A 144,179-nucleotide genomic window follows, 5' to 3' on the forward strand; every position below is an offset into this window, starting at 1 on the left:
ATTCAGCCAATCTCAAACACCCGCCATTCACCGGACTTCTTTTTGACTAAGTGGATGGGAGTAGCCCAAGGGCTGCTAGAAGGCCTGCAAATTCCTGCCTCGATCAGGTGTTTAAACTCCGCCTTCGCGGCCTTGAGTTTTTCAGGCGATAGACGCCGAGCACGCTCCGCGACGGGGGGACCGGTGGTGGAAATGTGATGATACACACCGCGCGACTCGAGAGGAGTCGGTTGCTCGAGTCCGATGACTTGCGGGAAACGAGCTAATATACTAGAGTACTTGAACGACGGTCCAAGGACGTTCACGCATGAAGAGGGAGAGCTCGCGATACCGGCCAAAACAAACAAACCGGTAGCAGAATCTATCAGGCGACGCCTCTTCAAATCTACCGTGAGACCATGATGCGTAAGCAGGTCGGCTCCTATGATGGGATACGGGACTGCTGCTACGCAAAAATTCCACTCGATCGGGCGACGCAATCCGAAATCGAGGGCAACGCGAATATCGCCATACGTATCGATACGGGTGTCGTTCGCGGCAAACAATTTAAACGCGCTGGGACGCGCACGCGACGCAGCTGAAACCGGCAGCAAAGACAAATCCGAACCTGTGTCTACGAGAAAGGTACGGCCTGACTTACGGTCGCGTATGTGGAGACGTTTCGAGGACGCATAACACTCTCCAACAGTCTCCGAGGAGGAGGGTGGCCTCAGTTTTCCGACGCTCTAGGAGGACTGGGCCACGCGCACGGCTCAATGCAACGAAACGCGCGTTCGCCGAACTTCGCATGCAGACGGCAGAGACCGGAAGGGTCACGACTCTGGGACCTATTCCGCGTTCTCGAAGCGACATTTCTCCCGGGGCTACGCTGGCGTGTCCGCGAGACACGCTCGATCGCGGTATTCAATCTAGCTACCTCACGGAAGAGTTTGTCCAACTGCTCTTGCATGGAGCCCGGCCGTGATACGTCGGCAGCTGCTGCGAGGACAGAAGCGCTCGCTGGCTGTATCGTCTCGACGATCTTGTCGGCCAGAAGGGCCATCTCCTGCAGGTCGTCATGCTTGGACGCGACTAGGATTGCGCGGCACTGCTCGGGCAGCAGGTCGAAAAAAATCGATTTGAGCACATTATCTGCGCAAGCACCATTGTTTAAATTACGCATAAGTGACAAGATATGCGAAGGTTTGCCATGAGACGCTACCTGCCCCTTGAGGAGCTGCCGGAGTTTCGTTTCGGCCGAAGTGGAGAGAGTGGAAATAATGCGCTCTTTGATTCGATTATACGGCGCGACGGGATCCGGCGACAATATGAGATCGGATATAACCGACGCGGTATCCGCATCCAGGCCGGCAATTACGGTGTCGGCCATTGTAGTCTGGCTCGTAATTCGTGCGTTTCGAAACGACGCCTCGACCTGTCCGAACCATAGCGCAGGGTCGTTCTTGAGAAATGCGGGGAGTTTCGGCGCACGATAACTATCTACGCGGTTCGCGAACGCGTCGGCATCCGATGCAGAACGGGCGTTTAAAAGTTCGCGCGCGGCCTCGAGCTCCGCCTCTAACCGTGCGATTCTATCTTCCGGCGTGGGTTGCGACATTTTTCACACGCGAGACTACAATTAAAACGGAACAAAAACGACTTAAAAAAATACGCTCACTTCACCACGACGGCAGCTTTTTACGGCTTCGGCAGCGGCGTCAGCAACGGTACCCACGTGGCGGCAGCAACGGCAGCGATAATGGTACCCTCGTAGCGGCAGCAATGGCGGCGACGGTGGTACCCACGTGGCGTCAATGGCTTCACGCTCGGCGGCTGCAGCGTGCAGCGAGCGGCCTGCTCGCCGCCTGGAAACAGGAACGGCGGATTGCAGCGAGCGGATTGCTCGCCGCCAGGAAACCTCTTCTTCGTCGGATCTCCAAACAACGTGCACGGTTTCCGAGCACGTGCAGCCAGGCTTTTCGGTACGAAAAGCACGTCGGCGGAGGTACAACGGCAGCAACAGGCAATGTCCGTTCCACGAGGCGTCCAATGCCTCGTCACAGTTTCGAAAATTTTCCGAAAACAAGACTATCAGTCGGCAGCGATCACGTCGGGGTCACCAGATGTAGGTTTACGGTCTGGGGAATTTCCAGACTGCGGCCTACTACCGCCGGGAAACCGGAAACTGGATGGAAGGCACTGTTGCGTGTTGTAGTACAGAAAACTTTATTACGTCTTATCACGACGAAGGTTGTTACAAGAGAGAGATTGTGTAATCTCGGCGGCGGCAAATCCGCCTTGGGTCGTCGGACACGTAGAGTCGAGAGCGGCGACTCACTCTTGCCGCTTGCACGCGGCTGATGCCGGCGATGCTAGCGCTGCGGCAAGGTACGGCAGCATACGTAGCCCCTACAATGGCTGTGAACGTGGTGCCATCTAAGCTCATTCCCTCGCAAGTGAACTAAGCGGTCCAAGGTCATACATAAGAGTTTCCTCCCCCTGTCTAGAGCCCCCGTACCATTCCGTGTCACATCCTACCGTATCATCCAGAACTAATATTGTGGAACCGATATTCTACAATGGCGCTGTTGCTGATATAATTTTAAATCTCATGTAGAGGATTCATATGATGAATGAAACAAAAGAATGTTGTTTCCTCTTAATTCAATTACGGCTGACACGCGAGTGCATCGAAGGAGACGTAATGTAATAATAATAATAACGTAACGTTTCCGGCTGAGAATATTTTGGTCCCGGATCGAATCCCGCATGGAATGATTTTTTTTTCGTTAAACACTTTTTTCTTGTTCTTTCTACTACATCAGTCTTCTTCCCTGTGCAATTACAACTACAACAGTGTAATAACATAATTATAAGAAATTAAATTAGTTCAATATTAGCCAAAAGTAAGAACGTAGTTTAAATTTAATTTAATAAAATACGACGTTGATATCACTAATTTCATTTGAGTATTTAATAGCTACCTATTCAATCTACTTCTGATATTGCTTTTCATTTGCAGCGTATATATTCTAATAAATTTAATTATTTGGGATTGATAAAAGATTGAACAACAATATTTATAATAACTAGTTTTAAACATTTTTTAAGGGTAATTAAATTTAAAAAACAAAAAGAATTATTTAAAAATACAAAATATATTTCAGTGCATACCATTAAACCCGATTCCTTTTAATTTTTTCAGTTTAAATTTCACTTTGATATCTTTTTTAGTTCAAAAGTTATAGCAAAATATGTGCCTCGCCGAACCGGGAATCGAATGCGCTACTTCCAGACGTAGTTGGGCACTATTTAGATAACAAATTATTTACCAAAGATACTTTAACTTTATTCGTTATTCGAAGGTTCGAATAAAAAAAGTATCTTTGTCGAATAAATAATTTTATTCGACGAGAATTTATCCGACGAAAAAAGATAATTTTTTTTATTCGAAGCGGATTTATTCAAACTTCGAATTATTTTTTCATCTTTTATCTGTATCGTTTATTCGAAGGCTTCGAATAAACAGCAACGAGGTCCGACGAGAGCCGAACTTCAAAGACCCAGTGACTGACAAACGGCATACAATGTAAGCAGATGGAGAATCGCGTACGAATGCAAGTTTAACTTTTAGATTTTTCAATATACCACCATAAAATTGCGACGAGTGAATCGAGGGGCTTTTCCTGATGAAAATGAGTCCAAATTCGAGTGTAATCGAACAAATTTATTGATACGTAATGTTACGATAAAAATTACATTCTTATTGAAGATAGTCCAAATGATGTCGTGTTTGGACTCATTTTGATCGGGACAAGCTCCACAGCTCATTCGTATTAACAATATTATTCTGATTAAAAACATAAAAGCATAAATTGCCAATAATGCACGATTCTCCATCTGCTTACATTGTAGGCCGTTGGTCGGTCGCTGGTCTTTGAAGTTCCGAGCTCGTAGAGTCGCGAGATATTTTTTCATGATTTTTTTATGGGACTTGCGCCAACTAATTCGTGGCATTCTTCTGATTAAAATGACACTAAACACGGTACAAATTGGACTGTATTTAGCATTTTTATCCGTAGATTTATTCGAAGGCTTCGAATAAATCTTCGGATAACTTTTGCCAGCTCGACGAATAAACGGCGACGAAGGCCGACGAGGACCGACGAGCGCCGAACGTCGAAGACCCAGCGACTGCCAAACGGCATACAATGTAAGCGGATGGAGAATCGTGCATTATTGGCAATTTATGCTTTTATGTTTTTAATCAGAACAATATTGTTAAGACGAATGAGTTGTAGAGCTTGTCCCGATCAAAATGAGTCCAAACACGACATCATTTGGACTGTCTTTAATGAGATTGTAATTTTTATCGTAACATTACGTATCAGTGAAACTTGTTCGATTGCACTCGAATTTGACCTCATTTTCATCAGGAAAATCCCCTCCATTCGCTCGTCACAATTTCATGAGGATATATTGAAAAATCTAAAAGTTTAAACTTTCATACGTGCGCGATTCTCCATCCGCTTACAATGTATGTCGTCTGTCGTCGCTGGGTCTTTGATGCTCGGCGCTCGGCAAAAGTTATTCGAAGATTTATTCGAAGCCTTCGAATAAAAGATACAGATAAAAGATGAAAAAATTATTCATGAAAGAAAAATTTTTTTTAATTAATAATAACAGTAGCTAAATATATGAAAAAATTTAAGATAGTGTTGATGACAATAGCTCATTATTAAATTAATATTCAGGTTGGTCGCTTTTAAACTTCGATATGAGATCTGTATTTGTTCGAATTTTTCCGGATTTTCCATTTTTTACAACTAGAGTTTGCAACTACAAACTTAGAAAAAAATAAAAAAAGTATCATTACAATTAATATTATTCTTAATTTATATTAATTAGAGATTTTGTACACAAGATTTACATGTTAGTTACATATTTCATATAAAACAATTAAGCTGTACGTTCTAATCCTGGTTAAAAAAATAATGTGCGTTCAGTTTTATGCTAAAAGACTGACCGGTTCTGTTCCAGGAAAGACTGACCGGTTCTGTGCCATGCTAAAACGGCGATGTCACGAAAGTGGGAACGCCGAAACCCCGGGCGTGAGCACTCTCATTCCTCTCTGATAAAGTTAAGAATACATAATATATGTTTATATAGAGAAAAAATACAGCCAAATGTGTTTTATTGATTTAATGCCCATTGCAAAAAACAAGGTTATAGAAACATGACGCTGTAAATTTTTTATTAAGAAGTTATAACAAAAATATTATAATGTAATTGTATGATGCCCCGTTCAATACAGAGTTCACTATCTGAATTTCATTATGATTACCTTTTATTTTCAATGTTTTCATAAAGGATCAAACGAGAAACCATTCATTTATAATTTTGATATTTTTGTTGGAACTTTGTAATTATACCTATCATTCTATGTTTATGTAAATTTTTTTATTTTCAATTATGAAAAACGGAAACGCCGAAAAGAGTGGTTTGTATTTTTTTTTCAACTACGACGCACGAAACTCAGGAATTTGAAAAAAAATTGAGTATAATACTCACGACAATATCTCATTGCTAAATTAAATCTGTAGTAGTCTCTTCAACTTCTATATGAAATTTGCATTTTTCGATTTTTTTTTCGTGTTTTTTGTTTTTTTACAATCAGAGTTCGCAACGAAAAAATCTAAAAACGATTCCTAATATGTGGCTCGGTATCGGAAATGTGTCAGATTTTTTCAGAATTTTGAATTGTAATTAAATGGGGAAAATGGGCCAAATACTGGTTTTTCGATTTTTCTCTATAAATACCCTTACAGATGTGGTATCGAACTGAAAGTTGGCAGAATTGTTTCTTTTTTGGTAGGCCATCGAATGGTTCCAATCCCGATTAAAATTGGGTCCGAGGTAAAATGAATCCCCAAACCCTGCTATAGCCTTTATATTAGTATTCTATTTCATATCATGATAAGAAGTAAAATTAAAAATACTGTTTGTAAAATAGTTCATATTTATTGACCAATATTTTCTAGTTCTTCCAAAAATGTTTTACATTTTCCCTTGAGAATTTTGACACCTTCTACAAATAATACAGCTGGTGATAGGGTTCCCACAGATTCAACAGTAACTATAATAAAATGATATTTTCACTAATATACTGAACACATATTTGAAATACATAATAACATTACTTACAAATCACGTGATTTCGTACTCTGCTTAAGCATACACACGACTTAAGGTCTTCGTGTTGAAATACATTTCTAGAACAACTATCATAACGGGGATTTTTTACTTGAGCTTCTCGCGAGTCCGGATCACCTGGCTTTTGTTCAATTACTTCTATAACGCCAATACTGAAGCAATTTTTTAGACGATCTGCCATTTCCCCTCTAACTGGCTTTATTATTTTTATGTCCGGCAGTAATCTATACGATGCTGTAGCTTAATTTTAAAAAATAGATAAAATTAGTTACTTATGTATTTGAGTACATATTGAAACATTTTTACATGTAAGTTAGTAAAATAGTTCATAACAAAGTTGCTTTATCTTACCTACTGGAGAAAATTTGGCGTGATCTTTCCCAATTCCCTTAACCGCGTGCATAAAGGCGTGGATTTCTTGACCAGGTCGCATTTTGCATATTAAAATATCTTTTTCTAGAACACCTAATTTTTCTGTTCCTTGAGGATGAAGTTCTGCTTGGCGTCCAATTGGAACCCATTTAATCTCTCTGCTATAAACTAAAACGAAATAATAATAGTAATGTCTATAATAATTTGTACAAGTTTGTTGTTCTGCTTGTTAGCAAATAATACTTCTATCAGTTTTTACAAAGCAACATATGTTACGTTATATCTGACATCAACATACCACTACTATTCTTGTAGATATCAGTTGTTCTTCTGGAATCCTTTGGAACGTGAGAGTTCCAGGTACATGAAACTTTAAGTTCATATCTCAATGTATCTTGATCACTAACTTCATCTTCATCTTTAGTGGTGGAGGAAGGATATTCAAATAATCTAGGATCTGATCGAAGTGGTATGAGGCCCAATCTTTAAATTTGTAAAATAAAAAGTATTTGTAGAATCTCTAACATTGCTTGTTATTAAAATAAATAATTTAGATTCTCGAAAGTAGGAAGGAATATAAGTTATTGATATACAGCTAGATATGCTACAATGAGACAATGATAATACCATTCAATATAGTAATCATTCTTTTCTTTTTTAAAATGTAATTATTAAATCTTGAGTTCCAAATGCTTTTGTGTTTAAAGCTCTAATTCCTTTTTAATTAAGATATGTCTACATTACTTACTCTTTAAAGATTTACTGTGGGATACTATGTAAATGCAAATATGTATTCTTTACCTATGAGCAAGAACTTCATCTTGAATTAAACTGGTGTTATTTACGATATAAACTTTCTCTATAGCCATAGTTGGTACTTCACTCAAAAGAACTCTGCGAAATGCATTAGCAAAACCAACAGGGTAACCAATTAAGTCAAATTCTAACTCCCGTTCATCTTCAGATTCCCTAACAACCTGTATCTTGAATTCCTGAAAATAATACGATAAAGATTATTAATTAAATGGTACATTATATAATACGATAAAAACTAATATTTGAGGATCTGTAATGATATTAAATTTTGATATATATTAACCGTAGTAACCTTCTGTCACTTGTCTGTATACAGTGAATTCTTGCCATAAGTCAGTTGCATGGTTCTGGCGACTGACAATTAGACAAAATCTGAGGTTCTTGCCGAACGTTGCATTTGAAATACACAGTGCACGCTGGAAACGCAAATGTCACTATCCGTTTTTAAGTCACAAACCTATGACTACTAACGGATAGTGACAAGAAGACTGAGAAAATGTTGCCCATAGAAACGGACAACGATGCTCGAGAGCAGAGTATACCCCTCGGTGGTGTGGGTAGTTCCAATGACTCCCAACCGCGAAGCTGGCACTGACTTACAACGGAAATTCACTGTATGTGTTATTTCTTTAGAATAAAGATGCACACTTGTGTGAGTAATGTGTGTGAGTGAGAGAAGGTTTTAATTGACAGTTATATGAGATAAGCATCTTATGTAATATGTATTTATTAAGTTGAATAGCTGTCATACCTGATCAATCTTCAAGCAAGATATGACAATGCAAGACATCACTATGATAGGATCTATGACATGAACACTAACATCATATAACTAGTTTCTAAACCTTCCAATACTTTTTTATTCTTAAAATACATGATGTTACAAAAAAGAAAACAACAACTAACTATATGAAAACTACATTAATCTATAGTTTGACTCCATTTCCTCTTAAACAATCCTCTCCTGCATTGATACAGGGGTCCCATCACTTCCACCATGTCATAAATGGTTTTTGAAAATCTTTTTCATCGAGTTGAGCATCTGTTACAGTTTATTATGAACTTCCTTTATGGCGACTTTGAAAGACATCACAAAGAGAAGAAGTCACATTAAACTTTTACACTTATTAGTTTTACCATTCTGTTCAATCCGAACCATTCAATTTCGTTTTATTTCTAAGAAACGGTATTTCATCACCATAGAGATCCAAAGTGACTTGTAACAAATGCTTAGATCAATTGGAAAAAAAAAGACCTTCAGAAAGCATTCAAGATTAGACAGAAACATTGGAATCAGTGCATTACTGTGGAAGAAGACTATTTTGAAGTAAACGAACGTGAAATGTAGATTAGTATACTAAAAATGTTTTTATACACTTGATCTGGTTTTTTTGTAGCATCTTGTATACATGCCTTTTGAATAAAGAACTACAGAAGGGCATTACATGTAATCAGAAATGAGAAAGCGTTTAGAAAAAATGGTATATGTTGAATGCGTGTGATAAAAAAAACTTCTGCTTTAACATTATTACATGCCAAGACTCATTCTTGAAATAAAGTGATTTTCGTTTTAGAGTTAAGATTAAAATTTATAATAACATTTGCATTACTCATTATTTTATTAAAACAATACTTTCCTGCAACTTTAGTCAAAATTGATCAAAGATTGATCAAACTGCAATAGTAAGAATTACTAAAAAACAATATGAAATGGTGAAACAGTGTTGGTCTTTTGTTGAATACAACATTTTTTTCACACATTACTATCCTTATTATTTCGACATCAGCTGCAATATTATGGAATCAAAAATGCATTGTGACATTTAAAAAAAGACAGGGTAGCTTTGAACTTTTATTGAGAGAAGTATCTCAAGTAATTTATAATTGATTTGAAACTAATTGTTGGAAATACGTTTTGTTAAATTATTAGAAGTGTTTGAAAACTTGCACACATAACTTCGCTGAACAATTTGATTTTAGTATAAACAAAAGATGACGAATCACAAAAAAATAGTAGGTACGTGTTTACTGGTGATAAAAAAACATATAGCTCTGCTCGAAAGTTAATACAAACTTATTCAATATAAAAGTGGTTTCTCCCTTTTCTTAATATACTTATATACAGAGTACATATTTCACTTAACTGGAAGAGAATAAAAAGATTCTTGGTTTGTACTGTACTCAAAATAAAGAAATACAAAGTTACAATTAAGAAATAAACTTAACTTTCATACCTCTCCCACTACTACATATATGGAAAAATTATTTGTACTTACTTGTGTCCTCTTGTACAGGGTATCTTAGCCAATCTTGACAATCTTAAGTTTCTTGCTATTGTTACTTATAGCGAAAAATGTTTCAGACAAGGCTTGAATGGTATCGAGAGGGGCACATTCTGATGTTATTAGTTCCTTCGTGAGTGGACGCGTAAAGGTCATATGAAGGTCAAGCTTGTTTTCTTAAATAGAATGAGGTATTATTTAATACATCAATCTTGCTGCATTCACATTCCTAAACGAACATGTAGCGGTAACACATTCTCCAATATGTTGGTAAAACTTTCATTATCAAGTGTTTGTACTTTGGTCCAGTCAGTGGTCCATCAATAAACTTCATCAATGTTGATGGTCAATTTGTCTGAAACAATGTGAATTCTAACTCGACCAGAAATGTGTGTTTCTTAAATTAATGTTAACGTTCTTCCTTTGTGAACGTCACTTCATCTGTAGACATAATTGTTTTCGAAAAATCAGGACTTTGGCGAAGAGCCCATTCACAAAATTCTAAACGACGATGACAGTCATTATCAATGAGGTCTTGAACTTTTAATCAGTGATATGGGTGAAATTTTTGCCGATGCAGTACATGTATGATACTAAACCGACTAATATTGGATTCTCTTTCAAGCTGATGACAACTTACAGATGGGTTTACTGACACTGCAGCTAAAACAGCAATTTCATTTACACTATTCGTCACCGTTTTCTCTCGATTAGGTGTCTTACGCGACAAATTTCCAGCTTGATGAAAGTGTTTGAAAACATAACTGAAAGTATTACGGGATGCTTGATTTCTGCGAGGAAATCTCTCTCTATACAACTGTTTTGCACATACTGTACTCTTCCGAGCTTCTAAATATGTGAAACCATGTCTACTTTTTCTGCTTTTGAGTATCTGGTTTTAGAACAAACAGATAGATCGGTCAGACATCTAGAGAAACTCAACTCAAACTGAAGAATGATTGTCATGATCGAATAGATTTCAAGTGCTTACATTTCAACGCTACTGACCTCAATCAATCATTTTTGTAAGTCTAACGTTGATATAAACACAGCTATTGTCTTAGTGCAGCAGCAATGATGTCTTAGAATTTAAATTATTTAAATTGAAATATCTCCCAAACTACTAGCTTTTCGACATACATAGGTTAGTCCTTTTTTTGTAACATACGTCCAGCTGCATCGATTTATGTACTAAAAAACACCACATTTCAATTAAGAAAACAAACAGGTTGACCTTCATATGACCTTTACGCGTTCACTCACGAAGAAACTAATAACATCAAAATATGTGCCACTCGATACCATTTAAGCCTCCTCTGAAACATTTTTCGCTATAAGTAACAATAGCGAGAAAATTAAGATGTAAAAATCAGGTGAGACACCCTGTATACCAAACGACTTTTGTGAGAACATTTTTTTGATAAATTCAATACCTTGTGAGACATTCCATCATTTCCATTTATTTATTTTGAGATGAATTGTAGTATCCACAAGAAATTAAATATATAAGGAAAAGTTATAAATATGAAACAATTAAGATGGAGTATTTCTTGAAAATAATTTTATATTAAACACACATGTGTGTGTGTGTGTGTGTCTTTATAAATGTAACTACACTTTCTTTAAAAAAGGAACCCTATAAGTTTAAGGTTTTTTAAAAAAATGTATACATGCTAATATATATAGTTTTGCAATCTACACTATAAAAGTATTTATGTTTTATAACTATTACTATAAAAGGTGCTTATAATTGAATTTTTGTTATTGTTCCTGCATACTGGCACATTTTGAACAAAATTAATCATTATAAAACACCTTATCACTAACGTTTCATACAATATTAGAAAATCATAATGTTTACAAATACGGAGAAGATAACATAGTATTCATGTTTCTAATATTCTAGATATAAATGTGTTTAAAAAATCTGTAAATATGCAGAAATAATGGAGATAACTTAAAAATAAGTACCTTTTAGTATAACATATAGTTATAAAACGTAAGTTACCTTTGTATTGTGTAGAAGATATAACAACACAACAATTGGAGTATTAAGATACATAGGGGTCCATTTAAGAAAACAAGTGCTATTGTTGTTTTGTGACATAAACGATTAAACTTTGCTTTATGAATTTTTTTACTTTAAAAATATAGTTAATCTCAATTGCATCATGCATTTTGTACATTATTTATACAATATTTTAAATAAGACTTTACTTTCTTATAGTTTTGTAAATTCCAGTCTTGTTGTGGTACATAATTCGTATAGTCGGAAGCCTAAAAAATAATATAAGATTATCGAACTTTTACATAAATTTGCATATGTCAAATATGTATTTTTATTCTCACGTTAGGTATGCCATATTCTTCGAGCATAACATGCATTTTTCGACTTTCTTCCATGATTAATATTTGTTATGATTTTGAGGTTACCACTCACGTGGTAGTACGAATAGATGTTCCTCAAACTACTTTTTTCTTATGTTGCGTCGCAGTGTGGTGGAATAGGGATTTTGGTTGTGGGTTCGAGTGCCCGTGGAGCGTTGAAGCGCTCTGCTCGTGGAAGTTAAGAAATAAACTTTGTACACAGAGTTTAAAGGCGAAAAGCTGTTGTAGATTTTATTAGAAGTACTTGGAGATGTAACTCCCTCAGTTCTACAATGAGATCTGTTTCATCCTGGAGTTTTATATCCTTTCCCAGCTTCTTCCTTCTCGTCTCCCTTCCTTAGCCAATAGAAAAATTAGAATCTTCTGGCTAGGCGTTGATTCGTCGGATGACTCGTCTTCCGGTTGCTGCTTGATGGTGATTGGTAGTGGATGGATCTTAATAGCGCACGCACGAGGGTGGGGTACGCACGAGGGTGAGGGCCCGTCAAAACGAGGGACGTGGGGCCATGTGGGACCGAACAAGAGAGAGGTCAGAGGGAGTTCCAAGAGGTCCTTGACTGAGAATTTATGACCTCTTGTCCTTAACTGATTAGAGACTTCGACTATCCCTAATTTATGCAGAATTGGAGAAGCTACTCTAAGAGGCTGCGTGACTTTCTCTAAATTCCGCAATTAGTCTCGCCGACTCGAATTTCGTCAAGGATCTCTATGGAACCCTCCCGGTCCTGCTCTAAACTATCGCGCCCAAATAAAATACATATGTATTAAATACGCGATTACGTCTTATATTTAAATTCGCCTCTCTGCGCCATTAATCGATACTATATATATCTAACTATGTTCACGTGCTCAACTGGCCACGCTACACTTATATACAAATGTTTACACCAGGCATGGCATTTAACTGGCCCGATCCGAGGCACCGACGAGATACTGTTAAAGACTGCCAACCTCTGTACTATTCAGCGACATAGGCAAGTGAACCCGGGGCAGAGAGGAATAAGAGTGCTCACGCCCGGGGTTTCGGCGTTCCCACTTTCGTGACATCGCCGCTTTAGCATGGCACAGAACCGGGCCGTCTTTTAGCATAAAACCGAAGGCACATTATTTTTTTAACCAGGATTAGAACGTACAGCTTAATTGTTTTATATGTTATATGTAACTAACATGTAAATCTTGTGTACAAAATCTCTAATTAATATAAATTAAGTATAATATTAATTGTAATGATACGTATTTTATTTTTTTCCAATTTTGTAGTTGCAAACTCTAGCTGTAAAAAATGAAAACCCGGAAAAATTTGAGCAAATACAGATTTCATATCGAAGTTTAAAAGCGACCATCCTGAATATTAATTTAATAATGAGCTATTGTCATCAACACTATCTTAAATGTTTATATATATATATATATTTAGTTACTGTTATTATTATATAGCGGCCCTCGCTGAGTTGGGCATTATTTGTGATAAAAAATTATTTAAATAACGATTCGAATAAAAGATACTTTATCTTTATTCGTTACTCGAAGGTTCGAATAAAAAAAAGTATCTTTATTCGACGAGTATCGAATAAATAATTTTATTCGACGAGAATTTATCCGACGAATAAAGCTACTTTTTTTTATTCGAAGCGGATTTATTCGGACTTCGAATAATTTTTTCATGTTTTATGTGTATCTTTTATTCGAAGGCTTCGAATAAATCTTCGAATAACTTTTGCCGAGCGCCGAGCTTCAAAGACCCAGCGACTGACAAACGGCATACAATGTAAACGGATGGAGAATCGCGCACGAATGAAAGTTTAAACTTTTAGATTTTTCAATTGTTCAGAATGTTGTTTTACAACATATTTAAATTTTATCAAAATCAGTCAGGTGTACCCTTTTCTATATAATTACCATTTGTTTCTATATTCATTATTATTTCAATAATAATTTATTGTTAAAATAATTGTTTAAATAATTAAATTTTTATAATGTATAGAAATTTGTTTTCATAACAGTAACAACAGTTCTCTGTGAGTTACTGCTATTTTTGTTTACTTTTGGATAAGTAAAAAACGTTTGAATTTAAAAACCAATTTTTCTTCTTCATTGAATAATACGACACTTCATATTACATGATCTAATACAATATGTATGCAAGCATACAATGTTTTCTGCCGCAACCTCGCTCGCGTTCGTTTTTTGCGATGGTACGATAGTAGCATTAGGGAAGCTAATTTATTTATTTAAATAATTATTTTAACAATAAATTATTATTGAAATAATAATGAATATAGAAACAAATTTCTATACATTATAAAAATTTATTTATTTAAAAATTGTTTAAATAATAAATAACAATGAATAACTACTTAAATAATAAACATATAAGGCCGAACATAATACAGGATACAGAATGACAGAACCGAAACCAGAACCGAAATATAACAGTTATAGAACCGAAATAATATCGGTTCTCCAGAAATGTAACCGATATAAGTCAGAACCGATATTTTCATAACAGTTACAACATCATTTCGGTTCTTCATAACTGTTTCGAGAACTGGAACCAATATCATAACAGTTTTCAATCCCTGGTTTCGAATCTTTTAATGTTCAGATTTTACTTTATGAACATAGAATTTGATTACATAAGTTTATCAACTATTTACAGATAATGTTGATTAATAATAATATAGAACACTCAAATTTGACGGAATTATTTATTTCACTTGGCAGTTTTATCCAGAATTTCGAGAAATACAATATTTCAGTAGTGCTTGAATGGTCGAATTTATTATTCAAATTTATAAATATTGCTGCTCCTTGAACCATTTGCGGCAACTCTATTCCATTATACATTTGAGTTTGTTTGTCTGTACAACAGTGCAGACAATCTCATTATAATAGCATTCATTTGATCTACATGCCACAACTATTCTGCATCCATTTTATTAAAAAGTTTTTACAATGTTTAATCCAATGCAGCAGCACCAGAAATAATTTCAATCAACTCCCTTGTAATTACAGCTTGTCGAGTACGATTGAATGTTAAAGTTAATTTATCTATCATTTCGCCTGCATTTTTACTAGCATTATCCATAGCTGTCATTCGGCTAGACTGTTCACTGCAGGCACCTTCCTTCATAGAATAGAACAACAAAGATGCCAGAGAAAATTCCAAGTAGCTTTGAACTACCTCTTCATCAATGGAATCATACACAGACAACTTAGGTGCTGTAATTACTGAATTTTTGTCGAAAAGTGGTAACTGGTCAACAGAATAAGATACTACGGACTTAAATCGATTGTAGACAATGCGTCCAGAACCGAACCTGTACCTGTAGATTATAAATGAACATTACATATGGTATAGATTTAAAAAATAGCATGTAATAAGATCATCAGTATTATACATACTCGCTATTCATAATTTCAGTTGCTACCTTAGCAGCATCATTAAATGTGGGTGGTTTGCGACCAACTTCAGATGCAACAAACAGTATATTATTAGCAAATAAACGAGATAAAATTGCTTTTGATTTTTCACCAATGCATACAATCTTAGTGTTTTCCCGTTCATTTGCATCTGCTAATAGAGAATCTCGAATATTACGAGACACTCCTGTGTGTACAGCACCACACAAACCACGATCACTTGTTACTGCTATGACAAGTCTCTTGGGTTCATCTGCAGGTGCCGCAATTTCTGCTTGTTCATAAAAGGCTTTTGTACCAACACCAAGTGGACGAGCTTGTTTCAAATCACGTTCTGCTCTACTATATTTAGCAGCAGACACCATTTTCATTGATTGTGTAATCTTTTGAATGTTTTTTACAGATTTCAATCTTATGGAAATAGCTTTTAGAGTAGCCATACCACGCTGTTGTTGCGCAGCAAGTCGCACAATTGTTGTCATACGGTTAGAAAACATTTTGATGTTGAATAGTGTCCCTGTGAATTATTACATAACAACAATTTTTTTATTAAAACCATATATTACACATACTTTAATAATAAAGCTCAATTGTTACATTTAATTTGATTCCATTCTAAAGATAGATGTATAATACATGTTCAATTGATTTATAATTAAAACATTATTTCTTATTCAAATTAAATAATTGATATTACAAACATAATATCATTGAAATAAATATGAATCACATTAATCTTATATATGAGATACATCGAAGTTCTATCCAGCAAAAAATAGAGTAATTCAAGGAGGTTATAAACCACTAAGTGTAATCTATTTTTTTCGTGTATTTGCAATTTACTTTCACTAAAAAAGATAGGTTTCTTTTTTACTACTATCTACATTATGCTTATTATTATTACTATTTGCATCCTAAATATCATTTAGCTCTATGAAATCACTGTCTAACTTATATTATTTTGTACAATAGCAGTACATTATTTTAGTACAGCAATGAAATATTTCATTATACAAGAAGTTACAAATATATTAAACACTAATATATGATCATAAGAAGGTACAAAATTCTATAAGATATGAATGTCCAACAAAAGGCGAAAATATATACAAGTATAACTTACCAACACATTCATTCAAGTTTTGAAAAATGAAACAATAAATTACATAAAACAATACATAAATTAAATTTCAAATATTACATATATAGATTGTAACAAAAACACGTTTATTTACGTTTACTTTAATGGCAACCTATTATATTTTATATGAAATTTGTTTAATAGGAAAAATGTTATGATCTATTTTCTATGAATTATTAAATTTATCTTATTATTTGATAATGTCACAGAGAACACATGTATATGTCCTAATAATTTTCCATTATAGTTGTCACAAAGTTAAAATGTATTAAAAAAGACTAAACAATATAAAATAAAATATAAACAGAAACGAAGATGGTAAAACTGTACTAATATTTAAGAATTAAGAAAAGTAAATCATTTTTTAAGTCAATGCAATATCTCATTTATATAATCACAATGGATACCAGTTATGCATACTATTGCTTCTTCTTATTATTTACAATACATACTGCAAGAGTACGTAGATCATTTATTTCTAACATTTGATATATGCTTTATTGTGATGAATTAAACTCACCGCACTACTTAGAACAATAAGAGAAAAATTCAAGAAGCCGAATTAAGTGCAAGAAGAATGATCACAGGACACGAAGGCCCTCATATAAGTGAAATCTTCATACGACGCGTATACGCTACGTAAGCCTATGAAAGGCGATCAATATGCCATCTACTCCAACGTACTGGTACAATTTTCTTAAATACTAGGGACTTTTTGTAATCTAGTTACTTTCCTTTGATATGTTGTAAATCGGAATTTTTTTAATTCACAAATGCAAATATCTTTTAAGTGGACCAATGTGAAGAAAGTGAAAACTATTTCTCTGATAAAAGTATGTGTACCGAGTGTGAAATTATACATATGTATATAGGACCACAGATGAGGTTTAGGATAGACCTATCATCACAGACGAGGTATAGGAGTAGACCAATCACCATATGGGGCTTTGTGTCTCATATGTAAACAACTGGTTTTCTTACGCCCTCTACGCTGACGAACGATAAATGCTGGAACTAGATCCACAAGAATGATCAAATCTGGTCAAATACAAATGATTGACGAGGTATGTCACCGACGAGATATATACAGGGTGGCCCACATAACTCTGAACAGCTCGATATCTCGAAAATTATGCCATCGATTTTAAAGTTCTTAGTCTTAAATTGCATGGAACTGAAGGGCCTTTCTGACTACATAAACGTGAAGTGGCCTCCCTTCCCTTTTAACGGGGGAGGGGAGGTACCTTTATAATTTTAAATGGAACCCCCTATAAAATGTTACATGTTTAGATTCTACCGGAAAAAACAAGTCAATTTTGTCTGAAACATTTTTTTGTCAGATACTTCCATGATGAGATATAACAGTTTGAAGTTTCGAGTTGTAGGTACTTGAAGCGCTCGGAAATAGCGTTATGGAATTATACGCGCTTGAGTCGTTTGCTTATTCATGAAGAAACACAAACAATAATATTTACAATCAAAGTTGTTCTGACATTTTTTAACATTTCGGGAGTCACTGAAGCGCAAGCGTCACGTATTCTTTGTTTCATATCCTCTTTTGTCGTCGGTGGTTCAAACATAACTTTGTCCTTTACATATCCCCATAAGAAAAAATCTAATGGTGTTAGATCGGGGGATCGAGGAGGCCATTGACGAGGTCCCCCACGACCTATCCATTTGTTCCCAAATTTTTCGTTCAAAAATTGCCTGGTGATGATTGCAAAATGTGGAGGAGCGCCGTCTTGTTGGAACCACATTTCTCTTCTAACGTGCAGTGGCACATCTTCCAAAAGCGCAGGCAAATGATTTTTTAAGAAATCACAATAACTTGCAAATGTTACAGTTTCTTGAAAAAAATAAGGTCCAATCACAAAATCTCCTATTAGGCCACACCAAACATTTAAAGAACATCGATGTTGAAAGGGAACACATCGCATCCAATTTGGGTTTTCCACGGCCCAATAATGCAGATTATGTCTATTTACATGCCCTGAATTCATAAAAGTGGCCTCATGGGAAAAAAGTATTTTGCACAAAAAGTCATTTTCCAAAACACCCTGCAGCCACTCACAAAATCTTACGCGGTGATCGTAATCTGCTATCGAAAGCTCTTGTGATAAAACCATGCGATATGAATGATACTTTTGCCGTTTCAAAATTCGTTGAATTGATGAACGACTAATATGTGATGTTTGTGCAAGTGTACGTTGACTAATATGAGGATTTAATGTAATTGCAGCAAGAATACTGGCACTATTATTTTCATTACTGACAGCTTTAGGTTTGTTGCGAGTTTTTTTTTACACAATTCACCGTGCTCGCGAAGCCGCTTTTCTAAATTATGAAATGTTGCATGACATTTTTTGATCCCATAACGTTCAAAAAACACCTAACGTTAATAACATATTCACTTCTGTGTCAAAAGTAGCCATAATCACAATGTTACTGCTTGAATAACAGCTCTAAACTGAAAACGTTTTCATAGATAAGTGAGTCAAACTCAAGAATTGTAAATATTATTGTTTGTGTTTCTTCATGAATAAGCAAAGGACTCAAGCGCGTATAATTCCATAACGCTATTTCCGAGCGCTTCAAGTACCTACAACTCGAAACTTCAAACTGTTATATCTCATCATGGAAGTATCTGACAAAAAAATGTTTCAGACAAAATTGACTTGTTTTTTCCGGTAGAATCTAAACATGTAACATTTTATAGGGGGTTCCATTTAAAATTATAAAGGTACCTCCCCTCCCCCGTTAAAAGGGAAGGGAGGCCACTTCACGTTTATGTAGTCAGAAAGGCCCTTCAGTTCCATGCAATTTAAGACTAAGAACTTTAAAATCGATGGCATAGTTTTCGAGATATCGAGCTGTTCAGAGTTATGTGGGCCACCCTGTATATAAATGTAGATATCGTTTATGTCATGCCGTATTTGTTCTAGACTACAAAAATTGGTGTGGCGCGACGGTAGCGTGCCAAGCTTTCACCCCGACGACCAGGGTTCAAATCCTGCCTACTAACGCATTTTTTAAAAATTTTATTAGCAGGCAAGGCCATGATCCGAAGGATCGATGTTCTCAAGGAGACCACAATGGTTGCTAGCCCATTTCCGCAGGGTCATATGAGCGCATTGCAGCAGATTATTGAGCTGACCGCGAGATTGCAGAAGAGAAGAGACGTCATTGGCGCCAAAGAGAACGTCGTCGACATAAATGTTCGAGCGCAGGATCGGAACCGCGAGCGGAAAACGCGAGCCCTCGTCCTCGACGAGGCGCTGGAGAACTCGAAGTGCGAGAAAAGGGGCGCACGTCATCCCATATGTAACCGTCAAAAGTTGAAACGGAGTTGGCACGTCTGCTGGTGACTCTTGCCAAAGGATCCTTTGATAGTCAATGTCGCGAGGGTCGATAAGAATCTGACGGTACAACTTGGCGATATCCGCTGTATAAACGTACCGAAAATGCCGCCACCGTAAAATGACGGAGGGAAGATCAGCCTGCAATTTCGGGCCTGGAAACAGGTGGTCATTCAACGACGTGCCGTCTGAGGTTATGCTCGAGGCATTGAAAACTACGCGGAGGTGCGTCGTCGCGCTACCTTCGCGAAGGACGGGATGATGTGGTATGTAGACACACTGCGGAGAGGTTAGAGCAGACGAGAGAGCGCGTCGCATGTAGCCCATTTCTTCGTATTCACGAAGGAAGGTCCGATACTCCAGAGCGAGAGAGGGCGTTAAGGAAAGCTTACGATGGAGCGATCGACTGACCTTCGCGGCGACAGAGTAGGAGTGGCCAATTTTGATCGGAGGACCGTCGCGTAAAGGAAGACGGACCACGTAGCGGCCGTCGGCCGTTCTGGTAGTATTGGCGCGGAAATGAGCCTCGCATTGCTCATCGTCCGTCGTGAGGAGAGTCCGACGGGGGATTTCCTCGATTTCCCAGAATCGAGTTAATTCGTGGGAGAGAGGGTCCTCCTGAATGCAGTGATGCATTGAGAGGCGAGATGCAGCATGCGGAGAGGCGCGTGAGCGGACAGCGTCGCGAGACGGACGCGAGCAGGGTCCGGAAACGATCCAGCCAAAAATGCTATTCTGAGCGATCGGATGTCCTCGGGGGCCCTTACGCACACCGTCGAGGATGATGTCAGCGTAGACGTCCGCGCCGAGGATGAGATGGATCGCGGAGGAACTGAACGGATCTGGATCAGCCCAATTTAGCGAAGAGAGATGCGCGAGAGAGCGAGAGTCGAGAAGGCGCTTCGGAGTGTACGTCGAGAGCGACGGAAGGACGAGAGCGACCGTAGAGATCGCGGGAGTCGCGGACGACCGTGGTGACACCCGGAGGCGAACAGCGTGACGCACGCGACCGGCATGCACGCCGCCGACAGCCGAGATCGAGGTCTCGACCCGGATGCGTTTCGCACGCAGTAGGGACACCATAGCTTCGGTAAGAAAGCTCGCTTCCGATCCTTGATCGATTAACGCGCGAACAGGGATGGAATGGCCCTCCACATGGTCGACAGCGTGAGGTCGTGGAAGGCGGTGGCCTCCTTCTGCGAGGACGTGATGTCCCGGAAGGAGGCCGCCGAGCGGGCCCGGGAACGGGACCCGGGCTCCGCGAGGAGGGTTTGGGCGCGGGGACGACCCCCGCGTCGACGTGTGCCCCCCAGGAGGGGGGCGGCGACGGCTGGGAGGGCGCGGGGGTCTCCCCCGCGTCAAAGTGTGCCCCCAGTGGTGGGGGGCGGAGTGGGGTTGGCGCGGGGGGTGCCCCTGCACCCTGTTATGCCCCCACCATTGGGGGCGGCAAACTTGGCGGCCCGGGGCGTGAGCTGACCCGGGCCCCCGGGGGGGAGCATAGCTCCCCCCGTGATAGGCCGACACCCCCCGGGTTAGTTTCCCGGTGTGGGGGGGGGTGTCGGTCCGTCCCTCCCCGATTGGGGAGGGGGATCCGTGGGGGGTTGTTGGGGACAGGAAGGGTCGGGGCGTGCCGGATCACGCCTCCGACGGCCCTTCCTTCCGGTGGCGGCGTCTTCTTGCCTCGGCCGGGGCTGGTTCCTTCGGGATACCGGCTCCGAGCGGGGCACGAAGACTCCGGGAGCTGTGGGTGGACCGAGCTGGGGCTCGGGAAGCCCAATCCGAAGGCTCCAGGGATGGGGACACCGGGCGGGCCCTCCGCCCGGGGTCTTATAGCGTAGGAAGTGGGGGAGGTTAACCCCTCCCCCGGGGTATGATGATAGCTGGGAGGTGTCCTGTTGAGTACTCGCGTGATCCAGGCACCTCCCGTGTAGCTTAGGTGGGCGTGGGTTTTTAGTGGGTACCCCTTGAGGATTTCCCCCAAGGGCAGTCCCACATAACCCCGACTCCCCCAGGGAGTCGGGGAATGCGTAAAGCATTTTCCCACAAAAAAAAAAAAAAGGGATGGAATGGCCCGACGGAGCGTGAATTCGGACCCACGCGGTAGCGAGCAAGACGGCGGAGCCCGGTTCGATCGGAGTGGACGCGAGGTGAGACTTCACCTCTGGAAGGGGGGTCGGTGCCGGAGAAGGTGACGCTGGGAGAGCTTCAGTGTCGTGGAGGAGTGAATGGTGACGTTTATGACACACGCGGCACGTATATTTGCTCGGGCAATCCCGCACAAGATGCTTTAAACTCAAGCAATTTACGCACCTCGAGAAACGGTGAACGAGATCGCGTCGATCGCGAGGGCTACGTGCGTTAAATTTCGTACAGGAGCTGAGCATATGCGAGGCTCGACAGACGGGGCACGGAGACTTTGAATTTTTGTCGGACTGCGACGCAGTGGCGACATGTACACGAGATCGACCGGCGGAGGTTTGACTCGATGCGACGGGAAACGCAGAAGAGCTCGCTGAAGCACTGGGAGCGAATTCCTCGAGGGCGCGAACGCGAGAGTCGATGAATTTCGTGAGTGCATCGAACGTAGGAGGCTCTGCATCGTCACCCGTCTTGATCTTCCACGCTTTGCGAGTAGGTGCGTCCAACTTTTGCGACACGATATGTACAAGGAAATCGTTCCAGAGATCGGCCGGTGCCCGCCCGAGATTTTTGAGTGAAGCAACGATTACAGAAACTCGATCGCGTAGATTTTGGAGATCGGACGCGGATTCACGATACCGTCTTCCATGATGCACAATCTCTCTCTCGTTTCTCACTGACCACGTGGATTATTCGCGATCCGGCTCGAAGGACCAGAATGTTTCGGCGTCGACCGACGGTCGGGGAGAGAGAGAGAGAGAGAGAGAGAGAGAGAGAGAGAGAGAGAGGCGGCACGACCGGCCGGTGTAAAAAAAAGTTAAGTAGATAAGTAATACAGCCCGTAGATGACTAAATGCCGAAAGTACTCCAAAAATATTTTTCCGGAAAATTATTAAAAAATAGTTTAAACATAGTTAAAAAATGTTTTTACAACAGCGTAACAACAATCATACGGTTAGAAATCGAAGAAACATCTGATTAAAGAAAAAAAAAACTTGGACCGGGGCAAGATTCGAACCTGGTCCAAAAAGTCTTCAGCGGTTCCGCAGTCGGAGACCATAGCTACTGCACCAACCGGCGCCGTTGAAAATACATTCGAAATATTGGGATATATCCTGCGTAGTATAATTGTCGTTTTTTGTATTACGCAATTTTTAATGTCTGGACGATGTTTCTCTGAACTTAGGGATGTTTAATATTACATAATATATTTTTACGATAATTATAACTTAGTTTTTCACGGAAAAAACGCCGAAACAAGTGGTTTTTATTTTTTCCTACTATGACGCACCAATCGCAGTAATTTGAAAAAAATTGAGCATAATACTTAGGACAATATCTTATTGCTGAATTAATTCTGTCGTTGTCACTTAGATTTCCATATGAAATCTGCATTTTTTTGATTTTTTTCGTGTTTTTCGATTTTTACAGCCAGAGTTTGCAACCGAAAAATCTGAAAACGACTCAAAGTATGTGGTTTGGTGTCCGAAATGTGTCAGATTTTTTTCAGAATTTTAAATTGTCATTGAATGGGGAAAATGGGCCAAAAACTGGATTTTCGTTTTTCCTCTATAACTACCCTTACAGATGAGCTATAGGGCTAAAACTTGGCTGAAAGGTATTTTTTTTGGTAGGCTATCGAATGGCGCAAATTGGAATAAAATCCCTTCTTGGGCACATTTGACCCCCAAAACCGGGTATAGCCTTTTATAAATTTCCTGTGATTTTCCGGATTTCGAACAAGTTACTATTACGTTTGTGTGATGTGACATAAGTTCATCTACCTTTTCTTGAACAAGTGCGGTCTTTTCTCCCTTATATGATATTATCCTTTCGAACGTTGACTGATACTGACATCCTGTCTGATCCGTAATTAGAATTGCAAGGTGATATTTTTTACTACTTTCCGATAATTTTCGGCGGCCTGCTATATTTTATTCCACGCTTCTTCATTATGGACTTCAAGCTTCATGCATCAATCATTTGTGTACCGAGGTCATTCCACGCGAAATCGGGCATATTTTCGAGTACTGCTGTGGGATTTTGTTCAAATTTGAATATGTTGTAGTCTTTGGCGACCTATGAACGAATGTCAAAGGATTTCTCGACTAGTATTCGGGTTCGGGTCGGGTCGCAGAAAGTCAGGCGGGCTCGATTCGGGCTACCCGAGAGTTTCGGGCTGCCTGCTCGACTTCGTCGGGCGGTTTCGGAATGAATCGGACAAGTTCGAGCGAGCGAGTTATCGCGATACCTGAGATTCAACTCTGCGTTCTTATGAAATACATAATGGCAATAATGATACTTCTTTCATAGCTTAATTAACGTAATTTTTAATATACTTGGTTTTTTCATAATTACCGTAGGTATAATTAGCAAACATATGCATAATCTTTATTTGTATTAAATTTTGAAATAATGCACGTTACACGTGAAAAATTTAAGAGACAATATTTCTGGCATTCTGACGAATTTGTTCCTCCGAATGAACTTGCATATGTATCGATAATGTCGTTAAAATATCCTTACGAAATTACATACAACTAGAACGTATGAAAATAAGGTAAATTATGACAATTTTTTACATTTTGTGCTGTTTTCTCTTAAATTTTTCACGTTTAACGTGCATTATTTCGAAATCATATATCATTGTTACTCTCGCTTGACTCTCCTGCGTCTCGATGGCAACTGAACTCTCTCCGATCGGCAGTTGATTTTCTGAGGGCTATGGGAGGGGATGGAGCAATTTGTTTATGCTTTGTCCCAGGTACCAAGAAACCGCGGTTGTCCTCGACCGCCCATTGTAAGCACAAGAACGTACACCAGACAATCAATTTAACAATATCACGCTCATTATGTTGGCACTTCCCGAATCTCGCGACCTTTCCTTAGCCTGGCGGCCCCGGATTAACCTTTCGGTCTCTCCGTGCACGCTAGTAAACCTTCATTCCGTGGGGACGTCTCCCCTATTTTTGAGGTTTATTGCGGCCTAAGGTAGACGCGTCGCGTCTACCTTTACACGCACTGGCTTGATATGCAACAGAACGCAATCGCTTTGTCACAACGCGCGCACGAGATTCGGGTGACCATCGTTCGATAGTTTTCCACAATGTACAATTTTCAGCTAATACCGGTCTGCTCCATCCTCCCTCCATATCCTTTACAATACACGTGTATTTCCATACAATGAAATATTGTCGGAATTCGTTGATATCTAATTACCACTATATCTGCGTGACGGACACTGCACGATCTTAATTCTATCCGCAACAGTTACCATTATGTATTTCATAAGAACGCAGAGTTGAATCTCAGGTATCGCGATAACTCGCTCGCCCGAACTTGTCCGATTCATTCCGAACCAGCCCGACGAAGTCGAGCAGGCTTCCCGAAACTCTCGGGTAGCCCGAAACGCTCGGGCCGCCCGATGTGTCATGACATTCATGACGTATCGCGCGCCCGACTTTCTGCGACCCGACCCGACGATTCGGGCGCCCGACAATCGGGCGGCCCGCACATCCCTATTTACGACTAAATGACCCTTTTTTTACCTCGAGAACTATGGGTCATCCCTGTTATAGTAATGTTTCGGCTTTTATTCAAATTTTAATATATGTAGTGTTTAGTGACCGAATCTCAAAGGATTTTTCGATCTCTTATAAATTGTTGATTTTACAGACATTTCAAAAAACGTGTCGCCCTTTTTCCATTAAATTCTAACAAGGAGAGGCCACGTCCTTCGGGTCACCGATTCGGTTGAAACTTTGCACACTTATAGATCTCGTTCTCCTCTTTACGAATATATACCATTATAGGGGCAGATACCCAATACTTTTCGAGATATTGACGATTGAAGTTTCATTATTTCCCATGTAATGCCGTATTTTTTCTAGCCTACAACAAGAGTCGGTGTGCCGCGACGGTAGCGTGCCAAGTTTTCAGACGGACGACCAGGGTTCAAATCCTGCCGACTAACGCATTTTTTTTCATTTCATTATCATTGCATATTTATATTATTAATTTCAAACGATTAAATTTCACGCATAAAATTGCATTTTGAATTACAAATAACATGTATTTATTTACTAACAGAAGTAGAATATTTATTGTAGAATACTTACAGTTGTTGTTATGTACAGCAGTGGTATTTGTCGTAGAAGCAAACAAAACACAATGAAGCGAACACCTTGCACATCGTATAAATACACATTGGTCACATGAACATTTGTTTTTTAATAGTTCCATTGGGAAGCACAGCTGGTTTACATTTTCAAAAATTTCCCTATCGTTCGATAGTCCAGCGGCGAACCATGCGTATTGTAACATTGGTTTAAAAATTACTGCAGACAATTGCTTATGAATGAGAGAATGTATTTTAATTGCATCTTCTCTGCTTGCAATTTCTCGATTTTGTTCAATTAAATATGTACAGTTTTGAATTTTTTTTAATAAATTTTTTACCTGTCTATAAAAGTACACGTCGCAAGGTTGTACTAGTGGTGTACATTTTGGTGGAATAACTCGAAGAGTACATGTGGTGTTTCCTTCTTCGGTTAGAAATAATGTGTCGTACATTACTATTATTATTTAATTACTATTAACTATTATTTAATATATAACAATAGTAAATAATCCTTTTGTTAGTAAATAAATACATGTTATTTGTAATTCAAAATGCAATTTTATGCGTGAAATTTAATCGTTTGAAATTAATAATATAAATATGCAATGATAAAACATAATAAAATTTAAAAAAAAATGCGTTAGTCGGCAGGATTTGAACCCTGGTCGTCCGGCTGAAAACTTGGCACGCTACCGTTGCGCCACACCGACTCTTGTTGTAGGCTAGCAAAAATATGGCATTACATGGGAAATAATGAAACTTCAATCGTCAATATCTCGAAAAGTATTGCGTATCTGCCCCTATAATGGTATATATTCGTAAAGAGGAGAACGAGATCTATAAGTCTGCAAAGTTTCAACCGAATCGGTGACCCGAAGGACGTGGCCTCTCCTTGTAAGACTAGAACTCCCAAATCGACGATATGACCTTCGAATGACGAATAAAATTTTTTTTATCTTTTATTCGTTATTTGAAATTTTTATTTAAACATATATTTTGCAGACAGTACCTTGCAGACTGCAAAGCCGACAACATGAAATTCTGGTTTTGAAGTATATTTTATGAAACCCTAATTGTCAAGTAAATAATCACCACGTTCACCACGTTCTCGTGGTTTTCACTGAGCAATGACACCTTTCTTGTAGAACATATTCAATTCACATACAAACTAACATCTATACATAATCAATCAGAATTCTCCATTCTTCTGAAGGGTTCATTTTGAAGGGGAAATTTCAGGGAAAGTGACCACATTTTTTCCATAATTCGCAAGCGAAGCTCGTTCATCGACAATGTAGGCAGAAATTGCAAACTTCGCCTGTAATTTCTAAAAATAGTCCTCAAGCTGCAAAAAAGAAATTATTGCTAAACCTCTTCTACTGTCACATGGACAACAACATATTTCATTCTAGTTAGTTACTGGAATATAACGGATATTTCGAAGCAACCTGACGTTACGAGACGCGTAGCGACACGTGCAAGGGTCAGAATCCTTTCCAAATTGCCGCTTCAATGTTGCAACGAGCAGTTTATAAATGGTCAATTGTCTTTCCCAAAGGTTCAATACATGTCTGTACAGAGCCCAAATTTCGAATTTCTACCTCATCGGGGAGTAATTAACAATATTCGGCAGCTTGCCGCCGGTCGCGAGGCGTTCGAAAGAAGCCTGACGTTACGAGATGCGTAGCGACAAGTGCAAGGGTCAGAAACCTTTTCAAATTGCCGCTTCAATATTGCAATGAGCAGTTTAGAAGTGGTCAATTGTGTTTCCTAAAAGTCCAATTTATGTCTGCATAAAGCCCAAATTTCGAATTTCTACCTCATCGTGGAGTAATTTACAATATTCGGCAGCATACATATCGTACATACGTAAACCTGTACTATCGATCTGCATTATCGACCGTATTCTATCGCAACGTACAGTGTTTGCCGCGGAGAGACCGTGGCGCTACTAACCGGAACCGCAAAATTGTGCCTTTTTTCTAGTCATTTTACGTCTTAAATAAGAAAGTAATCAATTAAAAATGCATACCACCGTGTTTGTACATGTCTTCGCTATGTCTGTATAGAGCCCTTTTTACGATACGAACACTAAATCTCGCGAAATTAAGAGAATCTCTCAGCGGCAGCCATCTTGTGACGTCATACTTGCTTCAGAATTCGAATTTTCTGCCGAATATTGTTAATTACTCCACGATGAGGTAGAAATTCGAAATTTGAGCTCTATACAGACATAAATTGGACTTTTAGGAAACATAAGTGACCACTTCTAAACTGCTCATTGCAATATTGAAGCGATAGTTTGAAAAGGTTTTGACCCATGCATAAGCATATGGATTCTAAACCCTGCCGGCCCCCTTAAACTGCAAGTCTCAAAGTGGGTGCCAGGTAGGGCTGTGCGAGTACCCGAAAATACGAGCCGAGCTTAGCTCGGCTCGATTGTGCGAGTCAAGTCGAGTACTCGCACGATGCGAGCTACTCGCATCGATGCGAGCTACCCGCACCGATGCGAGCTGCTCGCAACGAAGCGAACGGCTCGAAATAAAATCAGGCGTAAAATGACATGATGCGAGTTACAGCGGGAAGATCAGCACATCGATATTATCAAGCATTTTAGTATATTGACAATGCTAAATGTTTGCGATGTTTTATTATATATTTTGATAGTGAAATGTTGATTCAGAATTTGTATAACCCTTATTGAAAATAATTATGCAATAACAACTATTTCCTAGATTTATGTAAATAACTAGATGTGATCTGTAAAGAACGGTATTTTATATATTCCTTTATATTATACTCCGGTTCACTGTACAGTCGTAAAAATGTGTTGTCGCAAAATTGTTTATAATGTTGAAAATTAACGTTAAACTTCGTTAAATAGTTTTTGAAAGGAATGGATATATAAATATTGTATAATATTGATATGTATTTATACGCATTCGTGCCAATATGTGCCAGTCTACAACCTTCCAACTTGGAAGTTCCAGCAGCCTGTCATTCGGTACTGTGCAAGTATAGGTGATAAGATTTAAAAGGGCATAGCCGATTAAGATGGTCAAAACAATTGGAACCGCAAAAAGATTCCATTTCAAACAGTATTGATTTCTTGATTTTCTGGAAATGACAGAAGTAGATTTCAAAATTCTTTTCCCGGAATCTTACCAATTTTCACAAGCAATTTCATATCTGGCGGAAATCGTGGACGAACACAATAATATAAATATTCATTGCCTAATCAATGTTACTTCAATATTTTTAAAACATTAAAAAAATATTGTTAAAATCACATGAATAAATAATATAAGAAATTGAAAAAATAAAGATGATGTATGGGAAAAAACATTTACCACCGACGGGATAAGAACCCCAGCGTATCCGCTCCTTAGTTCGACACACGTCCGGCGATGTTACAAAACTTTACGAACATTCTGGTATATATCACACAAAATACAATTTATTCTTTCTCTTAAATCACATTTCTTAGGTCAAAGAATTACTTGTTTCAATTTAATAATGCTAAAAATTACTTAATATATACCTGCGATAAAACCAACAAGTGTAACTTTCCTCCTAATAGCAAAAACGTCGAAAAAATTCGGTTTTTCTTGTTTTTTGACGATGATGTCCCACAACAAAAAATCTAACAAAAAATTGACGACACTGCCTGTTATAGTACTTTAACAATGTAACTAAACAGTAGAATAGCATGTTTTCACATTTTTGAGAAATCTGCATTTTTCTGATTTTTTGGAGGTTTTTCATTTTTTTACGACCACAGTTTGTAACAAAAAAATCTGAAAAAAATTATCAAAAATCAGCCTTAGAATCCAAAATATGTCGGCTCTTCTCCGTGGATAACAGTCGATCTTTTATACGATGGTCCAAAATCATGCTAACTACCAAATAATTCGTAGTGGCAGCAAAGTTAAATCTACTTCCTAGCTCGACAATTAACGCAATTATATAACGCAATTTTTCCTGAGTTTTCATTACATGTCAACTAGTAAATTAATCTATCTAGTTTGGCAGAAAAGCTGAAGTCGTTTGGTCGATTTATAAAAAAAGTTATTCTGATTTAAAGTGTCTGCCATCAATTATGAGACTGACTGCATAATGTATAACGAGAAGCGGCCGCACGTTTCTCGCTAAGCAACCTGCGCTATCTCCATGTTTATAATTGTGCAGTGTGAAAATGGTTTACTGCCTTTTTGGTTCGTTATCTCGACCATTTCTTCTAAAAAGTGTACTTCCGTACAATGGGACAGTAGGGCTCTCATCAGCGACCTAAGGTTTATGACCGGATCGCCTGCACGCGCCCACTTCGGTCATCCGCTCTGGGTATTTGATCTACCTGCATGCGTATGCGTTTCGCTCTTTCCTCCCCATCGAGTCACTAGCTCGTTATTCATTATCGAAAAATATAAAAGTCTAAGACAATCTATTCTCAGGTTAGTTAGCCCAGATTCTGTTAAACAGTTTTTCTCAGCTTACCAGAATTCAGTCTTTTGACCTTTGGTGCGAGTACCAGTGTGGCGGCCTGTGCAAAGAGCACGCTGACGAACCGCCAACATACATTGTAGACGTGGCGGCGACCTCGTATAAATACACATCAATATTATACAATATTTATATATCCATTCCTTTCAAAAACTATTTAACGAAGTTTAACGTTAATTTTCAACATTATAAACAATTTTGCAACAACACATTTTTACGACTGTACACTGAACCGGGGTATAATATAAAGGAATATATAAAATACCGTTCTTTACAGATCACAGCTAGTTATTTACATAAATCTAGGAAATAGTTGTTATTGCATAATTATTTTCAATAAGGGTTATACAAATTCTGAATCAACATTTCACTATCAAAATATATAATAAAACATCGCAAACATTTAGCATTGCCAATATACTAAAATGCTTGATAATATCGATGTGCTGATCTTCCCGCTGTAACTCGCATTATGTCATTTTACGCCTGATTTTATTTCGAGCCGCTCTCTTCGGTGCGAGCCGCTCTCTTCGGTGCGAGCCGCTCTCTTCGGTGTCACGGTGCGCGGTGGTAACGCGAACACTACTGAGACTTCGGAGTTTGTTGGAATAAGACGTATCTTATTCTAGGAGGACTCAGGATAGACTTAATGCGTTCTGAGAGGTTTTTAGTACGACAACTGTTTTGGCTTTATTTGAGGGTGCTTATATATGTGGATTTTGGGCGAGAGTGGGGGTTCTTTCCCATGTCTTGACGAATGGGGAAGAACCGGGTGTTCGTATCTTATCGCGTCGGAGAAAGCGGGGTGTTCTTATCTTATTATGTCTAAAAAATAGTTATAAGATAGAACCGGGTGTTCTTATCTTATCGCGTCGGAGAAAGTGGAGTGTTCTTTATCTAAGAAATAGTTTTTTGGATAGAACCGAGTGTTCTTATCTTATCGGAGGAAAAAGGGGCGCTTTTCCTTATCTCATATAGAAATAGTTTCAGAGGAAAAGCGGGAGGTCTTCCTAATCTTACGACCAAGTGTTCCTATATAAAATATAGGTTCTGGTTGAGATTAGGGTGTCACATTCCCCCCTTTTTAGACTGTTTTTTCCCCTGAAAAACTATTTTGTAAATTTAATGCGCTTGGGTCTTTCTATGAGTCTAATGGTGGGTTCTTGGAATTTCACGGTTGGGGTTCTATGTATGGGTCTGAAGAAGTCTTCATCTTCTGGTGGAGCAGTCGAGATTGTTGTTTGTCGTCTGTCGCCTTCGATGGTGGCTTTGCTGGAGATGCAGCAGATGTTTAGGGTCAGTCCTCCACAGGTCTTGAGCAGGTGGAAGGCCCCACATTTGTTGAGCCCGTAGATGAAACAACCTGCGATGGCGATGTATCCTGTCCATTGGAGTATGGACCATCCGGTTGACGTCCATGTTATGATGCGTTTCGTATTTCAGAACTTGCTTATTTTATTGTCTAGGTTATCTAGCGAAATTTCGAAATCGGTGTATGTTCGTGTGAGAGTAGGTGCTTTGTGGTAGCGTATCTGGAATGTCGTCGAGATTTACAATGTTAAATGTTTGTGTTAAGTTTATTCATTGCCCTGAAACACGGAATAATTTTAACCTGTTACCATGGATCTTATAGCTTTTGTTTTTGTAGAGAACAGAATAAGTAGGAGGAGATACTTGGGTTATTATACCTGGTCCCAGCCATTCAGAATCTAGTTTATTGCTTTTGCTATTATTGTAAATGAGAACCTTATCATTTATGTTGAACGTTGAATGTAGGCGAATAATTCGTTTATCCTGCTGTTTCTTGTATTTTTCTTTATTGCTCTGAATAGTCTTGTGGGCTATCTCTAAGTAATTTTTATGCTTTATTTTCCATAGCTTAAACAGTTCATCTTTGGTGAGAGAAGGAGTATTGGCTACTGTGGAAGGAAGATTGGCTGCATGTCCGAATGTGAGCTCAAAGGGGGTGAAACCAGTTCCTTCGTGTATCGCGGTGTTATAACCCATGGATATTACTTTCAATACTTCGTCCCATTCGTTCTTTTTATCGTTAGTACAAGTCCTAATTAAATCTTTGACTACTGCGTGTGTTCTTTCTAGGCTACCGTTGGACTGTGGGTGGAAGGCTGTGGTTTTGCAATGTTTTATGTTGAAATGTTCTTCAAATTGTTGCATGAGTTCGCATAAAAAGTTAGATCCTCTGTCTGTTAGAATATGTTTAGGTGAAGAGAATATATAGATGTAACTATCGATTAATTGTGGAATTATTGTGGCGGCTTTTGTATTTGGGAGAGGTATAAGTGTTAGATATTTTGTCAACATGTCTTGGATCGATAGTATGTACTGATTCTTGTTTCTTGTTTTTGGTAGGGGTCCGAAAATATCCATAGCTATTTTGTCGTTTGGTTCTAAGGGTGTGTCGGGGATTATTGCTAATTCCTTTTGTCTGATGCGCGTTAGTTTTTCAGTTTGGCAAGTTTCGCAATGACTGATAAAATGCTTCACGTCGTTATCTAGGTGGGTCCAGGAGTGATTCTATCTGATCCGAGCGATCGTTTTATTTTCTCCGAAATGTTGTGTCGTGTAAGCGTTGTGTGCATCTTTAATAATCTCGAGTTTATCTTCTTCTGTATAATCTCTAGGAGGGGATTTAGAGAAGGATATGTTTTTACCAGGGTATTTTGATTGTAAATACGTGAGAATAAGCTGAATGTGTACCATATCGAGCCCGGAAAAAGTTTTGTCGTTTATACCAATTTTTGGGTAATCAGAATCTATAACTATATTGTGTAAAATATTCAGCCAGTTTTCTTCGTTGAATCTACCTAAAGTTTCTTTCGTAATTTGTGTCCAGTGCCTCGCATTTGGTTTTTTAGTTAGGGAAGTTGTACAAGGATTTTGTTTCCACAAGAGGTAGTCGTTGTAGGATAAAGTTATTCTATTTAGAGGTTCTTGTTCGATAAGTGAGGGTGGTTGGTGAGTTATACCGGTTGAGGTGGAAGCAATCGGTTCTTGGGGTGTTATACAGGTGGATGTAGAAGGGACGGGATTTATAATAGTTGATTCTATTCTTGGTGAGTTTGTGATGTTGTTGAATGTCTGTAAGTCTTGTTCGTTAAGGTCATCTAGGGTTTCAGCTATCAACTGGTCAAGTTCGTCCCGTGTCATGTGGATTCTCGAAAGGGCGTCAGCTGCCGGATTGTCTTTCCCTTTAGTGTACTCTATATCATATGTGTATTCTTCTAGCTTTAATCTCCATCTCATCAAACGCGACGAGGGATCTTTAACATTCTGCAACCATTTCAGGGCTTGGTGGTCAGTACGTATCGTAAATCGTCGTCCTAGTAGGTATTGTCTCAAACGTTTAATGCTCCAAACTATTGCCAATAATTCTTTCTCGGTGGTTGTATAATTTTTCTCGGCCGGGTTAAGAGTTCTAGAAATGAAACAACAAGGGTGTCCGTCTTGGGATAATATCGCGCCTAACCCTTCATTTGAAGCGTCTGTGGTCAAAACGAAATGTTTGGTGTAATCGGGGTATTGTAAAACTGGGCTAGAAGTTAATTTTGTTTTCAATTCGTCAAAACTGATCTGTTGTAGGTCTGTCCAATGAAAAGGAACGTCTTTCTTGGTCAAATCTGTAAGCGGTTTAGCTATTTTAGAGAAGTTGCGAATAAATTTTCTATAATATCCTGCTAACCCAAGGAATGATTTTACTTCTGTTGGATTGGTGGGCTGTTTGAAGTCTTTGACTGCTTTTAATTTAGCGGGATTGGGCTTTATACCGTCTTTAGTTATTAAATGTCCTAAATATTCTAATTCTGGTTTCAGGAATTCGCATTTGTCTGGTTGAAGTTTCAGTCCGCATTGTCTAAGTCTTTCGAATACTATTGCAAGATTCTTATTGTGCTCTTGTATTGTTGAGCCGAATATTATGATATCGTCCATGTAAACGAAACAATATTTTCCTATGAGTCCGTGAAGAGATCTGTCCATCATACGTTGGAAAGTAGCGGGAGCGTTCTTTAAACCAAATGGCATGCGTTTCTAATGAAAATGACCGTCTGGGGTAGAGAAGGCCGTATATTTTTTGGAGTCGGGATGTAAAAGAATTTCATGAAATCCAGCGGATAAGTCGAGCGCCGAAAATTATGGCATTCGGGGGGTCTGTAGGATTTAAGGTTTATTATTTTGTTTTCTTTTAGGGTGATTTCGTGTTGAGTGGTAGGAGAATGAGGGAGCGGTTCGGTTTCTAACGAAAAGATGTCTGAGTAGCTATTAATGATTTTTGAAATTGGATCTCTAAGTTCTTTCTCAATATGATCTAAACGTATTTTTTGCCTTAAATTGTTCATTCGTTCAGTAAATGATGGTTCCTCTATTTCAATTGAATTAATTAGTTCGTTACCTGTGTTGATATAGCAAACTTTTGTAACTTCCTCGTTCAGAATGGCTGGTAGCACTTTGCAAGTATTGGCAGGTATCTAACGTTCTAATCGCAGAGGGATTTGTCGATTTCCTAAGGACAAAAAATGTTGATTTATATTATATTTGTATCTTTCTAGAAATGGTAATCCTATTATTCCGTCTTCCAGTAATGGAAATGAATCTGGTATGATGTGAAATAAGTGATTTTGTAATAAAATAGATTGGTTAGATGTATGGATTTGAGTACCGGTGGAGAATTTTTTGTGATTTTGTACTATTTTTTGGGGGTCGATGCAGGAATATTTGATTAGGTTGAGTCCTGCTCCGGTATCCAGTAGTAGTCTTATTGGTTTGGTTGATCCATGCAATTTAACAAGTATGTGTCGGAGTCGTCCGGTGGTGGTATGCACTCGGGGAATGGATGGATCAGAGGTTGAACTGGGAGTTCTTCCTTTGGAGGAGGTTGTGGGATTTGCATTGGTTTTGTATCCATTTCGACACATGGCTCTTCTCTGGTGATATGAGTTCGTGCCGGAAGCCGAGGCTGAATGATCGGAAAATTTTGACCGGCGTAACACCTTTCCTTGGAATGTCCAATGCGTCCACATTTTTCACATTTAGGAAGGTTACGGGAGAATTGAGGCATGTTAGCGACTGGTCGGGGTATGGAGGTAGAGCTACGGGTAGGAGGTGGTTGAGTTTTATGGAGTGGTTGGGATCGTGTTGCTCGTTGTTGCAATTGTTGAGCGTCTTTCAGCCACAATTCCATGTCGGCTGACATTGCCTGGGCTTTTGAGAGGGTCTTTGGTTTACTAGGTATCACTAGTCTTCCTAGTTCGTAGCGAAGATTCTGCGTATACAGAGTGATGGCGTTTTCTTCTTCCTCCTCTAGTGCGATTCTCCTGGCAATCGGTCAATCGTGTTTGTTTTGTACAGCATACTTAAGTTCGTTTAATTGTTGACGGAACCTCAGGTTGTAGGATTGTATGTTCTCGTTGAATCCTTGTTTCAAATTCTCGAGTCGATGGCGGGCAGTTCCCACGGTGACTGGACTGTCGATATTCTGGCGTAGTGCTTCGTACAGCTCCTCGTAGGTTCCAATTCTCATGAAACGAATTGCTCTTTCGGCTTGTCCTATTATCTTTTCGGAGAGTATTAATTTAAGCAGAAAGTCGCGATTGGAACATGAATTTCTGGCTTGTTTCACGTCCGTAATAAAATCTTCGATTCCGTTGTCGTCTTTCCCGTTCAACGTTTTAATTGTTCGAATAATCTCTGTAGCGGGAAGCAAAGAGGAATCGTTTGGTCTTACCCTACAGTTGTCACGTTCTTGTATTTCTGATTCGTTGTCGGTCAGTACGTCGTCTTGATGGTGTGGGTTGGCGTACCTAGGATCCCCGGGTAACGGTCGTACTGCCGTGTCGTATGTAGCGATCGAAGCGTTCGTAGACGCTTCGGTCCTCGAAGTTTGGAATTCCAGCTGCAATTTACTAGCTAGATCTTTTAATTCTTTGTTTCTGTTGAGGTTTTCCTTCTCCAGAATCTCAGTATTTTTCTGTAAAACCTCGTTGGTCTTCTGCAAAGTCCGGACCGTAGTCTCGAGACTTGTCAGCTTTTCCATGATAGCTTGAAGCGCTGTTGTTGTACTTAGAGTTGTCATGCTGGATATTCTTGTGTCACTGTCAGAGTCTGATTCGGATCGGTAGAAAGGAACAGGGTTTCTGTAGTGAACGAAGGAATACCTTAAATCGTTGTCCGTGGTGGAAATCTGCTGGCCGTGGCCCTTGAGGATGGCCCTTCCGTAGATAGAGTTCTTCAAGTTTGCAGATTCACCAAATACCGAACAACGCGTCTATCCTGGCAGGATCGCCAAAATGTCACGGTGCGCGGTGGTAACGCGAACACTACTGAGACTTCGGAGTTTGTTGGAATAAGACGTATCTTATTCTAGGAGGACTCAGGATAGACTTAATGCGTTCTGAGAGGTTTTTAGTACGACAACTGTTTTGGCTTTATTTGAGGGTGCTTATATATGTGGATTTTGGGCGAGAGTGGGGGTTCTTTCCCATGTCTTGACGAATGGGGAAGAACCGGGTGTTCGTATCTTATCGCGTCGGAGAAAGCGGGGTGTTCTTATCTTATTATGTCTAAAAAATAGTTATAAGATAGAACCGGGTGTTCTTATCTTATCGCGTCGGAGAAAGTGGAGTGTTCTTTATCTAAGAAATAGTTTTTTGGATAGAACCGAGTGTTCTTATCTTATCGGAGGAAAAAGGGGCGCTTTTCCTTATCTCATATAGAAATAGTTTCAGAGGAAAAGCGGGTGGTCTTCCTAATCTTACGACCAAGTGTTCCTATATAAAATATAGGTTCTGGTTGAGATTAGGGTGTCACATCGGTACGAGCCGTTCGCTTTGTTGCGAGCAGCTCGCATCGGTGCGAGTACTCGACTCGACTCGAAAAGACTGCCAGCCTTACGGGAGAATGTGTCGCTCGAAAAATACGTGTGGGGATTTTAGAGAAAGATATATTGAAGTGGTCTGTCTGTCGACTTCCTCTGTAGTGGGACACACCACATCGGTGAGCGTAGACTCAGACTGTCCTCCACGAACGTGGGGGCTGTACGATGAGCACGTAGTACAGAAAACAGGGTCACCAGTGGCCACAGGCCACACGTTCTCGAGAGAGAACGCTTGCAATATATGATAGTCCAACATGGACGCGCCACGTGTTCGCGGCGAAGTCGGTACAGGTTTACTGCGTGAGACCCACACCTCACGATTAATAAAGGCGTCAGGTAACGATAAAATAACAACGTTTATTCACCGAATGGCAACGAGGAAACTCGCGAAACAGCTAGACGCGAGATACAAGGTCCGTCCAGTACGGACAGCGTAGTAACACCGTTATACAGGGTGGCCCACATAACTCTGAACAGCTCAATATCTCGAAAACTATGCCATCGATTTTAAAGTTCTTAGTCTTAAATTGCATGGAATTGAAGGGCCTTTCTGACTACATAAACGTGAAGTGGCCTCCCTTCCCTTTTAACGGGAGAGGGGAGGTACCTTTATAATTTTAAATGGAACCCCCTATAAAATGTTACATATTTAGATTCTACCGGAAAAAACAAGTCAATTTTGTCTGAAACATTTTTTTACTACACGTGATTGGCGTTATGACTCTCTTTAATGTGTAGGTATGGGGCCTACCATCCAGGTAAAAGAACTAGGCACGTGTATGTTGGCAAGAGGAACTTTATTTGCATCTGCACGTGGCGGCAGACTCAGTGCGACTGGTGCCTAGGGAGGACGCCGAGCGTGTCTCGGGGAAAATCCCTAGGTACATAGAGTCGTGCTCCTATTTATTGGCGCCCGCTGCGTCGCCTAGCGGATGCACTAGGGAGTCAACGATACTCCCTACACCACCCCCCTCGCCAGTAATGGCGGGTGAGACGCAGACAGACATGCTAATTCTGCTCTTTGGTTATCGCGCTATATATATAAAAACAAAATATAACATATATACATAAATCCACGGTGCTATAACTACGAAATATATACAAACGACTATTTAAACTTTGTAGGAACAAGAACTTAGATGTAAACATAATATTTATCGGTACACAGGAAAATTGCTCTGTCTTTGGGAGGCCCTAGCTGGTATTGCACATGATGGTTCGGTACCACTAGTTCTCGCTGACCAGAAACGCTGGCTTAAGCCTGTCCTTGCTAACGTTTACGTCGCGTTGTCCTATTCTAAGTACAAAGTTCTTATCACTACGGCTTAAAACTAAATATGGTCCCTCGTACGGTGGTTGTAGCGGTTTTTTAACCGCGTCGCGACGCACCAACACGTGCGATGCCGTGTCGAGGTCTTTGAACACGAACACCCGTCGATGACCGTGATGCGCCTTCGGAGCCAGCTTAAGCGACTTCATGTGGTCTCGCAGCTGCTCCACGAAGACGGATAGTTCCACCTGGTCGTTGCCCGCAATCAGGTCGCCGGGTAGACGCAGAGTCTCCCCGTAGACCACTTCTGCTGGTGTCGTCCCGCTGTCCTCTTTGACTGCTGCCCGGATGCCGAGCAGGACTGCCGGAAGCGCCTCCGACCAGGTTTCCTCCTGGCGGCACATGATGGCCGCTTTCAGCTGCCGATGAAGGCGTTCTACGGCCCCGTTGGCCTGTGGGTGGTACGCTGTCGTTCGATGGTGTTCCGCTCCCAGCGCTCGTGCCCATGTCTTGAATAGCACGGACTCGAACTGCCGACCCTGGTCCGTCGTTATCCTCAGTGGAACGCCGTAGCGCGAAATCCAGCCCGCGAACAGCGTTCGCGCGACGGTCTCCGCGCTGATATCAGCCACTGGAAACGCCTCCGGCCATCTGGAGAAGCGGTCGATGACGGTCACGCAGTGCGTGTAGCCCCTGGAGTGCGGCAGTGGTCCAACGATGTCCACGTGAATGTGGTCGAAACGCGCGGTGGGGGCTGTGAACTCCCCGACCGGCGTCGACACGTGTCGTGAAACCTTCGCCCGTTGGCACCGCATGCACGTCTGCGCCCAGGTGCGGCAATCCTTCTTGACGGACGGCCAGACGAAGCGCTGCGTGACCAGCCTCACGGTTGCCTTGGGTCCGGCGTGTGCCAGACCGTGTAGGCTGTTAAAGATGGCTCTGCGAAAAGCTGCTGGCACGAGTGGGCGTGCCTGGCCGGTGGAAATGTCGCAGTACACGTCTACGTTGGGCTGCTGGAGGCGGATCTTCTTGATGACCAGGCCTCGGGGGTCTGCCATCAACCGCTGCAGCTCGGCGTCCGAACCTTGCGCGTCGGCGAGCTCGTGAAAATCCACCGGTGCAACCACTTCCTCGATGCGCGATAGGGCATCGGCGGTGGTGTTCTCTGCGCCCTTGACGTGCTGCACATCTGTGGTGAATTGTGCGATGTAGTTCAGGTAGCGGAACTGAATGGGTGTGCATTTCTCCGGCTTCTGGCTGAGGGCGAAGGTCAGCGGCTTGTGGTCGGTGAAAATGGTGAAATTCCTGCCTTCCACCGCGTGGCGGAAATATTTCACCGCCGCGTACATTGCCAGCAGCTCTCGGTCGTACGCGCTGTAGTTCCGCTGCGCCGGGTTCAGCTTCCTAGAAAAGAAAGCAAGCGGTTCCCAGGTACCTTGCCGGAACTGCTGCAGCACTGCTCCCTACGCGATGTCCGAGGCATCCACCATCATGGCCAGTTTGGCCTTGGCTGACGGATGCACTAGTGTGGTTGCAGCTGTCAAAGCCGCCTTCGTCCTCGTGAACGCCGCGTCTGCCTCCGGTGTCCACTCCACGGGCTCGCTCTTCTTGCCTGATGTCAGGCAAGCCACGAGTGGAGCTTGGATGTTCGCCGCCCCAGGGATGCACCGCCGGTAAAAGTTTACCATGCCCAGGAACCTGCTGAGTTCGGCTTGGTTTACCGGCTTGGGGTAACGAGTGATGGCCTCCACCTTATCGGCCAACGGGCAAATCCCTGCTTTGCCGACCGTGAACCCGAGGAAAGGCACCTCCGGGACGCTAAATTCGCACTTTGCCGAATTTATCACTACCCCGAACTTGGCGAACCTCTGGAACAATTGTTCCAAGTGTCCGAGGTGTTGCTCTTTTGAGTCCGACGCCACCAGCACGTCGTCAATGTAAACATAAACAAAGTCTAACCCGCGCACTACCTCGTCCATAAAACGTTGGAACGTTTGCGCGGCGTTACGCAGTCCAAAAGTCATTACCGGGAATTCGAATAACCCGAACGGCGTAGTGATCGCGGTCTTATGAATGTCTGCTTCCGCGACCGGGATCTGATGGTACGCGCGCACTAGGTCTATTTTCGAAAAAACCGTTTTCCCGTGCAAACTCTGCGCGAAGTCTTGAATGTGCGGCACTGGGTACGCGTCGGGTACCGTCCTAGCGTTCAACGCGCGATAGTCCCCGCACGGACGCCACTCACTATTCTTTTTGGGCACCAGGTGTAACGGCGATGCCCAGGCACTTTTTGACGGACGAGTGATGCCCTGTTGCAGCATATACTCGAATTCCCGTTTCGCCGCCTTCAGCCGGTCCGTCGTGAGACGCCGCGGTCGCTGCGATACGGGAGGTCCCGGTGTCGTCACGATGTGATGCTTAACATCGTGTTTCACCGCACTGCCACACACTGAGGGACGCGTAATACCCTGAAATTGTTTTAACAGCGCGTATACCGCACTGTCCCGCACTGGTGCCACGCATTGAGCCGATTCGACCGTGCCGGTCGGTATTGTTCCGGTTACCGATAGGCCGGTGATTTTGTCGATCAACCGACGGTCCTGAACGTCCGGCAGGAGACCGAATCGGGCTAAAAAGTCCGCACCAATAATGGGTCGCGAAATGTCTGCAATAACAAACGTCCACGGGAATGCCCGGCGTAATCCTAAATCTACACTAATCACTACGTGCCCGTAAGTGTTAATTAGTGAACCGTTCGCCGCGGTCAGCAGGTAGCTCGATTTCGTTCGCGCACCGGTCACTTTTTCCCGCGGGAACACGCTGACCTCAGCCCCGGTATCGACCAGGTACTGGGTCTTCGTCGTCGCGTCGGTTACGAAGAGGCGACGTGCTGTCCTCTCAGGGCCGCTTGTCGCCATCAGCGACTCTGTAGGTCGTTTCCCGACTGGAAAGTGCACGGCTTCGTGCACTTTGTCGACTTGGTTCCGAATCGCCCGTGATACCAGCAGATGCCGCTGGGGCGAGATTCGGCCTTGGACTTCGGCCGGGAACGTCTACGGTACCGGCTGCTGGGCGTGCTGCTCCTTGGTTGGCGCCCTCTGCCCTCCAGCTTGGTGGTCACCAGTGCGGCAATTTGCTCAACGAGGGCGTTGATGTCGCCGAGCGCTGCGACATTGTTTGCCGCCGCTGCTGGGTGGATCTGCGCCGGCGTGACCTCGCTGATCCGGTCCGCCAGGGCCGCCACTTTCTCGAGCTCGACGCCATCTTGTGTGGCCAGCACCGATTGCATGGCGACGGGTAACCTACTCATCCACAGAGTCCGGATGAAATCCTCCGGCACCTCGTTGCCCGCCAGGCTCCTTATGTGCCGCAGGAACTGCGACGGCGTCCGGTCTCCTCGTTCCTCGTGTTCGAGGAGCTGCTTAATCTTCCTCTGCTTGGAAGTGGAGAGCCGCGCGATTAATTCATCCTTTAGCCGCGTATACTTATTTTGCTCCGGCGGGTTCAGCAGGATATCCTCTACTTCTTGCGCGGTTTTTACATCCAGTTGCGCCACCACGTGGTGGTACTTGGTGTCCTCTTGCGTTATCCCGCGCAAACCGAACTGGGCGTCCAGGTGCGCAAACCATAATGCTGGTTTTTCCGCCCAGAATTTCGCCATGTGCACGGCTACGGCCATGTTTTGCGCAGGCGGCTCCATATCAATCACGTCGGGGTCACCAGTTGTAGGTATGGGGCCTACCATCCAGGTAAAAGAACTAGGCACGTGTATGTTGGCAAGAGGAACTTTATTTGCATCTGCACGTGGCGGCAGACTCAGTGCGACTGGTGCCAAGGGAGGACGCCGAGCGTGTCTCGGGGAAAATCCCTAGGTACATAGAGTCGTGCTCCTATTTATTGGCGCCCGCTGCGTCGCCTAGCGGATGCACTAGGGAGTCAACGATACTCCCTACAAATGCTTGGAGAAGACTGCCGCTCTAGTGAGGACGTCGAGAGTGCCTCGGGATAATATCCCTAGGGCATCTCGCGTCTGGGCATGGGTTGGCAGTGCTGTTGTCGCTTAGGCCACCTGGCGTGACCCTAGGGAGTTACTCATGCTCCCTACCAGAGTTGGGCATTATTTAGATAAAAAATTATTTAAATAACGATTCTAATAAAAGATACTTTATCTTTATTCGTTATTCGAAGGTTCGAATAAAAAAAGTATCTTTATTCGACGAGTATCGGATAAATAATTTTATTCGACGAGAATTTATCCGACGAATAAAGATAAGTTTTTTATTCGAAGTGGATTTATTCGAACTTCGAATAATTTTTTCATCTTCCATCTGTATCTTTTATTCGAAGGCTTCGAATAAATCTTCGAATAACTTTTGCCGAGCGCCGAGCTTCAAAGACCCAGCGACGACAGACGACATACAATGTAAGCGGTTGGAGAATTGCGCACGTATGAAAGTTTAAACTTTTAGATTTTTCAATATATCCTCATGAAATTGTGACGAGCGAATGGAGGGGATTTTCCTGATGAAAATGAGGTCAAATTCGAGTGTAATCGAACAAGTTTCACTGATACGTAATGTTACGATAAAAATCTCATTAAAGACAGCCCAAATGATGTCGTGTTTGGACTCATTTTGATCGGGATAAGCTCTACAACTCATTCGTCTTAACAATATTGTACTGATTAAAAACATAAAAGCATAAATTGCCAATAATGCTCGATTCTCCATCTGCTTACAATGTAGGCTGTTGGTCGGTCGCTGGTCTTTGAAGTTCCGAGCTCGTAGAGTCGCGAGATATCGGTGTGAAACAACTACCAATCCAATTGCAAAACTTCATTGTTTTTCATGATTTTTTTATGGGACTTGCGCCAACTAATTCGTGGCATTCTTCTGATTAAAATGACACTAAACACGGTACAAATTGGACTGTATTTAGCATTTTTATCCGTAGATTTATTATAAGGTTTCGAATAAATCTTCGGATAACTTTTGCCAGCTCGACGAATAAACGGCGACGACGGCCGACAAGGACCGACGAGCGCCGAACGTCGAAGACCCAGCGAGTGCCAAACGGCATACAATGTAAGCGGATGGAGAATCACAACTGAAATTAGTTAACTAAAACACAAATGAAATTAGTGATATCAACGTCGTATTTTATTAAATTAAATTTAAACTGTAGCGGCTAGCTGGGCGCCGGAAGAGAAATCTTCAGCGCACCAGCGCCAAGAAAGATTTATGGTTTGCACAGCATAAGACGCTATTTGTGGGAAAACGTCTTTAACGTTTTTTGGCCACTTAGCGGACAGATGTTTCCTTGTAGCTCCTAGCGACGAACTCAATAGCGCAAGTGGACGCCATAAATTTTGGGTAGTCTAAGGGTCTCCAGCCTAGAGTGTCCCAGCGACGCGTGCCTGGTTTCTATCACCCGGGAAAGCTGGGCCCGTTGACGTAAGCCAGCAGTCACGTACCGCACTTGGCACGGGGCCCGGAAGACACCCCGCTGCATCACCAAAATTAGTTTTTAACAAAATGACGCGCTCACCCTTCTCACGCACGAGAGGCGTGGAACGGGGGCGTGTTATGCAAAATGCACGGATTGGTGGAAGTTCCTCGCAAGGACTTCCACCAATCAGCCGACAAGCATTTTCGAGGATATAAGGCAGCAGACTACCGACGCGAGTAGTCAGTCACGAAGTCTAGTCACAGCCGATTCTCCGCCGAGTCACTTAGAGTCCAGTCCGGTCGCTGCTAAATCGCAATAACAGTTCAACCGCGAGTCGAAGTGAATCGCCTGTTTTAGTTGAACCACGCCGGACGCTCTCGCGACATCACTCCTATTGCTAAATAAACGACTCAGCCACGAACCTGATTTTGAACACTTATTCTAAGGCACCCGCCTTACATATCCCTGTTCCTTCAAAACTATATTCTTACTTTTGGCTAATATTGAACTAATTTAATTTCTTATAATTATGTTATTACACTGTTGTAGTTGTAATTGCACAGGGGAGAAGACTGATGTCGTAGAAAGAACAAGAAAAAAGTGTTTAACGAAAAAAAAAAAATCATTCCATGCGGGATTCGATCCGGGACCAAAATATTCTCAGCCGGAGACGTTACGTTATTATTATTATTACATTACGTCTCCTTCGATGCACTCGCGTGTCAGCCGTAATGGAATTAAGAGGAAACAACATTCTTTTGTTTCATTCATCATATGAATCCTCGACATGAGATTTAAAATTATATCAGCAACAGCGCCATTGTAGAATATCGGTTCCACAATATTAGTTCTGGATGATACGGTAGGATGTGACACGGAATGGTACGGGGGCTCTAGAGCCCCCCGAGCGTGAGACAGAAAAATACATTGGGTGATTGGTCTACTCCTATACCTCGTCTGTACCACAATCTACGCTTGCAGTTTCCTCCAATCCCACTTCGACAGTCTGTAGGGATATTGGCGCTGCCGCGCCATTCCCCTAGGCACGCGCCTAGAGAATATGCTCCGACGAGGTTGGCACTCTCAACCTCGGGCAATGCAGGCGAGAGAACCGCCTAATGTACTCTCTCGCCGCCGGACTCTCGATCGAGACAGACGTCTCGATCCTACGCTCTCGAAGTGAAGTCGAATAAAGTTGTTCTGTTACATACACGAGTTTCTCACTATCGATAAAAAGTCTCCCAGCGGTTCTGTGCAGAGTAGGCTGCATCTTGGTTCCGCATTTATCCGCGGGACCCTTAAACCTACAACTGGTGACCCCGACGTGATCTGGAAATCAAGAACCACGCTGCACGTGCCCGGAAACAGGTGCACGTTTTCACGGAGACCACCAGGAAGAGATTGCCGGTTCCTGGCGGCGAGCAATCCGCTCGCTGCACGCTGCCGTTGCCGGTTCCAGGCGGCGAGCTATCCGCTCGCTGCACGAGGTCGAACACTGCACATCTGATGCCATCCTGGACGTCTACAGAGGACGAGCTTGCTGGAGTTCCGCTGATTGCGTGAAGCCACCGACCACCGGCGCCTTGACGAGCATCACATTGCAGCCAGTCTATCGACGAGCCCAACCATGCGTGCGCCGACAGGTATCGTTCCGATTATGCGAAATTTCGCCTCATTATTGTAAACGATCGTGATCGCCGCGCGGTACCTCGTGGCGAGAATAATCTACGAAGCCATTTTCGTATGCCTGTTGATTCGACCGTTTCGCGACCTTCGCGTTGTTGTGTTTATGCCGTGTCGATTCCCCCGTCGACTCGTGTGACCGCTACGACACCGGGTAGTTCATGTTTACCGCGTCGCGCCGTGCCCTTGCGAAACCGCGTACGTCTGCGCAGAGCGCGCGTTACGAATAATTCGCTGCCGGTCCAAACACACGCGTGTTCGCGAAATCGCGCAAAATGACTACCCCCGCGCAGCTCACTCAGGATGAACTCCTTCATGCGCTGTTACAGGGTCGCGTCGATTCATACCGGCAACCAAAAGTGCCCGATTTCTTCAAAGAAGATCCGGCGCTTTGGTTCGCACAAGTCGAGTCATCCTTGTCCGCGGCAAGAATTACCAACCAAAAAACAATGGCTGATGTAGTGGTGGCCGCGTTGAAGTACGACGTTGTCACTACGGTCAAGGACATACTATTCATGTCGCCTCCTCCTGAGGATTTATACGACCGAATAAAAGCACGAATCATATCTAGCTACGCTGTTTCTGCCGAGAGCAAGCTCCGACAGCTCTTGAAGGGCGAAGTTCTGAGTGAGGGCAAACCGTCCCAGATATTGACGCGCCTCCTCAACCTGAACGACGGGTCTTGCAGCGATGAAATAATTCGCGCCGTATTTCTAGAACAGCTGCCGTCGCATGTCCGTGCCGTCCTGGCCATGGCGAACGTTTCCGAGCCGCGGAAGCTCGCCGAATTAGCCGACAAGGTCGTTGAGGCCTCCGGAACCGGCACATCCGCGATAGCTGCCGTCTCGTCCCGAGACGCCTCCCTACGCGCGTTAGAAGAGAAGGTCGACCGTCTCACGCGCCAACTAGCATCCATAACCACTTCGCGCACCCGCGAGAGTCGCGTCCGCCGACGAACCCCTTCACGGAGTAGGAATCGATCGCGCGAAAACCGCTCTCTGCCGAAGGAAACCGCGTGCTGGTTTCACAGGAAGTTCGGGAAAGATGCGCGTCGTTGTGTCAAGCCGTGCTCCTGGGAGACGGGAAACTGAAAAGTACTAGCTGTTTGGAGGCGAGCCCGTCTAGTACCGAATCTCATCGTCTCCACATAAGAGACCGCGATCTCGGTCTCACGTTCTTAATCGACACCGGAGCCGATCTTTCTTTGCTGCCGGTTGCCAAAGGCTCGCGTCGCCCAACGGGTTATAAACTCTACGCGGCAAATGAGACAATGATTGACACGTACGGCGAGAAGCGTTTGACTTTGAATCTCAACCTCCGCCGTTCATTCCCGTGGAATTTCTGCGTCGCATCGGTACCGTACCCGATAATCGGTGCCGACTTTCTAAAACATTACGGGCTGCTCGTTGACTTACGCCTCCGCAAACTGATCGACCCCATGACGAAGATTGTTAAATCGGTCGATCCAGCGTCCGCGTTCGCCGGAATTTTAACCGAGTTTCCGAATGTTGTCGGGCCGTCACAGAATAATGACCGTACGCCACAAGACGTCCTTCATCATATTGTGACCGAAGGTCCACCAATTGCGGAACGCGCGCGGAGGCTAGCGCAGGAAAAACTGCGCGCCGCGAAAGCAGAGTTCAAACAGCTCGTCAGCTCGGGAATTTGCAGGCCTTCTAGCAGTCCTTGGGCGAGTCCTATTCATCTCGTCCCGAAAAAGGACGGGGGCTGGCGCGTCTGCGGCGATTACCGCCGTCTCAACGCGGTAACGATTCCTGATAAATATCCAGTCCCCCATCTTCACGATTACTCCGTGAACCTTCACGGAAAATCGGTTTTCACGAAGCTCGACCTTCACCGGGCATATCAACAAATTCCGATCGCCCCGTCTGACATTCCGAAAACGGCGGTCATTACCCCGTTTGGACTCTTCGAATACACGGTAATGCCCTTTGGCCTTCGTAATGCCGGACAAACCTTCCAGCGTTACATCTACCGTGCCCTCGGGGATTTAGACTTTGTATTCGCGTATATCGATGATATTCTCATTGCGTCCTCGAACCGAAAGGAGCATGAAGATCACCTACGCGTAGTCCTGCAACGCTTGCAGGAATATTGTCTTCGGCTAAACACCCAAAAGTGCGAGTTCGGGAAGTCATCTCTCGAATTCCTCGGTCATGTCATTGACCAGCACGGGTCTAGCCCAATCCCCGAGAAAGTCAAGGCCATAATAGATTTTCCAAGGCCTCGGACCGTTGCCGATCTTCGTAGGTTCCTTGGCATGGCCAATTTCTACCGACGTAGCATTCGACACGCTGCCGACGTGCAGGCCCCCCTGCACGAGTACCTCGGCGAGTCGAAGAAAAATGACAAACGCGAGATTGCATGGACTCCTAAGTCTGAGGAAGCGTTCGCTCGGGTCAAAAGGGACCTCGCCAACGCGACCATGCTCGCTCATCCCGCGGCAAACGCAGTGACGCGTATCGTCACTGACGCCTCCGATTTCGGCATGGGCGCGTCACTCGAGCAAAAGCTCGGAGATTCCTGGAAGCCCTTGGCTTTCTTCTCCAGGAAATTCAGTCCTGCCCAACGCAATTATAGTGCGTACGATCGCGAGTTGACTGCCGCTTATGAGGCACTAAAATACTTCCGACACTTCTTAGAAGGTCGTGAATTCAGCATTGTGACAGATCACAAGCCTCTCACGTACGCGTTTCGTCAGAAAGCCGACAAGGCATCTCCTCGACAGCTCAGACAGTTGTCGTATATCTCACAATTCACCACTCGCATTGAGCATCTTCCTGGCTCGGAAAACGTCGTTGCCGATTCATTATCACGTGTCGACTCGCTGCGCCTCGCCGCGAACATTTCTCTGGATGAACTGTCCAAAATGCAAGAGAGCGACGACGAGCTTAAGGAACTACTGCGCTCCGCTGACCACTCGTTGCCCCTGCGACAGATAAGGTGGGGACCTTCACACACTGCGATCGCGTGCGACCTCACGGGCGAAACCTTGCGTCCGTACATTCCACAGCCGGCTAGAAAAAAGATTTTCGACACTTTCCACAACCCTGCGCACCCCTGTGCTAAGATCACAGATCGGGTAATTCGGAAACGTTACGTCTGGCCGGACATGCATCGCGACATTATTAAGTGGTCCAAAGACTGCTTGGACTGTCAACAGTCTAAAGTAACGCGGCATAACCACGTGGCTCCTGCGGAATTCGTAGCTCCCGATAGCCGCTTTAAACACGTCCATATGGACATTGTCGGTCCGCTGCCGGTTTCCGACGGAAATCGCTATTGCCTTACAATAATCGATCGTTTCTCGCGATGGCCCGAAGCCATTCCGCTGCCGGATATCGAAGCAACCACCGTGTGTAGAGCTTTTGTAGATCACTGGATCTCGCGATACGGCACGCCAGAAACGCTAACAACTGACCAAGGTAGTCAGTTCGAATCCAAATTGTTCACAGCGTTATTGCAACTATCCGGTTGTCACCGGATACGTACTACCGCGTTCCATCCCGCCTCTAACGGCATGATCGAACGATGGCACCGCTGCCTGAAAACCGCGATAATGTGTCACGCGAACACGAAATGGTCACGAGTCCTGTCCACCGTGATGTTAGGGTTGCGAAACAACGTGATGGACACCGGGTCCTCACCTGCCGAATACCTGTACGGCACGACGTTGCGTATTCCGGGAGAGTTTGTTCTTCCCGACGACGGTCCGTCCGACCCGCAAATATTCGTCGAAGAGTTTCGCGATCACATGCGCCAAGTGAAACCTGTCCCTGTGGGACAGCGACATAAGAAACGCGCGTTCATATTTAAAGATTTGTCAACATGTTCGCACGTGTTCCTTCGCGCAGGCACTCTCAAGAAATCGCTTGAACGTCCATACACGGGACCGCATAAAGTCTTAAAACGCGTCAACGACAGAGTCATCGAAATCGAGGTCAATTGTAAACCGCGTTCGGTATCTGTTGAAAATGTAAAACCCGCGTACGCAGTTCGCGAATCGAACTTAGAAGCTGCCGGCGACCCTGCAGCCGTTTCGGGAAGCAGCACGATCCGCACGTATGCAAATAAAAAGCGCGTTACGTTCGCTGCCGAAGCGAGTAAAATTACAGAAAGAAAATTGTAAGTGCATGCAGTATGTATTACACTTCTCCCTGTTAAAACAGCGGTTAATTTAAATGTCGTATACACTCGGGGGGGAGTGTGTAGGGATATTGGCGCTGCCGCGCCATTCCCCTAGGCACGCGCCTAGAGAATATGCTCCGACGAGGTTGGCACTCTCAACCTCGGGCAATGCAGGCGAGAGAACCGCCTAATGTACTCTCTCGCCGCCGGACTCTCGATCGAGACAGACGTCTCGATCCTACGCTCTCGAAGTGAAGTCGAATAAAGTTGTTCTGTTACATACACGAGTTTCTCACTATCGATAAAAAGTCTCCCAGCGGTTCTGTGCAGAGTAGGCTGCATCTTGGTTCCGCATTTATCCGCGGGACCCTTAAACCTACAACTCCTTCTACTTAGGCGCCACCTGATGAGATCCAGCTCAACTAAACTTGTCACATTTTTTGCTCTATATTATCGATATCATGAATTCTGACGCTAGAAAGCCATGCCGAAACGGGAAACAAGTTTTCGCCTTTATTTCGCAACAGAATCAAGACAAATTATAGCTCAATTTGTAGCTGGAGATATTTTCTAATGCGGGCTGGTCTCGACATCATCCAGAAAACTCATCCAATGGCATAAAAATGCTTGAATTCCACGGCACGTGCATCGTCAATGTTTGGCCTACTTCTAACGCTCATATTTCTAAATATCTCCATAATCTCGTCAGCTCATGACCAGCCCGCATTAGATTGAACCTTCCTCTTTCGAATGAGCCCTTTACCAGCGACAAAATATTCCTTTTTAAGGACGAAAACTTGATCCCCGTAAAACCATATTTTGTCGGTAATGTAGTCACTCTACTTTTGGCGCTCCGGGCCCTTAAGTATAAAGAAATTTTAAATTAAACTTACACTTACCATTCGTAATCATTAATTTATTTATTATTCCTCATTGTTCCTAATTATTCCTTTACTTTATGCGATGTAACTGATGTAACTCGCAATTTTGTTTTAATGTCGTTAATATAGAACATATAGGTTATGTCTCTATGATTTGCGCAAAGAACAGTTATGCTTTCTGCCAATCAGAAGCGATCACGAAAATCACGAATTACTGTAAAAAATCACCGTGATCGGGAACGAACGCGATCGTATCACGAGTGATCCAAAAATAGCAGTTCGCACCACCCCTGCTCCTGCGAAAAGAGACCCTCCCTACACAATCCTCCCAACCAGTGTCGCCAGATCGAGAAAATCGAGGGGAGTACAATGTACCCCCTCTCTGATGACTAGAGTAATATGTGACAAGTTGCGCGTGCGCGACGGGGATTGAGTGGGACGAATGGGAGACACGTTGCACGTGCGCGATGGGAACGCAACAATGACATGACATGTTGCAAGTTTTAGGTTATCGCCGCGTATTGTACCTGCATATGTAGACGATAGCAATTCAACACGTGACCAGCCTACGGTCTTAGTAGGGGACGTTGGAGTGTCATCATGGTGGTGGAATGGGATAGTGGAAGGGAAAAAGAAGGAGAGGAAAGAGTCCAGTTTTGGACTCTTCTGGGGACACTGCTCCTGACTGCTCCCAACCACAGAACACACCTCCAAAGACAAAACAGGAAAAGATAAAGATGAATATTTTGAAAGTATAAATGTTTATAGCGATTTGGATGTAGAAATAATCGCATTTAAAAGCTTCTACATATTCTGTTAGTAATATAAAAAGAAAGGTTTGGAAAATAAAAAATTTCAATACCGTGGTACTTTTAATGAAATGATATGGTAATTAATTTATTAAATAATGAACTCTCTTTGTACAAGAAAACATTTTAACGTATGTTATTCTTTTATGTATAATTGTATAATATACATAGTATATTTTATAATATTATACTATACATATATATAATATTATACACACTTGTTTATATATATTAACAGTAATGCTTTCATAATTTTAATTTCGTTCCAAAAACCATGTATATGAATCTTTTTTTATTACAAATAAAAATATGTATGATTAACAATATTCACAGATATGCTTAAATTTCTATAAACTTTTGTTTCATTAATCAGCTTTCTTAATTCCTCGTGTCTTCCATGCTACTAAAAGGTTCCAAGAGAAGTATAAAGAAAACGAATGAACCTGAGAGGCTAACAGTATAAACGCATACCACAATAAACCATATGGTAGATCCTGAAAAGATAAATTTGTGTGAATGTTACAAACATTTTATGCAAATATATTTAATGCTAATTAATTAATGAATATATGATCACTATATTGGTAGTTAATGTATGTTAAAGAGAATGTAGTACAAATCTCATTTATTTTATAAATGCCTACCTGCCACAAGTGAATTTCTTCTGATTTACCTATAGCAAGATATTTCCAGACATCCTTGAAATAATATACAACTGCATACAAAAGTGGACCATATCCTAATAAAATGATGCCTATTATATACTGTCGTAATGTTCTAATTCTGTTTCTCTTAATAGCAGACAATGCGAGGAAACTTAACATCAAACTTGAGCACCATATGTACTCCCACCACAGAGGCTGTAATGGAAAAGTTTATTATGAGTTTTCATTAAAAATTTAGGTATTGAAGTATTTACCTGAGGTACTTGTAATTCTTCAATCTCTAAAATAAATATATCCAGATGATCTAAAATATCAGCCGATAATTTGGCAAGCATAACGAAGAAAAGAAGATAGTGAAAAAATATGCAATATTTCAGTCTTGATTTATTTGTTGCGCTAAAAGGAAGACACATTTAATCCTAGTAATATGCAAACAACAAACACGTAACAATGTATTTATAATTATTTTTTTATTATTTATAAAATAAGATTTTCTTATTTGAAATATTTTTGAATCCAATACAACATAGTTCTAAATGAGAAAAAAGGAAAAGATCACGTTATTTAACTATGTGTTAATTACCTGATTTGATAGTGAATAGCAATTTTTTGTCTATGATTAAAATCACTTCCATCTGTACCCAGAGCCTGGGACAGTGTTACTTTTGAAGCCATATTTCGAAATTATTGTGAATAACACGTCGAGATTACTTTCCTATTTCAATGGCAAAAAGTTTGATGTAAACTATTTTGAAACAGTAATTTACGATAAATTATTTGGTACTTCATTACCAACTATTTAACTATTTTTAAACTTTCAGAAGCCCTGTTAGTGGCCTCATGGGTCACGGCTCCCTGTAAATGTGTCACTTTCATTAAGTCAAATTTCCATTTGTCAGAAATCGAGACTTATTACTATTATTCATTCTCATTTCAACTATCTTTACATTAAGTCAATCTGTAATTGTTGTATGGTCGTTTCATTTTTTAGAAAAATATATAATTACATATTTTAATAGCATGAACTTATTTTATCTAAGTTATCAAAAAATTAAATAAAATTGATCGAGATTGTCACTACATACATACATATGTATAAACTTTGATTTTCTTACATACCTACGTATATGTATGAATTCAAATATTTTTTGTGAAATAAATGAAAAATTAACTTCTTTGTGAAATTAAACGTTTCCTTTTATATAGATGCATATTTAAAAATCGATACTTGTCATAAATATAATTTTCATCAAAAGAATTTTTCTCTTATAATACAATATATTACATATATTGACAGAGCTTATGTATTGCTATGTATATCTACATTATCCATGATGTAAATACGTACCTTTTGTCCTATATCGGCTATATCATGTACAATTCCCGTAAAATGTTCAGTGTTTACCGATAACAACCACGTGTGTTGAAGTGCTTCGTAACCTATGAATACAACCAGTTTTAAATTTTATTTTATTGTTACAAAACAGTATGAGTTGACAGTGCTGAAAGTATAATAAATAAATAGGAATTATTATATATGTTTCATACATTTTATTATAATGAATATTATTTAAACTAAGTTTATAAATAGTAATATATTTGTAAAACAATAAAGAAAAAAATTAAATTTTACAACTATAGATCGTATATACAAGAAGAAAAGGAAGTAAAAACTGTGTTCTTTGATATTATATAAAAATAAAAAAATATCACAATATATCATACTTGTTTTTAGCAAAATGAGTTTTAATATAGTCAAGGACGTTATAGAAGAAGGAGATGTGGTAGTTTTATATTTAGGACCTACTAATATGCATTCTTTAGAAATAAAATCACAAATTCAGAATAAAAAGGGTAATATGGTTGATAATGTTTTTCAAACAACGTACGGAGCACTTAAAGTTATATCACTTGTTGGACAAAAATATGGTACAAAAGTACAACTATCACGTGGATGGGGATACATATTACAACCAACACCAGAACTTTGGACATTAACAGTCCCCCATAGGACACAAATATTATATAGTCCTGATATAAGTCTTATCATATATTTAATGAATTTGACACCAGGAAGCATAGTCATTGAAACAGGTTTTAAACATATTCATATATTATTTTGTATCTGTTACTTATGAAGTAAATATTTGAGATACAATGTTTTAAAATAGTTTTGTATAAAACTAATACTATTACCAGTAGCAAATGATTAAACTATTTATAATGTTAAGACCTACAGATTATTTTAGTATTTATCTTGCAATTATACAGACTTATTTTGATTCTTGTTTTGTATCATTTTTTCTTATATGCATTACATATTTTTGGCTTTGTTTCTTCTTACTATAGGTACAGGAAGTGGTTCTCTTTCACATGCACTTACACGCACAGTTCGTCCTCATGGACATCTTTATACATTTGACTTTCACGAACAACGTGTAAACGTTGCACATGCAGAATTCCATAGGCATGGACTCAGTGAATTTGTAACAGTAAAGCATAAAGATATATGCAAAGAAGGGTTTGGAGAAGAATTACAAAATAAAGTAGATGCAATATTTTTGGATCTTCCACATCCCTGGTTGGCAATTGATCATGCTTTATATGCTTTCAAAGAATCAGGTACAAAAGAATTTCATTTATTTTCATAGTGTTTTTTATTATATAGAATTAATGTAGTTAAAATAACAATGATGTAACACTATGACATGAATAGGTGTATAAGTTTCATAAAATTTTACGCAAAACTACGAAATTATTTAATTTTTAGGTGGAAAACTCTGTTCATTTTCTCCTTGTATCGAACAAGTGCAGCGTACTTGTATAAAATTATTAACAAAGGGGTTTATTGAATTGAATACATTCGAATGTTTACAAAGAGAAGTGAATGTGCACTACAAAAATCTTCCTACATTGGATTTAGAATGTTTGAAACACGAGGTTGGTCAAGTAGATACAGTATAAGCTGTCAATATAATTTTAATAATAGCAGACAGATGGATATTTTTTGATATAGCATTAGTTTTTATTATTTAACTTTGTAGAAAAATATTACAATTATTATGATGCAACAAGTGGCACGAGCTTTTGTGTTTATTTTCTAAAATAACGTTAAAGTTTTGAAATACTAATATTAACTTCTAAACTACATTTTAGCATGTAAATGAAGATATGGCACAACAAAGTAAAAATGAAAAGCCCTATCAAACAAAACTTCTTACTGTAACACATGCTCACTCTTTACCTGGTCATACGGGGTTTATTACAATTGCTACGCTACCCCCGTCTTATGCACGGAAGTCAGAAATAAGTTTAGAATCTATAGACTAATTGGATTCTAAATTCTGGCAAAAAAAAAATCGAAGAATGATTATTACTTATGTCACATCAAAAGTACGATTTCAGGTCAGTATATTCAGCATAAGAAACTACTGATAATGAAAAAGCATTCTAAAAGTAAGGAATTATCCGTAGATCTTATTCTGTAAGATTTCAGATACTTTATGTCTCTACTTTGTTCGGATTCCAAGATAAATAATCGACTCGTGTAGCAGCTTGATATTCTTTCACTAAGTATTCAACGACTTCTCTAGAATTATCTAGCTCATCCAAATTATCTTCAAACATTTTTTCTTTACGAAATTGCTCCAAAAATGCTTCTCGTTTTCGCAATTTATCATATTGCTGTAAGGCACGATCAAATAACTGAAACAAAATACTGTTTAATATAATACTGTAAAAAGATCAAGTATATACATCAAGTATATATATATTCAAAAGTAAATTTACTACACATTCAATTTAGGTGTTATTGACAAATAACTTATCAAGTGTTAAAACAATTAAGTAGCATAATTAAATACGACATTTTCACATAAAAATATTTCTACATTAAGGAAAACGAACTTACGGATGATATGTTAGTATGGTTGGCCAACATTAAGCCTGACACTCTATGGGTACTCTGTATGTAGGGAGACTTCCTTGACAAAGCGACTTGTATGCTAGCAGGACCCCAAGGTATAAATTGTGCAAGTTTTCGTTCCCTTATTCTTTGTAATGACTTGTGGACTTGTGTTGGATCTACTTCACCCTGTGGAAAATTATATATGATATTTTTTTTAATTACTGCATTAAATTACTAGTACTTGCCTGTATAATATTTAAAATAGATATATAACAATGAGATGCGTTTCGGTCCAATGCTGTGGAGACCATCATATTTTTTGGTTGTAACAAGCGTCTCATAACATCTAATACTGAAGTTTTCCTTACTGAAGCTCCCTATTAATTTTTAAATTAAAAATAAAGATATAAACACGAATTTTTTAATTTAAATGCATGTATAAAATTGTTACTGTACATTTAATTAAATAGCTACTTACTTCTTGATCTGTAGTAAGCGGAGTATAACCAGTCATAAGAAAATGTAAGCGTGGTGTTGGAATTAATGGAGCAATTAAGCCTACCAAATCATTGTTCATGTACGAAGGGTACCTAATATTGATAAGATAGCATTTAGTTAAGAATAAAATGTTCAGTGTTTATACATCTCCATTAAATTAATTGATACTATACCGAAGTGTAGTGGTGCTAACAGACATTATTGTGGAAACAAGTTGATTTATTTGTGTAAAACTTGGATTTTGAATATGAAGTCTATCTGATGCTATTCTGTTAAGTGCAGTATTGTCTAAAACAACAACACAATCAGCACATTGTGTCAATCTCTTCAATGTTAACAGAGAATTATATGGTTGTACTACCACATCGCTAAAAAATAACAATATAATTCACTTTGTAATCTACTATAGTAATACTTTCCTATTTTAAATATACCTTATTTCATCTTGATTTGGAAACACACTGTAGGTTTCAATTAATTTTTTCGGATATCTGTCTGCAAGAGATTCAAGCATGAATGAACCCATACCTGAACCTGTACCACCTGCTATGGAATGACACAGAACAAATCCCTGTAAGTATATGTATATATATATATATATATACACATATGTATTTTTACACAATGTTGCAAAATTTGAAAATGTATGTTGTGTCTACATAGATATTTAATGATACCTCTAAACTGTCACTTCCATCAGCTTCCCTATCTAAAATATCAAAAATTTCTTCCTGAAGTTTCTCTCCTTGATGATAGCCTGATGCCCAGTTATTTCCAGCACCGCCTCCATGTTTTGATAAATAAATATTCTCTGGATTGTATAACTTACAAAAAATAATTTCAATATTAATAAATATTGTATTCTAAAAAAATGTATTCTATACATGTATTCATTATGTCCTTTTAAAGAAATAAAAGTAAAAATTTGTGAATATAAGGTAGATGAAAAATGGAAAAGTTGACTACATTCATAATACATGCAACTGTACCTTAGAATATGGAGAATTCATAATCGTATGAATTACTCTAGGTTCCAAATCTAATAATACTGCTCTTGGTATATAATGTTCATCATCTGATTGATAAAAAAATACATCCTTTCTGTCAGTTCCTTCTGTCGCATAATCTTCTAAAATACCTTCTGGACTGATGCCATGTTCGGCACATAATTTCTTCCAAAATTCAAATCCAACTGAAACGTATACAGAACCAGCTTAATCTTTGATTTATGTGGTACTTATTGTATTGTATAATATAAATCTCCAATATTGGATGAAAGTTAAAAGTTGTCTACAGAATTTACAAAATATAGTAATTATCATGAATCATATAAACTAATATTTTTGAACTTTTGAATTGCTAATATATCGAATAAATATCGCTATATCGAAAAAAAAGTTATGAAAAGGTAAAACAGAGACTCATATTTTATTATAAATGAATATTAAAAAATTCTGTACTTACTTTGGTTGCCACATTGGCCTAATTGCAAAGTAATCATTTCGCAAGGCATTTTGATTTTATTATTTCACTATAATTTTACACGGGATGGATTCTCGATTTGATTGAAATTTCACTTTTTATCGACACATTCAAGACTTTCAATCTTTTTAGAATGAATGTAACTGATGGTAGTATTTATTTATAAGGTATATATGATTATTATTAATACATATATTCACTTCAGTAAAAGTCAGTTTAAAGGTTTCATTAGTCTACAAAATAGTTATTGCTATTGTTTTCGTTTGTGGATGGTTTTATAGTGTATGTCAATATAATAGTATTTCCTGAGTTAATCACCAGGAGGCTAACAGATGTTAAACCCGCATGCTCTCCAGGATTTTTAAAATGCTCTCTCTCGTAATAACAGGGAGGAAATATAACAGAATTCTATACAGATACGTAACTTGTTCAAATTCGTATAAATTGTTTATAAAGGGAAATTAATTACATTGTCCTTTCATTATATTTATGTTTTATACAATTTTTTGTATGTTTAATATGTAGATAATACCATTAAAATTTTAAAAGACAAAGAAGATAACTTAAAGTAACAAGGTACATTATCAAATTTTCATTTCTCCATGTACGTTTTCTAATATCAAGATAAATGTTGAACATATGAACAAAATTATCTTAAAGATATGTAGCTAACTTTATACATACATTTTTATCAATTATTCATTACAACAAATTAAAGCTTTTATATACCACACAATATTCACTAATTATCTATAATACTTATGTTGAATAAAAAAATTGATTGATTGATTGATTGATTTTATATCTTTGGCTTAGTGAAATACATCTGGATATATATATGTACATATTCTTATACCTACATATGTAACTAATATGTCATGTTTGCTACAATGTGTAGTTTGAAACTAACCTATCAAAAATATTTTGTCTAATAAATATTATAGTGACATTGAAATTGTTTCTCTTAATATTATATAAAACATAATACAATAAAGTACTAGCTGGCTACTACATGATAATTATTAAACATATTAATTTAAGTAATAGTCACAATCCAATTTCAGTGGTGTATTTACAACTAAACGTCAAAAAATATAATATTCCGAAGGTATTTCATCAATGATTTATTATAATTTGTTATACTGTATTTTAATAAATCTATTACTCCTATATGTAAATTTAAAGAGTTTAGATAAAATAAATTATTAACACTCAATGCGCTTATATTTTATATCATAGTAAGCATGTTCAATTATCGTAATAATAAAACATTGTTTACGTTATAACCATATAATTTATTTTTTCCAAAAATATTATTTTTTACTTCTATTAGACAAGGATAAACTGATTAAAATTAATTTGGTTAACTAATGTTGAATAATAAGTAACATTAGAAAATAAATGCAATATTTACTACTGTAATAAATGCTACATTAATTTATAAATATATTATAATTTAATAGATGTCTGGGAACAAATGCCGAAATTGTGGTTCCACCGACATTGAAACTGATCCTTCCAGAGGAGACGCAGTATGTACAGAATGTGGTTTTGTATTAGAAGATCAACTTATTGTCAGTGAAACTGCATTTAAAGAAACACCATCTGGAAATATGATGGTGCTCGGTCAATTTGTTGCTAATGATAGTACTGGTGGAGCTACCGGTTTTGGAGCAGGTATGTAATTATAGGAAATTATAAGACAAAAAATGATTGTTATATGAAATAAAAACAATAAAATGTGAACTTTACTTTGTAGCATATCATGTGAATGGAAAAGAATCAAGGGGAATAACTTTACAAAATGCAAGAAAAGGAATAACTCATTTATGTATGCAATTGCGGTAAATAATCATTTTTCTATAATATATAAACTGAACTAGACTTCTCTTCAATCATTTTATTAACAGTTTTATATATTTTTTGTTTGTTGTTAGTTTGAACCAGCACTGCATCGACACATCTATGAATTTTTACAAAATGGCCTTAAATCAACATCTTACTAGAGGAAGAAAACAAGCTCATAATCATGCAGCTTGTGTTTATATTACTTGTCGTACCGAGGGCACTGCACGTATCCTTTAAATCGTTAAAAAGTGACAAAGTAAAATGTTTTTAAATCTTTCTATTACAATTTTGTAATTTATTTTCTGATGCAATATCGAATTTATGTTCTAAATTATGCTCTAATTTATGTTCTAATTTATAATTTAACATAATCAAATTGAAAAGTAAAATAATAACTTAACTCAATAATTAGATATGCTTATTGATATCAGTGATGTTCTTCAAATTTGTGTGTACGAATTGGGACGCACATATCTACGGTTTACACAAGCTCTGTGCATCAATATACCATCAGCAGGTGAGCACTTTACATATTTTAAATTTGCATGATATGTAAATAGTTGGATTTTTGTTTTTCTTTCTCTAACTTCTTTATTAACATGCATTAAACTATGATAGATAGCCATAAAAGTCTGGACTACGTACTATAGGTACGTTTTTGTGTTGAGTATACACGAGTGCTGTGGCTACGTTAGTTGATCAGGCGTGGGAATTATAGAGAAACCCGAGTGTGTTTCCTGTCCATTAAATGCGAATTAGATACGGGTTTTGGCTACGCTTTAATTATTTTAAATTTGTAACGCTGAAAGTCTAATTGTAAGACTGATGAGAATTGCATTAGTCGGTTAATAAGGCAAAGTTCTGGTCAACTAACTCCACATTACTGTACACAACAGTAAATATAAGTTATATTGCAACAAAATCAATTGTCAAATTTTATTGAGAATATGCGTTACATAACACTGTCCAACAAAATTAAACTTTTTTCGAGTTTTGCAATACCTGTTGAGTGATTCTTATACACTTTGTCATCCTAAAACCGAATCTGAAAGTAGAATTGCTCCATCACGCAACGTTTTCGAAAAATTTTGGTTTTTGTAAAAATGCCCGATTTTGATACGAAACGACGTGTTACGCAAAAACTAAATACGCGAGGAAGTTCAAATTTGAGTCAAGAGATAGAGGGGACTCTCCTCTACATATTCATATAGTCAATTATATTTTTATGTACTTCCTAATAGTTGTAAATGGTTGTTAAAGTTTGAAAATGTGCCGACGCGGGTACTTTGTACGCTCTATTTTTGTATTTATGTGAAAAATCCTTTATCTAGCAGGAATTTACTATACAGGAATGCATTCTACAGACATTTCTGGTAAAGAAACCATTCACGAAAAGTATTTGGTTCCCTTAATGTACGAGAAGGATCAGAAAATGTTAATCGACAGCGTGTGCGCGACGCGTTCGCGCCAGACGGCCATTGCAGCCTTTTCGCGACTCGCCAGGGCCGTCGCTGTGCGTAGTCGACGTTGGTACCACTCAAGTATGTCTTTGCTTACTATGCTTAATTAAATACATTTTTTTTGTCTTTTTGGGTGCCAATCATTACAAAAGATTATAAAAATACGAGTTATATTCACATTTCATTGTGGAAATGCTTAATAAAGAAAATTGAATACAAAAACTTACCTATTTCTGATGTAAACAAATTAAAAATGTTTCCGCCTTGCTTGACGTTTGTTCCTGATATCCCGATTTTCAATAATAAGTGTCCAGCAGTAATCAGCAAGCATCCGCACATAAGTCTTTTCCTTTGTAACGTTTTTCCATTGTTGAAATATCTTGATGAAAGATTAATGCTGGAACTGTATTCCTTGTTTTGATTTTAAAATAATTTCCGCGAGATTTTATCGATTTAATATAGAGCGATCTATGTCTTAATTATGTACTTCGATCAATAAAATCGATAAAAATAGTCCCATTTACATAGTGTTTGGACTTATTTTAATCGGAAGAATCTTGAATGTCCATTGGTATTACAATTATAAAGATAAGACAACAATTACTGAAAATAAAATTTTCCAGTCACCGCATTGCTCCGGTCAATTTTCTTTATTAAGCATTTCCACAATGAAATGTGAACATAACTTGTATTTTTATAATCTTTTGTAATGATTGGCACCCAAAAAGACAAAAAAAAATGTATTTAATTAAGCATAGTAAGCAAAGACATACTCGAGTGGTATCAACGTCGACTACGCACAGCGACGGCCCTGGCGAGTCGCGAAAAGGCTGCAATGGCCGTCTGGCGCGAACGCGTCGCGCACACGCTGTCGATTAACATTTTCTGATCCTTCTCGTACATTAAGGGAACCAAATACTTTTCGTGAATGGTTTCTTTACCAGAAATGTCTGTAGAATGCATTCCTGTATAGTAAATTCCTGCTAGATAAACGATTTTTCACATAAATACAAAAATAGAGCGTACAAAGTACCCGCGTCGGCACATTTTCAAACTTTAACAACCATTTACAACTATTAGGAAGTACATAAAAATATAATTGACTATATGAATATGTAGAGGAGAGTCCCCTCTATCTCTTGACTCAAATTTGAACTTCCTCGCGTATTTAGTTTTTGCGTAACACGTCGTTTCGTATCAAAATCGGGCATTTTTACAAAAACCAAAATTTTTCGAAAACGTTGCGTGATGGAGCAATTCTACTTTCAGATTCGGTTTTAGGATGACAAAGTGTATAAGAATCACTCAACAGGTATTGCAAAATTTTTTTGGTGTTGGACAGTGTAATTAGTATAATCATTCTGAAGAATGATTAAGTATATTTTTATTAATATTTCATTTATAAGGTGCAAAAAGTAATTATAAGAATTACATCTTTATGGCAAGAGGAGTAAAGGAATTTAGATTATAAATATTCATTTTGTCATATTTTATTCTTCAAACATAAGTTCAAAGTAATAAGTAATATTCATCACAAATAATTATCACTACATTCGCTTATTTTTGGTAAAATGAAATACAACAAAGTTCATAAGTCATGTTGTATATTAAACGGTATTATCGATTTTTATATGTATATGTATTATTACTCATATTACAATCATAGTTGTACAATATTACAATTTTATAATGAAATTAAATAATTACTAAAATATTTATAGTTCAGATGTTTCTAAATGGTAAATATGTATAATATTATATATATAATCTTATGATATGTAATCTTTAAAATCTTAAAAAAAATCTATAAAATCTTTAAAATCTCTGATGGTAATAATTAAAGTGTTTTAAGAAGTTTAACTTGATGCATAAAAATATAACGATGAATTTCTATTCCTAAATGAGGTTCTTATATTCATTTATTGCTTTTGTGGTAACGGTTTTGTATCTTATGTACCATACCATTACAAATGTTTTACTGTAATATATCTATTATTAAATAATTTTTCAATTATTACAATTCAAGGCATAAAACTAAATTTATTGTTTATCTATAGCGATTAATGCTAATGTCAGATAAATATAGTTTGATATACATATATTTCAAATTTTGCTTTGCAGTAATGATGTAAAATTATTTTTTTGTTAGTAAAGTGATAATTTTGGACCTGTTATAAGGAGGTGCTTTCAGAATTTAATCGTTATCTTCTTGTGTTCTCACTGGCTGAATATACTAACAGTAGGAAGGCATTCTTTTGTACATTTTATTATTATTGGTATCATAGTTTATTGTACTTTCTAAACACTATTGGCTATCTTGCAATATAAACTTTGGCGCCAAATTCTATGGCCTTGCATAATATGACATAATCCTCATTACAAAAGGAAATTATAATGAGAAATAACTTTTAGTTTATTAATACATCTGCACTTATTCTTGAAATTTGACTAAATGGTTTGTCTTATGTCTATATGAATTATAATAAATCATGTAATCATATAAATATGATTAAAAAATGTCGTAGAATATTCATATAAAACGTTGTTGTGACATTTTATCTAAAAATCTACATTTGAAAGTTAAACATTTTCTTCTTTTAATTATTCTATATAAGTGCGATGCGCACATATAATTACAAACTACATGAATTCTTAAATATTTATACTAAAAGAAGAAACTAAAAATTAAGAAATGTAAAATATATTTTTTCTTATAATACTTCTATATTGAAATAGTAAAAAAAGATAAGATATAAAAGTAACATATTGTACAAATAACAAATGTTGCTTTGTAGAGGCAGTTTCAATCATGGTACATTCCTAAACTGTATTTTACAATTTTTGAAATACATCTCCTCTTATATTGGTGAAAATGATACATACTACTCAGTTAAATGACAATATACATTGTTTACTTAAAACTTTTTAAAAATATGAAACAAAAAACAAATAGTGACTAAAGATTTTATTAGTATTTGGTGCTTAAAATTAATTATGTATTTTTTAAGATTACTAATCTGTACTTACTTCTTTATACTACTATTCAACAATGATACCAAAGACAGTAAATGTAGCTTCAAACAACACTTTTAAACTTTTTCCATCATTTCGAATTAATTTAAAGACCATTTTTATAATTTTGCCTTCTTAGATGTCTAATGGAAGTTCTTATATACCTTGCTTATTTCTTATATACAAATGATTCAAGTATTCCAGTCATTTTAAAAAGCAATTCTTTATCAAATAAAATTAAACAAAATAAAAGAGTAGATGCACTCTTTTTTTAAATATCAGATGTGTTTCAATTTTTAATTCAAATGTACAAATAAATAATTGATACTTCGATTACTTGGCATTCTCACTAGAAAAGTAGTAATAGTAAATTCTTTATAAATACATGGTATTTGTTACAATTATATATAGTTTTTCTATTTCCATTTGAAGATATGACAGTGTAAAAACGAACTATTATTTTCTTGCATTTATACACGCATATAGGTGTCTTTCGTGAAAATATATTTTTTCCTAAATTATTTATGTAGATATAGTGAAAGAAGTATTCTCTTCCCCATGGGATCTAGAGTTCAAAAGCAAATTGATAATAAAAATGAAAAATATTTAAGAAGATTAACCGAAAAAAGTATTATTTGTCTGTTGTATCTTTGTACATAATGGAAGAAAACGTTAAATTTTAGATGAAAATATTCCGAAAATTGTAGAGCGCACCTAGTATACAACTTTTCTGTAAACATAAAAGTTTCGTAAATTGTTCTATACAGTTATTGTATAGAACCTCGAAAAATATCAAAGTACATTTCACGAATTATTTATTAAACCATTATTTCTGTGGTATACTTCCGTCAGTCATCTACTGGAGGTCCATAGAAAATTAACTCCGGTATTTGTCCTCCCTGTACTCCTGTACCATTCGTACTTTCTGAACTGCATTGAAATTGAAAGTTTACGTTACCAACTGTTATTTCTGACATACCTTCCTGACCGAAATAACTTAACTCTCCCCCATCTAATATTACACTAGCTGTATAAAAGCATTCTGGTTCAATTTGTATTGGATTTTCAAAATATACATGAAACGTATTACTTGAACCATCGGAGAAAAATTTAGTGTTATTTTCCGATAAAATACATCCCAGTCTTTTTAGTTCAATTTTAATATTGTAATCCGCAGCACCGGATGAGCTTCCATACAGTCCAAAACCAACAACAAAAATCCTTTTGTCCACACTAAATTGAATGGAATCGCACCGACCTCTATAGCGCCATTGATTTGATCTGTATGCACATGACTGAAACCTGTGACACACCTGTAAATGGAAAATTCATTACTTCAGTTTCAATTTGCATGAAATAACACTAAAAAATTATCATTGATACGGTTAACAGTTAACAGTAACTGTTGATAACGTGCGGGATAAAATATTCTTGCTTCCTAAAACTTACCTGAGTCTTTAAACCTTGTCGAGATTTAATGGGAAAGCAAAGTTGAGGTTTATTACTAGCAGTGAAATGCAGAAAGACATCAATTGTTTCTTGTTGCGTTAAGATTCCAGTTTGTGCAGCACTATTCGCAAATTCTTCCAAATTCATAGCAGGAAGTCTAATTAAATATAGAGCAGATCCTAGAATAGGAAATGAAAATAGTCACACTAGTTTTATATTTAAAAAATTTGTGTTACAACACTTACCCAGTAATCGTCTTTGATTTGCTGCTGAGGGTTCAAGTTCTTGCCTAATGCATTCTGCTGTAGCCCATCGCAGAGCGGCATCCCATATATGAATTTCTTTACAGTTTAGTGTTTCCCGAGAAAGTACTGATTCAAGAGTATGTATATCGATATCCACAAAACCATCTGATCTTAGTGCCATTTCTGCCTAAATAATGTTAAGTTTTATATACTTACAGTAATCGTTTTCAAGTTCAAATATATATTATTGATTTTACATAATTCGTCAGCTTGACGCATAGATTCCATTGATTTCTATTGTACACACATGCTTCGTTATTATACTATTAAATTGAATGAAATTTTAATATTATGTATATTATTTTAATATTTTAATATTATTTTAAATTTTATTATATTATTATTTAATATTATTTATTATGAACGAGGAATACGTAGGTAAAAGATTTTATTCTAAATGATACCGAATTGTTTCTTTTAATAATTTCATAAAATCAAAAGAGTTCAAAACTCCTCTCTAATAAATCAATATTTGAGCAATTCAGTGAAAAAATCTTTATGACAAAATAATATAATTGTAAATTATTTCTTTTAGTATTTATTATATATCATATCAGATGCATGTGAAGTAGTATTATATTCTGTGTTAAAAATGATTCCCCTTATATTCTGTTTTAAAAATAATTCCCGTTATATTTTAAAAATGATTCACATTAACTAGTATGTATTATGGATCATAAAAAATAAAAAATGTAGAACAAAATATAACTGAAATGATTCAATCAAAACTCATTAATTTGAACATTATTATATTTGCTACAAAAAACCTTTATTATATTGTACAGATATCATTTAAAAATAGAAAAATTGAGAAATATATTTTACATGAATATATTAAAAATGTAAGTGTATTGTTCAAAAGGTAACTTTAAAATTTCTAAAAAATGGATTCAATTTGATTACAATTCATAGGTTTCAAAATTAAATGCAAATTAATTATATATCAATATCAGTATAAGTGATTGCAATTTTAGATACAATTAAATAATTTATGTCTGATTTCCACTATTTAAGATATAGTGTATTCTTATTATTCTTATTAAAAAAGAAATATATATCTAATGTAGAGGTAACAGAACTTAGTAAAATAATATGATAAAATATGTAGCAAAAGTCATAGAAAGTAATCGATGTATGCTTGTAATTTTTCAATCAATAATTGTATTTGCAATAGTTTTTATACATATATATACATATATATACATGTATATTATGTATTTTGTATATATATACACATATAAAATTAATTAATTACTTCTCTATATCTTATATAATTTACAGAAGAGATAATATTGTTGTCAGATATAAAATTATTTTCAAAATGTAACTTAATTGCACATGAAATTTTAAAAAATAATAGTTATTTATTTATTTATTTAACTTGTCACTACATTAATATTACGCGGTATCCTCGGAAAATTACTATATTCATTTTTACTGTGTTCATACTCCTCTGGAAAATTATCTTCGTAAGTTATATTCTGTGTCACTTCAATTTCTAATTTATTATCTATAAAGTGGGGTTCACTTCGAGTTCGAAACAAAGAAAATGACAATTGCTTGTTACTAAATGATGAGAAACAATTATTTTCAGATAAACTGAGACAATGTGGTGCCATGGATGATCTATTCCTTATATTTATGTTGTTACTATTACTGGATTTTATAGTTTTACAAGTAAATTCATGTTGAGATTCTTTTAGTGTTTTGTTTAGACAAATATCTCCGCAAGAGTAGAAACTTACAGTATGATCAGTATCATCAGAAGATAAACTTGACTTAGTCCTTAATGTCATATCTAAATTATCATTTAATGTAAGGGACTTTAGCATTTTTTGATTTAAACTTACTTGAGCATCTATTACTTCCCAGCAACGCTGCATAAGATCTGGTTCTTCAAATAAACGAGACTGGCTTAAAAGTAAACATGCATTCTTTGCTGTTAAACTTGTTTCTAAGTAATTAACACATGCCCTGGCTAGATGAGGGACTATGTACTTTTTAGCAACATAAAGTGTTGCTAACACTGTATCTGCTTCTAATTGTACTTCATCACAATACATATACCTGTTGAAAAAAATTAAAAATATTTATATAATTCAAATGACAAGTTAACAAAGGAATGGATTATTTACCTTAATAATGCGAGAAAGGCAGCTGGCTCTACATCTGGTACTTCTATGTCTCTCTTATCCTCTGCTAGTCCACCATAAAACATAGCATAAAATACAGAACTACCAGTAGCTAAAACATACTTGTGCGCTGGTATAGTCTGTGTTTGACCTGTTGATAGTATAAAATGCTTAAAATTTTCAATTTTACATAATCATGGCATTTTTAAATGAAAGTTTATTGTTAATTACCTGAACTGCCTACAATAAATATAATATCAGCCATCAAATGATTATTAAACATGGCAGCATTACGTTCGCGTACAGTTGGTTTTGTTGCTTGCCAATTAGGATCTAGTGTACAGTCTTCAGGTGATGATAAGTGTAATTGAGTTATGGGGGATGATAAGGAAGACAAAGGCGATGCAGGCGCACTAAGAGGTTGGTTTATTGTTCCCTCACGTTGAAGTACAATGGAAGAAGAAAGTGGGCTTACTGTTGGTGGTGAATCTGATACAGGCATTGGTAACACCGCTAAAACATATATGTATATTGTAAAAATATTTTATTTGCCATCTTTTCATCACTTTTTTTAGTTATTGCTTTGGAATAGCTCAAATATATAAAATATTATTTCTGATATCACAAGTTTATAATCATATCTGTAATATTTTAAATGTTCTTAAATTTAGTTTTATTTCAAACAAAGTGAAAATTCCTTTGAAAATTAGAGAAAAAACAAACCTTTCTCGCGGTAATTTATTACAAAGTATATTTGCTGTTATTATTATTATCCATAGATTACATTGAAAGGAAAACATATGTAAGAACCTATGTCATGTAATAGTGATCATAAAAACAAATTGCTTTATACTAAACGATGTTAGTTCCATAATTGTATTAATCATTTTTTATCTAAAGAAATGGTTGATAAGGAAAAAATTACAATAAAATCACAACTATACAATTGAGAAAAAATAGTATTTTTTTCTGCAATAATGAAGAGGTTATAAAAGCTGATACTATATTATTACATACTATTAGTTCTAGTAAGTGTTCAAAGTTTTTTGTAAATATTTTTCTTTTTAAAATCATAAAAATTTTCTTATATATGTATATTTCATTTCATTTGTCATTGCTTTAAGATAATGTAAGATTTATTTTCTTTTAATAATTTTCCCATCGATATAAACGCACACCATCAGATCATTAAGAGTTTTACCGTTAGTGTACATTATTGCTTGGATTTGATAATTGTTTTTAATACAATCTTTTCGGTCTGTTATGACACAGTAAAGATTGGTATCACTAAAGCTTCGGTGGCCCCCTCTTATTTTCGATCCTTACAACCGCAAAGTGAAGGTATAAATACACGTATGTCTCTCATCTACAGTAAGATTTTGCAGTGATACCGAGTTCGGTTTGTTCCGCTTTCATTCGTGCAGTTTCGTCGGTGTTTCGTATACACGTGATGATGCGTATGCTAAATAAATACATATATGCATATAGTTATTAACGGGATCGTAAAATCTCTTTTTATAAATTTCAAACTCTGTATCTATTAATAACAGTACTCATTTTTACGTTTACATTTGTTTCTTAATTGATATGACGAAAACTTTTATTTTACGAAAGTACAGTATAAAAATTATTGCTTAATTGTTATCAAAAATTTAATTTCTGGTCAAAGTATATAGATATTATAAATCATCGGTCATTTTCAACTATGTTTACAAACCATTTAATTACTTTTCTCTCTCTGAATATTAACTTGTAGTCAATTAAGTGTACTTTCATGTGATATTCTAACATTACAATACTTTTAATTGTAAATTGTAATATAAATGTGACCATTACAAACATATATGTAAAATTGATTCGAGTCAAGAGTCAAATTCGACGAATGTACCTTTTCATATATAATAATTTAATGTATGGCTTTAGTGTATGTCATGAAGACAAATAAGGGTTGAATGAAATTCGTATGTAGCATCCAAGTCATTAAGATTTCTTCCAACGTCGAACAGTTTGAAAGTGAGAAGATTCTTTTTTGCATAGTACTGACGGTCGCTTCAGCAGAAACTTAAAACAACTGCATTGTAATCACAATTCATAAATATGACATAAGTTGATCGTTATTCACAAAACATACATACATAGTGGTAAAAGTGACCATATCATAAATATAATTAAATAGTCTAACGAGGAAGGTTTGTATTTCCTCCATTCTCTGTTTCCTTCTTTAGTTAATCTAATAAATACTCGAATGGTGTTAAGATGGACATTGCATGTTTATTTATATCAGTAATAAATGTCTCACCGTTATACCATGGATCAGTCTGCGTGACTGTGACGTTATCTTGGAAGCGTTTCATCGGTTTCGTTGATATTTTTGAGTAAAGATTTGACATCGCCATCGTCACTTTTTAAACTTGCTAACCGTTTTTCCTCAATCGCGGCACCAAACGATTTTGGATTTCAGTTACATGGGCGCCATGTCAGACGGGCGCTGGTTAAATAGTTCTGCACGTCGGTCGATAGACGACAACTTGGGGCACGCGCGTCCATATATTGGGTGTTCTCTTTAAAAAGCATACACTATCATCTGCGCATGATTCTTTTCTCGCAAAAGGTCTGTTATAGATATAAGTTGATTCATGAACGATTTGAATGTTTTTCGTACGCGTCAAAATGACGTGATAAAATTTACTTATAGCGTTATTTTAGGATCATATGAAGAGCGTCATTTCTCAAAAACAAAAAACGTATGAAATATACATTTTTGCTTGGTTTTCTGAAGAATGATTATACGAAAATAGAATATAGTTTTTTTGTTATGATCGGCTTTTTATTCCTGTCAGTTTATAGCGCATCCAATAATACTTTTCTTTGTTTCTAATCACAAAACATTACCAACTCGCCAGCTAGTCGGAAATAGTGTCTACTATTTGATAGCGTTACCCTGTGTTCTCCGAATCCTGCAACACTGACAAAGAAAAACCATTTTCTAAGTAAGGAAAATCGATATCGCTGAATTTGTTTAATTCAAAAGAAAACGTATTTGTTTTTCTTGAATAATCACATTTTTTTCTTTGAAATTTTGTACAATTCGCCAAGCTTATTTTCTACTAACCGATTATGCGAGTAAGTGTAGATCGCAATGAAATTATGGAAAGGTAAACGATGCATGATTAGAGAAACACAATATTGTATAAATGTATATTATACGTATAAATATAAGGTGAGCCATGACAAGAAGAATACCCAAACATTTTTCTTATTATTAGAAACAGAAATAAATTACAGTATACTATAGTGAGAGCAGGGGATTCCAAAATGCGGCCCGCGGGGCCAATCTTACAAGGAGAGGCCACGACCTTCGGGTCACCGATTCGGTTGAAACTTTGCACACTTAAGGTCGACCCACACAAGACCGGGACGGGACCGGGGACCTTTGGCCGCTAGATTCGAAACCAGGGTGTAGGGTTTGAGTCGACGGGGCTTCAGTGTTCCAAACTATATTTCTGCTCGCCCCGGTTGGGTCATTATCTCGAGCGTTTGACCATTTCCAGAAGGCCTTTTGGGAGCGCGTTGACAGTTCCCTGCTGTGCATGGCACGAAAAAAATGTTTTTAGGGCCTTCACGGTTCCTTAGGTAAACTATCGGTATTTATCTCCCCTTTACAATACCATGGAAATAGGAAACCTTCCTGCCCCTTGGTGAAACATCATACATCCTTGTATTGTATGTAAATTATATATACATATATTGTAAAAACGAGAATAGTTGTTATTTTTTTAAAGGAAATATCCACATTAGGAAGGGGATCATTCCATGTGAATTCGATCATGTTTTGGGGACTATGTCTCGAATTTTGATGACATTGAAGTATGTTGTGGTCCAAGAGAAAATGAGAGGCGGGGGTTGAGCCGGGTTATCACAAAAGACTGCTGTTCTCAAATAATTTATTTTTTCCTTGGTGAATGTCATTTCTTAATTAAAAAATATTAGAAATATCTTTGTTTTGCAAATTTTACCACTGGTTCAAGTGTGAAAAAATTTGAATAAATATGGCTGTATTTTACGTTTCTTCATCTTTCTCTTTGAAATTTTGTTTTGTAATTCGCGGAGCCGCAAAACTATTTATTGTACTATTCATTATTTTAGGTTCATAAAATTGCTGGATATTCTTTAGACATTCTGAAGTAAGGGTCGCTAGCGAAAAAATGTATGTATATGGAAAACTTCTGAATTCTTGTCCATAATGATCTAAAAATGGTTAGATGGAAGGTTCCCTGGCAGGAATGCGGTGACGTATCTACATCTTGTCCAATGACACGAGGCAGTAGACGTAAACATAGCCAGTCGAGTGGGACAGAGTTGAAGTTATTATTCTTCCAAGATAATTAGCAAAGGACGCACGCTGATACTTCACTGCCTTGTCTCGTTGGACAGAGTAGAGGTACCAATGCGCGGCTGATTAGTTCAGACTGGAAGGGGCAGGCCTCGGTTCACAAGCATTTTCGGCTGCAGTCCAAATATTGACTACTATGTAGCGGGTGACGTCGAAGCCAAACAATGGGACTACGGACGCAGCTGAGGTGGGGATAGGCACACCTAACGGTAGGTTTCTCAAGAATGGTGACACTTTAAAAATGGCGAAATTTCAAGTGTACGCTGCACCGCGACATTGCCTTCTTTTGGACGGCAGACGAGCGGTTACGAGCAGCTGTACTTGTCGTCCTTACACCATGTACATATGCGACTGCCACATGATTTAATACAATTATGAATTGTTAGAGAAATTCACTTTACGGACCTGTTTTTAAAAAATTGACGAAATTAAAATTATTTGAAGTGAACGCTGCACCGCGATACATAGTCTAGCACGGTTGGCGCATGGTAGAAGCAGAGCCCGGGAGGCTGTTAGGCCTATGGCCTCCCGGGCACTGAGCCAACCGTGCGAGGCTGTGTATCGCGATGCAGCGTTCACTTGAAATAATTTTAATTTCGTCAATTTTGAAGTATCCGCTTATTTAAAAACAGGTGCGTAAAGTGGACACTTGGGGCTATAACCTCAATTTTTTCAAATTTTTAGAAAGGTACCTGCTACGAAAACATAGCATTTGTTTAAAATAATTGCCAAATAAATGGTGAAGAAAACATTTTTTCCAAATGACAACATTTTCGGTAAACACTTTCATGTTTTCGCTATAAGCTTCCAAAAACTCATTTTCATCGGTGTGATAGTTCTAGTCTTATAATATAACGAAAAAAGGGTGACACGTATTTTTACGCGTCTGTAAAATCAACAATTTTTAAAACATCGAAAAATGCATTGAGATTTGATTGATAGGTCATCATCATCGGTGAAGTAGTTTTTTAAATAATACAACATTTATAATGTTTTTCTCCCTTTGCCACGGCCACGCCACGGCGACCGGGGTCGCTGAGTATTCTTCGTAAGAATATTTCGTGAAACCCCGGCCGCGGCCCGGTCGGCTCTACCATCGGATCCTCAGGGGTAAGAGAGGAGTAAACGGTTCTGGGGTTCTGGTAGCTAACCCCCGTGGTGCGTGGCACTTGGCCTTTGTTGCGAGCATCTTGAGCGCCTCTCAAGTCGCCTTCGAACACGGCCAACTCTGTATGGCATAGGAAAACGTGCCCCGTTGCCGGGCACGGTGAGACCCGTCTTGTTTGGGTCGACCTTTAACCGCTGTGCCAACCGGCGATGTTTTAACGTTCCGAACATTCTGGTATATATCGCACAAAATACAATCCATTTTTTCTCTTAAAACATTTCATAGGTCAAACACTTACTTGTTTCAATGTAATAATGTTTAAAATTACTTAATATATACTTGCGATAAAACCAACAAGTGTAACTTTCCTCCTAATAGCAGAAACGTTGAAAAAATTCGGTCTTTATTGTTTTTGACAATGATGCCCCACAACAAAAAATCTAAAAAAAATTGACGACACTACCTGGTATGGTACTTTATCAGGGAACTAAACAGTAGAATAGCATGTTTTCATATTTTTGAGAAATGTACATTTTTCCGATTTTTGGGGGTTTTTCATTTTTTACGACCACAGTTTGCAACAAAAAAATCTGAAAAAATTCTCAAAAATTTGTCTTAGGATCCAAAATATTCCACATTTTTTTCAGAATTTTAGGAAGCATCAGAGTGCGGAAAATGCGCGGAAAAGCGCGAAATCCAATTTACCCTGCAACTACCCTCACGGGCAAGGTAGTGTGTTGTTACCCAGTGGGGTTTTTCTTGGTCAGCTTTCGAATGGTTCATTAACGAAAAAACCTCTAACCTCTAATGGAAAAACCTCTAAGGGCAGTTTTGACCATCCTAATCGGCTAGGCCCTTTTGGAAAAATGTGACCGTACCCTATGATTATTTCTCTGTGTAAAAAACCTGGTTTTAGATGAAATTTTTAAAGGACATATTATAAATTATAAAGAAAAATGTGAAATGCATATGATTTATTAATTCTTTAAATAAGAAAATTTAACAACAATTTTATTAGGTTGCTTTAATTATTTTAATAAAAATTTCACCTAAAACATCTTTAGTATGTGTTGTGGTTTGGGTGTTCAGTAAATGATTCACCCAATATAACAATAACCATTTATTAAATAAACAACAAAAACTCAAGGACGTAACAAGGAACAACAAATGAAATAACAATGAAACAACTGACGGCGAATGAACTGACTGACTGACTTGACAAACTGACTTTACAGACTGACTTGAAAAACTGACCTCTTCATCCGTCAGAATCCGCGCTTATATCTAGTCCCGCGCCTCCAGGAATTTCCTTCGAACAAGGAAACTTCTGGAGTGGGGATGTCGCTTCCTGTACGTGCCCCTTGGAGAAAGTTCGTGTCCTTGCATCGAACATCCGTGTCCTGGCGAAAGTCAAGGGTTGGCGGCCAAATGTGCACGCCAAGGAAAAACCCTGAACCTGGTCGCCAAATGTGCACCCCAGGTAGGAACAGACTTCCGGCGACTAAGTGTGCGCTCGGGAAGAGCTTGGGCCTGGCGACCAAGTGCGTCCAAGGTCCCAGCCCGCAAACGACGCTCCTACCTGGGTCCGATGAACCCTTCTCCAAGGGGTCCGCCACAACATCAAATAACCGTAACTTTCGCGCGGTTCATTCTTGAAAATTCTGAAAGTTAAATCGTTGGCAAGAGTGGCCGAAGCTGATCGCCCAAAGTTCTATAGTACTCCTAAAACGATCAGTGCCAGACGAAAGTCTCTTAACAGATTTTAGATATGATTCCATAAATAAGAAATGAGCGAAAAACAATGATTTTCGATTAGTCCATATTACTATGTCAAACAACTTTTTTGAAAAATTATTTCTATGTGTAATAATATTTCCATAAATTTTTTTTATCCAAAGGTTTATGGCACGCTAATAATCGTTATTGAGTTGAAAGCCAGACCCTACAAGCTGGTTTATTTAAATTATTGCCAACATGGCACAAAACAAAATCCATTTGTTCTTTACCCCATTTAAAAATTCAGTTCTATCATTCAGTAAATGCTTTTGTATTAATATGTTGCCAGAATCCTGCTCATTTCGTTTTTTATATATACTTTTTATTTTTCTCTGTCGTTTTTTCATCAACATTCTGAAGAATCTCGTCATCTTCTGCTACTTCTCTAAGAAGTAACAAAAGTAATTTTCGATTCATTTTTTCACTTCGAACTGATGCTTTCCTTACATACAAACTCTTCGTTCGATAGTCAACGATGTACTAAAGAACAAAGGAGAAAAAAAGGGACCTACGACCACCATAAAAATGCGTCCAGACGCGCATAGTCACATATGACTGACAGTGATTTTTGAGTAGGTTTATAAATTCATTTTTATTGTGACATCCAGATAAACCGAATATTATTAAGATCTTTAAAATTCAAAAGAGTTAAAACAGCATCCCCTATAATACATTTAACATTTCTAGTTTCGCTTTCATTAATTAAATTGCTCTGATTTTGTAAGAATCTCTGGGAATGATATGTGGCAGTTAACGTGATAAGGAAACCAGACGCAGTCGTATGCGATTGGGTCTGACAAAGTTTGACGAATAGAGATAAAAGGCCTCAGGATCGCAAAACCGGTGTCCGGCACTCAACTTGGTGGTGGTGCCGTGGGGGCCACCGGTGACCGGCGCGCCCAGATTTTTAGAAATACATAATTTGGACAAATGTCAATACTTATCAATAAAAACCGCACTCCAGCGCCACGGGGGTCACCGGTGATACCCGTGGCAACTAACGTATTAAACATGGCTACACACTGTAATTTATTTGTTGTAGGTAATATTTCAACATTATATGTATCGTATAATGGAAAATTCATCGTGGCGCCACGGGCAAACCCTGTAAAACTGGCGTGGCATTCAACGTGTTAAGGAAATAAATATTTGCGCCTAAAGCTAAAATTGCAATTTGCACTCCCCTATAAAAAAATACAAATATCTTGTTAGGTATTTATTCATCATAAAATATTTTTAAAAAACTCAAGCAAGGTTAATTATCACCAATGGTTAAAATTAAATACAATGAAAAAATGCAGGTATCTACCTATCAAAACTCATAACTTCACTTTTATAGCTTTCAACTGAACTTTGTTAATTAAATCTTTGTAATTTAAGCTCTTTGCTATTGATATTACTATCGAAATTAGCGCCAAATTCGTGAGCTGTACCTGGTTCATTGAAAATCATAAATAATTCTTGACCTAACGTCACGAGTCAGTTACGCATTTATCATTGATAATAACAAATATCGGCGCTGTCAGCGCCCCTTTCCTTAGTGCGCCCGAGGCTCCTTACTGCGGCCCTGGCTATAACTTTTGATTTAAAGAAGATATCAAAGTGAAATTTCAATTAAATTTTTTTTTAAGAAATCAGGTTTAATGGTGTAATATATTTTATATTTCATAAATAATTTTTTTTGTTGTTTTTTAAATTTCATTACCTTTAAAAAATATATGAAAATATTTACTACAAATATTGTTCATTTTTTTCTCATTTCCAAGTAATCAAATTTATTAGAATATACAGGGTGGCCCACATAACTCTGAACAGCTCAATATCTCGAAAACTATGCCATCGATTTTAAAGTTCTTAGTCTTAAATTGCATGGAACTGAAGGGCCTTTCTGACTACATAAACGTGAAGTGGCCTCCCTTCCCCTTTAATGGGGGAGGGGAGGTACCTTTGTAATTTTAAATGGAATCCCCTATAAAATGTTACATATTTAGATTCTACCGGAAAAAACAAGTCAATTTTGTCTGAAACATTTTTTTGTCAGATAGTTCCATGATGAGATATAACAGTTTGAAGTTTCGAGTTGTAGGTACTTGAAGCGCTCGGAAATAGCGTTATGGAATTATACGCGCTTGAGTCCTTTGCTTATTCATGAAGAAACACAAACAATAATATTTACAATTCTTGAGTTTGACTCACTTATCTATGAAAACGTTTTCAGTTTAGAGCTGTTATTCAAGCAGTAACATTGTGATTATGGCTACTTTTGACACAGAAGTGAATATGTTATTAACGTTAGGTGAATGCCAAATAAATTATCGGCGTGCAGCAGTGATGTTTCTTGAACGTTATGGGATCAAACAATGTCATGCAACATTTCATAATTTAGAAAAGCGGGGATATGTAAAGGACATAGTTATGTTTGAACCACCGACGACAAAAGAGGATATGAAACAAAGAATACGTGACGCTTGCGCTTCAGTGACTCCCGAAATGTTAAAAAATGTTAGAACAACTTTGATGTTTCGAGTAAATAAATGTTTACAAGCCCGTGGTGGACATTTTGAACATTTAATTTAAAGTACATTTTATTTCTTCACGAATAAGCAAAGGACTCAAGCGCGTATAATTCCATAACGCTATTTCCGAGCGCTTCAAGTACCTACAACTCGAAACTTCAAACTGTTATATCTCATCATGGAAGTATCTGACAAAAAAATGTTTCAGACAAAATTGACTTGTTTTTTCCGGTAGAATCTAGATATGTAACATTTTATAGGGGGTTCCATTTAAAATTACAAAGGTACCTCCCCTCCCCCGTTAAAGGGGAAGGGAGACCACTTCACGTTTATGTAGTCAGAAAGGCCCTTCAGTTCCATGCAATTTAAGACTAAGGACTTTAAAATCGATGGCATAGTTTTCGAGATATTGAGCTGTTCAGAGTTATGTGGGCCACCCTGTATATGTTGTTAATGAGAAGCAATAAAAAAGAATGAAAAGAATTAGAAAGAGTTAGAAAGAATTAGATTGAAAAGGTAGCATTAAATATTCTAATGAAATCAGTAATCTTAGTGCTGTATTTTTTTAAATTAGAGTTAAACGGCATCCTCACTTTTGGCTGATATTGAACTTTAATCTGTTATTATTGTCATGTTATTATACTGTATTGATTGAAATTTCGTGGGGAAAAAGACATGTAGGAAATATATACCTTGTAAAACGTTAAGAATTTTGAAAATTTTTCTTTCTTGCTTTGAGCAATTTCTAATCGATTATCATTAGCCTTTTTTCTCAACGTGTTCGCATACAGTGTTTTCTCGATATCTGTCAACAATAAGGGTCTTGCCAGCGACATATATCGCCCAGGAGATTCCATTCTTTGATCCATGCCGATCATAGAATAGGACAGCGAATTTCTAGAAGCGTCGGTCACCGAGGAGTGTAAACATACCGTCCTACACGATGCATGTGAAAAACATGAGTCTGGCAGCGACAAATACTGTCTAGAAAATTCTAATATTCTTTTATATACTATCGAACATAGAAAAGGACAGCGAAGCTCAAGTGGTCTCTGTCGCCAAGGAGCGTAACATAATACGGGTCGGGTATATCGGTATGAGACCAGGGGACCACTACTAATCCAATAACAAAACTGCTTTATTTTTGATTATTTGTTTATGGGACTTTCACCAACATATTCGTGGCATTTTTCTAAAGAAAATGATCCTAATATAAGTCCACAAATATATTGGTGAAAGTCTAATAAACAAATAATGAAAAATAAAGAAGTTTTGTTATTGGATTAGTAGTGGTCTCACACCGATATATTCGACCCGCATTATGTTTACACTCCTCGGCTACTGAGACCAATCGAGTTTTATGGCCCCTCACGGGGTATACCCCACGGTATTGGGGATAGTTCTGCGATTTTTATCAGCCAGGTACTTGCGACATATAGGGTGTTCAAAAAAAAGCATTGAATATTTATATGGTATATAGGATACACTGTCCTGAGTAAAAAAGCTTTAGTAAACATAGGTTGAAAGGTCAACCGTTTCTGAGATATAAACATTTTTGCTTGCTAACTTCATGATTCATTTACTACTGGCCTTTTGATACAGGGTGTAAAAAAACCATTCAATATTTCTATGGTATATAGAACACACTGTGCTGTGAAAGGTCAACCGTTTCTGAGATATGAACATTATTGTTTGCTAGCATTATGATCAACTTACTTCCATCGCATGCGATGCGTACTTCAGTGTTTACAAACCGCGTTCTGAATGTCCTCCTCCAAGTGCCGACAGTAGATTTCATCCGGAATCAGTCAGTTCTGTAACGGAAAATCATAACACGTGGAAAATTTTCTATAAATATCAATAAGCCAGTAGTAAATGAATCATGATGTTAGCAAACAAAAATGTCTATATCTCAGAAACGGTTGACCTTTTGACCTATGTTTACTAAAGCTTTTCTACTCAGTACAGTGTATCCTAGATACCATATAAATATTGAATGCTTTTTTTTGAACACCCTGTACATAGAAGAAAGACGTTAGACATTGGACGTTGGTAGTAAGAGAAGTGGCAAGTTAGTAGTTGGGCGGCGGAAAAGACGTTTCTCAGGGAAGGCATGGTGAAGTAGCTCCTTCTCTCTCTTTCTCTCGCGCAGACGCGGGTAATGTATCAGTTAGTGGGGGGAACCGCAGGACTAGGAGTAGGATCGCGTAAGAAGAAGAAGTTGGGCAACTCTGATGTAAAGGAATGATGCACTTTGCGCTTTTCGACTTTTGCTGTAGTCGGTACACACACGCTTTGAAACAGCCTTCTGCTTTCCTATAACAAAACAAAAAACATAAACACGCAGTTAAAGTCACGATTATAACGTACGGAATAAAATATTAATGTAACTATACGCTTATTTTTTCCTTTAAATTATTCTTGAATCTCTTAGTAGTAATTTTGCGTCGCCCGAAAATTTCGCCATAGCTGGCACACACGCGATTTTAAGAGGTCTCCTGCGTTCTCATATTCAAAGAAGAAATAAATATAATTAAAATCGTAATTCTAATTGTAATATTATAAGACATAATATAAATATCAACGTTGTCACGTCGCTTACTTTTTCGTTTCCGTCAGAAACCGCTTCCGTCAGTTTGTCCACTCGGGACAAACGGTCTCCCGTGGACTCGACTTCGAACTCCCAAATTCGAATTTTGGTAATAAATCGGGCGGCAGACACCCGAAGTCGTCGCCCCAACGATACCACGTGGAGCCGCGAAGTCGAATCGACGAGATGCGCGCCAAGTCCTGGAAAGTTTGCGTTCAGGCGCAGGATTCTACGTGGGATAGCGCGGGGCGTTTCCCGTGGCAGGAAGGGTTCTCACAATAAAGTTTGAGACAAGGTTACGGTTCTCAGGTGTTTAATCAATGCGTAAAAGCAAGTAGCTGTCGGCCTCGACCGGTCAATTACAGCCGATCGCGGTGTACAATTTCGTCGCGGCAGATGTTCGGCACGCCCGCGATTTGTCTCTCGTTCAGATTTTTTTCGCGTCGAACCCGGTGGCGAGCGAGTTCGCCTTCGCTCTCTATACGACCCATTTTTACACGGGTTTCCGTCCAGATTCTAACGATGCTAGCCTATTCTTGACGATGTTTCCTATTCTTTCCCGGACCGTTGCCATCGAGATACGTCGGAAGGTACGATGCGAAACCGTTGCGGCTTCCCACCGCGAAGACGTGTCGAAGTTAACATTTTCTATTATCACAAAGTGACGACAACGCGGCCCCAACGAATCCGTGACTCCGCGTTTAGGCGGATCCAAGGACGATCACGCGGCCTCCGCTGTCCGGCCGAATTTGTGTTTATCCCGGTAACGCGATGTCGTCGTGTTGTGACGCAAACGCGGACCCATAAAACGCTGTACGAGCCATCACGAATGTTCACTAATTAACAAGGAAGCCTGACGGCAACAGCGGGCAGATGGCAGCTAAGCGGCAGCAATCTCGGCTCCGCTGTCCCTCGCCATTTTGCCAGCCGTTTTAGATTTTATTACGTCACATATGCAATCGTAAAGTGGACTTTTTTCCGTGAGAAAATGTATTACGCATACCCAGACTTCCTGAGGGAAGCCGGGGTTATGTGGGACTATCCTCGGGAAGGCGTTCACCAAAGGCGATTCCGTCCCCGAAAACTACCCACTAAAAACTCATGCCATGTGGCCGACCATGGCCGCAAGCGAGACGTCTCACCTTTCCACTGCGGCCCTCAAGACACGGCGCGGCGCGGCTCGGCCCAGGCTGGGCGCTCCTCTAAGGTGTGCCGCACCGTGTCAAAATCTTCGCCGCAGTGGTGGTACTGTGCCGTCGGCTGCCGCCCTATCCTGCACAGGTACTCTCCGAAGCACCCATGGCCGGAGAGCACCTGCGTGAGGCAGAAAGGTCAACCTTCTCTACCTCCTGCACCATATATCGAATATGGGCAAGAGCGTCCGGACGGTCGAACGCGCCGAGGAGGCAAGCAATCGCCTCCATTTTGCAAATGTGTCCGACCGGACCTGGCGTGTCAACGCCTCGAGCTTCTCTTCCTCTCCGTGTGTAAGCTCCACCCCCCGGGTGGGGGGTGGAGGGTGGGATGAGCAGGCAACTTGGTATAGCGTCGCCCTCTCTGCCACCATCAAATGGAACGGTGGAACTACGGCGAGGCGGCCCACCACCTCGGTAGAGATGGTGCGGTACTCCCGTATGACCCGCAAGGCCAGCCGACGTTGCTTTCTTTCCAAGAGCGCTTGACTGCGCCGGCTGGTCTCGAGCGAGCGGTGCCACACGGGGTCTTCATGAAGAGCAAGGGACCGCACCACCTCCGTATAGAGGCGGTGGACTTTCAACTGCGCCCTCCACCCTCAATATTGGGCAGCCGGCGTGCAAGGGAGGCCGCAGTCCGTTTTAGTCGGGGGGCGAGGAGGTCGAAGTGTACCTCGAAACGTCAGCGGCCAAGATAGTTCATCTTGGGCCGGATCTCGACCAAGGTATTGACGACACGAATCTGGAGGTCTTGACCCCGGGGCGGCCGCCGTGACCATGACCATCCATATAGCCATATCACCTCGGTCTTTGCGGCGGCCACGCTAAGTCCCATCCTCCGGTTTCGCCCGACAAGGGAGTACAGGGCGATCTCTGCCAGATGCATGGCTCTCCACCAATCCTCCTCCTCTGTATAATCCAGGGTATTCAGGTTCTCCTCCGTGTCAGGGGGTAGGAGAATCGTAAAGTGGACTATTTCCAACCGCGGCCAACGGAGCAGTGCCCTAATTTGTGGTAACTCGGGAATGCGGAAGAGAGGCGTCCCCCACTAGCGCCCCATTAGCTACGTGCTACCCTATACGCCACGTTCCTACGTAAGGATCGGACCATAGGCGGCGAGGCCCGTGGCCGCCGGCGCATTCGAAATTCTTGCTCGTCGTCCTGGACGATCTGCGGCTTTCCGCGGCGAGACGACTTCGAGCCGCTCCGATGTCGGACCCTGCAAGAATGCAAAATTCGGATAGAAATCCGGGCGAAGCGACGCGGGTCTGAGTAGTTATCCTCCTCTTGTCCGACTTCCCTCGCCGGCGCCTCCAGGTTACAGAACCTGGGCTCGGCCGTTCCCGCGGTGTCGCAATGCGAGCCTGACCCCGTGGTCAGCGCGCCTCCACTTGAGGTTTTCCGCAGCTTTCTTAACAGGGAAGTAGGATTCGAACCCCCAGGGACCGGCTACGGTCCTGCAAATTCGCATCGCGCTCAAAAGTGGAGCGACGCTCAAACGCTTAATTCGGCGCTCACTATATTTCGTACATTTTAATGAGAACGTTCGCAACTATTCCCTTGCATCGGTACTGCCAGAGAGCGGCACGGTCATTCGTTATTAATTCGGGAAGACATAGGCAATTCTGCCACGTCACAACGTATACTTATCTTTTTTTTATCGATGAAAATAATTCCTAAATAAAATTAATAGCGTGATCAAAAAAATAAATGAAGGTATGATTGTGACTGTTTATTAAGTGTAAAATGTACCCAGCAAGGTGAAATAAACGAGGAATAGATGGCCTTACGAGTTCGTAAATACGTGCATAGTTAATTGTTTAAAACTTCATGAACGCGACGATCTTGCTGCAATCCTTTAAGTTGAGAATTAGTGTCGACAACTGTTGAAGATATGCATCAGCGTATAATCACTTGTCAGAGTTCTACATCCCTTCAGAGCCCGTTTATCACATGTATCGATGTAAACGGCCGTCATTTCGAACATTTATGAAATACAGATATTCTGCCCTTATATTTTAAATCCTTTAAGTTCCTCTGTGTGTGAGACTGAATGACCTTGAGTAATTTTAGTCCCTGAATTCCTAATGAAAGGAACTATCGTTGTGGGTATTTAAAAAGGGTGATATGGGTTAAGTCTGGGTTAAGTATTCTGCTCTTATATTTTAAATCTTATACGTTTCCTCTGTCTGGTGACCTTGAATAACCTTGAGTAATTATAGTGAATTTCACTGAAATTCTAATGATAGGGATTATCCTCGTAGGTGTTTAAAAGTAGTTGTTCCCGTTTATAAAAATGAAGGTGACCTTGAGATCTCTAAAAATAATAACATAAGAACAAATATTTTTGTTTTGACTCAACGTTGTCCTTGAGATATTTGACGTATCTTTCAAAACAACAAAACTATTTGGGGTGCAAACGTTAGATGACTCACACTGTATATTCTAATAAATTAATTCTAATTACTTTGGTTTCGGGGCACTTTTGGCCATCTTATCTGGCCGTACCTTCAAAAACAACAAAAAGATTATTTAAAAAATACAATATATATTTTAGTATACACAATTAAGCACAATTCGAGGGATTAGCTGTTCACAACGACTTTAGCATAGCTTTAAAGCCTAAAGCGATAGTAAATAGGGCCATTGGAATTGTCTTGACGTCAACTATAACATTATTAAATAAAAAATATATAGTAGTAATTAAAAAATCAGGGTGACTAATTTTTTATTTAAAAAAATTGTTTTTAATTTTTTATATTGGAGTTTACAGAAGAATGATTACTGATTAATTTTTGTTGGAAACATTTTCTTGTCAGAGCACCGGAAGTGCCTGAAAAATTGCGATAACATGTAAATAATGAATGTTATTTAATATATTATTGAAATAAATTGTGATATCTGAAATGTGTCTTCACAGGTGTATTTCTTATAAGTACACATACAACTTTTCCTATGTACACAATTCTCATGTCTACAGTAGTTTTCAAGATATGCGTGGAAAATGTTTTTTACCCTCGACTTTCAGGTTTTGACCTTAGCTGTTACCAGGTTTTGAAATATTTGGCGATAAATCCTGCTAGACCTTTTATGCGAGATATAGTTTGCTGAAATAAATTTACAACCGTTTTATTTCTACTAATTTGTTTTACTGCTGTGCCTTTATACGCGATCGTCCCGACGCGTCCGAGCGATCTCGTTCGCTATATCGAGGACCGTCGCAACACCCGTACACGCTGCCGATTTCTCGGGAAGCGCACACGAATGCCGACTCGTGCAAGGCTACGATCGCTCAGCCAACCCTGAGGACATCATTCGCGATCACTTTGCAGCGGGTCAGAATGATCTCCGGTGATGGAGGAGCGACCTTGACCGCACCCAATCCTTGTCGTCGCGACTCCGCCGGACGACTGGGGTCGTCGTAACACCCGTACACAAAGCCGAGATTTCGGGGAGTATGCACGAATGACGACTCGTATAAGACCTTTGCTCACACGGCCAACCTTGAGGACTGCCCCGTCGTCACTATGCAGTGGGTTCGGGTACACTCCGGTGTTGGTGGAATGAACTAGGTAATACGGAACCCGTCCCCGACCGGCCGCGCCTCCACGCGAGGTCGTGGACGAACGCAGGCCACGCGCACGCTGTCGCCTCCTCACGACGAATGCGTGCGAGGAAAAACGTATCGATGTTGAGTTTCCGATAGAAAAATAGGGACGGTTACGACCCTAGTAAGATAAGGTTCGTGCCTCCAGGCACTGGACGACGGAGAGGTTCTAACTAACTTTGAATTATTCGGAGACGATGTGGGAGGTAGAAATAAGATATATTCTGGTGTTCGTTGTATATACAATAACCGCTATGTGACGTTCGCTAGATTTATGCCGTTCACAAGTCGCGCCTAATCTATCGCGACTTCACACAATCGTGCCATCGCGTAGGCATTTACACGAGCCCTGTTCTGGCTCCACGTCTGGGTCCCTTTCTTATAAGTTCATCGTACGTTGCTCACGTCACGCTGTCCCGGAGGTTACGCGTTTTCGTCGTGATTCTCCCGAACGAACGTGAGTCGTAGCATACGAGCACTAGCTGATTGCTCAGGAAAAGTGCCCGAATGACGACACGTACGAGGCGTCGGTCAGACAGCCGACCCTGAGGATCGCCCCCGTCGTCACTATTCAGTGGGTTCGGAGGCTTTCCGGTGTCGGTGGAAAGACGTTAGCCGCACTGACTCTGTACGAAATGTATCGCGAATTTCCGCACGGACGTATACCGAAATGAGCGAGAAAATCAACTTCCTTTTGTCAAGAATTCGACTCGGAACCGATACAGTTGCCTTCGTTTCGTTGTAGTTATTATTGAATTAATAGCTACGGCCGTTGATCGCCGCCTGTATGATTTATGGGCCCGTGTCGTGCGGTTTACACGACACTTCCTCGGTTTGAGGTTAGCACGAGATGAAGGAACGCAGTCGGTTTAACCGTATCGCTCCTGAGTCGGTTTGACTCGCTCGCTGCGTACCGGACCGCCCGAGATTCTAAGACCCGAACAAGCTCGCGCCCAGACGTAGAGTGTCCTAGTTTCGTCGCGCATCGACCTCATTCGATCCGTATCGCGTGGGGATCGATGCGCGCGCACGCTAATTAGTGGGGGATCCTGCGATCCTTCATTAAGAGAAGGATGACAGGACGACCAGGGACGTCGTGGTGGGGGTCCGCGTCGCTCATGCGACACGCCGCCCGATCGATATGTAATCGATACGGTTACATATCGAACACATATTTTTTTTAACTTCAATAATCCATATCTAGAGCCTCCCCAGGCTAAATTTTACTTCAGGAAACCAGAAATTGTTAACTTTTTTTATGTAATCCCGTAGATTTTTATGAGAAAATTCCAAAAATCCAAGTTTTAACCTTATGAATTGAGAGGTTAAAAAGTTATGCGTGTTTAAAGTTGAGCGATTTTAAGCGGCTTTGACAGGTAAGGGCGTTGCCATATTCGTATGTACTCAGACATCGTTCAATGAGTAGAGGATGTTGGTTGGTATTAGGTTCACGTTGGGGGGGGGGGGGGAGTCTTAAGGCCGCTCCATATAGGCCGCAACGGATGGAACAAGGAAAACTACTACGTTTTCTCAATCCATACAGGTAGGAAAGCCTAGCAAGGCCACCTGAGAGGCGCTCGGCAAGCTTGCAACAAAGGCCAAGAGCACCGTGAGAGTTTACTACCTAATACCTGAGCAGTTTACTCCCCTCTACACCCCGGGGATGGCTATGAGCTCGGCATCCGGCATCGGATCGGTGCCTTCCCAAGATCGAAGGCAAAGCAATCTTTGTGGATGCTGTCCAGCCGCCGGATACCACAAGAGCGTGCAAGAACGCCCAAAAACTGTCCAAAGTACAATTTTTCGGGGTAAAGAATATTGTTCATCTGAGTTGTAATGTTATTAAGTAATAGTTGAAACTATAAGGAACAATAAAAATCAGCTTCACAAATTAATTTTAACATTGCTAAGTTATATCTTTAGTTGTGTCTCCCTTCGTTCAAATTCTGTGAATTGTAATGCTTATTTCTTCATATTGTGTTAAATCTCTATACTTTAGTAATACATAATATTTTTTTCATTTAAAACTGTACCTTGTTTACTAAAATGATAAAATTTTAATGTTAGAATTACTTTCGTGGTTACGGATGAGCACGTATACAGTTTAGTAAAAGATACGGTTTCATAAAGACTAATCATTTTATCCCACTTTTATCTTAACTAACTGTGGTGTCGTATCGGTCCCGATATTGGGCAGGTACTTGGATCGCGAGTAGATTTAGGCAATTGTAAGTGCAGCGACTGATCGACCGCTATCCGTATTAACGTTTATTGTACACTCGGAGTGCACGACACCCCAACAACAGTTTATGTAAAATATGTGACACCTCGCGTCCTCTTTCCCCGCGTTCAAAGATATTTCTAATATTTTTGCATTAAGAACTGACATTGATGATCTTCATCTTTTAAACAATTTTCAAGATAAACCCGGCTCAACCCCCGCCTCCCACTTGCAATTGGACTACAACGTATCTCAATGTCATCAAAATTCTAAACATACTCCTCAAAACCCCTTCGTAATGTGGATATTTTCTTTAAAAACTAACAACTATTCTTGTTTTTACAAGGATAATATATAAGGATGTGTGATGAGGCAGGAACGATTTCTATTTCCACGATGTTATAGAGGAGAGATACCGATTGTTTACCTACGAAGCTGTGGAGCCCCTAAAAACATTTTTTTTTTTGGTGCCTCGCACAGCAGAGAACTGTCAACGTGCTCTCGAAAGGCCATCTGGTAATGATCAGCCACTCGCCGGACTCGAGAGAGACAACCGCCGGACTCGATAAGTCCAACCGCCGGAACACACATCGACAGATCTTCGGCAACCTGGCATTTGGATCTAGAGTCCCCATAAATGCCGTCCGGTTCCGGTCTGAATGGATCGACCCTTAGGCTTGCGAATATGTATATGTTATCGACACCACTGTGTGCTTGTGCTGTCATCTAGTGGCTCTACTCGTTAGACGACGCGCGACTCTGAGTACATATAAACATGGCGGCGCCCCTACCTGTCAAAAACGTTGAACATTGGTCACGTTTAAACGCGCATAACTTTTGAACTACTGATCCCCTAGGATTAAAACTTGAATTTTCAACATTTTCTCGACAAAATCTACAGGATTGCAAAAAAAGGTAAAAATTTCTGGTTTCTTGAGGTAAAATTTAACTGCATAACCAACTTTAAGAGCTGTTTTCATCCTTTGGATGTGAATCATTGCAGATAAACAGACATACAAGGTTTGATAAAAAATACGCGGAATTTGTAAATTTCACGGGCTGTATAGGTCTAATTTCTACAATATGTTTTTGTTGTGTCGGTGCAGTTGTCCTTAACGTATGTTGACATAGGTGGCCATATTGAATGCTTAGTCTGTTGTTGGTTGTTGAAAAGGTTACACGTGTTTAGGTGTGCTAAGCAATTTTTTATTTGTGAAGAAAATTAATTATTAATGAAGAATATTAATGCATATATAGAGGAAATTTTTTACAGACAATTATATTTACCAATATAGTTTATAATTTTAACAAAAAAAATTTATTATTAAAAATTAACAAATTTATTTTTAAAAACTAACAAGTTTAGAACAAAATTAATAATAAATGAACCATATGTAAAATTAACAATAATAAACTTAAACAAATTATAATACTAGTGAATAAAATGAATAAACTCAACAAAATGCTATCCGAGCATGCTGCTGCTTCGCTATCCGAGTCATTTTCAGTACTTTGATTGCGACTCAAAATCATTGACTCTCGTGATCTTGCACATTTCGATCTATCCTTACATTCTTATTACTTTTTCAATAGTTATAAAACATATATTAAAAACAAATTAAAAATACATAAAAATGATTGATATATAATTATTGCAAAATTGTATTATGCATAAAAACGGTTATTATATGATTATTATTAACAATTTCCATCCTAATACGCATGTTTCGCAAAAGAAATGTATTTCATATCGTGATATACACGAATATTGAACTTTCCCGGAAAATTCGCCACTGTAACTGTGGCGAACAAACGGCAAAATTTTTTACAACCAAATTTGTTTACAAATATATACTTATTGTGAATTATTCACAGAAAATGAAATTTAACAATATAACTAATATATTTAAAAAGACAATAACAAATTTTCCACGATAGATCCTAAAGGAAAGGTATGGACACTTCTTAAAAAGTTTATAAAATTGAGAGTCGCAAAAAGTGGCAGCTAAAACTATGAAATTCTTAAACTATAATAAGTAATGTATCCGAATATGCATAAATCTCAGGACATCTTTTGCCGTTCTTGTTTTATGTTAATTTGAAGTTTTATATGCAATTAACAAATAACACTACCGTTGAAAATTTGTACAAAAAATAAATCTACTTTATTAAATGTATAAAGAATGCATATTTCTTGGTAAGAACTTTCCATTCCACAGAATTATTATTGCACACTCATTTATAGTTAATATAACATTTTTCGATTTTTGGCACTTTAGAGAGTGCCTCCATGGTCAAATATTTTCACAAAAATCTAAATTTGGTTACTAATGCATATGCAATGGTAATTAGTCACAAAAAATTAAATTTAACAATAGAATTAATAAGTTGAAAAAAAAAATTATTTTTATGCATAAAAAAAAAATTGTTAAATGATGTTTAAATGAATAATAATATGTATTTCCTGCTAATAAAGAGTTCTGCCAAAGGAAATTTTCGTGCATCGTCAAATAAAAATGTAGTGAGATGTGCCGACTTGTCCGCACTGTGCGCCGCACAGTGGGCAATTTGGACGAAATCGGATTCAAAATCAAGGAACTTTCGATAGGAATGCGGTAGAGCGATGAAATTTTTTTTAAATGAAAGCTGAAACTTAGTAGAATATGGGAAAAATAGAGAGATTGTGGTCCGAACGTTTTTTAACCTCGAGAAAATTCGTTAAACGCGCACAAATTCAAGAAAATGTTAGTTTTTTCAATACCACGCCCGGAAAAAAATTTTTTCTAACATGCTATACATCATTTCCCATAGATTTTTTCACGCTGATTTCAAATCTGGTCTCAAAATTTGTCTACGACCTCAGGATTTTGCAAAAAATAGATTTTTGTGACGAAAAACTAATGAAGTCATTTTTTCGTGAAAATGATTTTATAACACTCTAGTTTGAAGGTATATTGTATTTTCATATATAAAATTGAATAAAAGTAATAATAATGACGTATTTGAACGATTTGAGTTACTTACGGAACATGAAGCGCTTCACATCTCGTCACCACTTGACGTATCGCTGTTATTGCTACTGGCACTTTCTGCAAACTGTCTGTGGTTGTAATGTAGTATAAATTAGATATCTATTGTCCATAATTATATTTTCGAAAATCCGACAATATTTGCAGAAGCTTTGGAGATCGACGTGCAATTTATAAAAAATATTGCTACAATATTATCAGTCTTCAAATGCAAGCAACCCTTAAAAATAAAAGAGCTCGAAGAATTCTGTTGGGAGACATATTGTTTTCATTATACATTATTTCCATGGGCTCGAATGAGTCCTACCTTGCATAAGTTATTAAAGCATGGTTGCGAAATAGCAAAACAGTTTCTATTGCCAATAGCTTATTATTCAGAAGATGCAAATGAATCGTGGCATAAACTGTACAGAAAAAACATGATACTTCACTCACGACAAAATAGTCGAAAAAATAGAATCTTAGATGTTTTTAATCGCGCAATGCACTTAACCGACCCGAAAATTTCTATCATATTACTAAAAGATCGATTAAAGTTGTACCGAAGAAAGAAAATAGCAGCAGAATGTAGAAACTTCGTCGAAGAAAATGCGTAAGTTAAAAAGATTAAATACTTACCTTACTTCCTCTGTAAATGAAAATATAATTATGGACAATAGATATCTAATTTATACTACATTACAACCACAGACAGTTTGCAGAAAGTGCCAGTAGCAATAATAGCGATACGTCAAGTCGTGACGAGATGTGAAGCGCTTCATGTTCCGTAAGTAATTCAAATCGTTCAAATACGTCATTATTATTACTTTTATTCAATTTTATATATGAAAATACAATATACCTTCAAACTAGAGTGTTATAAAATCATTTTCACGAAAAAATGACTTCATTAGTTTTTCGTCACAAAAATCTATTTTTTGCAAAATCCTGAGGTCGTAGGCAAATTTTGAGACCAGATTTGAAATCAGCGTGAAAAAATCTATGGGAAATGATGTATAGCATGTTAGAAAAAATTTTTTTCCGGGCGTGGTATTGAAAAAACTAACATTTTCTTGAATTTGTGCGCGTTTAACGAATTTTCTCGAGGTTAAAAAACGTTCGGACCACAATCTCTCTATTTTTCCCATATTCTACTAAGTTTCAGCTTTCATTAAAAAAAAATTTCATCGCTCTACCGCATTCCTATCGAAAGTTCCTTGATTTTGAATCCGATTTCGTCCAAATTGCCCACTGTGCGCCGGCGTGAGCCCGCGTGAGCGCAGGCCTTTAAATGAAAAATTTAACTTCTTTATTATTAACTATTTTTTTATGAGACTTTCACCAATATATTTGTGGCATTATTCTGATTAAAATGATACCAAACGCGATATGATTCGGATCACATTTACACTAATTTTCCGTTGATCTAATTGTAATGGGAAGTAACTTTCATCGTTCATTATACACGTAAATATCATCGGAATTATATCATATTTGGTTTCATTTTAACCAGAAAAATGCTACGAATATGTTGGTAACAGTTTCATAAAAAAAAATAACGAAAAATAAAGAAGTGTAGCGGCGTGAAGTGAGCGTGAAGAGAGAAAGAGAAAGAATGTGTCAGTACGCGTGAAGTGAGCATGTAGAAAGAGAGCGAGGATGAACAAATGAGCGTGAAGAAAGAGAGCGAGTATGAACAAATGAGCGCGAAGAAAGAGAGAAAGAATGAGTGAATACGTGTGAAGGAGCGAAAGAAAATATAGAACGTAGAGACGCGTGCGTGTAGTTTTTAGAGAAGCAAACGAACCAGCGTGCGAGACGGTTGCAAACCGCGTGTAAAAAAGTAATAAAAGTGAATTCCAAAAATACAGCGTGCAAAGTGAATAAAAGCAGCCTAACAGAAGTTTTGTAATTGGATTAGTAGTGGTCTTCTGTTCTTACACCGATATAGCCGACAATGTTGTGGCCGCGACGGCTCTCGAGCTTCGGACACTCACCGCGGTGGTGTGAGTTTTTCCACTGACTTGGAAACGTAAGATTGGCACTGTCATACAACGAGAATTCACTGTATGTAAATTCTACTGTTTTAGTAAACGCTAGCAAATTCTTTGTTGACAAATTCCGCATATTTCTTTATCAAACCTCGTCTACGTATTCAATATTTGGCAAATTTTAAAATCAGCGTGTTGCACTTAAATGATGTCTCTTGTAGGGGCCATCGGTTTCGCTGAATGATTTTTGTATTATTTATGTATTATTGATGTCCTAAGACTGTATATTTTTAAAAATTCCATAATAGCCTTTATTAAAAACACTGATATCAATAAAATCGTAAATCTCAATGATTAAGTTGATTGAAACAGTTCATGATTTTTATGGCAATCTCTGTATGTATATGCATATGTATACTCGCTTTTAACTTTAAGTACTTGGAAATTGTTATTTTATGAATTAAAATTTCAAATTGCCTTATACAGGGTTGGGCACTATAAACAGGTCACCTGAATGACTCGCTTGCTTTTGAAGATAGAAGAAAATGCATCAGACCAAACTTACTCGATATCGAGGCGCTCTTAATCTGATGTCATAAATTTTTTTATAGGTGGAAACGTCAAGGAGATATGAAGGTTAACTCTGTTTTTTTAAATGGAACGGTATGGTTTTTCATTTACATTCTGATAGTATGTTTCAAGACGAATACAATGACCTATTGTGAAGGTCATTTAAGGTCACGCAAGGTCAACTGCAATAGAAAATAAAGTGTCTCAAAGCACTCTTCCAACACTACGACGATTTACATGTAGCATGTTATTTACGTATTCACTGCTACTTCAAGTGTTCAAAATGACGACCTTGAACACGGAGACATAATCTAAAATGTTGCAATACTGATGATACTGCCTGACAAATTTCAGTTGTATCTATTACAGAGCAATCTCTTTTTATACGTTCTTGCATATCAACTGCGGTTGTTGGTTTTTCGCGGTACACTTGTTCTTTCAATTTTCCCCACAAATAAAAATCTAGTGATGTCAGGTCTGGGGAACGTGATGGCCATTTATTACTTCCTGATCGACCAATCCAACGACCTTCAAATGTCCTGTTCCGTAATTCTGTAACATTTCGTACTGAATGAGCAGGGCGTCCGTCTTGTTCGAACCACATGGACTGTCGCTTGTCCAGTGAAATGTCTTCTAACAATTCTGGCAAAACGTTTTTTAAGATTCTCTCGTGTTTATGACTATTACTCTACTCTACTTGTCCACTGACCAGTAATGCATGTTGTGACAGTTAACTTGTCCGTGGTTTGTAAATGTGGCCTCATCCGTAAACAAAATTTTATTCAAGAACATTTGATCGTCTTGCAGTTTCCGTAGGCCCCATTCGCAAAAGTGTAAACGTTTTTGTTTTATTTAAGCATTTCCGATCTCAGTCGAGATCTATTTCTGCTGCACTGAGACAATTTACAGTATACATATATATACACATTCATACATACACAGTCCACACTAAATTAAATCAAATTAGCAGATTACATTTTTTCAAGAACTTAAAAATAAGAAGACAAGCCCCAATATTGGGTCGGGCAACCAACATTTTCAAGCTTAAGGGCAACTGAAGGTTAACTTCACGCAACTGCTGAATTAGCCCAGATCGCTGGAAATCGAAGAGGCTACATTGCCAAACAATATGATTAATATCCTAACTACTATGTCCGCAGTCGCATTTCGGGTCACTAACAATTCCTACACGAAATAGAGACGCATTAAGACTATAATGATCGGCTCTGCACCGATTAATAGTTACAATAAATTCTCGTGAGAGCCGTTCGTGTTTAAACCATGGCTTAGACCTTCCAGTATAATATTGGCTGAAAAATATTTTCCCCTTCATCAAGCCTTGCTCTTTTATAGTCTTTTGGTTTGTATATGCGCATTTCTCTTGAACTCCTCATACAAGTCAGTAAATGGGATTAGTAATGTTGAGGCACTGCAGGTTTCTGTGGCTGATTTAGCTAGACTGTCCGCAATTTCATTACCTTGAATACCCTTATGGGAGGGGATCCAATAAAATTTAATGCCATTGCTGTTGTGATTGTTTTTTAACAAAATATTATATTTCCTTTTTATCTCGAGTATGATACTATTTGTTTTGATTCTGACTTTACAGCTAATAAGGCTTTGTAAGGCACTTAGTGAATCAGAAAAAATTGCGAATTTACAATCCATATTTTAACAGCAATATCTAAAGCGTAATTTAAAGCCATACATTCCGCAGTGAAAACAGAATCCCTATTGCTCAGATTTCTCTTAATTTCCATATTAATCTCAGAACAAATACACGCCGTGCCCACAAACTCTCTGTCAGACATTTTACTTCCATCTGTATACAGGGTGAGTCACCTAACGTTTGCACTTCAAATATCTTTGTTGTTTCTAAAGATACGGATAATATGGTAAGGACAAAGTTGAATGGTACAATGGGGCTGACACGATGCCATAAAAAATTTTGTTTTTATGTCATTTTTTTAGAGATATCAAGGTGACCATTCCTTTTTTAAATGGAACCACCCTTTTTTAAACACCTACAATGATAGTCCCTTTCATTAGGAATTCAGTGACAATAATTATTCCAAGGTCATTCAAGGTCACAGACAGACAAAACGTATGAAATTAAAATATGGAAGCAGAATACCTGTATTTTATAAATGTATAATTGGGCCATGATTAGTGAATGTTGCTTCGTCCGTAAACAAGACATTAGAAAAAAATGAATGATTTTGAAGCAATCCCCATTGACAAAAGTTAATTCTATTTTGAAAGGGACTATCATTGTAGGTGTTTAAAAAAGGGTGGTTCTATTTTAAAAAGTCAAGGTGACCTTGATATCTCTAAAAAAATTACATAAAAACAAGATTTTTTTATGGCATCGTGTCAGCCCCATTGTACCATTCAACTTTGTCCTTACCATATTTTACGTATCTTTAGAAACAACAAAGATATTTGAGGTGCAAACGTTAGGTGACTCACCCTGTATATTGCTGTGGCATTGTTCTTTGACAGCTCTTCTTCCAGCTCTTGTCCATTCGGACAACTTGCTTTCACCAATCCTTTGTCAAATTCTACGTTTATTGGGATTGATGTCATTATAGTTTTAAAATCATGACTAAACACATTAAAGTAATCATGCGTCTCAATTAACTTTCTTGACTTTAGGAGTTCTTCAATACACAGTAGCAAAATTCGTTTACGTTTAGTTCTATTTTTTCTACTTACTCTGTGATACCTTGATATAGCTTTGAAGGTTGACGAGTTCTTATTTGATAGTATTTTACTTAAATAACAATAACATGAGTGCTTTAAACAGTCTTGAATCAATGGTAAACCTGACTCAGCCAGCAAAATGTTTGTGGGTGTAGAAATTCTGTAACCCAGAGCCTTTCTTATTGCGCTGAATTGAATTTTTTCCAGTTTTTCAATTGCGTTTTTACGAGTTGGAAAGTAAACGAAGCCAGCATAATCTATAATAGAATGGACATAGCTCTTATAAAGAGTAATGTGGACCTCAGGATAAGAGCCCCACCACGTCCCGCAAAGGAATTTAACAATGTTTACAGCTCTTGTACATCTTTTTTGTGCATTGCTTATATGTAGGTCAAATGACGTTTTGTAATCAAATATAACACCAAAAAAAAAAAACAGGCTGATTCACTAGACTTAATTACAGTTTCTCCAATTTTGATTTAAACTTTTCCAGGTCGAATATTTTTTTTGTTAAAATGTAATAAGGTCGTTTTGTGAGGAGCTAGCTCCAAGCCTATATCCAACAGATTGTTGCTTATAATGTTCAGAGCTCTTTCAACTAACTTACATCCTTTTTCTGTATTTGAAATTATTGAGTAAATTGCAATATCATCCGCGAACATTGACACTGTAACACTCTTAGGCAGATTTTTCATGATGTTCGTCGCCTAAATTATATAAAGGACTGGACTGAGCACTCCACCCTGAGGAACTCCCTTACTAACAAGTCTAGAGTGGTCTTTTAATTTTTCAGCATAGATGTACCTTTCGTGTATTAGAAATTTAACAAATTGAATCAGCTTCAATGAACAACCCATCATTGCCATTTTGGAGAGCAGCACTTCGCTATTAACATTATCGAAAGCACCGCAAACATCTAGGAAAACCACCAGGACCTCCTTTTTGTTTGTCATAGCCTCGTCTACTTGCAATGTTAAGTTCACCAAATTAAATAAATGCAAAATGTTGCATTTGTTCCATATGTAGGAAGCGTCCATTTGAGGATTAATACTTTCCGCGAAATCTTGAAAACATTTTTTTTTCTTTTCCTTATAAGTCTTTATCGCCAAGGCACACACCTTTTTATATTCAATTAAATCCTGCATATTACCTGTGTGTATCCATTTTTTGTAGGAAGCCCTTCTTAAGCGTTTGATTTTACTGCATTCAATGTCCCATCAAGGAACTGGATTTTTCTAGGCCCTGCGCTTATACTTATATTTTTTTTCCAGGTGTGATGGACTCTATTGACTTAGTTATGCTATTAACAAAGAACTCATACTTTTTGCTAGGAGATAATTGATCATAATCTCTGCTGAGGAAAAGTAAATATTCGCTTTCCAAAACTGACTCCCAACGCGACCAATCTGTGCGGGTAGTTTTAATTTTGAACGATTTTTTTTTTGTAGTATTCCTTTTCCGTATTTATTGTTATATAAATCGGATAATAGTCACTGCCCAGGGTCTCATTCCTCACCTTTACTCGAATTTAATCCGCGATACTCATAGTGGACAAAACAAGATCTATATTGGATTTGGAACTTCTGTATAAATCAATATGTGTATAGGAATTTTCATTATGTAGAAACAGATTTCCACTATCAATAGCATTGCCAAGTCTTAGACCATTCGCATCTGAGTCATGACAATTCCAGTTTTTATTGTGAGCGTTAAAATCACCGATTAGAATGCCGTTTCGCATCGAGTCTATATTGCCAATAATACTATTCCATTCGAGTTGAGTGGGCGTGAAACCCGGGTTCCTGTTTTTGAAAATCATTTTCACTTAATTGTTGATGTAGTGAAATGTGGAATGGGTGAAATTTGTTAACTTTAAGTATTCGCAAAATACTTCGTCGACTGATGCCATTCTCGTGTTCAAGTTGCCTCGTACCAACATGTGGATTTTGTATTACAATTGCTAAAATGTTTATCGTGTTTCCATCATCAGTTGCTTTTTTGGCTCGATTGAAACTTTTTTATAATATAATGTTTGCAAAGACAGAAAGTGAAGGACTATTACGATCGGCAAATCTTTCACTATACACGCGCACCGATTTCCTCATAATTCTATGACATTCACCATAAATGATAACCATTTCCACTTTCTCTGCTATTGTGTAACGCATTCTTGAAAATTGAACACTCAGATTGAATATTACGAAGCCGTACTCTAGCCGGTAGTCAAACTACTAATAACATTTCTGGATACAGGCAAGCATACAATGTGATTGTACGTTTATATTTATGTTCGGTGACCCATATCAATACTTATGTTACGGTGAAATGGGTGGTTTTGTAAAAGAACGCCGCATTTCGGTTTCGCGATTTAGTACTCAAAGATTTCGAGAATACGAAGTTACTTTTATTTGAAACTTGAATGAGCGAGACGTGCCGTAGCAGAAGTAATCGTCGACTGACTCGAAACATGTATTTGGGGTCTTATATTCTAGTATCATTTATTGTTCCCCTAGGGGTTACAATCCGTTCCACACCTCTCTTCTTAACCTAACTCTTAACCTAAAACTTAAACTATGCTTAACCTAAGTTAACCTAACTTATCTTAACTTAACTTAACTTAACTCGCATCCATAAGAGAGAGAGAGAGAGAGAGAGAGAGAGAGAGAGAGAGAGAGAGAGAGAGAGAGTTCTTACTCTTGCTTACGCCACGTTCCCGATTTACTTCTCACACACACACTCATACTCTCAACTCCCCCCTCCCCTACCTCTCACCCCTCCTTTTCCCTACCCCCTGGCCCTCCTCTTCCGGCTGCACTCATTCATTCCATTCCTAAGCATTCATACCTTGCTCCCCCCCGCGCCTCTTCCCTCCACTCCTCTAACCTCCTCATCCATTCCTCTCCCTCTCCTTCATCTCCTAACACCTCCCCTACCCTACCCTGCCAACCCCTTCCCTCATCCCCTCCCCAGCACAGCTCCCACACATGTTCCCACGTTTCCATCCCCCACCCACAGACCCTACACCTTCTCTCCTCTTCTTCCATCCAATACCTTCCACCTCTCATCTCATTACCCAACCTAAATCTAGCTACTCTTTGCCATCTACTCTCTACCCACCCTTTCCTCATATATCCTGGTATCCCCTCTCCCTTGACCCTCCCATACCACTCATTGTATCTCGCTCTCCTTATCTTTTCCCATCTCTCCTCCTGCTGCTTCCTCCTTTCCCTTTTTACTAACTCTCCACTCACTAACTCTGTCTTCTCCTCCATCATCACCTCTGCCTCCTCTGCTGACCATCCTCTCTTTCCCCAGAAACGTCTTCTCTCATTCTCCCACCCACCTACCTCCCCTCCCCTTCTACCCCTGCCTCTTACCTGTTCTAAGCACATCCTTGCTAACTCCCCCCCTCTTCCCTCCCGCAGCTTCTTCTCGTAGCTCCATGCTCTGAACCCCGCCCTCCCTCTCAACAACTCCCTCTGCAACTCTTCCCTTATCATGTATCCCGGCGTGCACCTCTCTACCCCTAGCACCCATCTCAGAAACCTCTCTTGCAGTCTCTATTTGGGGTCTTATATACTAACAGGTAATCTTGTTTGAGGTACAAAGGTTTGGGACTGTTTAATGGGTCAAAGTGTTGGGCGTTGAGTTAGTCGTGAACTTGGGCCTGGTGACGTATTGCGAGGGTTGGTGTCTTGGTCTTATCGGGCCGTGACACTTACAAGAACGGTATGCCAACAACCAGAGAAGACACAGAAGTATTTGAAGAGTGATTTGAGACTCTTTATTTTCTATTGCAGTTGACCTTGCATGACCTTGAATGACCTTCATAATAGGTCATTCTATTCGTCTTGAAACACACTATCAGAATGTAAATAGAAAACCATACCGTTCCATTAAAAAAAAAACAGAGTTGACCTCCACCTTGACGTCTCCACCTATAAAAAAATTAATGACATCAGATTATGAGCGCCTCGATATCAAGTAAGTTTGGTCTGATGCATTTTCTTCTATCTTCAAAAGCAAGCAAGTTATTCAGGTGACCTGTTTATAGTGCCCCACCCTGTATGTCGGAATTATCTGTGCATATGATGAGCTGTATCCTGTATCTATAACAATTTTTTTTTTTTGCCTCAAACTTTGGGAATATAATCTCGATGTATGCCATTATTGATTAAAATAAAAAAAATCCAGTTTATGAAATTAGTAAATTAGGCTCCACTTCCAATATTTGAAAAACCATCCGAGATTAGGAGTATATTTAATAGGTCGCTTAAAAAGTATAAAACTCAAGTATGAAACCAAATTCGCTTATAGTAACAAGTTTGTACTAACAAATTAAATCTTAAAGCAAATTAATGACTTCCGAGGTAATCAACTTACGCTAATCATTTTGTGTATATGTATAGGAATAATTATACATTCAACTATGTGGCGAATAAGTATTATTTATTATAGATCCATGTTTATACATTATGAGATTTGCAAATAAACTGGAATTTGGTGATAAAACCCACGAAGTATCTATGACTGCTATACGAGTTGTCCAAAGGATGAAGAGGGATAGTATTCACAGTGGACGTAAACCGTCTGGTCTCTGTGGTGCAGGTATGAATACTTTCGAAAGTAATCAAATTGATAAATAATATTGCAACTGGTTTTGTTCTATAAACTGATCTTATTTTATTTAATGTAACTGTTAAAGAATTCTGAATTTATGTGAGTTGTACTTTAATGTTATTGCATTTTTTATGAACATTTAATTTTGAAGTAATTGAACAAATATAATTTTAATCTTTTATATTTTAAGTTTTAAAAAATACAAATAAAACAATAGCCAGAGTTAAGTTAAACAAACTTTATTTATTTACGAAATAGCTTTGCTGATGGCTGCCCGGTTACACGAGTTCAACAGGTCACCTGCAGATATCATAAAAATTGTTAAAGTACATGAAACCACGTTGCGGAAAAGGTAATTAGAGTGTGTCTTTCTGACAAACTTGTCACATATTCTAATTCAGTTTTTGCTTTTACATTTAGGCTTATAGAATTCGGTGATACTCCGTCTAGCGCATTAACTCTCGAAGAATTTATGACAGTCGATTTGGAGGAGGAACAAGATCCGCCAGCTTTCAAAGCTGCACGAAAAAAAGACAGGGAGCGCTTGCAAAGGGTATATGTGTATAAGAGCTTTTTATTATACAGACTGTACATGTGAATACAAATATACGATAGATTTATATGAGGTAAAACTATGAATTCAATTTCTTTTTACAGTTAGAAAATATAGATACAGAGATAAATGAATTGCAAGCTGAAATTGATAAACATTTAGAACAGCGTAAGGTAGGACGGTCAAGAAAGCAGAAAAACGGTAATTAACACCAGCTGTTATCCTTAATAAATGATTAAGAGAAAATAACCGCATTTTATTGACAACAAGATAATTATTGTAAAAACTACATTAAATTTAAAAAACTTTTAATTACTGCACTTGTTTAAAAAATATTGAATATGAAAATACATATTTTATCATTTACGTAAGTGAATCTTTTAAAGAATATTATTAATCTGATGATTTTTTTGCGTGCTTTCAGCTGAATCTATAGAGAGAGAAGACACGGAACGATTTCTGCAAGAAAGTAATTTAGATATAATTAAACACTGTGTTGAAAATAACGTCGATGATCCCGACAGTGAAATTCACGATTCTGAGATAAATAGTAGTAACAGCAATTTGATTGTTGGTCTTGGTAAGTAATAAAAGATTTACAATAAATTGCCACTGTTATGTCAGAAAATTTGTAATCTGTGGAATTATTTTAAGGTCCAAATATAGCTTCCATAATATCAACAACTGAAAGAGAAAATGATGGAAAGGACCAAGCAAATACAACGTTCGATACCGTGAGTACAAAATTCTACCTACAATTTTTGTTGGAGGAAGCAGCTTAAGGGGCAAACCTGGTTGAAAATGCTGGAATAATGGTGATTTTGACGAATCTTTTTCGTTAACAATGTTACGAGCTAGGGCTGCGAGCAATGGTTATTATCCCAGGAATATGGTTTCGACTTTTTAGTTAGATACACAGACAAACTTGATGTGTAATCAGGGTGCCGCTAGGATTATAGACATCGAAGATGAACCTGACACAAAGTACCTCTACGAATGGAGTCAAATGCAGACGAACCCGGTGCGAAACCGGGAAGTTGCTAGGAGGTTGTACAACAGTGCGGACAAACCCATTGCGAAATTGGGTGCCGTTCGGAGGTTAGATGACTTGCAGACGAACCTGATGCCAAATCAGGGAGCTGTAGGATGCGGACAAACATGATGCAAAACCAGGGGACTGTTAGGATGGTATAGTTTTCGTGGACGAACCCAATGCGAAATTGAGGAACCACTGGGTAGGAGAAAGGGCCTAGCCGATTAAGATGGTTACAACTGCCCTTAGAGGTTTTTCAATGACTGTTAAACCATTCGAAAGCTGACCAAGAAAAACCCCTCTGAGTAAAATTTCAACCCTTTAGCTTGCCCCTGAGGGTAGTTACAGGGTAAATTGAGTGTAAGTGCACAATAAAGGTATTGTTACCTAAGGTGCACGGTGTTGACGCACTAGCAATGCGGGATCTCAAAGCAATTGTTGAATGCTAAATAGTATTGTTACCGAAGTGTAGAAGGTTAACTTGATTCGGAGGGGACTTTAGACCAATCACAGTTGGATTGACTCTTACGAATGCGGCACGACGTGACTCTACGCGAGACTACACAATTCTGAACCGAAGAGGATGAAAATGAACGGGTTTATATATCCTCAAAATGAGAGATGTTGTCTGTTTTTATTCTAGGGTCGCGTTCTCGTATTTGCTCGTTTCTAATGAGTTGAAGGTTCACAGCTGAGTCTCTGTTTATAAAGTTAAACAAAGGTTAGATACAATCTTGATAGACCTCTGAAAGAAATGCTCTCAAGATTTTCATATTAGAAAATCGTATCGTATTGTCACTGAATCATGATTTGTGCCACCTGTATCCAGCCACAGCATAATCATCCCTTCTATAAACACAGGGGTCGGTTGACAGGTTTATCGTTCTGAGGAAAGAGATTAGAAAAATTCTAATCGAAATAAAGGCAAAGAAACTTCTCCATACGTAACAACAAAAACAAATTGGATTTTTCCAAAACTTTGATGAGTATTACTATCAATTTATGTAAAAAAAAACGAAAATTTTAAATTTGTAAACCAGGTTTCCACCTTGAGCTTTCCTTAATTTTTGTAATGTATTTGTTGCAATGATATGAAATATACATAGTTATCGACATGAATGAAGCGATGATGGAAGTGTTATTCTTTATGTATATGTATAGTATTATAGAATATACTGTTTTAGAATTCCGGTGAAATCGACATTGCCGATTTGGACGACGACGAATTAGATAGTTACATCATGTCGGAGAAGGAGGCGCAGTTTAAGCATACTTTATGGAATAGAGTGAATTCTGAATATTTAACTCAACAGAAAGAAAAAGAAGAAAGGCGACAAAAGGAAAAAGAAGAGGGCAAGCCAGAAAAGAAAAGACGGCGAACCACCAAACGTAATAAAAGTCAGGCGCCAGCAAATACTGCAGGTAACAATGACCATAAAGATGAATTCAAAAAATTTGTTTTACATTTTTAAAAAACTGTTAAAAAATGAGTTTATTAAAAAAATCATGTCATTGGTATTACGATGACTGAAAAAGTACACTTCAGTTGAATGTTGACAAAACCCTTCTATCTTATTCTATTTGCATGCATGTACATTATATACAGGGTGGCCCACATAACTCTGAACAGCTCGATATCTCGAAAACTATGCCATCGATTTTAAAGTTCTTAGTCTTAAATTGCATGGAACTGAAGGGCCTTTCTGACTACATAAACGTGAAGTGGCCTCCCTTCCCTTTTAACGGGGGAGGGGAGGTACCTTTATAATTTTAAATGGAACCCCCTATAAAATGTTACATGTTTAGATTCTACCGGAAAAAACAAGTCAATTTTGTCTGAAACATTTTTTTGTCAGATACTTCCATGATGAGATATAACAGTTTGAAGTTTCGAGTTGTAGGTACTTGAAGCGCTCGGAAATAGCGTTATGGAATTATACGCGCTTGAGTCCTTTGCTTATTCATGAAGAAACACAAACAATAATATTTACAATTCTTGAGTTTGACTCACTTATCTATGAAAACGTTTTCAGTTTAGAGCTGTTATTCAAGTAGTAACATTGTGATTATGGCTACTTTTGACACAGAAGTGAATATGTTATTAACGTTAGGTGTTTTTTGAACGTTATGGGATCAAAAAATGTCATGCAACATTTCATAATTTAGAAAAGCGGCTTCGCGAGCACGGTGAATTGTGTAAAAAAAAACTCGCAACAAACCTAAAGCTGTCAGTAATGAAAATAATAGTGCCAGTATTCTTGCTGCAATTACATTAAATCCTCATATTAGTCAACGTACACTTGCACAAACATCACATATTAGTCGTTCATCAATTCAACGAATTTTGAAACGGCAAAAGTATCATCCATATCACATGGTTTTATCACAAGAGCTTTCGATAGCAGATTACGATCACCGCGTAAGATTTTGTGAGTGGCTGCAGGGTGTTGTGGAAAATGACTTTTTGTGCAAAATACTTTTTTCCGATGAGGCCACTTTTATGAATTCAGGGCATGTAAATAGACATAATCTGCATTATTGGCCGTGGAAAACCCAAATTGGATGCGATGTGTTCCCTTTCAACATCGATGGTCTTTAAATGTTTGGTGTGGCCTAATAGGAGATTTTGTGATTGGACCTTATTTTTTTTCAAGAAACTGTAACATCTGCAAGTTATTGTGATTTCTTAAAAAATCATTTGCCTGCGCTTTTGGAAGATGTGCCACTGCACGTTAGAAGAGAAATGTGGTTCCAACAAGACGGCGCTCCTCCACATTTTGCAATCATCACCAGGCAATTTTTGAACGAAAAATTTGGGAACAAATGGATAGGTCGTGGGGGACCTCGTCAATGGCCTCCTCGATCCCCCGATCTAACACCATTAGATTTTTTCTTATGGGGATATGTAAAGGACAAAGTTATGTTTGAACCACCGACGACAAAAGAGGATATGAAACAAAGAATACGTGACGCTTGCGCTTCAGTGACTCCCGAAATGTTAAAAAATGTTAGAACAACTTTCATTGTAAATATTATTGTTTGTGTTTCTTCATGAATAAGCAAAGGACTTAAGCGCGTATAATTCCATAACGCTATTTCCGAGCGCTTCAAGTACCTACAACTCGAAACTTCAAACTGTTATATCTCATCATGGAACTATCTGACAAAAAAATGTTTCAGACAAAATTGACTTGTTTTTTCCGGTAGAATCTAAATATGTAACATTTTATAGGGGATTCCATTTAAAATTACAAAGGTACCTCCCCTCCCCCATTAAAGGGGAAGGGAGGCCACTTCACGTTTATGTAGTCAGAAAGGCCCTTCAGTTCCATGCAATTTAAGACTAAGAACTTTAAAATCGATGGCATAGTTTTCGAGATATTGAGCTGTTCAGAGTTATGTGGGCCACCCTGTATACGCAAGTTTTAGATTAAACTCTAAAACTAACGTACAATGCACGTTATAATAATAAAAAGTATAATAATAATCGTCCATTATATGATTGAAGAAGTTAATACAGCTAAGATTTGTTTATTTTTATTTAAACAATTATTTGTTTTTATAGGAGAAGCAATAGAAAAAATGTTACAAGAAAAGAAAATTTCGTCCAAAATTAATTATGAAGTATTAAAAAGTTTAAATGTCACTGTAAACACATCAAGCAAGGAATTACAAAAAACTGGAGAACTTACTTACACCAAACAAGAAATGGATAATGCTTCAAGTTCTAGTAAAACGTGAGTATAGTATATATAATAAGAACAGATATAATTGTAAAAGAACTCTTTCGTATTATTTTTCGTTACTTTTTTATATAATAAACAATTCAATAATGAATTTTATATTATTCTAGTCTTACGCTTCTTAGTCCACTGAAATCGGAAGATAAACCTGTGACATCAAGAAGAAGGTCTCGTTTAATTAAACAACAGGAAGTACATGTAACAAAGAAAGAAATTGCACAAACATCTATTGAAGAAGAAACCAAAGTCATAATGGCATCTGTACTTTCAAAGACAGACTCTTGCGATATGGGTAGGTACATATGTAGATTTAACACAAAATACATATAAAGAATTTGCAGTTTGCATAATTTAAATCTTTATAAATGATTTTGTATATACAATAATGTAACGCATTTCTCTCAAGAATGTCAGAATAATGAAATTATTTGTATAAATTAGATGAAACTGATGATTACATTGACGAGGATGCTGAAGTAGATGCTGACGTTGATGCTACAGAAATGACAGTCGCACAAATGCTTGAACAGCATGGATCAGAAGAAGAAAATGATTATGGATATGGTTATGATGAGGAAGACTATTAAGTATTTATAATTTTATAAACTATTATTTATTGTGATTATAACGCTATTAGATATAATAAAATCAGGGATTGAAAACGGTGGTAATTTCGGTTTTGGATCTCGAAGCAATTATGAAGAACCGAAATAATATTATAACTGTTATGAGGAGGATATCAGTTAGGGTTTTGGTTCTTGAGAAACGATATTAAATCGGTTTTATAACTGTTATTTTGGGTTCTGCATTTCAGTCCAAGTTTCGGTTGTAATTCGGTTCCGCTATTTTGTTTTGTGACAAAACATAGAATATACAATGTATGCAAGCAACTAAGACTAATTAATCGACAGTGCGAACCTAAATCTCAGATTTTTCGGACAAAACACAAAACTGTTCGATTAGATGGGGCGGTAAATACTACTAAGTAGACCCAGCTCCAATGACCTTGACTTTGACATATGTTGTCAAGGTCCCCCTCATGAGTAACCTTCACAAGTTGCTAGATGTTTATTAAAAAGTTATTAACCAACATATGCCAATGCTATTACTTTGCAATTTGTCTGTACATATTGTCGCGTAGATGGCCGCGTAGTTTAGGCATAATTTTAGAATAAAGGTGGACTGTAGTAGAAAACTGTAATCCGTTTATTAGGCGAGGAGGAGATAGTAATCTGTTTTCACGTCCAGCCAGTTCGAGGTTTTTCAAAGACTCACTCTTGTTTCTGTTGTATCGTCGATTCCAAGAAGACGCTGCAACGAAGACTACACGGTACGACGTATCGATAACATAACATATCGACACTCGCAACAATATACAGGGTGAATTCGATAAAGCAGGACACCTAAATATCTCCGTTACTTTTCGTTGTACAAAAAAACTTCGTAGGACAAAGTTACACTGTTTGAAGGGCCACATATAACGGTGTAAGGGGAAAAAAATTTCAAGGTCATTTTTATGAGATTTCAAGGTTATCGATGTTTTTTTTAAATGGAATGATATATTTTCGTTAACGTAATGTTGTAGCTGACAAAATAACGAATTCATACATGTAACACAATATGGCCTTCAAATGACCTTCAACCCAGAAAAATGGTATAAATAAAATTCAACGTGTAAGATTCATTTGATGTATTTCTGTTACGCCAAATGTTCAAAAATACATCCCTTGAGCTGCTATACATTCAAATGTATCGCAATACATAACATAATAACAGATTCAGTGTTGACAGGAGGACAATTATGATATTCCTTCACCTATACGTTCGTACAGAATCGTGTTTATCCACTACTAATTACTCAGAAGACCTTCTTGCTATCAGATTTCCACAGTTTCTAAGATATCTCGATCAGTTTATCGATTAACGTTTCACAATGCGTTACTCGAAGGAAGATAAGATTGATATGATTTTCATTTATGGAGAAAGTCGACAGTGTTTAAGAGAACCCGTGCAGTTGTACAAGGACCGATTTCCTAATCGTAATTGTCCATCAGTTTCCGTTTACTCCAATTTGATAAATAAATTCCGTGAAACTGGTAGTGTCGAAAATAAAAAACGTACAAAGGTGAGGACTGTAAGGAATGAAGCAAACACAATTAATGTTCTGGCAGCAGTGAATACAAACCCTCATGCTAGTACGAGGCAAATCGCACGAGGAAGTGGCATTAGTCAAAAATGTGTAGTGCAAATACTCCAGGAACACAAATTTCACCCCTTTCACCTAACAATTCATCAAGAACTTCATGGTAGAGACTTTGTAAATCGTGTAAACTTTTGCCAGTGGGGATTGAGACAATTGATAAACGATAGAGCATTTTTTAATCAAGTATTATTTACCGATGAAGCTTCGTTTACAAATCACGGGCAAATAAATTTAAAAAACCTGCGTTATTGGTCATCTGAAAATCCGCGGTGGTTACGGACAGTCGACAAACAAAGACCATGGTCCATCAATGTTTGGTGCGGAATTTTAGATAACCAAATAATTGGGCCTCACTTTATTACCGGAACATTAAATGCAGAAAAATACATTGCATTTTTACGAGAATCGTTACCAATTCTCCTGGAAAATACACCCTTGAACATTCGTGAAAATATGTGGTATCAACATGACGGATGTCCGGCCCATTCGTCCCGTGTCGTAACACAATTCTTAAATAACAAGTTTCCAAATCGTTGGATTGGACGTAACGGACCCGTATTATGGCCAGCTCGCTCACCAGACCTTACACCCCTTGATTTTTATCTATGGGGAAAACTGAAAGACGATGTTTATAGTGACCCACCAACGACTATAGACGACATGAAAGAAAGAATCGTCCAGGCTTGTGCGTCGATTTCCTCAGAAATGAATTACACAGCAGTACGTTCTGTAACTTCACGGCTGAATGAATGTATAGCAGCTCAAGGGATGTATTTTTGAACATTTGGCGTAACAGAAATACATCAAATGAATCTTACACGTTGAATTTTATTTATACCATTTTTCTGGGTTGAAGGTCATTTGAAGGCCATATTGTGTTACATGTATGAATTCGTTATTTTGTCAGCTACAACATTACGTTAACGAAAATATATCATTCCATTTAAAAAAACATCGATAACCTTGAAATCTCATAAAAATGACCTTGAAATTTTTTTCCCCTTACACCGTTATATGTGGCCCTTCAAACAGTGTAACTTTGTCCTACGAAGTTTTTTTGTACAACGAAAAGTAACGGAGATATTTAGGTGTCCTGCTTTTTCGAATTCACCCTGTATATGCGAGATCTTGATTTTGACATGTATTCAAGGACAATGTAGTCCTATGTAGTCAAGGACACTTTCCGAAATAACCTCCGGAAGGTTTTAGCCGTCTCTAATTGTGGCTTAGAAACTTATTAACAAAATAGTTTTTATAGATAGAATAGACTTTGTTAATAGTAGGTCCACATTTAAAAAGTTAGCATGTGGTGTACAGGGTGAGTCCGAAGAAACAGAACACCTAAATATTTCTGTTACTCTTCGTTGTACAAAAAAACTTCTTAGGACAAAGTTACACTGTTCGAAGGGCCATATGTAACGGTGTAAGGGAACTGTTACGTATGGAGATGTTTCTCCACGTTCATTCGATTAGAAGTTCTAATCTCTTCTCTGAGAACGGAAAGCGTCCCAACAGACCCCTTGTTTATAGAAGGGATGATTGTGCTCCGGCTGGACGCAACTGGCACGAAGCATGATTCAGTAACAGCACCGTACGATTTCCTAATATGGAAATCTTGAAAACATTCCCTTCTGGAATGTTTTGTCAAGATAGTCTCTGATAGGAAACATCCTGGCTAACCCTTCGTTTTGCCCTTTAAACAAAGATCCAGCTGCAAACCTTAAACTCACTCGAAACGACAAATACGAGTATGCGACCGTAGAATAAAACAGACTCATTTCCCTCTCATTTTTTAGAGTATATAAACCCATTCATTTTTATCCTCCTCGGTTCAGTCGAGAAGCGGTTCAGTCGAGATTCAGACGCGGTTCAGTACTCGTGCACTCACGTCGCGTCAATTCTAGCGAGATCGGCTTAAAGTCCCTTTCGAATCAAACGTAACCTTATAGAATCCGTTAGTTCGTGTATATTCTATTTGGCTTTCAACAATCGCTCTCCGACCCCGCATTGCCAGTGCGTCAACACCGTGCATCATAGGTAACAATTTCTCCAATTATACACTTATTACATTCATTCGCGACACAGACAACTACACATGTAATCATTTCAATTCAGAATATATTTGTCTTGTTTGTTAACTCGCGTAATCCACAACCCTTAATTATTGCCCAATATCCTAATCTAATAATTGAACGTTCCCACACGATACAATCTTACCGCTCGGATTGTATCAATTAAGATATATATATAAGTTACAAGGCTTACTAATCTTAAATTCAAATCAACAAAGATTTCAATATTAACTAACAATCGAAACCATATTTCTGGGGTAACAACCCCTCGCCGGCCTCTCGCGTTGCTCGCAACCCTGGCTCGTAACAAAACTGGTGACAGCGGTGGGATTCATTCAATTATTTTAGGATCGCTTTAATTTTGGGTTTTAACACGTTAAATTATTCGTAACTGAGTATCGACAATATACTAGTTTTCGCTAGTCACGTCGTAATATTATAAGCAATATACTAGATTTCTCTAGTTACGCTTTTTATTAAAAATTATATACTAGTTTTCGCTAGTTACGTTTTTAAAAATGCTGAACGGAACAGCAAATGCTACTAACGCTGACATAATGAACTTGACGGTATCACTTGCAAATTCTATGTCGCTGTTGACGCAAAGGATAAGTTTACAAAACGTTACTTCAACAATTCCGACTTTTAATGGGGAAGCCACCCTTGTCTCGTTTCGCGCAGACTATAGAGGACGGGTTAACGTTGATTCCTGAGGGTACGGAAACCGAATATCTAGCAATTGTTCTTACTAAACTCGTCGGGCCAGCACGTAGAAGCACATTAGAGCACAAGTTTACGACCGTAAAAGCATTAATTCAGCACTTAAAGAAAAGATTCGTGCCCGGCAAAAGTTTGTCATATTTCCAAGTGGAAATCGCAAAACTACGTATCCGCGAAGGTGAGAGCCTACGACAATACATCGATAGGACAAGCCACCTAGTCTATTGTACGCGCGGAGCCATTAAGGAAAAATACGAGGTCCACGCTGAAGAATTCATCAAGGAAATGGAGAAGGACGTTCTGGAAAACTTCATCGATGGATTACCGGATCGTATTGCCTTGAAGGTATCGGCTCTCCTAAAAGATACAGAAAATCTGGAGGAAGCTTACGACGCTGTGCTGCAAATAGATAAAAAACTAAGAAATCGAAGACAATCGCCTCGGAATGAATCACCATCAAGGTGGTCCCGCCGAGATTCTTTCGACCAAGATCCTCGTTATCGCGAGCGTGAAGTGTCGTATCCTCTATCTCCGAGCAGATATGATCGACACAGAGATCGACGCACGAGACTGTCTGGTCCTTCCGTCTGGAAGGAAAGAGAAGAACGCGCTTCTGCCTGGATCTTGCGTCACAGGAGCCCCTCACATTCCCCCTCTAATGGCTCCGAGTCATCAATGGGAAATGACGGAGAAAAACGGTATACGCTCTTAAAGGGTACCGATAAAGATTGTAACAGTATCGATTACATATCGATCGGGTGGCGTGTCGCATGAGCGACGCGGACCCCCACCACGACGTTCCTGGTCGTCCTGTCATCCTTCTCTTAATGAAGGATCGCAGGATCCCCCACTAATTAGCCTGCGCGCGCATCGATCCCCACGCGATACGGATTGAATGAGGTCGATGCGCGACAAAACTAGGACACTCTACGTCTGGGCGCGAGCTTGTTCGGGTCTTAGAATCTCGAGCTGTCCGGTACGCAGCGAGCGAGTCAAACCGACTCAGGAGCGATACGGTCAAACTGACTGCGTTCCTTCGTCTCGTGCTAACCTCAAACCGAGGAAGTGTCGTGCAAACCGCACGACACGGGCCCATAAACCATACAGGCGGCGATCAACGGCCGTAGCTATTAATTCAATAATAACTACAACGAGACGAAGGCAACTGTATCGGTTCCGAGTCGAATTCTTGACAAAAGGAAGTTGATTTTCTCGCTCATTCCGGTATACGTCCGTGCGGAAATTCGCGATACATTTCGTACAGAGTCAGTGCGGCTAACGTCTTTCCACCGACACCGGAAAGTCTCCGAACCCACTGAATAGTGACGACGGAGACGATCCTCAGGGTCGGCTGTCTGACCGACGCCTCGTACGTGTCGTCACTCGGGCACTTTTCCTGAGTAATCAGCGAGTGCTCGTGTGCTACGACGACTCACGTCCATTCGGGTATTCGCGACGCGGTGTTCAGAGTAGTACGGTTAAAGTCTTTCCACCGATACCGGAAAGCCTCCGAACCCACTGAATAGTGACGACGGGGGCGATCCTCAGGGTCGGCTGTCTGACCGACGCCTCGTACGTGTCGTCATTCGGGCACTTTTCCTGAGTAATCAGCTAGTGCTCGAATGCTACGACGACTCACGTTCGTTCGGGAGAATCACGACGACAACGCGTAACCTCCGGGACAGCGTGACGTGAGCAACGTACGATGAAATTATAAGAAAGGGACCCAGACGTGGAGCCAGAACAGGGCTCGTGTAAATGCCTACGCGATGGCACGATTGTGTGAAGTCGCGATAGATTAGGCGCGACTTGCGAACGGCATAAATCTAGCGAACGTCACATAGCGGTTATTGTATATACAACGAACACCAGAATATATCTTATTTCTACCTCCAACATCGTCTCCGAATAATTCAAAGTTAGTTAGAACCTCTCCGTCTTCCAGTGCCTGGAGGCACGAACCTTATCTTACTAGGGTCGTAACCGTCCTTATTTCTCTATCGGAAACCCAACATCGATACGTTTTTCCCTCCCACGCATTCCTCGTGAGGAGGCGACAGCGTGCGCGTGGTCTGCGTTCGTCCACGACCTCGGGTGGAGGCGCGGCCGGTCGGGGACGGGTTCCGTATTGCCTAGTTCATTCCACCAACACCGGAGTGTACCCGAACCCACTGCATAGTGACGACGGGGCAGTCCTCAGGGTTGGCGGTGTGAGCAAAGGTCTTATACGAGTCGTCATTCGTGCATACTCCCCGAAATCTCGGCTTTGTGTACGGGTGTTACGACGACCCCAGTCGTCCGGCGGAGTCGTGACGACAAGGATTGGGTGCGGTCAAGGTCGCTCCTCCATCACCGGAGATCATTCTGACCCGCTGCAAAGTGATCGCGAAGGTGTCATGTTATGGCAACCAACACCAGCGAAGAAGACCTGGACGTAGAAATAGAACCACTGGAACCCTATGACATTTTAAGCACTTCAGACAAAGATATCTACTCAGAAGTACAAGGTCACGCGAATTTCAATAGCGGAGAAGATAGGACACAGGGAATCTCCCAAACATTAAATCTCAAGCACTTGAACAAAGAGGAACTGTGCAGCATCACAGCTTTGATAAAGGAGTTTCCCGACCGATTTTATCTCCCCGGAGATAAGCTAGGGAAGGCCTCCGATTTCAAACACTCCATATACACGACCGATGAAATTCCAATCAACACAAGACAATATCGTTATCCTCCGATACATCAACATGAAATAAAAAAGCAGATAGATGCATTACTATCCGAAGGAATAATAACTCCGTCGAAATCACCATATAATTCACCTTTCTGGATTGTACCTAAGAAACCGGATGCACAGGGAAACAAACGTTGGCGTATGGTCATAGACTTCCATGCGCTTAACAATAAAACAATTTCTGATAAATACCCGCTACCACAGATTACAGAAATATTAGATCGTCTCGGCGGAGCTAAGTACTTCTCCGTTTTCGATCTCGCAAATGGTTTTCACCAAATAGAGATGGACCCAAAAGATGGACATTATGAATTTTCACGAATGCCGTTTGGTTTGAAAAATGCACCACCCACCTTCCAACGCCTCATGGATCAAGTACTAACCGGACTTCAGGGAACGGACGTGTTCGTTTACCTGGATGACATTGTGGTTTACGCCTCATCATTACATGAACACAACGTTAAAGTCAGGAAATTATTCAATCGCTTACGAGAACATGTCTTAACCCTTCAGACAAATAAATGCGAATTTCTACGGAAAGAAGTTACATACCTTGGACACATTATTTCAAGACAAGGAGTAAAACCTGACCCCAGAAAATTAAAAGCCGTCAAGGATTTTCCAACACCCACCAATCAGAAGAATATACAGCAATTTTTGGGATTAGTAGGATACTACAGACGATTCATATCAGATTTCACCACTAAAGCAAAACCGTTGATTAGCCTCTTGGGAAAAGGAATAAAATTCAAATGGACAGAGGAACAGGAAAACAGTTTTAAACAATTACGTGATGAACTTTGTCAGGAACCTATTTTACAATAATCATCATATTTTACTTAGTCAAGGCGAAATAGGAAATGATTTGCCGATTGCTTACGCATCACGTAGCCTCAATAGAGCAGAGAAAAATTACTCAGCCACAGAAAAGGAATGTTTAGCCATGGTTTACGCCTCTTGTGACAGATCACAGACCTTTAGTTTGGCTACATTCTGTAAAAGATCCGACATCAAGACTCATGAAGTGGAAATTGAGACTTCTGGAGTACGATTATCAGGTTGTCCATAAATCCGGAAAAACGAATAAGAACGCTGACGCGTTATCGCGTAATCCTACCTCCATCTGTCTACCACTTATCCCGCGAGAACTCAGAGATCCTGATTTCAAAATCCAGATACCGAAAACAGACACTGGCATTGATTTAATTGAACAACGTATCAGACAATTACGTCGAGACCGAGAAAAACGACCGAGATATCAGGAAACAAGCAGTTCGGACGAAAGAGAAGAGCCCGCTCTTGGAAAAGTGCGACACTCTCCCATAATGAATAAAAACCGATCCCTTCCGAGCTTCTCTCGAGAGGTGACGATGCCGGATGAACAAGGATGCAGGACAACGCACATCATTTTTTACCCGCAGCAAACTCCACAGAAATTTTTTCTACAGATAAGAATCAAAGCTTATCTGATGATTTAATTTCATTTTAAGAACCGCTCGAAAATACAGTTATTGAAAATACAATTTGCAAGTGGATCTACCTAATATACCGCAGGAATCATCATACAGAACAGGTGGAATTTTAGAACCCACCATAATTCAGCTACCGACAAGCGAAACAAGTGCAAGGCAGCTACCTGGCCGTACAGCAGACCCTTATCCATTCTTTGACACCGCTACTGACAGTTCTTTTACCGAAACTGACCTGGAAGCGCCGCCAGAACCGAAACAAAAGATCATCGTTTCCTCAAACATCCTCACAGCAAAAGAAGACAATTACGTGCACTTTGTATCAGCCGACTGCAAATTAATAACCCCCGTCGGAAAATTACTTTTAGACACTGAATTAATAAACAAACAGGAATTTCTAGCTGCAGGGCTAAAGAAGGGACATGTTGTAATTTCAAACAACGGATTATTTAAAACCTTCAGCATAATAATTTCCGACAACTTTTATGATAAACCAAATAGAATGGACATAGTCAACGGATTGAAAACTCTCCAACCAGCTTTACAACAAAACAGAATCGAATCTTTCCGAATATCAGCCACCGGAGATTTGCATAAATTGTCACTCAACGAATTTTTCAAGACACTAGAAAAGACCTTCGCAGAGCAAATTCCTCAAATTACAATATGCAACTGCATTATTACCACCCCTTCCGTGCACAATAGACAAGAGATTATTCACGAAGCGCACGATAGTTTAATCGGAGGACATAAAGGAGTCACAAAAACCTACAGTCGTATTCGAGCGAGATTTCATTGGCCACACATGCGTAATGAAATTCAAGATTACATCCGAAAATGTAAAAGTTGTCAGGAACAGAAATTAGTCCGTGTAAAAACTCGTCAGCCTATGCTGATCACCGACACACCTTTGGACGCATTTGATAAAATTTCCCTTTATACCGTTGGACCATTACCAGTCACACCAGGAGGCAATCGATACATTCTTACCATGCAGGATAATTTAACCAAATATTGTATTGCAGTAGCAATACCCAACATCCGAGCCACTACCATTGCCGATGCTTTTGCAAGGCATTTCATCGCAGTTTATGGAACACCTCGAGCCATACTAACAGACAAAGGAACCAGTTTCATCGGAAGCCTCATGAAAAATTTATCTGAGATTTTCAAAATCAAACAGATCACCACTTCAGGATACAGACCGCAAACCAATGGATCATTAGAACGAAGTCATATCGTACTCACGGAGTATCTCAAGCATTAAATGGATAATTACGAGGACTGGGATTTGAAAATTCCTTTTGCAATGTTCTCTTACAATACCTCAGTTCACGAAGCCACCAATTTTACACCATACGAATTAATTTTTGGTAAACAAGCTCGGGAACCAACCTCATTCCCAACTGGTACGAACTTGAAAACATATGGAGACTATCTAACAGAGTTAATAACCAATATAGTCCGAATACGTAATTTGGCTGCAACCAATCTTAATAAAGCAAAAGCTCGCTCTAAAGGCTACTACGATTGCAAGGCAAACCCTGCCACCTTCAAAGTAGATGATTTCGTTTACGTACTCTTGGAACCTCGTACTAGCAAATTCGATCCCCATTACATTGGACCATACAAAATATTAGACGTGACAGACTTGAATAATGTTGTATTACAAACACCAAACAAAACGATAACTAAACATCAAGACAAATTAAAACACACTTATTTTGAACCAACAGTCGGGAATTACCATGATTCTCTTTTGCGTGCTCCTGCTGCCACTGACAATGGGTCAACACCTGGAAGATAAAGACTCAACAATAGAAATATTACAACAAGACACCGGCTTATTCTTCGAGAAATTGTCGGACATCCGGATCTACCAAACACAATGGCGCCTATACTCTGCACCACGAGAGAACAGTACCGTTTCGCACAGCTTGACTCGCCGCGGGAGGCTCTGCGAACCTCTCAACTCCCAGTCCACTTCATATACGCGGCGTACCGTAATTATAGGGTATAGGAAATCGTGACCATACTGTGTAAACACCCGGTATGGCTACGTATGACGTTCTGCAGCGCGTGGCGTCACTGCGCGCATGCGCTGTGCATTGGGAAGAAAATCGGACGAAAATCGGTTCTCTCGCGGTACTGTTCTCTCGTGGGGCAGAGTGTAGTAACTTCACTCGATGTCAATAAATACCTGCAACACGCACCACCTGTACAACAACTGATTTCCATAATCGACCAGCTCTGCAAAAGGCACGAAGCCACCAAATGCCTCAACGAAGACCTCGGACCTCGATTGATAAAGAAGGAAGAAAACACGCGTTATTACCGGAATTTGATAAAATCCGCAATGGGTGACCACCCATACCTCAACACAAAATCACCCCGACGTAATGTACCATTTGGATTCATCGGAACAGTCAGCAACATTCTCTTTGGAACCTTGTCTCAGGAAGACGCAGATTACTATAATCACGAATTGAATAAAATATACAGAAACGAACATGAAATTATAAAGGGAGAGTTCTCTACGGTGCATACAAGATTATTAAATTTAACAAATGGAATGTCGAAACTTATGAAAATAGTTTCCGAACATTCCAAGCAACTATACGAAACACAATCAGAAATAGACAGGTTGCGATTCGAGGGTGTCATGAGGGAATCTTTGTTCGAAATCGAAAGAGGTTTAGACGACTACAGCACCAACTTGCTATTGCTAATGGATGCAATATTATTGGCGAAACAGGTGGTTTTACATCCAGCAATCTTCTCACCCCAACAGTTGCTAAATTCAGCTTTGAAAATCAAGCAAACCTCGTCGCACGAGTTTCCTTTCTCGCCCGAGGAATTACTCACAGAACAGCTTGAAAGAATTACCAAGCTAAACATAGTTTTCACGAAAGGCAGGATAGTCTTAGAACTCACCGTGCCATTACTAGACCACCAAATATTCAATTTCTACGAGATCTACCCCTGTCCATCCATGCAACCGTTGGGACCCAAGATGGTAATGTCGTACATAAAACCAAGATTTACATACATTGCACTATCATCCGACGAACAACAGTATTTCCTACCAAGCAAAGATTACCTAAGGAGTTGCCGTTCCTACCATAGGTAATTTTTAGGACCATCTACCCTGCCCATGTATCAAACAAATCAACACGTATAGGAAGAAGATCTTTATTGTTTGACGGTTTTACAAATTCTGGTGTTACGCTGTTCACGCTCAAACATCAGGTTGTTATGTACAAATCGATCGTCGGCTTGTAATGACAACTGGTTACCAGCGAAACGAGCAGACCCAGCTGACTGCCGACGATCGATCGTCACCAACATTAATGTATATATATATATATAACAAACTCCTACAGTTCGGCCAATCCTGACCATGATGACCGTCCTCGGTCATCGATGCGTCTTAAAGAACTTTACGCAGGACTACAGAGTAACTATATGCAAATGTAAAATTAAAACTTGAATAAACGGAATATATAATCGTGCACAAGGTAGAACAATACAGAATAATTAAACAATACGCAGCTGACGCAAATGCAACGCAATAATACTATACAAACTTATTTTATATAATTAAACAATACACAGCTGACGCAAATACAACGTAATAATACCATACAAACTCATTTTCTATTCAGTATCGTTCTCGGTTACGGTTCCCGATCAGATCCAAAATTTCATCTGATCAGGGCCAATAACTCCCGTAAATGGTACACGCGATACTTGGTGCCCTTCAACATCTGTTATGATATATCTGTCTTTGTCTAATATTTTTTTAATCTCATACGGGCCTTTAAATTTTGGTAACAATTTTTTATTTATACCCGGTGTGGTATCTATGTTGCGAATTACCACATAATCGCCAACTTGATACGCAGTCGGTTTTTTGTGTTTCTTATCGTATATACGTTCGTTAGTTTGTTGAACTTTAACCATTTTTTAGCTGCTTCCCTGCGAGTTGTCGAAAGGTCTCATTTTTCATTGTTTAAAATTTCTAGTGCTTCTCGTACTTTATGCAATACAATGCCCTTTTGATTCATACCAAATAATAACTGGGATGGGCTCTTGCCTGTTGACCGACAAACAGTATTATTTATCCCATATTCTACTTTGTCGACAACTCGATCCCATTTTCCCGGAGTTTCCGTTAATTTTGCCAACATTGGTGCTATTACTCTGTTAAATCGCTCAATCTGGCCATTCGGACGTGGGGTTCCTATTGCGATTAATATTTGTTCTATTCCGTTATTCGCTAAAAACTCTTTAAATAAATTTGAGGTAAAAGACGTACCTCGGTCACTAATTAGTCGTCTTGGTTTACTATAAGCTCTAAAATATTCCGTTAAGTGTTTTATAACTTCTTCCGATTTTATCGTTTTACAAGGATACAACTTTATAAATTTAGTAAAACCATCTACTACTGTTAAAATAAAATAACTATTCTTGCACTTTTCTAGTGGGCCGAAATGATCTATATGTATTGTTTGGAATGGTAAGTCGCCTTTTCCCTAGACTGTGCAAAAATCCCTCTTGTTTACCACTGTTTGGAGAAAATTCAATACATTTCAGACAATTGCTGATGTACTGTCTAATTTTTTTACGCATCTGCGGGAACCAATATACTTGACTAATATTGTTAAATACTTTTTCAAACCCTAAATGCCCTAAATCGTCGTGGCTCGTTTTAATAATGCAGTAAGCATGCAGGTACGTAAAATAATAATCTGTTGTTGTTAATTTTCCTATATACTAAACCGTCTCGTAACTCATAATACTTTTCTTCGCTTACCTCTAATCTATTCTTAATTTCTTGAATTGTGCGGTCTTGGTGTTGTTTAATTGCCAATATTTCTTCTAAGGTATTTGGTTCTAGTATGAAAATTGTGTTGTACCGACTTAGTGCGTCTACATGTGACATTTTACTCCCGCTGCGATGTTCGATTGTAAAATCGTAATTTTGTAAAAACATTGCCCAACGTGATATTCGTGGATTAACGTTCTGTTTGTTAAGGGTTAATCTGAAGCTGTCGCAATCTGTGATTATCTTAAACGCAATCCCTGATAAATAAATAAGAAATCTCTTAATCGCGTACACTGCCGCTAAACATTCGAGTTCGAAACTATGATATTTCCCTTCTTGGGCGGTCGTCCTTTTACTAAAATAAAAAACAGGACGAAAGACTTTATTAGTTTGTTTTTGTAGTGTTTATGCCCGTGGTTGATCCTTGGGTGATCTTTCGGACCTGTGATGTTTTTGCACTGCGAGGTGCCCGTTAATTAACTAGTGCTAGCTCGAAGTACCGCCTTCCAATGGTCGGAAGGAAATAAATGAATGGAATGCGAGAATGTATTAAACCAACTATAATTCAACTAAGGATGCGAGAAAGCTGCTGGAAGGAGCCAAATCCCGTCGAGGCTACAAACTATGTATCTAAAGAACTATACTGAGCTAGTTGGACTTCCAGAGCGATCTAACTGGGAGAACACGAGTTACCAAAAGGCTAAGCTCGGTTCTCCCCACTACTCTAGAGTTTAACCCTGCTTCGGGGGTATGGTGGGAGGATCTAGGGGCTGGGTGCTTGAAGCAGGCTCAGGGTGTGCCAAGGCGGGCCCAGGATGAGGTACCTGGGCCTGGTCATAGACGGCCGCTGGCGATTCGAAGAACACTTCGAGCTCCTCGCCCCCCGACTAGAGAAGACGGCAGCCGCATTGGCGCGGCTGCTGCCGAATGTCGGGGGGCCGGATTTGAAAGTGCGCCGCCTCTATACGGAGGTGGTGCGGTCTATAGCCCTGTATGGGGCCCCCGTATGGCACCGCTCGCTCGAGGCCAGCACGCCCAGCCGCAAACTCTTAGAAAGAGTGCGGCGGCGGCTGGCCTTGCGGGTCATACGGGGGTACCGCACCATCTCCACCGAGGCGGCGGGACTCCTCGCCGTGATTACACCCTTCACTGTGGTGGCGGCGGAGCGGGCGAAGCTATACCACATCGCCCGCTCCTTCCGCCGCCCGCCGGGGGTGGAACTCACGCGCGAGGAGGAGTTGGAGCTCGAGGGCCAGAATCGCCAGGCCCGGACGGAAAGTCTTTCGGAGTGGAGGGCGATGTTAACGCCCTCCACACGTCCGATTGTCCGGGCCCTCCTGCCCATATTTTATATATGGTGCAGGAGGCGGGGAAGGTTGACCTTCCGCCTCACGCAGGTGCTCTCCGGCCACGGTTGCTTCGGAGAGTACCTGCACAGAATGGGGCGGGAGCCGACTGCGCAGTGCCACCACTGCGGCGAAGATGTAGACACGGCGCGGCACACTCTGGAGGAGTGCCCAGCTTGGGCTGAGCCGCGCCGTGTCCTTAGAGCCGCGGTGGAAGGGTGGGACCTCTCGCTGTCGACCGTGGTCGACCACATGGTCGACAGCGTGAGGTCGTGGAAGGCGGTGGCCTCCTTCTGCGATGATGTTATCAAGCAGAAGGAGGCCGCCGAGCGGGCCCGGGAACGGGACCCGGGCTCCGCGAGGAGGGTGTGGGCGCGGGTACGACCCCCGCGCCGACGTGTGCCCCCCAGGAGGGGGGCGGAGAGCGTAGGGAGGGCGCGGGGGTCTCCCCCGCGTCAACGTGTGCCCCCGGTGGTGGGGGGCGGAGTGGGGTTGGCGCGGGGAGTTTTCCCGCGCCCTGTTACGCCCCCACAACTGGGGGCGGTGTACTTGGGGGCCCGGGGTGTGAGCTGACGGCGTCTTCCTGCCTCGGCCGGGGCTGGTTCCTTCGGGATACCGGCTCCGAGCGGGGCAAGAAGACTCCGGGAGCTGTGGGTGGACCGAGCTGGGGCTCGGGAAGCTCAATCCGAAGGCTCCAGGGATGGGGACACCGGGCGGGTCCCTCCGCCCGGGGTCTTATAGCGTAGGCAGTGGGGGAGGTTAACCCCTCCCCCGGGGTGTGATGATAGCTGGGAGGTGTCCTGTTGAGTACTCGCGTGATCCAGGCACCTCCCCTTTAGCTTAGGTGGGCGTGGGTTTTTAGTGGGTACCCCTTGGGGATTTCCCCCAAGGGCAGTCCCACATAACCCCGACTCCCCCCAGGGAGTCGGGGAATGCGTAAAGCATTTTCCCACGGAAAAAAAGGGTGCGCCAAGGCCACACACGTTTGGCGACCGAACTCTGGGTTTTTCCAAACATGTGCAAACTATTCAAACTGCAGTTTCAAGCACCCGGATGCGTTGAGCCTAAGGGGCGAACGGTTTCGAGTGTTTTATGACAAGGGATGCATTGACGGGACCCAGGCACGGACAGTAACATTAGCAGCTAAGTGGCGATGACAGTCCCATCTCCGTAGCCAAACTACGAAAAGTCACGTACCGGGTCTGCTGGCAAATGTCAAGGCCCCTGCCATAAAACCGTCGCCCAACGCGAGCCCCTACATACCGCCCACCTTGAACTAATCGAGTTCAACTAAGTAATACCGAAAATACCGAATAAGGTCACACAACAGAAATATACAGAAATATATACATCAATATACAGAATTAGACCATAATGACTAGTTTTAAGACGTGGAACGATATACTAAGGGGAACAAACTACTAAAAGTAAGAACGCTAAACTATATTATACAAGATACTTAAACAACTACTAAATAGAGTGTCCTCAGCACTCGGCAATAAACAAATTTTGATGGAAGGCCTCTTGAGGGTGCCGGTGGCGGTGCGAATGGAAACCACGGACAATTCCATCTTGGCCGGGATGTACCCCAAGGCCCACTTCATGGGTGGCAAGTTGTCCTCCTTCATGAGGACCATTGCTCCGATCGTTGGAGCGTCCGGGGGTCCAAGTCTCCATCTCTGGCGCTATTGCAGTCCATGGAGGTGATCCCGTTGCCACCGCTTCCAAAAATGCTGCGACAGCTGCTGCATCAACTAGAAATCTACCAAGACAATTTTCGGCTATGTTGCCAAGATCGGCCTGTGGAGGGGCTGTCAACGCCTCTCTCACGAGGAAGTGACCAGGCGTGAAGGGATTCAAATAGGCTGGATCGGAAGACGAAGGATGGAGTGATCGGGAGTGGGGAGATGTTTCAATTTGTGTTAAATCATGTACAACTTCTCGATTGTGAGATTCCACGGCATTTACCACGGTGCGAAATGAACCGGTGGAACCAACTAAAAAGGCATTGGTAGACAAATCTATGGATAATTCGAGGTGAACCGCCGTGGTCAATAGGCACACAACTGAACAATGTAAACCTTTCTGACCATACGGGCGCGTCCGCGATCGACGAGAAGGAAGGGACCGTCGTAGTCTGCTCCGCAGGTAGCAAGGGCGCGTGCAGGGGTGACGCGGTCGGCAGGTAGCTTACCCTTTGCGGCTGTGAGCAATAAGGGTTCGCTTTGAAGAATTTTATGCAATTCTTTAGGACCTTTCTCGTAACACGGCTACCGGAGATTAGACAATATTGCAGGTGGAGGGACACGAGGGTTTGTTGACACCCGGCGTGCCACAAACGCAGATGCTCGCGTATTACTAATAATATTGTCAATGGATCTGAACTCGGGACTATGATCGGGTGCTTCTGAGACTAAGCTAAGGGGGACCTTCTGGAGACGCCCGCCCACCCTGAGGATTCCGTGTTCATCGAGAAAGGGCGCAGCGACAACAATAAACTATTTCTATGTAAAAGGCGTGGTACTAAGGACTACGCGTTCAGCCGAACAAGCTCGGCCACGCACAGGGGACGAACTTGAATTTCTACGAAAACAACGGTTGCTCGTTTGGTTCGAACTTTGCTAACGAATCTAAAACATTAAAAAAATATTGTTAAAATCACATGAATAAACCATATAAGAAATTGAAAAAATAAAGATGACGTATGGAAAAAAAACTTTCCCACCGACGGGATTCGAACACCAGCGTATCCGCTCCGTAGTCCGACGCCCTAACCGCTGTGCCAACCGGCGATGTTGTAAACGTTACGAACATTCTGGTATATACCGCACAAAATACAATCCATTTTTTCTCTTAAAACATTTCTTAGGTCAAACACTTACTTGTTTCAATGTAATAATGTTTAAAATGACTTAATATATACCTGCGATAAAACCAACAAGTGTAACTTTCCTCCTAATAGCAGAAACGGCGAAAAAATTCGGTTTTTCTTGTTTTGACAAAAAGTGCCCACAACAAAAAATCTAAAAAAATTGAGGACACTGCCTGTTATGGTACTTTATCGGGGCACTAAACAGCAAAATAGCATGTTTTCATATTTTTGAGAAATGTACATTTTTCCGATTTTTTTGAGGTTTTTCATTTTTTGCGACCACAGTTTGCAAGAAAAAAATCTGAAAAAATTCTCAAAAATCTGTCTTAGGATCCAAAATATGCCACATTTTTTTCAGAATTTTAGGACGCATCAGAGTGTGGGAAATGTGTGGAAAACCGCGAAATCTAATTTACCCTGTAACTACCCTCACGGGCAAGATAGAGGGTTGAAATTTTGCTCAGAGGGGTTTTTCTGGGTCAGCTTTCGAATGGTTCATTAATCATTGAAAAACCTCTAAGGGCAGTGTTTTGACCATCTTAGGGTCTCTTCATACTTGCCGGAGGCGAACGTTAGTATGGATACTACCACGATTTTCTAATCCATACGCACCGGAACCATAAAAAGCAACCTGAGAAGGCGCTCGAGATGCTCGCAACAAAAGCTAAGACCCGCACACAGCGGGGGTTCGCTACCTAACTCCCGAACAGTTTACTACCCTCTACACCCTGGGGATGCCTATGCATCCGCTGAGAGCTGGGCAAGCCGTTGGGCATCTGTTTTCGGCCGCCTGGCACCGGCGGCCGCCACCTGGCACAGGCCGCGTGGCTTCGGCCGCCGGTGCCACGACAGCATCCGCACACAATCCATGTTCGAAGTAGAGAAAAGAATATTGTTCATCTGAGTTGTAATGTTAAGAAGTAATGGTTCAAACTATATGTTAATAATATAATAGTTATTTAATACGAAAAATCTTTGGCGCTACACATACTTCTGTCTCTACACAACGACTACAACCTCGTGTCCTCCGCGTTTCTTTTCTGTTACACATTCGCTTGTTTTTTTCGCTCGGACATGCGTACACGCTCCATTCCGCGATGCTCTGGAGTGAGAGCCTATCATTCTCTCTCTCTCTCTCTCTCTCTCTCTCTCTCTCTCTCTCTCTCTCTCTCATTCATACAAGATAAATGTATTCATCTTTTCACACTATAATCTAATTTGTAACCGTATCGATTACATATCGATCGGGCGGCGTGTCGCATGAGCGACGCGGACCCCCACCACGACGTTCCTGGTCATCCTGTCATCCTTCTCTTAATCGCAGGATCCCCCACTAATTAGCGTGCGCGCGCATCGATCCCCACGCGATACGGATCGAATGAGGTCGATGCGCGACGAAACGAGGACACTCGACGTCTGGGCGCGAGGTTGTTCGGGTTTGGGAATTTCGGGCTGTCCGGTACGCAGCGAGCGAGTCAAACCGACTCAGGAGCGATACAGTCAAACCGACTGCGTTCCTTCGTCTCGTGATAACCTCAAACTGAGGAAGTGTCGTACAAACCGCACGACACGGGTCCATAAAGTCCTACAGGCGGCAATCAACGGCCGTAGCGATTAATCAAATAATAACTACAACGAAACGAAGGCAACTGTATCGGTTCCGAGTCGAATTCTTGACAAAAGGAAGTTGATTTTCTCGCTCATTTCGGTATACGTCCGTGCGGAAATTCGCGATACATTTCGTACAGAGTCAGTGCGGCTAACGTCTTTCCACCGACACCGGAACGCCTCCGAATCCACTGACTAGTGACGACGAAGGCGATCCTCAGGGCCGGCTGTCTGACCGACCCCTCGTACGTGTCGTCATTCGGGCACTTTTCCTGCGTGAGCAGCGAGTGCTCGTGTGCTACGACGACTCACGTCCATACGGGTATTCGCGACGCGGTGTTCAGAGTAGTACGGTTAAAGTCTTTCCACCGATACCGGAACGCCTCCGAATCCACTGACTAGTGACGACGGAGGCGATCCTCAGGGTCGGCTGTCTGACCGACGCCTCGTACGTGTCGTCATTCGGGCACTTTTCCTGCGTGAGCAGCGAGTGCTCGTGTGCTACGACGACTCACGTCCATACGGGTATTCGCGATACGGTAATCAGAGTCAGTACGGTTAACGTCTTTCCTCCGACACCGGATAGTCTCCGCACCCACTGACCAGTGACGACGAAGGCGATCCTCAGGGTCGGCTGTCTGACCGACGCCTCGTACGTGTCGTCATTCGGGCGCTTTTCCTGAGTAATCAGCTAGTGCTCGTATGCTACGACGACTCACGTTCGTTCGGGAGAATCACGACGAGAACGCGTAACCTCCGGGACAGCGTGACGTGAGTAACGTACGATTAAAGTATAAGAAAGGGACCCAGACGTGGAGCCAGGACAGGGCTCGGGTAACTGCCTACGCGATGGCACGATTCTACGAAGTCGCGATCGATTAGGCGCGATTTGCGAACAGCATTGATCTAGCAACCGTCGTACTGCGGTTACTGTACATATAACGAAAACCAGAATATATCTTATCTCTACCTCCAACATCGTCTCCGAATGATTCAAAGTTAGTTTGAACCTCTCCGTCTTCCAGTGCCTGGAGGCACGAACCTTATCTTACTAGGGTCGTAACCGTCCCTATTTCTCTATCGGAAACTCAACGTTGATACGTTTTCTCTCACGCGCCTTCTTCGTGTGGAGGCGACAGCGTGCGGGTGGTCTGCGTGCGTCCACGACGTCGCGTGGAGGCGCGGCCGGTCGGGGACGGGTTCCGTATTGCCTGGTTCATTCCACCAACACCGGAGTGCACCCGAACCCACTGAATAGTGACGACGGTGCAGTCCTCAGGGTTGGCCGGGTGAGCTAAGGTCTTGTACGAGTCGTCATCTGTGCATACTCCCCGAAGCCTCGGCTTGGTGTATGGGTGTTACGACGACCCAGTCGTCCAGCGGAGTCGCGACGACAAGGTTTGGATGCGGTCTAGGTCGCTCCTCCATCACCGGAGATCATTCTGACCCGCTGCAAAGTGATCGCGAATGATCTTCTCAGGGTTGGCTGAGCGATCGTAGCCTCGCACGAGTCGGCATTCGTGTGCGCCTCCCGAGAGATCGGCAGCGTGTACGGGTGTTGCGACGGACCTCGACATAGCGGGCGAGATCGCTCGGACGCGTCGGGACGACCGCGTATAAAGACACGGCAGTAAAACAAAGAAGGAGAATAAAACGGTTACAAATTTAACGATGGAACGATGAAAATCAGCTTCACAAATCAATTTTAGCATAGTTAAATTATATCTTATATCTTATAAGTGATTATAAGTCAAAACTCCGGAGAACAAGTTTAAAATGATTAGAATTCATTGGTTGCAAGGTGTGTTCGAAAGCTGGTGGAAATAGTGGAAAATTGGAAAAGTGGAAATATACGTATAACATTTGGTTCGCGAGCATCTACGGTTGTAAATCTTAGTACGCTAACGGTGTACAAGGTTCCGCATGTGCTGCATTCGGCTGGCTTAAAAATTACGAAAGTGGTGGGTACAATCGGAAGGATTTTTGATTTATGACGTCCATGGTCGGTAGGTCGTCGATAGGGATTTTTATACCTGGCCTTGGTCGCGTGCTTGTCGCGTCGTACGTAAGGTCTTACGACGCAACCCAAAAAAACCATTTTAATGTCGCCATTCTTTCAGTGCCACCATTTTTGGGGAGTCTATCGTTAGATCTGCCTATGCTCATCTCCGCCGCGCCCGCAGACCCAGTATCTTGGCTTCGACGTCACACGCTACATAGTATATGTGACCGCTGTAGCCAATATCTCGACTATAGCCGAAAGTACGTGTGAAACGAGGCCTGTCCCTTGCACCCTGATCCAATCGGCCGCGCATTCGTACCTATGCTCTGACCAACGAGACCGAGGCAGTGAAGCACCCAGCGTGCGTCCTTTGCTAATTGTCTTGCAAGGGTAACTTCAACTCTGTCGAACTCGAGCGCCTATGTTTACGTCTACTGTCTCGTCTCATTGGACAAGATATAGATACGCCATCGCATTCCTGCCAGGGAACTTTCCATCTAATCATTTTTAGGTCATTATGGACAAGCATTCAGAAGTTTTCCATATACATTTTTTCGTGTCGTAAGACAAAACGATGCAATTTATGTGGAATTAATTCTTTTTATTCTACAAGTTACCATGTGATTGAGTCATTACACACGATATCGGACACTTTTGGGTGTATTGTTTCGGATTTCTTCCAGTTTCACTTGGACCACAACACATTTCAATGTCATTAAAAGTCGAGACATAGTCCCCCAAAAATGATCGAATTCACAAGGCATGATCCCCTTCCTAACGTGACTACTTCCTATAAAAAAACAACTATTCTCGTTTTTACAATATATGTGTAGCGGCGTGAAGTGAGCGTGAAGAGAGAAAGAGAAAGAATGTGTCAGTACGCGTGAAGTGAGCATGAAGAAAGAGAGCGAGGATGAACAAATGAGCGTGAAGAAAGAGAGCGAGTATGAACAAATGAGCGCGAAGGAAGAGAGAGAAAGAATGAGTGGGTACGTGTGAAGGAGCGAAAGAAAAGATAGAACGTAGAGACGCGTGCGTGTAGTTTTCACGAGAAGCAAACGAACCAGCGTGCGAGACGGTTGCAAACCGCGTGTAAAAAAGTAATAAAAGTGAATAAAAGAAGCCTAGCAATTGGTGACCCCGACGTCCAACCGACGGATAGTCTAATAGTAGAAATGGCAGAGCCGAACGTTGTAGAATATGACGTTAACAAGGTCAGTATAAAAATTCCGCCATTTTGGGTAGACAAGCCAGAGATATGGTTTTACCAGGTCGAAGCCCAATTCCAAATCGGCAACATTACACAAGAGGATACTAAATTCAACTATTTGATTGCCCAATTAGAACCAAAATTTATAGAAAATCTGTGGGACATTATTCAAGATAGGGGCGCGAATAAATACACGATGGCGAAGCAGAGATTGTTGAATACATTTAAAGAAAGCGAAAATAAACGCATAAAAAAGTTAATTACAGGAATGGAATTAGGAGATATGAAACCCTCACAGTTGCTTCGCAGGATGAGGACACTAGAAAACACAGACGATATATCGGAAAAAGTCCTGAAGACTCTGTGGCTGGAGAAAATGCCAGACCACGTGAAAAACGTCCTCGTGGTGAGTAATGAAACGCTGGACAGAGTAGCGGAAATGGCAGACAAAATGGTGGAAATGACGGCAAACACGGAAATAGCTGGTATCGGTAAGGAGACACCGTGGAAAGAGATCATGTCGAAAATTTCTGACCTAGAACAACAGATCGCAGTCTTGAATGTATCACGAAGATCACGATCAAGAAGTGGGAGTTTCGATCGAAGCCGAACGAGGAGCGGGAGCAGATCAAGGCGAGTGTTCGATCCCAACGGTAAATTTTGCTTTTACCATTTTAGATTCGGGAATCGGTGTAACCCGGAAAAATGTAAGCAGCCGTGCAGCTGGAAGAACCGGGAAAACCCCACTCAGCAGTAGATGGTGCGGTAAGATCTGCTGCATCGGGAAAAAAAGATTGCCGCAAATTCCGATTATTTGTAAGGGACAAGAAAACAGGGATGCAATTCCTAGTCGACAGCGGAGCGGATATTTCACTAATACCCGCAGATTCAACGTCAAAGGGTTCGTGCGAATACAAACTGTACGCAGCAAACGGTACAGAGATCCCCACATACGGCATAAAAATTCTTACTGTGGATCTGGGATTGAGACGCCCATTCCAGTGGCCGTTTGTGGTGGCCAAAATTAACAGGGCAATATTGGGTGCCGATTTTTTGAACCAGTTTCAGTTGCTAGTGGATATTCACAAAAGACGGTTGATTGACGATATCACAAAAATATCCATAAAAAGCGAAATAATGCCTATATACGAAGACAATAAAATCAGCACATTGAATCAATCATCTAAATTTTCAGATCTTCTTTGCTCGTATCCAGGGATCACAAAGCCAGGGATAGTAACGAAGTCGAAGGAACACGAAGTCAACCACCACATAATCACGAGAGGCCAACCAGTGCATTCGAAAGCGCGACCACTGGACCCGAAAAGAATGGAACTGGCAAAGCAAGAGTTCAAATATATGCTAGACAATGGCATAATACGACCCTCAAAATCGGAATGGGCGAGTCCACTACACATGGTAAAGAAAAAAGACGACACGATAAGACCCTGCGGAGACTACAGACGATTAAACGCACAAACCATCCCAGATCGCTACCCAATACCGCGAATCGAAGATTTTCACACGATCCTACAAAACAAAAATATATTCTCAAAGATAGATTTAGTCAAAGCATATTATCAAATACCTATTGCGGAAGAAGATAGACACAAAACAGCCATTATAACACCGTTCGGACTGTACGAATTCAACGTAATGAGCTTCGGGCTACGAAATGCACCTTCGACGTTCCAACGGTTTATAAACGAGGTATTCCGAGGCATAGATGTTGTATTTCCATACATAGATGACGTACTCATAGCTTCTACATCGGAGAAAGAACATCGAGAACATTTACAACTAGTTTTTGACAGGTTGCAAAAATACGGCTTACGCATAAATATGTCAAAATCGGTGTTTGGAGTCAAAGAAATAGAATTTTTAGGATACCTAATAACGGCCGAAGGCTCCCGTCCACTACCCGGAAAAGTACAAGCGATACTGAACTATAAATTGCCTAATACGATCCAAGATTTATGTACCTTTTTAGGAATGATAAATTTTTATAGAAGGTATCTGAAAGAGGCAGCACAAACTCAAGCAGCGCTGCACGAGATGCTGAAGGGCGCAAAGAAAAAAGACCGGAGAAAAGTACCATGGACGGAGGAAACAATAAAGCATTTTGAAAAGTGCAAAACCGATCTGGCCAACGCTGCTCTTTTAAGTTTTCCGAGACCAGAACTCCCACTATCGTTGTGCACAGACGCTTCAGATTGGGCGGTAGGATCGGTACTCCAACAATATGACCAAGGAAGCTGGAAACCAATCGCATTCTATTCGAAGAAACTAAATGATACGCAGAAAGCATACAGTACGTACGACCGAGAACTGCTAAGTATTTATTTATCCATCAAACAATTCAAACATATGTTAGAAGCGAGAGAATTTGTGGTATTTACGGACCACAAACCAATAATATTTGCATTTAACCAAAAAAATGAGAAAGCATCTCCTAGGCAGCAGCGCCAGCTCCAATACATCTCACAGTACACCACGGACATTCGTCACATAAGCGGAAAGGACAACATAGTAGCGGATACGTTATCAAGAATTGAAGAAATCTCTCAAGGAGACTATCACCAAATAGCCGAGGAACAGGAAAACGACGCAGAATTTAAAAAATTAAGAGAAAACTCCATGTCATTAACCTTTAAGCAACACGTATTGCCGACAGGAAGATCCATATGGTGTGATATATCGCAAAATACAATTAGACCATATATTCCCGAAAGATTTCGAAGACAGATATTCAACCAAATTCATGGATTAGCACACCAAGGAGTCAGAGCCACGGTGAAGCAGATGACTGCTCGATTCATTTGGCCGGAAATGAAGAAACACATTCAGGAGTGGACGAGAACATGCATAAGTTGCCAAAGAACGAAAGTAAATAAACATACAAAATCAAAATTTTCAGAGTTTCAGGAACCAGACGCGCGTTTTAGAGTGGTACACATAGATCTCATTGGCCCACTACCACCGTCAGAAGGAAAAATATACTGCCTGACGTGCATTGACCGATTCTCTGGCTGGATGGAAGTAGTACCATTACAAGACATGACAGCGGAGACAGTAAGCAAAGCGTTCTACGAAAACTGGGTGAGTAGATTTGGCGTACCAAGCAGCATAATAACAGACCAGGGAAGACAATTTGAATCGCGAGTATTCAGAAGCCTAATGGCCATATGTGGAGCCAAAGTTCTGCATACCACGCCGTACCATCCACAATGTAACGGAAAAATTGAGCGTTTCCATAGAACCCTGAAAACCGCTATAAAGGCACACAGTAAGACCAGATGGACGGAAACCTTGCCCACAGTATTACTGGGGCTGAGAGCCGCACTAAGGGAGGATGCCAATCACTCGGTGGCGCAAATGGTATACGGCACAAATATAAGACTTCCTGGAGAGTTTTTCGACCAACCGAATCTCGACGAGGAGCCCGAGCCGTTTGTAAGCAAATTGCAGCAGCACATGAACCTGTTAAAACCGACGAGGACAACGAGAGTCATAAAGCAAAAGGTATTCGTACATAATGACTTAAAATCTTGTTCTCATGTTTTTTTAAGAGTCGACAGAATTAAAAAACCATTGGAACCAGCCTACGACGGACCGTTCCAAGTATTACAGAGGAGCGACAAATATTTCACGCTAAAAATTAAAGGGAAGGAAGTAAACATCTCCATAGACCGACTCAAGCCTGCATACATCTTGAGATCCGAAGGAGAAGACAACCACGAAACTCCGAGAGTAACGAACGGCAGAGCGAAACCGGATACACCAACGCGAGAGAAAAGAAATGTAAAGCCACCAGTAAGATTTCAAGCCGGATCATAACGTAAAAATGAAAATTGTAACACATTCCGTTTTCCAATATGTTGTATATAGTAAGAAGCTTAGAAACAATTGTGATAGCTAGAACAGTACATGTAAATATAGATATAGGAGAATTAGTCTAGATACGGTTACGGTTAGCGAAATGTACGAAACGAAGCGCACAGTTACATATGTATCGTAACTCAGTTACTGAAGAGGGAGTGATGTAGCGGCGTGAAGTGAGCGTGAAGAGAGAAAGAGAAAGAATGTGTCAGTACGCGTGAAGTGAGCATGAAGAAAGAGAGCGAGGATGAACAAATGAGCGTGAAGAAAGAGAGCGAGTATGAACAAATGAGCGCGAAGGAAGAGAGAGAAAGAATGAGTGGGTACGTGTGAAGGAGCGAAAGAAAAGATAGAACGTAGAGACGCGTGCGTGTAGTTTTCACGAGAAGCAAACGAACCAGCGTGCGAGACGGTTGCAAACCGCGTGTAAAAAAGTAATAAAAGTGAATAAAAGAAGCCTAGCATATGTATAATTTACGTTAATATATAAGGATGTGTGATGCTGTTTCACGAAGAGGTAGGAACGATTCCTATTTCCATAATGTTCTAGAGGAGAGATACCGACAGTTTACCTAAGGACTTGTAGAGCCCCGAGAAACCTTTTTTTTTGTGCCACGCACAGCAGGGAACTGTCAACGCGGTCTCGAAAGGCCATCTGGTAATGATCAGCCGCTTGCTCAGCCGCCGGACAACGGCGGTCTCTGGGAATAGTCCAATGGCCGGAACGAAGGCGCTCGAGCTTCGACAGAATATCGGCAACACGGAATTTGGACCTATAGTCCGTACGTAAAACCCTCCGGTCCCGGCAAGTATGAAGAGACCCTTAATCGGCTAGGCCCTTTGCGTGAAAGTTGCCAGAACTAGAAGCTATCTTAAATGAGGTGGCTGACTTAATCGGGTTCTGCGCTCGCCCTAAACCGCCGACCATTGTCTCGACAGCCCGACGAGGCAGTGCAACGCGCTCACAAAATGCTCGGCTGATGAAGTTGGCTTGTGAGCCTACAAGGCATTTATGGCGTTTCCCTTGCTCATCTACCACAAAAACTATCGCGGTCGACAGCACCGTGCAATCTGAGGGTGCGTTAGCCGACCTTGCTACGAATGATTGTGCTACGTGAGAGGTGGAGGAAACCGGGTTGTCTACTACTAATGTCGGTTCCTCGGTGGATACCTGCTCCCTATGTAACAGCGTGTGGTGTTTTGTGCCACACTTCCTACAGTTATCACGAGTACATGATCCGATATTATGTCCTAACCCTAAACAATTGAAATACGCCCGGGACCGTTTGACCGTGGCGTGCCTTTCCGGAAAGGACATGGCTAAAAATTTATGACAATTTTGCAGCGTGTGCTCACTGTCGCATAGCAGACATTGCCTTGGTTTGCTAGCGACATGGGATGCTGCTACGTAGGACCTATTTCTATTCTCGCGCGGCTTGCTAACTATGGTACGTTCGACCGAAACGTTGCTGCCTACTGAGCGGGTGGTTTCCTGTCGCGCGAGATGCTGTGAGCGTTGTTCTAGAAATCGCGATAATTCCTTGAACGGAGGAATTTCGCGCGATTCCATCGCGCGTTTTTCCCACTCATCGCAAGATACGTCATCTAATTTTCTGGTTACACAGGCGCTAACGAAGGCGTCCAATACCTTCTCGGGTTTTAATAATTTGTTGAGAGCGCTCAAATTATTTACCGCCGTGTCTACTAATTGACCAAGTGCCTTGCCACTTGGTTTCCTAATGGGTTCTATGTCCAGAAGAGAATTTATGTGGTGCGCGATTAGACCCTTCGGGTCATCGTATCGCTCCCTTAAACGCGACCAAGCTAGTTTGTAATTCGCGGAAGAAATGCTAAAGGACTCTATTGTTCTCGCTGCGGACCCTGACAATGCTGAGACCAAATAGTTGAATCTATCAATATCGGTTAACCCCTCAGCATCGTGAACTAATGACGAAAACGTGTCCCGAAATCGAATCCATTGGCTAAAATCGCCGTCGAAGGTAGCCAATTTCAAAACCGGTAGGCGTGATGTGGGGTGTGCAACGGAAGGTGTCGGTGTATCACTATTTCTAATGGAGCTAGAGCCTGCTTCACCGCGAGCTCGTATCAAATGATTTTCTGCCTTTGAAATAGCTCTAAAATACGCATCTTCGAATTGCTCGCGCTCTGCTAACTGCGGCTCCTGGTCAGGAGTAGTTACGACGGCCGCCTCTATTCGCGATTGCACCGTATCGAACTTTTCGTAAAGATTCTCATTTGCCCGAACGCGCTTCTCGAAGGCAACTACATCCGCGGACACGTGGGCTGACTCAACGAACTTCCGGAAGATTGTCAATTTTGCCTTTATGGCTCCGCGTTCATTTACTAATGATTTAATAGATTCCATGTTGCACACGATCAAAAAACAAACTAAAACAAAAAGGAATGGACTCACGAATTGGACAGGAGTGGATCAACGTTGACAACCAGCCTCAGCGGATCCTCCCAGTGGATGCTCGTCGATGTCCTGGCAGCCACGATGCGTCCAGGGTGTATCACCAGCGATGCCTTCTCACTGCTGCAGGAACAATGACGACTGCTGCCGAAACGTGATCCTCGGAGATCCAATATGCTGCAGTCCGAATGTCGTATGGTACGACGATGACTTCCAGCACCTCCGTCGCTGTCCTGGTCCAAGCCGATGGTTTCTACGTCCCTCGAAGCTGCACACTAGTTGCTTCTATCACGTCCAGGGGGGTGGTGAACGTGCACTCACACACTGGCGCCTCACTGGATGTACAACTCAGAATGCAGGCCTTCCAAAGGGTTGGTAGATTAAAGCTGCTTCAAGATTCCTTGTAATCGAAATCCTGAACGACCAAACGTTTCTGCCCTCGAAGCTGCACACCGCTTGCTGCTATCACGTCCAGGGGGTGGTGATTGTAGTCGTCACACACTGGCGCCTCACTGGATGTAAGTCGGTGGCCAAGGCTTCCAAAGATGCAGGTTCCTTGCTGAGGGGATGTTTCCAAGTCTATCGTATCCGGCTCGAAGGACCAAATGTTTATGCCCGTGGTTGATCCTGTGGTAGAGGAATGGGTGATAACCACGATTTCAGAATGTGATATGTGTGGAATAATATATATTTAAACTTATGGGTAACATGGCTTCTTATATTGCACTCCCAATCACATGGCATACATACCGGCACACCGCGCACACGCACGCTACGAACCTAACCTCTTTCCCGCGTCTCTCTCGCGCACGCGCGCTCACACACACAATGCAAACAATCACCACTCACAGATCCTTGGGTGATCTTTCGGACCTGTGATGTTTTTGCACTGCGAGGTGCCCGCTAATTAACTAGTGCTAGCTCGAAGGACCACCTTCCAATGGTCGGAAGGAAATAAATGAATGGAATGCGAGAATGTATTAAACCAACTATAATTCAACTAAGGATGCGAGAAAGCTGCTAGAAGGAGCCAAATCCCGTCGAGGCTACAAACTATGTATCTAAAGAACTATACTGAGCTAGTTGGACTTCCAGAGCGATCTAACTGGGAGAACACGAGTTACCAAAAGGCTAAGCTCGGTTCTCCCCACTACTCTAGAGTTTAACCCTGCTTCGGGGGTTTGGTGGGAGGATCGAGGGCAACCCTGGGTTTTTCCAAACATGTGCAAACTATTCAAACTGCAGTTTCAAGCACCCGGATGCGCTGAGCCTAAGGGGCGAACGGTTTCGAGTGTTTTATGACAAGGGATGCATTGACGGGACCCAGGCACGGACAGTAACATTAGCAGCTAAGTGGCGATGACAGGCCCATCGCCGTAGCCAAACTACGAAAAGTCACGTACCGGGTCTGCAAATGTCAAGGCCCCTGCCATAAAACCGTCGCCCAACGCGAGCCCCTACATGTAGTAAAATTGCTCCAAATCCACTGTTACTAGCGTCGCAGTGGAGTTCTGTATCTAGTTTTGGAGAGTAAGGGTCTCTTCATACTTGCCGGAACCGGAGGGTTTTACGTACGGACTATAGGTCCAAATGCCATGTTACCGATTTTCTGTCGAAGCTCGAGCGCCTTCGTTCCGGCCATTGGACTATTCCCAGAGACCGCCGTCGTCCGGCGGCAGAACAAGCGGCTGATCATTACCACATGGCCTTTCGAGACCGCGTTAACAGTTCCCTGCTGTGCGTGACACAAAAAAAAAAAGGTTTCTCGGGGCTCTACAGGTCCTTAGGTAAACTATCGGTATCTCTCCTCTAGAACATTATGGAAATAGGAATGGTTCCTACCTCTTCGTGAAACAGCATCACACATCCTTATATATTAACGTAAATTATACATATATTGTAAAAACGAGAATAGTTGTTTTTTTTTATAGGAAGTATTCACGTTAGGAAGGGGATCATGCCTTGTGAATTCGATCATTTTTGGGGGACTATGTCTCGACTTTTGATGACATTGAAATGTATTGTGGTCCAAGTGAAACTGGAAGAAATCCGAAACAATACACCCAAAAGTGTCCGATATCGTGTGTAATGACTCAATCACATGGTAACTTGTAGAATAAGAAGAATTAATTCCACATAAAAATTGCATCGTTTTGTATTACGACACGAAAAAATGTACATGGAAACTTCTGAATTCTTGTCCATAATGACCTAAAAATGATTAGATGGAAGGTTCCCTGGCAGGAATGCTATGGCGTATCTATATCTTGTCCAATGAGACGAGACAGTAGACGTAAACATAGGCGCTCGAGTGCGACAGAGTTGAAGTTACCCTTGCAAGACGATTAGCAAAGGACGCACGCTGGGTGCTTCACTGCCTCGGTCTCGTTGGTCAGAGCATAGGTACGAATGCGCGGCCGATTGGATCAGAGTGCAAGGGACAGGCCTCGTTTCACACGTACTTTCGGCTATAGTCGAGATATTGGCTACAGCGGTCACATATACTATGTAGCGTGTGACGTCGAAGCCAAAACACTAGGACTACGGGCGCGGCTGATATGGGCATTGGCGGACCTAACGATAGACCCCCAAAAATGGTGGCACTTAAAAAATGGCGAAATTAAAATGGTTTTTTTTTGGTTTTTATTGCGTCGTAAGACCTTACGAACGACGCGACAAGCGTGCGACCAAGGCCAGGTATAACAATTCCCATTGACGACGTACCGACCATTGACGTCATAAATCAAAAATCCTTCCGAATGTACCTACCACTTTCGTAATTTTTAAGCCAGCTAAAAGCAGCATATGCTGAACCTTGTTCACCGTTAACGTACTCAGATTTATAACCGTAGATGCTTGCGAACCAAATGTTGTACGTATACTTCCACTTTTCCAATTTTCCACTATTCCCACCACCTTTCGTACACACCTTGCAACCAATGAATTCTAATCATTTTAAATTTGTTCTCCGGAGTTTTGGCTTATAATCACTTATAAGATATAAGATATAATTTAACAATGCTAAAATTGATTTGTGAAGCTGATTTTCATCGTTCCATCGTTAAATTAGATTATAGTTTGAACCATTACTTCTTAACATTACAACTTAGATGAACAATATTCTTTTCTCTACTTCGAACATGGATTGTGTGGTGATGCTGTCGTGGCATCGGCGGCCGATGCCACGCGGTCTGTGACAGAAGGCGGCCGGCGGTGCCAGGCGATTCTGTGTCAGGCGGCAGAAAACGGATGCCCAACGGCTTGCCCAGCTCTCAGCGGATGCATAGGCATCCCCGGGGTGTAGAGGGGAGTAAACTGTTCGGGAGTTAGGTAGCGAACCTCCGCTGTGTGCGGGTCTTAGCTTTTGTTGCGAGCATCTCGAGCGCCTTCTCAGGTTGCTTTTTATGGTTCCGGTGCGTCTGTATTAGAAAATCGTGGTAGTATCCATACTAACGTTCGCCTCCGGCAAGTATGAAGAGACCCTAAATTGCCAAAACGGGATCATTTGTTAGACGTTGTTACAACGTCAGAAATGCCTGGTTTTGTTCTGGGCCAAAATGAAAAATTGCATTTTTTCGTAGTAAATTATACAGGGGTCTCGCAATTAGTGAGAAATCTTTAATAAATCGGCGGAAATAGCTTGCTAGACCTACAAACGTTATATTTTCTTTCGCTGGCGCGATATCATTGTCAGATATCGAATATTCCAAATAAGTTATTTGACGATATAAAAATGAACATTTATCTAATCTAAATCGTAAATTAAACTTTCTCGCTAAATGAAATATTTCTCGTAAAATATCCAAATGTTCGTCAACCGTTCCCGTAGCTATCAAAAAATCGTCTAAATAAAGTAATAGTTTATTCCGCCTAAGTAAATCACTAAAGATTTCGTTCAACAATCTTTGAAAAATACGAGGTGCATTGGTCAGTCCAAATGGCATTTTGAGATACTTGTATTGACCTAAAGGTGTAATGAACGATGTATATTTTACAGACGTTTCAGCGACTTTTACGTGGTGAAAACCGTTTTTAAGATCTAATTTCGTGTAATATTTCTTGTCTCTAAGTTGGTCTAAACAATCGTCTATAACTGGTACTGGAAAGTTGTCTCTGATAGTATGTTTGTTTAATTCACGATAATCAACGCACAAGCGGATTTCTCCATTCTTTCTTCTGACCAACACAATTGGACTAGCATAAGGGGAATTACTGGGCCTAATGGTGCCCTCTCTCAACAAATCGTCAAGGATTATACGTAGTTTTTCCTTGTCTGCAAAAGCTAGTCGACGCGGCCGAAAGCTAATTGGATGCTCGGTTTTTAGCGAAATAACTGCTTCGACAGTATTCGGGTATTGCTCATTGTCGCCTACGTGAACGTCGTTGCAAAAATAAATTTTCTTGAGTTTCCTCTCTATACTAATATCTAATTCTGGATCAACATGTAATTGGTCGCTCGCGGAATTTGGATTTTCAAGATAATCAATTTTAAAAATTTGTTCGCAAAAAAATTCTTTGTCCGATTCCTCGGGCTCTCTTTCCTTTACCTTGATTTCCGCGGAACTCCCCAACTTAATCTCAATCGTTGGCGACCGAATAAAATCTCTGCCTAATAATGCGAAGTGTGGCATGGTTGTATCTGGTACGACAAAAAGTGTAATTGGAACGTGTGCATCGTTAATACAAATTTCGGTTGTAAATTCACCAAGGATATTAACTGGTGAATAATTTACGCCATAAAATTTATTATTAACCGGCCGTTCGAAACAAAAACTAGACGATAACGCATCTCTTCTGATTAAACTAACGGGCGAACCTGAATCGATAATTGCTACGGTGGAAACGTAGGAGGTCGCTCCGCTGCTGTCCTGGGCTGTGCAAGAAAACGGCACGCTGAACGGGGTTTCCGGAGGACAGGGTTGGACCAAGTGCGTTGTCGTCCCTGGTTGCGTAGTCGAAGTCATCGTGGAGGCAGGGGCCTGTTGCTTTCGCTGTAACTGGGCTGGTAATGTCTGTTGCAGACAATCCTTTGCCCGGTGTGACTTTTCCCCGCATCTGAAACAGGAACCCCATTCCCGCCTTGGTTTGGTGCAGTCCTTCTTCCAATGCTCCGATTCGTTGCAGTTGAAACACCGCACGATCTTCTCCTGCGCGGAGTCCCTGGAGGTACGATCGTGAACGCCGGTGTCCCTCGTCGTCACCAACCTCCCTGGTATCGGTCGTTTCGGATCCTCGAGCTCCCGAACTCTCCTTAATGATAATTTTCGAAACGTATCGAGAAGTTCATCTGTCGTCTCCAAGCGCTGCATACGTGCCTGGTCTCTAAGTTGAGCGTCTGGAATTCCGTCGATCACCAGATCCACCAATTGTTCCGGATCCACCAAAATGTTGTTCGCCAACGTAATTTTGTCATGGAAGTAGTCAGGAAACGACTCATTCTTTTGCCACACACGGTTTTCAAACTCTCTTCTCACGGCTAATTTGTCTAACCGATGGTCAAACATCGTCCGTATTTCTTCCAGCAAGAGTGATGCGGACAATTCTAACAGGCTTGGTTTAGAATGGAACCATTTCAAAGCTTTTCCTCGTAGGCGCAACGTAATTATGGTTACTGTTGCACAATCGTCCAGGCTGTACATCGTCCTCAGTCGCTCTACATGCTGTCTCCAAATTTTGAACGTATTTTCCGCGCCCGAAAATTCACATAGTAAATCAGCGATTGTTCTGATGCTTGTCGTGGGCCTGACGGTAACGCTACTCCCCGTAGAACGCGTCGGTGTGGTTAATTCTCTCTCTCGTCTTAATAAGTCCAATTCGCGTAGATAAAAATCGCGTTCCTGGCGAAGAATCTCTATCTCTCTTTCCCTGAGAGACGTGTTTGTATCTGTCTCGCAATTCTCTTGAATAGCGTTTTCGATGGTCGGGTCAGCCTCGAACAAGCGGGCAACTAATTCGGCTTTCGAGCCTGAGACCATCATATCCCTGTATCTGAGAAGTTCCTTGACCTCAACGATGGTTAGATTGGTCAAATTTATCCTATTTTCTGACATCGCGAGTCACCAATTTTCAAAGCGCACAGAATCGATATCAAACGAAAGTCCAAAAGTTCACGATCACAACCGCCACTAAATCACCTCTCACACCAAAGATACGATACCAAACTCCCCGAAATTCAATAGTCGCAAACAAAATTTACGAAATTTTACGCACTATCACAAAATCTTTCGTATCCCACTTCTGAGATTTATAGGAAGAAGATTGTTACGAATCAATTGTTTGTTTTAGTTTTATAAATGTTAGGTGTTGCGAATTGACAATTTAAGTTAAGATGAATTATGTATGTGTGTACGACGAACAAAACTGTAATAAATTAATAGCGCGAATAGAGTTAAGTTTGTAGCGTAGCGGTGGTGCGATGCGGAAATATTGTAAATTGCGTGAGAATATGAATGGTATGTTGACAGATCTGTATATGTATAGAGTGTTACTATGGGAGAAAGTGTGTTTCAAATTAAGCGTTATAAACCTCTCGCGGCATCGCGTATTACAGGGAGACCGCCACATGGACGGAAACCCCGCAGATGGCCACGGGTAAGGTTGTTGTGGACAACAGCCTAGGCCCGGTAGACCGGGAGGGGGTTTGTGATCAAACCCCTCCGAAACCAGGTCCACGAGCACGGTAAGATCGTAAGGATCGAACCGGGGCCGTTAAGCCAAGCGAAGCCAGCGAGAGGGGACTCAACCCCACTATTAAAAGAGGAAGAAGTGGGGCGGAGTATAAATATTTGAGTCGACTAAGCGGGAGGCTGGATAAAAGGCATAAGTGTGTGAGAGACCGCAGTTCCGATCATTTTCACATTGTTTGTGGTTGTTTGTTTGTATCGAATTTGTGTATTTGTTTTCATATTGACGGTTTGAGTATAATAAAGAGACAATTGTGAGATCCTAATTTTTGTTACTTAACAAAGATCTTTATTGTTTGACGGTTTTATAAAATTCTGGTGTTACGCTGTTCACGCTCAAACATCAGGTTGTTATGTACAAATCGATCGTCGGCTTGTAATGACAACCGGTTACCAGTGAAACGAGCAGACGAGACAAACGGATGACAGTCAGATCGTCCCAGCTGACTGCCGACGATCGATCGTCACCAACATTAATGTATATAACAAACTCCTACACATGCAACCTGCGAAACCATCCTACTGTTGAACCCCGCAACAATAGACTGGAGTACCTGCAACATCTAGGTGACTGTTTACCTGCAGTCCCACTGGCGAGCTCTAAACACACCAGCCACATGGTTGTACTTTATGCCAGAAGAAAAGAAAGCCCAAAGGGCCTAGCCGAATAAGATGGTCAAAACTGCCCTTAGACGTTTTTCAATAATTAATGAACCATTCGAAAGCTGACCAAGAAAAACCCCTCTGAGCCAAATTTCAACCCCCTATCTTGCTCGTGAGGGTAGTTACAGGGTAAATTAGATTTTTAGCTTTTCCGTGCATTTTCCGCACTCTGATGCTTCCCAAAATTCTGAAAAAAATGTGACATATTTTGGACCCTAAGGCGGATTTTTGAGAATTTTTTCAGATTTTTTGGATGCAAACTGTGGTCGTAAAAAATGAAAAACCTCAAAAAAATCGGAAAAATGCAGGTTTCTCAAAAATATGAAAACATGCTATTGAGCTGTTTAGTGCCCCAATAAAGTACCATAACAGGCAGTGTCCTCAATTTTTTTTAGATTTCTTGTTGTGGGCAGTCTTTGTCAAAAACAAGAAAAACCGAATTTTTTCGACGTTTCTGCTATTAGGAGGAAAGTTACACTTGTTGATTATATCGCAAGTATATATTAAGTCATTTTTAACGTTATTACATTGAAACAAGTAAGTGTTTGACCTCAGAAATATGTTTTAAGAGAAAAATAAATTCTATTTCGTGGGATATATACCCGAATGTTCGCAACGTTTACAACATCGCCGGTTGGCCGAGCAGTCAAGGTGTCGGACTACGGCTCCCCCCGGATACGGGTGTCATCTGCATAGCAGATGGTTTATGTCGAGGGGGAGGACTGGAGGAGAACCAGGCACCTGGGCGAGGCCGCCCTGGACTGCGTGGTCGGGCGAATCCGGAGGATGGGGTTGACCGTGGCCGCCGCAAAGACCGAGGCGATCTGGATGTACGGATCGCCTCGGCTGTGGCGGCTACCCCGAGGTCAGGACCTCCGGATTCGTGTCGCTGAGACCTCCGTCGCGATCGGGCCCAGGATGAGGTACCTGGGCCTGGTCATAGACGGCTGCTGACGATTCGATGGACACTTCGAGCTCCTCGCCCCCCGACTAGAGAGGACGGCAGCCGCATTGGCGCGGCTGCTGCCGAATGTCGGAGGGCCCGATTTGAAAGTACGTCGCCTCTATACGGAGGTGGTGCGGTCTATAGCCCTGTATGGGGCCCCCGTATGGCACCGCTCGCTCGAGGCCAGCACGCCCAGCCGCAAACTCTTTGAAAGAGTGCGGCGGCGGCTGGCCTTGCGGGTCATACGGGGGTACCGCACCATCTCCACC

At 40.2% G+C, this 144,179-nt stretch overlaps 7 protein-coding genes and 1 long non-coding RNA gene across 13 annotated transcripts; 3 read left to right on the forward strand and 5 right to left on the reverse strand.

The window, feature by feature from the left end:
* Positions 1–5,978: 5,978 nt before the first annotated feature.
* Polr1c (RNA polymerase I and III subunit C) lies at positions 5,979–12,141 on the reverse strand. The gene is made up of 7 exons (XM_076799166.1): positions 12,012–12,141; positions 11,880–11,939; positions 7,366–7,556; positions 6,863–7,047; positions 6,544–6,732; positions 6,184–6,432; positions 5,979–6,115 (listed from the first exon to the last, which is right to left on the reverse strand). The coding sequence occupies exons 1-7, from the start codon at positions 12,063–12,065 to the stop codon at positions 6,000–6,002; spliced, it is 1,044 nt and encodes a 347-aa protein (XP_076655281.1). The 5' UTR covers positions 12,066–12,141; the 3' UTR covers positions 5,979–5,999.
* Positions 12,142–14,744: 2,603 nt separating this feature from the next.
* On the reverse strand, positions 14,745–17,279 carry Atpsyngamma (ATP synthase, gamma subunit). The gene is made up of 3 exons (XM_076798745.1): positions 17,135–17,279; positions 15,456–15,990; positions 14,745–15,376 (listed from the first exon to the last, which is right to left on the reverse strand). Exons 2-3 carry the CDS (start codon positions 15,968–15,970, stop codon positions 15,010–15,012), a joined length of 882 nt encoding a protein of 293 aa, XP_076654860.1. The 5' UTR covers positions 15,971–15,990; positions 17,135–17,279; the 3' UTR covers positions 14,745–15,009.
* Positions 17,280–52,099: 34,820 nt separating this feature from the next.
* On the reverse strand, positions 52,100–53,967 carry Jagn (jagunal). Of its 5 annotated transcripts, none has more exons than XM_076799856.1 (5): positions 53,872–53,967; positions 53,107–53,238; positions 52,778–52,919; positions 52,503–52,718; positions 52,100–52,352 (listed from the first exon to the last, which is right to left on the reverse strand). In XM_076799856.1, the coding sequence occupies exons 2-5, from the start codon at positions 53,196–53,198 to the stop codon at positions 52,224–52,226; spliced, it is 579 nt and encodes a 192-aa protein (XP_076655971.1). In that variant the 5' UTR covers positions 53,199–53,238; positions 53,872–53,967; the 3' UTR covers positions 52,100–52,223. The 5 variants fall into 5 exon arrangements, with proteins under 5 accessions (XP_076655971.1, XP_076655969.1, XP_076655972.1 ...); XM_076799854.1 differs by lacking the exon at positions 53,872–53,967 and adding an exon at positions 53,316–53,466; XM_076799857.1 differs by lacking the exon at positions 53,872–53,967 and adding an exon at positions 53,320–53,453.
* Positions 53,968–54,260: 293 nt separating this feature from the next.
* Positions 54,261–55,853, forward strand: Trmt61 (tRNA methyltransferase 61). Its single transcript, XM_076799852.1, has 4 exons — positions 54,261–54,617; positions 54,873–55,145; positions 55,294–55,463; positions 55,680–55,853. Exons 1-4 carry the CDS (start codon positions 54,263–54,265, stop codon positions 55,851–55,853), a joined length of 972 nt encoding a protein of 323 aa, XP_076655967.1. The 5' UTR covers positions 54,261–54,262.
* Positions 55,854–56,024: 171 nt separating this feature from the next.
* Positions 56,025–58,896, reverse strand: LOC143360736 (tubulin gamma-2 chain). 2 transcript variants are annotated; one of them, XM_076799851.1, is made up of 9 exons: positions 58,393–58,896; positions 57,918–58,120; positions 57,606–57,752; positions 57,363–57,499; positions 57,102–57,296; positions 56,882–57,020; positions 56,676–56,807; positions 56,434–56,616; positions 56,025–56,228 (listed from the first exon to the last, which is right to left on the reverse strand). In XM_076799851.1, exons 1-9 carry the CDS (start codon positions 58,439–58,441, stop codon positions 56,025–56,027), a joined length of 1,389 nt encoding a protein of 462 aa, XP_076655966.1. In that variant the 5' UTR covers positions 58,442–58,896. The 2 variants fall into 2 exon arrangements, with proteins under 2 accessions (XP_076655966.1, XP_076655965.1); XM_076799850.1 differs by having other exon boundaries at positions 56,909–57,020; positions 58,393–58,891.
* Positions 58,897–59,378: 482 nt separating this feature from the next.
* Brf (Brf RNA polymerase III subunit) lies at positions 59,379–106,960 on the forward strand. Its single transcript, XM_076799132.1, has 15 exons — positions 59,379–59,518; positions 59,874–60,087; positions 60,170–60,254; positions 60,348–60,484; positions 60,671–60,775; positions 100,751–100,900; positions 101,171–101,264; positions 101,333–101,465; positions 101,570–101,666; positions 101,890–102,045; positions 102,120–102,199; positions 103,683–103,920; positions 106,064–106,235; positions 106,352–106,533; positions 106,683–106,960. The coding sequence occupies exons 1-15, from the start codon at positions 59,423–59,425 to the stop codon at positions 106,826–106,828; spliced, it is 2,085 nt and encodes a 694-aa protein (XP_076655247.1). The 5' UTR covers positions 59,379–59,422; the 3' UTR covers positions 106,829–106,960.
* On the reverse strand, positions 63,625–71,196 carry Lute (BTB/POZ domain containing protein 3 lute). Its single transcript, XM_076799148.1, has 7 exons — positions 70,916–71,196; positions 68,848–69,129; positions 68,620–68,767; positions 68,335–68,551; positions 66,425–66,611; positions 66,180–66,358; positions 63,625–66,043 (listed from the first exon to the last, which is right to left on the reverse strand). The coding sequence occupies exons 1-7, from the start codon at positions 71,010–71,012 to the stop codon at positions 65,579–65,581; spliced, it is 1,575 nt and encodes a 524-aa protein (XP_076655263.1). The 5' UTR covers positions 71,013–71,196; the 3' UTR covers positions 63,625–65,578.
* Positions 84,152–84,770, forward strand: LOC143360460 (uncharacterized). The gene is made up of 2 exons (XR_013083278.1): positions 84,152–84,301; positions 84,457–84,770. It is a non-coding gene; the product is annotated as an uncharacterized LOC143360460 (long non-coding RNA).
* Positions 106,961–144,179: the final 37,219 nt, after the last annotated feature.

This window comes from Halictus rubicundus, chromosome 13 (genome assembly GCF_050948215.1).
Source record: "Halictus rubicundus isolate RS-2024b chromosome 13, iyHalRubi1_principal, whole genome shotgun sequence".
NCBI lineage: Eukaryota > Metazoa > Arthropoda > Insecta > Hymenoptera > Halictidae > Halictus > Halictus rubicundus.

What these genes read in the sequence shown, in the direction of transcription:
- Polr1c (XM_076799166.1), bottom strand. Translation starts at nt 12,065, where the DNA reads ATGGAAGAAAGTCGAAAAATGCATGTTATGCTCGAAGAATATGGCATA. An exon ending in AAGAATATGGCATACCTAAC is followed by an intron (nt 11,940 to 12,011) that starts GTGAGAATAAAA and finishes ATTATTTTTTAG; the next exon opens with GCTTCCGACTATACGAATTA. An exon ending in GATGAAGTTCTTGCTCATAG is followed by an intron (nt 7,048 to 7,365) that starts GTAAAGAATACA and finishes ACAAATTTAAAG; the next exon opens with ATTGGGCCTCATACCACTTC.
- Lute (XM_076799148.1), bottom strand. Translation starts at nt 71,012, where the DNA reads ATGGCGATGTCAAATCTTTACTCAAAAATATCAACGAAACCGATGAAA. An exon ending in GACTGATCCATGGTATAACG is followed by an intron (nt 69,130 to 70,915) that starts GTGAGACATTTA and finishes TATATGTTTTAG; the next exon opens with CGGTGTTACCAATGCCTGTA. An exon ending in GACAAGGTTTAAAGACTCAG is followed by an intron (nt 66,044 to 66,179) that starts GTAAGTTTTAGG and finishes TTCCATTTACAG; the next exon opens with GTGTGTCACAGGTTTCAGTC.
- LOC143360736 (XM_076799851.1), bottom strand. Translation starts at nt 58,441, where the DNA reads ATGCCTTGCGAAATGATTACTTTGCAATTAGGCCAATGTGGCAACCAA. An exon ending in ATGGAAGTGACAGTTTAGAG is followed by an intron (nt 57,500 to 57,605) that starts GTATCATTAAAT and finishes ATATACTTACAG; the next exon opens with GGATTTGTTCTGTGTCATTC. An exon ending in CTATTTTAAATATTATACAG is followed by an intron (nt 56,617 to 56,675) that starts GCAAGTACTAGT and finishes AATTTTCCACAG; the next exon opens with GGTGAAGTAGATCCAACACA.
- Brf (XM_076799132.1), top strand. Translation starts at nt 59,423, where the DNA reads ATGATAATTATTAAACATATTAATTTAAGTAATAGTCACAATCCAATT. An exon ending in AAAAATATAATATTCCGAAG is followed by an intron (nt 59,519 to 59,873) that starts GTATTTCATCAA and finishes ATAATTTAATAG; the next exon opens with ATGTCTGGGAACAAATGCCG. An exon ending in GTCAAGAAAGCAGAAAAACG is followed by an intron (nt 101,667 to 101,889) that starts GTAATTAACACC and finishes GCGTGCTTTCAG; the next exon opens with CTGAATCTATAGAGAGAGAA.
- Atpsyngamma (XM_076798745.1), bottom strand. Translation starts at nt 15,970, where the DNA reads ATGTTTTCTAACCGTATGACAACAATTGTGCGACTTGCTGCGCAACAA. An exon ending in ACTGAAATTATGAATAGCGA is followed by an intron (nt 15,377 to 15,455) that starts GTATGTATAATA and finishes TATAATCTACAG; the next exon opens with GTACAGGTTCGGTTCTGGAC.
- Jagn (XM_076799856.1), bottom strand. Translation starts at nt 53,198, where the DNA reads ATGGCTTCAAAAGTAACACTGTCCCAGGCTCTGGGTACAGATGGAAGT. An exon ending in GCTATTCACTATCAAATCAG is followed by an intron (nt 52,920 to 53,106) that starts GTAATTAACACA and finishes TCTTCCTTTTAG; the next exon opens with CGCAACAAATAAATCAAGAC. An exon ending in AAGAAATTCACTTGTGGCAG is followed by an intron (nt 52,353 to 52,502) that starts GTAGGCATTTAT and finishes TTATCTTTTCAG; the next exon opens with GATCTACCATATGGTTTATT.
- Trmt61 (XM_076799852.1), top strand. Translation starts at nt 54,263, where the DNA reads ATGAGTTTTAATATAGTCAAGGACGTTATAGAAGAAGGAGATGTGGTA. An exon ending in ATATGCTTTCAAAGAATCAG is followed by an intron (nt 55,146 to 55,293) that starts GTACAAAAGAAT and finishes TTTAATTTTTAG; the next exon opens with GTGGAAAACTCTGTTCATTT. An exon ending in TAGAATGTTTGAAACACGAG is followed by an intron (nt 55,464 to 55,679) that starts GTTGGTCAAGTA and finishes ACTACATTTTAG; the next exon opens with CATGTAAATGAAGATATGGC.